This window comes from Antechinus flavipes, chromosome 2 (assembly GCF_016432865.1).
Source record: "Antechinus flavipes isolate AdamAnt ecotype Samford, QLD, Australia chromosome 2, AdamAnt_v2, whole genome shotgun sequence".
NCBI lineage: Eukaryota > Metazoa > Chordata > Mammalia > Dasyuromorphia > Dasyuridae > Antechinus > Antechinus flavipes.
This window is the reverse complement of record NC_067399.1, coordinates 247,134,758-247,278,936: the sequence shown is the minus strand read 5'-3', so window position 1 is coordinate 247,278,936 and position 144,179 is coordinate 247,134,758. Positions and strand designations below refer to the sequence as shown.

General features: G+C 35.5%; 6 protein-coding genes and 1 long non-coding RNA gene across 10 annotated transcripts in view; 4 read left to right on the top strand and 3 right to left on the bottom strand.

The window, feature by feature from the left end:
• LOC127552467 (uncharacterized) overlaps nucleotides 1–3,923 on the top strand; it is a 10,308-nt gene extending 6,385 nt beyond the window's left edge. The window contains exon 3 of the long non-coding RNA XR_007951399.1: nucleotides 3,763–3,923. This is a non-coding gene — a long non-coding RNA (uncharacterized LOC127552467). The remainder of the gene's footprint in view (nucleotides 1–3,762) is intronic.
• Nucleotides 3,924–47,431: 43,508 nt separating this feature from the next.
• Nucleotides 47,432–58,710, top strand: PRELID3B (PRELI domain containing 3B). Its single transcript, XM_051976667.1, has 6 exons — nucleotides 47,432–47,586; nucleotides 52,794–52,962; nucleotides 54,421–54,510; nucleotides 55,186–55,256; nucleotides 55,373–55,475; nucleotides 56,903–58,710. The coding sequence occupies exons 1-6, from the start codon at nucleotides 47,555–47,557 to the stop codon at nucleotides 57,020–57,022; spliced, it is 585 nt and encodes a 194-aa protein (XP_051832627.1). The 5' UTR covers nucleotides 47,432–47,554; the 3' UTR covers nucleotides 57,023–58,710.
• Nucleotides 58,711–61,179: 2,469 nt separating this feature from the next.
• On the top strand, nucleotides 61,180–67,347 carry ATP5F1E (ATP synthase F1 subunit epsilon). Its single transcript, XM_051976668.1, has 3 exons — nucleotides 61,180–61,296; nucleotides 64,660–64,786; nucleotides 67,198–67,347. Exons 1-2 carry the CDS (start codon nucleotides 61,265–61,267, stop codon nucleotides 64,781–64,783), a joined length of 156 nt encoding a protein of 51 aa, XP_051832628.1. The 5' UTR covers nucleotides 61,180–61,264; the 3' UTR covers nucleotides 64,784–64,786; nucleotides 67,198–67,347.
• A 5,983-nt stretch (nucleotides 67,348–73,330) lies between these two features.
• Nucleotides 73,331–113,429, bottom strand: TUBB1 (tubulin beta 1 class VI). Of its 3 annotated transcripts, none has more exons than XM_051976662.1 (6): nucleotides 113,352–113,429; nucleotides 79,630–79,796; nucleotides 77,169–77,312; nucleotides 75,718–75,826; nucleotides 74,784–74,894; nucleotides 73,331–74,662 (listed from the first exon to the last, which is right to left on the bottom strand). In XM_051976662.1, the coding sequence occupies exons 3-6, from the start codon at nucleotides 77,223–77,225 to the stop codon at nucleotides 73,473–73,475; spliced, it is 1,467 nt and encodes a 488-aa protein (XP_051832622.1). In that variant the 5' UTR covers nucleotides 77,226–77,312; nucleotides 79,630–79,796; nucleotides 113,352–113,429; the 3' UTR covers nucleotides 73,331–73,472. The 3 variants fall into 3 exon arrangements, with proteins under 3 accessions (XP_051832622.1, XP_051832624.1, XP_051832623.1); XM_051976664.1 differs by having other exon boundaries at nucleotides 77,169–77,239; XM_051976663.1 differs by lacking the exon at nucleotides 113,352–113,429 and adding an exon at nucleotides 111,615–111,714.
• LOC127548970 (nicotinamide riboside kinase 2-like) lies at nucleotides 82,986–83,797 on the bottom strand. The gene has a single exon (XM_051976666.1). It carries the CDS (start codon nucleotides 83,723–83,725, stop codon nucleotides 83,123–83,125), a length of 603 nt encoding a protein of 200 aa, XP_051832626.1. The 5' UTR covers nucleotides 83,726–83,797; the 3' UTR covers nucleotides 82,986–83,122.
• A 16,094-nt stretch (nucleotides 113,430–129,523) lies between the features above and the next one.
• Nucleotides 129,524–139,132, top strand: CTSZ (cathepsin Z). The gene is made up of 6 exons (XM_051976661.1): nucleotides 129,524–129,781; nucleotides 130,247–130,410; nucleotides 136,987–137,166; nucleotides 137,710–137,860; nucleotides 138,093–138,258; nucleotides 138,809–139,132. The coding sequence occupies exons 1-6, from the start codon at nucleotides 129,630–129,632 to the stop codon at nucleotides 138,917–138,919; spliced, it is 924 nt and encodes a 307-aa protein (XP_051832621.1). The 5' UTR covers nucleotides 129,524–129,629; the 3' UTR covers nucleotides 138,920–139,132.
• A 120-nt stretch (nucleotides 139,133–139,252) lies between these two features.
• Nucleotides 139,253–144,179, bottom strand: part of NELFCD (negative elongation factor complex member C/D) — an 18,021-nt gene continuing 13,094 nt past the window's right edge. The window contains exons 7-15 of one of the 2 annotated variants that reach the window (XM_051976657.1): nucleotides 143,231–143,361; nucleotides 141,846–142,011; nucleotides 141,468–141,602; nucleotides 140,809–140,948; nucleotides 140,559–140,673; nucleotides 140,204–140,299; nucleotides 139,976–140,116; nucleotides 139,661–139,790; nucleotides 139,253–139,577 (exon numbers count right to left, since the gene is read on the bottom strand). In XM_051976657.1, coding sequence (XP_051832617.1) covers nucleotides 139,543–139,577; nucleotides 139,661–139,790; nucleotides 139,976–140,116; nucleotides 140,204–140,299; nucleotides 140,559–140,673; nucleotides 140,809–140,948; nucleotides 141,468–141,602; nucleotides 141,846–142,011; nucleotides 143,231–143,361 — 1,089 coding nt within the window. In that variant the 3' untranslated portion in view covers nucleotides 139,253–139,542. The other variant, XM_051976656.1, reaches the window with a different exon arrangement.

Here is a 144,179-nt window from a genome sequence, read left to right as displayed (position 1 = left end):
TATATTTTTCTCATTCCTACATGTTTAAAATTTCTCATTTCACTGTATTAGATATATTTTCTCCTTTCTCTCCCCCTTTCTTACAAAGCTGTTGCAGTCAGCCAGAGGCAGAGGGAGAGAAAAAAGAAAAAGATTTTCTTTCCTTACACTATCCTAATTTTGAGAAGCCCAAAATTAGCTCCCAAATTATCTTAGCATGATCAAAGACCAATACATTCTGAGCCACTCTGAAAGAATTATACTCTTAATGCCAATCCCAACAATTCAGCCTGATATCTTTCTAAGCCTGCAACACAGAGGCTGAATTCTTATCTCTTACAAGCTTGCTAATTTTTAACACAGAACATAGAATGCAAAGCAGGCATACACACATAGACACACACAGAACTCTATTTTCACCTTTTACATATAGATTTGTCTAATATATCCAAATAGTCTTGGGAGCATACTCCCAGTTTTCTTCTCTTTTATATCTGGAAAGTTCATCCCAGTCTTTAAGTCAACTCCCAAGAGGGCTGTTGACTGGAATTCCCTGACTAACGTCCTGACCCAAATTTTTGGACTGCTTCTATCCCAATTTACAACCTGGTCCCAAACCAGGTGTCAGCAGAGGTCCCCCTTACCCTTATACCCACAGTCACCCAAGAGCTTCCTCAGGAAAGTCCTTTTATCACTCGGGTCAACAGCACCCACCAAAAATAAATTTAGGAGGGCTAATCCCTCGGGTCTCCTTTCATCCAGCCAATAGATTCCCCGACTCTTAAGAGCTTTACCTTGAGTTATAAGTGTATTTTCTTTCAGACTGCACTTCGCTGGCCATCAGGATTCTACTTCCTTCAGTCTTCAGTTCTGCTTTCCACTGAGTATCTCTGCTTTAGGTTGTTGTCTAAGACTAGAGGGAAGGCTGCACACTTAGAGCCAGAGACCACAGAGAAAACTACTCCGTGGGTATGCCTATCCCTCTTTGGGGTACACAGACATTTCCCCAAAAGACCTCCATCCCGGACAAGCCCCCAACTGTGTGGGATGGGAAGACCCTTACCCAAAATGACTACTCAGAGATCACTTAAAGTAGAAAGCAGAAAGATTGTTTATTATAGCATCTCATGAGAGGCAGGCAATCCAGCTATGAGATAAGGGAAATGAAAGTACTCACAGCAGAAGGGCCAAAGAATCAGTGAATATACCTAGCTTTTATCGATTTTGTTACAAGAAATTACATCACAAATAAGAAAACATTGGCGGGGGGGGGGGGGGGGTAGAGAGGAGCTTCTAATTGATTGTTGCTATCCAGAGAGATTGGAATGGAAGATTTCTGGCTTAGGTCTTCAGGCTTTAGATAATCGAGCTGACAGTGGTCAAGCTAATATATTAAATATTGATAAATGTCAAACACTGATAAATGTCACCAACACAGGTTAAGTAAATTTGCCTGTAACTAAGTAAAGTTTAAGTAAATATAGGCCTGCACATATTGTACTTTTATGCCGGTCATAGGTAAACACAGGAATAATGAAAATAAAGGAAAAGAATTCACACATTATTGTAAGTTTTTCATCTCTCTATTCCACATAATCCTCTTTGGAAATAGACCTAATAGTGGTGTTGCTGGGTCAAAGTGTATAATTCTTTAGGGCCTAATTCCATATTGCTCTCTAAAATGGAGATCAGTTCACAATTCCACCAACAGTGGATCAGTTTTTCCACACATGCCCTTTTGTCACTTTCTACTTGTTTTGACCAACCTGGCAAGTATAAAATAGTATCTCAAAGTTCTTTTAATTTGTATTTCTCTATAATTAATAATAATTTAGAACATTTTTTCAAATGACTATAAATTATTTTGATTCCTTCATTTGAAAATTGTCTGTTCATATCCTTTGATTATCATTTAGGGAATGACTTGTATTCTTACAAATTCGACAAATTTGACAAAATTGACAAATGATATCTTTATCTGATAAACTATAAAATCCCCCCCCAAAAAAATTTGTTTTTCTTCTTTCCTTCTGATCTTGGCTATATTAATTCTATTTGTATAAAACCTTTTTTTTTAAAATTTTAATAGCTTTTTTTACTTACAAGTTAAATGCATGGGTAATTTTACAGCATTGACAATTGCCAAACCTTTTGTTCTAGTTTTTCCCCTCCTTCCCCCCACTCCCTCCCCTAGATGTCAGGATAACCAATGCATGTTAAATATATTAAAGTATAAATTAAATACAAAATAAGTATATATGTCCAAACCGTTATTTTGCTGTACAAAAAGAATCAGACTCTGAAATATTGTACAATTGGCCTGTGAAGGAAATCAAAAATGCAGGTGGGCAAAAATATAGGGATTGGGAATTCAATGTAATGGTTCTTAGTCATCTTCCAGAGTTCTTTCGCTGGGTGTAGCTGGTTCAGTTCATTACTGTTCCATTAGAACTGATTTGGTTCATCTCATTGCTGAAGATGGCCAGGTCCATCAGAATTGATCATCATCTAGTATTGTTGTTGAAGTATATAATGATCTCCTGGTTCTGCTCATTTCACTCAGTATCAGTTTGTGTAAGTCTCTCCAGGCCTTTCTGAAATCATCCTGCTGATTATTGTTTACCGAACAATAACATTCCATAATATTCATTGTATAAAACTTTTTTAATTTAATGTAAGAATTTATCTATTTTACACCTTTATATCTCTTGTTTATATATAGACGGTTCTAAATAAGGTTTGGTTTTTTTTGTTTTTTGCTATTCTCTATATGTATTAATTGTGGAACTGGTATTAAGTGGGAAAGGAGACAAGCCTTGGATATAGAGCTTGAGGTCTTTCTTCTTCCCCAAAATGATAAAATAACTCCAATCTCCTGCTTCCTATTCTGGCAAAAATGAAAAGCCAATTTTGGAAAATAGGAGGAGAAGAGGCAAGAGATAACTCATTCCCCTTGAGCTATACACAATGGTAGGTTCTTTACCACAAGACACACACACACAAGTTTAGTGTACTTCATAATACATCAGGTGTCACTTATTCACCCCTCTCTTATTAATATACCACATTTGAGAAACTAGCAAGTAATGGCCAAAAAATCATGTAGAATATGCTATGTTCTACTGTATTTTAATTTTTAAGGAATTTTGGAGGATGAATTTAAAATTTTTAAGAAATATTTCTAAAGTTTTCCCAATTTTTTTCATCTTTTGTTATATAGTGCTCATTTAAAGATAGTTTTTCTTTACAAAGAAATTTCAAAATATAATTTCATACACATATATATCCCTTTTTCTGATTAGCACAAATACTTTTAAATGGGAACATAACTAGGTTAGCAAAAAATAATACTAGTTACTCAGTAACTCTAACATTCCTTTCTTCCCCAAACCTTTTTTTACTAACCCAAAGAACCACAGATGACAATATACAACAACCATTGAACTTTGTGTGTCATGGATCCCTTTGAAGAATAACTTTTTTCAATGCATATAACTTAATGCATAGGATTACAAAGGAAATCAATTATAATGAAACAAATTATCAAAATATTTTAAAACAAGCTCATGAACCCTATTTAAAGCCTAGAATTTATAAGAATTCTATATCTTATAATGGACGTAAAATATCACATTCTTAAGAGTTGGTTTTTTACTAAATATATTTTTTTCAGAGAAAAATATTTGTAAAGTGGTAGGTTTTTTAAGCAATAATAGCATATTATATTTGATCAGTGGTTTTAGATTTACATTTCTATACTTAATACTTAATTTTCATTTTCAGCATACAACTATATTGCCATTACTTCTCATAGAGTTGATCATATGTCCCCATAAGTATCCGAGTAGAAAGAAAGGAGTTCTGGGACTTAGCATCTTTGCATCTATATACATTATATGGTAAGAATTATTTTGTTTTCAAAAATAATCTGGATTGATACAATAACCTAATGTGAAAGTCAAATTCTGTGCAATGTCAATAGTTGTCTTCATATTATATTTAACTAGAATTGTAACTAGGCCAGACAGTCATTACATAAAAGAAAAGTGCTAAACAAATGCTTAATTTATTTCTTGGGAAGTTTATTAAGATTAAACACTGATTATCAGGATATTCCACTTCTCAAACCATTGTAGTTTTTTTGTTTGTTTTTTATTATTATAGCTTTTTATTTACAAAACATATACATGGGTAATTTTTCAACATTGACCCTTGCAAAATCTTCTGTTCCAAATTTTCCCTCCTTCCCCCCCATCCCTTCCACCTAGATGGCAGATACTCCAATACATGTTAAATATGTTAAAATATATGTAAAATCCAATATATGTGTACATATTTATAGTTATCTTGCAGCACAAGAAAAATCGGATCTAGAAAGAAAGAAAAAAAACCTGAGAAGGAAAACAAAAATGCAAGCAAACAATAACAGAAAATGTGAAAATTCTATGTTGTGGTCCACACTCATTTCCCATAGTCCTCTCTCTGGACTTCATTACTGAACAATTGAAACTGGTTAAACCATTGTTTAAAAGCAAAAATTTCACCACTTTATTTTTAAAAGCTTTAGAAGTAGAATCTATTGAAAGTGCTTTACATTAAAGAATAATATAAATTCACAGTTTTATAAACACTGAAACACAGATTTTCTTTATTTTGATATGTGAATGCCTTAAAAGACCCATGATTTTATGTCATGTATAGATCTGTCAAACATACAAATTGCAGCCCTGCAACCTCCTTATCTTAGCATACAATTTCATAAATTGCTGTGGTCAAAAAATGCATCACAAAAGAGAAATCAATCTGGATGTGTATATGTATGTATATATGTATGTATGTATGCCAAATGAAGGAATTTGCATTTTATCCAAGAGCAATAGGGAACAACTATAGTTTTTTTTTTTCTTTTAAGCAAAAAAGTGACATAGCTTTGTACTTTAGCAATACCTCCTTAATCACTGAGTTGTGGATATGTGATTGGAAAGGGGCAGGAAATAAATTATGAGGCTATTGCAACCATTCTGGAAAGATATGATTAGAACATGAACTAGGTTGGTTGTGATGTGTGTGAAATGTTGAGAAATGTTGTGAAAGCAAATCTGACAAGACATAACAATTAGAATAAAAATTTGAGGATGACTCCAGAGTTATAAACTAAGGGGGAGGAAAAATAGGTTGGATTAGGAAAAAGCTTAGAAGAATTCAAATTTGACTTCAGATACTTGACACTTAACTAGCTGTGTGAACTTGTGCAAGTCACTTAACTCTAACTGTCTCACTGTCACTCCCTCCAAAAAGGAGAATTTTAAAGGGAACAGTAATGAATTCCATTCATAATTTCTTCCCTTAGAATGTGTGATTGGTTTTATCTGAGATGATATATTCCCTAGCTAGACACCTTCTTGATAGCTAAATTAGTGTTATCCTTGAGAAAAAAAAACAAAAAAACAAATTAATCTGTTATCCAAATTGGTAGTCACTATTAAATAAATGTTCATCTAAACAAATGTCAAACTCTAAAATGATTATTACATATGTGATACCTATTTAGTTACACAAAGTCACAAAGTGAATTTTGTTTAAATTACAGGAGCTTAGTTCAAGTTAGCCTGCAATTTTTATATAAAATAATTGAAATAATTACTATTAAATTTGTTCTATAGATCTGTCAGAGTATGTTTAAGTAGGATGTCCTTTTCTGTTTTTATTCATATACCATACTTTTAAGTAGTAATTGTAAGTAATAATAGTAGGATGTGCTTTTATTTTTTATTTGCATACTATTCTTTTAATAGTAAATGTAATTGTACTGAATGCATTAATTAAAAACTATACTTTATATAGTGATTTAGGATTGGCAAATAACTTGGCATATGTTATTTCATTAATACTCCCAACAACCCAGTAAAGTAGATATTATTATTCTTCCCATTTTATAGAGGAGGAAGCTGAAGCATGGAGAGGTTAAATAACTTGCACAGGATCACACAACTGAGGGAGAATTAGACATCAGGTCTTGCTTACTCCAATTCCAATATTCTATCCACTATAGCACCTGTCAAGATCATAAAAGTTATCATTTACATCTTGTTTTAAAAGATTCACAAAGCACTTGGCAAATGTTATCTTCTTTTATCTTCACAACAACTCCGAGAGAAGGATGCTATCAAGACCCTCATTTTATAGATAAATTATTCAGAGATCATATGCTGTATAATTCTAATCAGACTAATATATCAAAGATGATACAATTGGGAAGACCAGCCATGCTTTACATAAATATCCCGCATAACAAAAAGTTTGTGCATGTAATTCATTGTAGGGCATGATTTTAGAGTCATAAAATTTTAAAATCAGTAAAGCATCTTAGGTATCATCTAGTTCAGTTCCTCTCTTCCTTTTATAGAGGAGAGAGCCAAATCCAGTGAGGTTAGATAGAATTTGCCCAAGATCACTAAGCAAATCAGTAACAATGCCAGAACTGATATAAACAGTAGAAATCTATTATCTTTCTAGGGCATGTATCTAAGACTTGACAGACCTTTTAAGACTTCCCAACCCTGATGACTTTTGATGATTCAACTGGGCACAAATAATGAATTTCTAGAGAGAACTTAGAAGGCTAAGGATTGTGAAGTCTTAAGCAAAAAAATGAAGATTGTAAGGACAAAGCTGGTGTTTTAATCACAGCTGCTAAGTGCAAACAAGGAATCCTGAAGAGAAAGACGGATTTTGGAAAGGAATTATTTATTGACCTGATAACTATATAACTATATAAGACATAAGTGAAAATCTCCCAAGATCTGACTGCTACCTATTTGTGGGTAGGTTTACATAGGGATCATTGGGATGATCAGAAGGAACATAGCACTGCCAAAACTTAAAAAGTCATGAGCAAAAATAATTGTTGAAAGTAAAATATACAAAAAAAAAAAAGAAAAGTTAATTGAGGGAGTTAACAACCAATTTAAAATATGTATCTGATAAAGGGCTTTGGATTTCTAGACAAGCTTAAAATTTAGGGATGACTATTCTTGGCTAGGGAGGAAGTACTTCCAGCAAAGACTGACAAAAATGGTTTTTTATCTGGTATCTTGCAAACCTTTAAAATGAAAAGTATAAAAGAGGGAGAAAACTGCCTAGGAAATTCACCAGGCCAGGTATAGAAGTTAGGTGATATAGTAGTAAATAGCATTTCTGGACTTGGAGTCAGGAAGATTTGAATGCAAATCCTGTCTCTTAATCTGACACTTAGTAGTTTTGTAATCTTGACCAAGTTACCCTCATTCAGCCTCAATTTCCTTGTCTGTAAATGGGGTAATAATACATTCACCTCCCAGAATTGTGAAGATCAAATAAATTAATGTATATAAAGTGCTCTGCACATGTTCACATGTTTCATAAATGATGTTTTGTTGTCTTATGTGATTAGAGTTAATATAGAGTGTATTAACTGGCTAATCAGACCAAATGAGCTTGGAAGGCCCTACCACAAGTCAGGCACAAATAGTCATATGAACATTTGAAATGGAGATGTTTCTAAATTTGTGAATCTCACACTTTTTTTTGTGCGACTGCAATTCTGCATTGCTCCTATAGCACAGTGTCTTTTTTGATGCTGGCATACCATGCTGGATGGTCCTATGTGTGTGTCTTCCATATCTTATAATTGATTCCAGAGTTCTTCAGGGACCTTTTAGAGTGTCCTTGTATCTCTTCTTCTGACTTCCATGTGAGCATTTGCCTTGTGTGAGTTCTCTGAAAAATAGTACTTTATGCAAATATATGTCTGACATTTGGGCAGTGTGGCCAGTCCATCAGAATTGCTCTCTCTAAAGTAGGGTTTGAATATTTGGCAGTTTACCTCCAGAAAGAACCTTAGTATCTGGTACTATATCTTGCTAGTTGCTCTTTAAGAATATTCTTGCTAGGTGATCTTTAGAATAAATATTCCTAAAACAATTCAAATTAAAGCAATTCAGTTTCCTGGCATAGTGCTCACATACTGTCCAAGTTTCACATGCATACAACAATGAGCTGAGCATAATAGTGCTCATACATCTTCAGTTTGGTAGGTAGCCTAATACTCTCTCCCACATTTTCCTTTGGAGCCTTCCAACACTGAGCTCACTCTGCCAATACATGTGTCAACCTCATCACCTATAGGTACATTCCTGGAAAATATACTGCCAAGGTAAGTGAATTTATCCACAACATTCAAAATTTCTCTATGTTTTGTAAATAATTCTACATATGGATGGTATAGGGATGGCTGGTAGAGAACCTCTGCTTTCTTAGTGTTAATAGGCCAAAATTAGCATAGCAGCAAAGAATCAATCCATATTTTGTTACATCTAAGCCTCAGAGGCTAAATTGAATGCATAATTAACAACAAACAAAAAATTGCATATCAGCTCTCCCTCTACCTTAATCTTAGCTTGTAACATTTTAAAGTTAGATATTTTACTATCAGGGTGGTAGCTGACCTTGATGCCATTTTCATCCTTATTGGTGGCATCTGACAAAATTGCTGAAAGCAACATACTAAATAATATGGAAGCAAGCACACTGCCTCACTTCACTCCGTTGGTGACTAGGAAAGTGCAAGAGCATTCTCCACAAATCCAAAGCAAGCATGCTATCATGGAACTAACTGATGATCTTCTCCAAACAGCCAGATTTTGCCATGAGCTTTCATAAGCCCTCACAACAGACATTATCAAAAAGGCAGACTAATGAACATGATGTACAGATCTGTGTTCTGCTTCTGGCATTACTCCTAGAGTTGTAGGACAGCAAACACCATATTGATCATTCCTGACCCTTTCTGAAGCCACATAGGCTTTTGAGTAAGATGATCATCTTTCAGGAAAAGAATTAATTAAGAAAGACTCTGGCAAGAATCTTGCCAGCAATGACTAAAATAAAGACACCCTCTTGTTGCGATATAGGAGCCACCTGCCAGTGGCTGCTAGAGGTCTAACTCAGACCTGTAGAACAGATCTCTTCATGTGAGAAGATGATGATGATACAAGAAGACTGAGAGGCAGTTGCATTCTCTGACCTCTCTCCTATTCCCTCTTGCTACAATTTATTTCATTCCCAATCCACAAGAAACATCTATGTTAGTAAAGGCTGCCCTGCAACTCCTTCAAGTATTAGGATTCACAGCTGTGGAGGCTCTTGGAGAATTGACCTTCCCCTTCACCTAGGCATGGTCCTTAATATTCTCTTCCCTTCATGATGTCACAGAATAACCTTTTTCCTTTTACTTTATAAAGATGAACATTGAAGGCATCCTTTGAACCCCTAGGTGGATAACTTTGTCTTGCCATATAACCCAGAAGTCTTCATTCAGCTTTTATATGAACAGTAGATCCCCTTTCTTGTAAATATCACCTGAAATATCAGATGCTTCGCCACAAGAGAGGAGACTTGGCATTCAAAACCTCTTTTTCAGTTGGAAGTTTGGCTAAAAAGGGATTATCTTCAATCTGATATATACAGTCAGTGGCTTTCAGCATTGGTTGATGGTGATCTGTTGAAAATATTATAGAAGTATCCAGCCCATCTCTCCAGGATCATGTCTTTATCACTAATATGGCTCTATAGCCTTTAGGGCATCATAAAAGTACTTTGGACTGTTACTATCAACATAAAACTGAATTTCATCTGCCACCTTATTGAACCAAGAATCCTGCTTTTCTGTAAACTTTTCTTGTACTTTATTTTTGATGGAATTAAACACTGCCTTTTTAGAGATGGACAAACAATCCTGCTGGTAGACTCTGTAGAGTTTTTGTTTTTCATTTAGTAGCTTCTGAATTTCCCCAACATTTTTCAACAATCCCAGTGTCTTTTGAGTGTTCTGGCCCAAATAATTAAATGCAGTGCTGTATGCCAAATTTCTGGAAGCTGCTCACTCCTTTTCTGATTTATTGTTGTAAACTATATATTGACTCTCCAAGTTAGCAACAAACTATTAAAACATGAAAAAGGGCTCTAATCTATTGACATTAAGTGTTCTGGTAATCATCTTGCCTAGGAGTCCCCACTTTTGTTAAATACAAATGTTTAGCTTGGAGAGGATATCTATGATCAGGCTAACACTCAGTGCCACATATTGTCTTCATCACTCTCACATTATGTCTGTTTCTTCTCCTTGCAAAGATCCTGTTTTTTTTAAATGCCAGTGTATGCTTCAAGGGTACATCCAAGAAATTTTATTGGATTTACATAAATAGAAAACAGTACTGGTGATAAGAAGGTCATGAGATGCACGAGTCTTCAGTATATTTCATCTTAAGGACTCCCTATCATATCTGATATTCTATGCCTGTTCTGGCATTAAAGTCACCTAGAAATACAAGTTGGTCATTTTGCACCAAATTGATGATAAAGGTCATCAAGTTGTCATAAAATTTTTCTTTGATCTCATCAGGATTCAACATAGTATGAACATGGCACTTTCCTGCACCATTTGCCTTGTCATGAGCCTGTCATTCATTAATTTAGGGAGGTAGACAAGCTTGTTAAATAGATTAATTTTGATTGTAAAACCTACTACAGTTTCACAGAACCTCTGAACACTGGAGTCTTGTATTCAGCTTTGATTTCAGTAAACTGGCCTTCATTTGCCATCCTTGTTTCACTCAGGTATTTGAATGTGACACCTGAGGAATTCTCTCACAATGAACTATCATTTGTCTTTAAAGTTTAATGGATTTTGTGTTGTCTACCAGTGTGCACTTATTCCATGTACCAATGGTGAGTGGAATCATTTTGGTAAAGTTTTTGTATACTTTTTGTGTTTTCATCTGCAAGGTAATATCTCTGCCTGCTATGGTGAGCAGCCAAGTTTAAGTTAAGTAAATCAGATCATTTTTAGGGCACCTTTTCTAGCCCCTTCCTCATTCCTTTAGGGGAAAAATAAGGCTGCTCAGACATCCAACAGGCTATCAAATCCCAAAGCTGCTTCAGTCCAGGGAGAAGATAACCCTATGACAACCCCATATGCAGGATTATGACTATTATGTTCAATATATTTGCATCTACTGGTTCATCACTTGTCCATCATCATGGGACTTTGAGGTAGGTAAAAATAGTAAAATGGCCCGGATGATGTCTTTTTTCTTATGCATAAAATGGATTTAAGGAAGGAAGAAGTCATCATTGTGTGAAATCATCAACCTCATTCTCTCTTCCAGAGTCATCATAGTCTAGTGGCAAGACAGAAATCAAGATGATTGGTAATAGATTGGACTACAGTGGATAACTTTGGCATCTTTGATATTTAATCACTCCATGGTGCTCTTTTCCACTGTCTTCATGTTCTGTTGAAATACATTGTTCATCTTTGCCTATTCCACTAGAAAAATCTTTATTTGCTGGTTGTAGTCACCCCCCCTAACTTGCTGAAAGGCTTGAGCCCCATCGGTTACCTTCAGCTTGGTTTAGTTCATCTGCCAAAATGGTTTTATAGGAGTATGTGGCTAATGTACATCCATAGCTTCTTGGAACCACAAGTGGAGATTTTGGTGACAGATGAATAACAAAATAGGAAAGGAGTTCTGAAAAGGGCTCAACAACTCTAATTCCAGAAGTAATAGTCTTCCTGTAACATATGTATACCCTCATATGAATGCTACCTACTATTAAATGCTATAGAGAGTGGTTTCAATAGGAAAAATAGCTATAAAATACCTAGAACCTGATAGCAGATTAAATCCATGAAAGGAGCCAGTAAAAAAAAAAGTTTTAAAAAGTTATGACCTTAAATATCATGCAAAAGCATATAAGATTTAGACAAAAATGAAGTGAATAGAGATTTTTAACATAAGAGGCAAATTTAAACTGAGAGATATTACTGAGACCTATGTTAGATAAGACCTCTGACTAAAATAATTGGATGAGTTACCATAATCAAAAAATAAGATAATCAAAAACATGGGGAGAGGAGAAAAACTGCATATTATAAGGTGTATTTCAATGAGGAAATACAGCAATAAAGAAAGTGGTGGAAATGGGAAAAGGAATAGTGAAAATAATTTAAATACAGATCAATAAAAGACAAAAAATAAAAATAACTTTGTCGTTATAATATACTATAGATCACTTGGGCAGAAAAAGGCAATACAGAAGGAGTTTGGGAAAATGTAGACTTAACAGAGAGACTAGGTATGCTAGTGATGAGGAACTTTATTGAAGGTAGAGCAACTAATTAATAATTTCATGACTTAATGATAATTTCATCCTTCAAAAGGTAGATGAACTAAGAAGGGGAATTCTACTCAGGATGTGATTCTCACTAACATAATGGAAGGAACTTGGTTGCAAGGGTGAAATTATAATAGTAATAATCTTGGGGGGAAATGACTCCTCTCTCCCAGAGTTAGTGTTAGAGGAAAGGAAAACAAACCATGTCTTAAACATTTCACACTAGAAGTGGGGAGAACATTTCATAATATTTAAGAGGAAGAATAAATAGAATCTTAATAAAATTCTGCAAAAGGAAATTGGCCTAAGAGGTGTTAGGAACGCATAAGAATGAAATTTTGAAACTGCAGAGCCAAACAATTCTGATAAGGAGAAATGTGAGTTCTCTGAGATGACCAGCATAGAGGCCCAGAAAATTCAAAAACAAATTTAGGTGTTTAAAACATAAATGTAGAAGATGGAAGCCAGAGTAGGTAACTAAGGACAAAGACTGAGCTGAGGTACAAAGGACAGGAACATGAAATGTTGAAGGATTGGGATGGCATAGAAGCCTTAGTTGACCACAGAAAGCACAGCACCTCAGTTCTTTCTGTTTTGCTTCTGTTGGCTCCACTAAGGCCAATGACTTTTAGACTGGAAAATATAGAATAAAAATAGCTAACAGATATACAAAATAAAAAGATAGAAAAGCACCTAACTGCCTATGGTGAATTCAAGCCCAGCTCTATTGAAAGAACTGAAAGATGTGATTACTGAGCTATTACTGACAATGAAAATTTTTTCTTTAATTTAACATTTTATTTTTCCCCAACTATCATATATATAAAAAATTTTAGCATTCATTTAAAAATTTTTTGAGTTCCAATTTTTTACTTTCCCCCTCATTGAAAGGCAAATAATTTCATGTAGTTATACATAAGCAGTCATACAAAAATATATTTCTATGTTAGTCACATTGTGTAAGAAAACAGATTTTTAAAAGAAAAATAAAGAGAAAAATATGGTTTTGTTTGCATTCAGTTTTTATCAGTACTTTCTCTGGAGATAGATTTTCATCACAAGTCCTACAAAATTATCTTGAATCATTGAATTGCTGAGATTAGCTAAATAATTCAGTTAATCATACAATATTGCTGTTACTATATACAGTATTATCCTGGTTCTTTTTCCATTTTATTTCTCTGAGAGTATCCCATTCACCAGTTTAATAGTATTTTATTTTTCCAAATACATGTAAAGATAATCTTTAACTTTTATTTTTGTAAAACTTTGTGTTCCAAATTTTTCTCTCTCCCTCCCTTCCTTACCTTCCCCCTCCCCAACAAAGCAAGTAATTTGGTATAGGTTAAATATATGAAATTCTTTAAAATGTTTCCATATTTGTCTTACTATGGAAGGAAAAATCAAAATGGAAAAAGTGAGGGAAAAAAAAGACAACAAGAAACATAAAAATACTATGATTCAATACACATTCAGACTCCATAATTCTCTCTCTTTAGATAAAGATGGCATTTTCCATTCGAAATCTATTGAAATTGCCTTGAATTATTGGGGAAAAAAAAGCCAAATACTTCAGAACTGATCATCACATAATCTTTTTGTTACTATGTACAATGTTCTCTTGGTTCTTCTCACTTTATTTAGCATCAGTTCATATAAGTGTTTCCAGGCTTTTTTTGAAATCAGCTTGCTCGGATGAATACAGAGAGGACTGGCGAGACTTACATGAACTGATGCTAAGTGAAATGAGCAGAACCAGGAGATCATTATGTACCTCAACAACGATACTGTTTGAGGATGGAAGTGGATCTCTTCAATAAAGAGAGCTAATTCAGTTTCAATTGATTAAGGATGGACAGAAGCAGCTACATCCAAAGAAAGAACACTGGGAAATGAATATAAACTGCTTGAATTTTTATTTTTTCTTCCCGGGTTATTTATACCTTCTGAATCCAATTCTCCCTGTGCAACAAGAAAACTGTTCAGTTCTGCACACATATATTGTATCTAGGATATACTGTAACCTATTCAACATGTAAAGGACTGCTTGCCATCTGGGGGAGGAGGTGGAGGGAGAGAAGGGAAAAATCGGAACAGAAGTGATAATGCTGTAAAAAATTACCCTGGCATGGGTTCTGTCAATAAAAAGTTATTTTAAAAAAAAAGAGAAGAGATGATCTGTTAATCATCACAAAAAAAAAAAAAAAAAGAAATCAGCTTGCTCGTTATTTCTTATAGAACAATAATATTCCATTACATTCATATACCATAACTTATTCGGCCATTCCCCAACTGATGGACATCCACTCAATTTCTAGTTCCTTCCCACTACAAAAAGAGCTTCTACAAACATTTTTGTGCATGTGGGTTCTTTTCCCTCTTTCATGATCTCTTTGGCATACAAACCCAGTAAAGATATGGTGCTGGACCACAAAGGATGCAAAATTTTATAGCCCTTGGGGCATAGTTACAAATTGCTCTTCAGAATGGGTTAATAAGTTCACAAGTCTACCAACAATGCATTTCATCATTATAGCACAATAGTATTCCATCACAAATCTATACAACAGTATATTGAGCCATTTCCCAATTAATGTCCATCACCTCAATTTCCAGTTCTTTGCTACCACATAATGAGCTGCTATAAATATTTTGGAATACAGACTTAGTTGTGGTATTTCTTGGCCAAAGGGTATATGTGGTTTTATGGCCCTTTAGGGAAAGTTCCAAATTGCTTTACAGAATGGTTGAATTGGTATATAACTTTACCAATGGTGCATTAACATCTCAGTTTTCCCACATCTTCTCCAAATTTTGTCATTTTCTTTTTCTGTCATATTAACCAATCTGATAGGTATAGGTGGTAGCTCAGAGGTTTTTTTTTTTTTATCATAGCTTTTTATTTACAAGATATATGCATAGGTAATTTTTCAGCATTGACAATTGCCAAACCTTTTGTTCCAATTTTTTCCCTCCTTTCCCCTATCCCCTCCCCCAGATAGCAGGTTGACCAATACATGTTAAATATGTTAAAGTATATGTTAAATATAATATATGTATATATGTCCATATTTTGCTGTACAAAAAGAATCGGTCTTTGAAATAGTGTACAATTAACCAGTGAAGAAAATAAAAAATGCAGGCGGACAAAAATAGAGGGATTGGGAATTCTATATAGTGGTTCAGAATTGTTTTAATTTATATTTCTCTAGTCAATAGTGATTTAAGAGCATTTTTTATATGACTATAGATATCTTTGATTATCTGAAAACTTGCACTTCATATCCTTTGACCATTTATCAATTGAAGAGAAGCTCTTATTTATTTGTTTGTTTGTTTATTTTATTTTATTTTTTTTTGCTGAGGCAACTGGGGTTAAGTGACTTGCCCAGGGTCACATAGCCAGGACGTATTAAGTGACTGAGGTCACATTTGAACTCAGGTCCTTCTGACTTTAGGGCTAGTACTGTATCCACTATAGCAACTAGCTGCCCCTGGCTCTTATTTTTATAAATTTGATTCCATTCTCTATATAGTTAAAAAATGAGGTCTTTATCAAAGAAACTTGCTATAACTTTTTTTCATACTTATGATTACTATGTATTTACCTACATCTTGTTTTCCCTGTTTCTTTCTCTCTTCCTCCGTCCTTCCTTCCCTTTCTTCTTCTTCTTCTTCTTCTTCTTCTTCTCCTCCTCCTCCTCTCTCTCTCTCTCTCTTCTCTCTCTCTCTCTCTCTCTCTCTCTCTCTCTCTCTCTCTCCTTCCCTCCCTCCCTCTCTCCCTCTCTCTCTCTCTCTCTCTCTTTCTCTCTTCCCTCCCCTTTTCACTCTATTCTCAAAAGCATTTTGCTTCTGCCTTTTACTTATCCATCTATCAACACGATTTTGCCTTATTCCCTTCCCCTTGTACTTTAATATAGTGTTAGAAAGATTTCTATACCCAACTGAGTGTATTTTATACCCTCCTTGAGCCAGTTTCAGTAAGAGGAAAGTTCACATGCACTTTCCTCTTCTTCCATTTCCCTGTAAATAATCATCCACACATCTTTTGTTCTAGTTAATTTACTTCATTCTACCTCTCCCTTTTCCCTCTCCCCAGTGTATTCTTCTTTCTCCTAAATTTTGTCTTTTTTTTTACATAATCATTTCATGATATTCAACTCAAACCCATTGCCTTTGTCAGTGTATATTCCTAGTTGCCCTAATGAGAAAGATTTTAGAAGTATCATTCTCCCATATAGGAATGTAAATAGTTTAACCTTATTGAATTCATTTGATGCTTTTTCTGTTCATCTTTTTATGCTTTTCTTGAGTCTTGTATTTGAAAACCAGATTTTCTAGTTCTGATTTTTATCAGGGATGCTTGAAAGTCTTCTCATTAAATATAATTTTTCTCACTGAACGATTATGCTCATTTTTGCTGTGTAGAAATTTTTGGCTATAATCCTAACTTCTTTGCCCTCCAGAGTAGAATACCAAGCCCTCTATTCCTTTAATGTAGAAATTGGTAAATTTTGTGTTATCCTGGCTTCATAAGATTTGAATTGCTTCCATTTCCTTTTTGAGTCTAGGGTAGGTGGGTGAGCGGGGCAATACATTAAACTTTTTTTAACAACAAAAAAGAATTACACAAAATTAACTGTATTTCCTCTTTTTTGACAGTTATTAAATTAGTAAATTGAGAAATCTAGCTATTATTTTCCTGAATTTTAGCAAAATATTTAATAAGCATTACATACTATTCTATAAAAAGATGGGTCAGCATATATCCCACAGAGAGGAAAAAAACTATACATTGAATATTTACAGCAACACTTTTTGTAATAATAAAGAACTGGAAGCAAAGTGTATATCCATCAGCTGGTTAGTAGGTGGACAAATTGAGTTTAATGAAATATAGTGTAGAAGAAATGACTGGGAGAATTCAGAGTTACTTGGGAAGACTTTCATAAATTGATACAGAGTTAAATGGAACTAAATGCAGAGAACAGGAACACAAAAGATACTAAAAGATGTATAATTATAGGGAGCAAGGTTGATTCCAAAGAAGAGATGAAAAAATGCACCTTCTTCCTTTTTTTCTTTTTTGGAGAGGCATTTGGGTTTAAGTGACTTGCCTAGGGTCACATAACTAGTAAATTTGAACTCCAGGTCCAATGCCACTTAGCTGCCCCTCTCTTCCTACTTCCAATGGAGAGATGGAATTTTGTGTGTGTGTGTGTGGGAAATTATTAAATAGACTATCAGACTTATCAATACTTGTGAATTGATTACTTTTACTGATTTATTTGTTTTTCCTTCTTTACAACAAGAGATGGACATCTGGATAGGAAAGGGGGAGGCCTATTTTTGGAAATGAAGGTTATGTAAAAACAGAGTAATAATTGTTTTAAAAGATGAAGAAATTTATAAAGAAGCAGCAGTCACAAAAAACTAGCATGGCTTCATTAAAAACAGGTCATGCCACACCACATTTCATTTTTTAAAAAGTTATTAAGTGGCTAAATTTAGGAAAATGTGTTTACTTAGATTTTGATAATAGTCATGATAGTCTTGTGAGAAAAAAAAAAAGGCCAAATATATTCAGAACAACTTGGGAAGACTTGTATTAATTAAATAGAACCAGAAAAAAATATAAAATAACCACAATACAAAGAAAAACATTGAAAGATACCAGAACTTCAAACATCATGACTTTAGAGGACTAACAGTGCAACATGCTTCCTACCATTTCAGTACAGAGATAGTTGACAATAGACAATGAAAAGTTTTGTTTTGTTTACATGAATTTCCTTTTTATGAGGGAGGTTTGGGGAAAAATGAATGGAAAGTAGCAGTAACTTTTTTAAGCATCAAAAGGGGAGGGAGAGAGAAAAGATATGAAGTGTTTTATATACAACCAGATGGATTTGGAACTGATTGAATGACTAGATCTAAAGGGCACAAATGATTTAATGTCATTGTGAAAGATATGTGCCCTAGGAATTGTATTTGGTCCTTTTGCTGTTTAACATTTTTAACAATGACTTGGATAAAGACATAAATTACATATATATTAGACGTGAAGATGATGCAGAACTAAGAGGGACAGCTAACAACTCAATGACAAAAAGAACTGGAGTTGACAGAAAAATATTTGACAGAATCTAATAAAGTAAAATTAAATAGATAAATATGAAGTCATACTTTCATTGAAAAAAGTTGACTTGAAAAGTACAACATGGGAAAGGGGTAGGATAGAGTGAAGGATATTTTAGGAATGGGGGAGATTTGGGGATTTTAAAGGCAAGAAGTACAGATTTAGTAGATAAGTTAGCAGTCATGATCTCAGATAAAACAAAAGCAAAAAAGATACCTAATAGAGACAAGCAGAGAAATAACATTTTGATAAGATGCCATAGTACCCAGCTCCTTAAACTAAGGTTCATGACCCCCTATGAGATCTTATAACTAAGAGGGGTCATAAAATTATGATATATTTATCAGCAAATGTTTGATTTATATACCTATATACTCGAGTTCACATAATTTCTCAGGGAAAAAGGGGTCATGAACGGAAAAGTAACGAATACCAAAAACTTTTACAGCAATAAGGCCTTTGCCTTATTGCCTTATTTCTCAAATAGCTAGAGGATGGAGTCAAATTTATTTAAAAAAAAAAAAAGCCATTCCCCTGTTGATAGTCAAAGGATATGAACAGTCAGTTTTCAGAAGCTATCAGTTATATGAAAAATCCTCTCAATCACTATTGATTAGAGAAATACATACTAAAACAAAATTCTGAGGTAATACCTTATGCCTATCAGAAATACAAATGCTGGAGGAGATATGAGAAAGCAGATACTTGGATGAATTGTTGGGAAAATTGCAAACTAGTCCAACTATTCTGAAGAAGAATTTGGAACTATAACCAAAGAATATAAAAATTTGCATACTATTTGACCCAGCAATATTATTGCGAGGTTCTGTACCCTAAAGAGAGGGGCAACTAGGAGGTACAGTGGATAGATTGATAGACCTAGAGTCAGGAAGACTTGTCTTTTAATTCAAATCTGACCTTAGACACTTTGTGTCACAATAGTGTGACCCTGGACAAATTATATAACCCTTTTTGCCTCATCTGTAAAATGAGCTGGAGAAGAAAATAACTCAAATATCTTTGCCAAGAAAACTCCAAATGGGATCGCAAAGAACTGGACACAACTAAAATGAATGAACAATAAAAATCTCAAGATCAGAGAAAAAAGAAAAAATCTATATATACAAAAATATTTACAGTAGTTCTTTTTGCATTAGCAAAAAATTGAAAATGGAGGAAATGATCAATTGAGGAATGACTGAAGAAATTGTACATGATTGTGATGGAACACTATTGTACTATAAGAATAAGGGTGATGGTTTCAGAAAAACTTAGGAAGACCTATTAAACTAATGTAAAGTGAAGTAAGCAGAAAGCTCATTGTACACAATAACAGCAATATTATAAAGATGAAACAAAAGGGATCCAAATTGATTTCAAGTGACAAATGATGAAAATTGTTATCTACTTCCAGAGAGAGAATTGATAAATATTTTTCTCTTTTTTTGCATCATGGCTAAAATGGAAATTTTTAAGATTTCGCATGTATAAAGGGTATCATTACTTTCCTTTTCTGGGTGGCAGAAGGGCTGGAGAGTGAAAGAGAATTTGGAACTTGAAATATTTTTAATTCAAAAATAATATATTTAAAAAGAAAAAAAAGGAAATATCTAATAAGACAGGAGGACATTGAAGCATAGAGAAAAAGAATACTTGAAGGATCATTCTGCCAGACAAGACAGGAGAAGAGATCTAAGGAACATAAGTGGGTTTGCCTTTTAAAAAGGTCACTATCATCAGCAAATGGGGGAAGGAAGAGAGAATAGAAAAATATAGCAAAGGATTTTGAAATAAAAAGAATGATTTCAATTTTCTCAATAAAAAGGTAAATCCCGCCACTGAAAATGGTAGGTGGAAGGATGTATAAGAATTTTTTTTAATTTAATTTTATTTAATAACAACTTTGTATTGACAGAATCCATGCCAGGATAATTTTTACACAGCATTATCCCTTGCAATCACTTATGTTTCGTTTTTTCCCCTCCCTCCCTCCTCCCCCCCCCAAGATGGCAAGCAGTCCTATATATGTTAAATATGTTGCAGTATATCCTAGATACAATACATATTTGCAGAACCAAACAGTTCTCCCGCTGCACAGGGAGAATTGGATTCAGAAGGTAAAAATAACTCGGGAAGAAAATCAAAAATCAAATAGTTCGCATTCATTTCCCAGTATTCCTTCTTTGGGTGTAGCTGTTTCTGTCCATCATTTATCCAATGAAACTCAGTTAAGACTCTTTGTCAGAGAAATCCACTTCCATCAGAATAGAATGTATAAGAATTTTAAGGAAAAAAGAGATGTAACATAGTGTCTGCAGATAGATTAAACCTATAAGGAATAAAAGGATTGATTTGTTTGGCAGTAAAGGCTCAGTTGAAATTGGATGATACATATTTGTAATGTATCTTAGATACTAAATCACACTTGCAAACATAAATGATGGAATCAATATTGAAGAAAGAAGGCAAAGAACTATTAAGCACCTATTATGTTCTAAGCATTGTGTTGTATTTATAAATATTTCATTTGGTCTTCATAACAATCCTGAGAAGTGTTATTTTAATCCCCATTTTACAGTTAAGGAAACTAAGGCGGATAGAAGTTAAATAACTTGCCAAGCATCAGTCAGCTAGTAAATGAATGAGGATGGATTAGAATTTGTCTTCCTGATTATAGATCCAGAACTTTACTACCATTTTGAGATTCTATGAAAAGATGGGCACACTAATATAGCATTGTTGGGGCTATGAATTGGTTTATTGTGAAAAAGAGTTTGAAATTTTAGGAGAAATGTAATTAGACTGTGGATAAACTTTTTCCTAAGTGATGCCACTGATTGGCATATACTACAAGGACAGAGACAATCAAAAATGTTTCTTATATACCAAAACATTTATGGTACTTTTGTTGTAGCTAAAAAATAGAAACAGAAGGGATACCCAGTGATCTGGTAGTAGTAACTGTACAAATTGGAACATATGAATGTGATGGAATGTTATTTCCTCATAAGAAATTATGAACATGAAGAATTCATAGAATATGGAAGTAATTGTAAGAACTGATTCTGAGGAAGAAAATATATACAATGATTGCAATAATATATTGCAATACTAAATAGCAACTGAAACTGTATAAATTGCAGTGTTCAATCCAGAAAGTAAACACTTTTCCTTCTTTTTGCCAAAGGTGGGAGACTTGATTAGGGCTGTTGTATATTCCGTCAGATATGGTCAAATTTTTAAACTTTTTGTCACAAGTACTGAGTGAATAGTATATCAGAAGTGAATGTAACGTAAAAATGCATTAACAATTTGAAAGGAAAACAGGGTAGATATAAAAACTAAAGGAACATGAAACAAAAACTACAAAGAATCAGTCATTTTGTTAAGTGGCTTACATAGATAATTTTTCTTTTTGGCTAAGAATCTTTTTAAAAATCATTTTTTGAAGAAATGATATAACTTCTTTAAAAGTCATATTTTGGTATCAGATGACTAAAGTCACCATACATTTTAATAGCTTACATGTTAATTGAGGGTTTTTTCCCCCCATTTTCAATATTGAGTACTTAACACTGAATTATCTATTAAGGTTGCTTTCTGGTTTGCAAAGCACTTTATATATACTATCTCACAACATCTCTATGAGGTAGGTGGTGTTATCATCTACATTTTCCAGATGAGGAAACTAGGACCTAAATAGGTTCAAATGCTAAAAGAAATCCAATGATTTGCCTAGGGCCACACTGCTCTTAAGTGTCTTGAAACATTTCAAAATCAGCTCTTTCCGATTTGGTCCACTATACCACTTGCCTCTATATTTCAAAGGATTTGAGGAAATAAAATTCATCTTCTATAATCTTAAATCGTAAACTTATATCTGAAAACAGGCTGAAAACAAATGCATTAAAGAAGAGCTGGTAAAAATACATTTGGTCAGTCTAACAAATCTAACTGACTTGTGTTAGAATTATTTATAAAAATTGGTGAGTCCTATTACTACTAAATGAAATTTCATGTAACTTGATAATAGATATACAAAATATACTATAGGAAGGAAAAGTATATAAATATTTGCTAAAAATATGCATATGGTTTTGTTCTTTCCAGGATATTATGGATAAATTACACATCAGGAATTTGGGCATACCCACTTCTAGAAAACCTTAACAAAAGTGGATTGGTGGTGTTTTTTACATCTTCTTACTTTGGAATAGTAGGCTTCTATTTTTTGGGAGCATGGCTGACAAAGTTGATATGGGGTAAGTAATAAAGCTCACTGTAAAAACCAAGTAAATATATCAGAAAGTAATGTTTTACCTAGAAAATTTAGGACCATCTGCAAAGCTAATCCATACAAATTCTGGAAAAGTAAAATAATAAGGCTCATTGAGGAGACAGGATATCTGGATTGATGATCTATATACAGGTGACAGTGTAAATGACTTATGATAATAGTAAAATGTCGAAGTATATTTTAAAAACCTTTTCCAGATAGTGCATCTGCTATGCAAAAAAAAAAAAAAAAAGAATTATTCTTTATATTTTCACTACATTAAAATGTATTAGTCTACAAAGGAGACTGTGTAAATTGTATAAAAGAGGTACAGAAAATGCTATAGGAAGTTAGAAGAAAAGAGATCATTTCTGGGAGAGAAGAATGAAGAAAAGGGAAAGGCATTATAGAAGAGGTAGCATTTAAATTGATCTTTTTGAAAGGGATTATATTTACTTTAGATCCTAAAACATAAAATGTAGATTACTTTCTCATTTCAACTATGGTTTCTAAGTATTTCTTAATTCACAAATAATTAATATTATGTTTTATATTCTCAAAAACTTCCATAAGTTGTATTAAAGTAAATATTACTCATAATTATTTTTTTTAAATTTGTTCTTCTATGAAAACATTTTATAACTTTGAATATATGCCTAGTTACCTAGGATGTGTAATAATTTAATCTGTAAGTAAAAAATATTTTTAGAAAGTTTAATTAAACTTATAAAACATATTTTTGAAGAGTTGATAAATACCTGAATTCAATCTAATAGTATGTAAGTAGTTATTTAGCAGTCTAGATTTTTCCATGAAGGCAGTTAGTGTTAAAAAAATTTTTAAACATGCTATTAATATTAACACTAATCGAATCTAGATTAGAAAAATATTCCATTTAATTCAATGAAAATTTTTCACCCATCTTCCATGTATATAACCTGCACTTTGCAAGCTACTCAGGTAAATGAAGGAAAAAGTAAGAATAGTTCCAACCTCAAGGAGCTTTATAATGAAGTAGGAGATCAACACAATGAGATAAATTGAATAAAAACTGGACTGTGATAGTTATATAAGAGATAGAATATCATAGTAAAGATTAAGAGGAAGAGAGGTCATTTTCAGAGGATCGGGGAAGTTTTATTGAGAAAGTAGTCTATGAATGCCTATTTCATAGGTGAACATCATATTCCAGTTTAGGGAGTATAAGCAAAGGAGAAAGAGTAGGTTTTCAGGAAACACTGACAATACTTTATAAATTATTGGGTGATTAATGAGGTGGAGGCTACAAATGAGAGAAGTAAAATTTCTGAGAGTGGATGACTGGATGGGAAAATGCTGTTGTCACTTACAAAAATAGCAGTTAAAAAGAAAAATTGGTTTGGGAGAAAAGACATTGAATTTGATTTTGTACCTCTTGAAATGTTCATGAGATATTCAGATTGAGATATCATTCTGGAACAATGCTAAATATGAGACTTGAGCTCAGGAGAAAAATTGGAGTTGGACTTGGGAATCAATTTTACTGGGATGATAATTGAAGCCAAAGAAGTAGTTGAGATTATTAAGGAAAAGAATATTGAGAGAGCAAGAGATTAAGGGTCAAGGACAGAGCCTTGGTTTTTAGAAAATATCTCTCTAATACATAAAAAATGAACTAAGACTATATACATTATGCTTAAAAAATAATTTAGCACTGTAAAATAATAGACTTAAGCCTCTTTAGAAACCATTAGAGAAAAATAATTGAATAATTCTTATTTATGTTTGCTGCATTCTTTTCTTCTCTCCTCTATCACTACTTCTTCCCACTAATGCCTCAAAACATAATCATTTTGGTGACATTAAGGCATATTACCAAGTGCCAAGTGTCATAGTGAGTTAATGAGCATTTTATTCTTGGAAAGTTAAGCTGAAGTTAAGAAAATTTCAGGAGTTTCATATAAATATGGAGTTGATGTGAATTTAGAAGAAATTATTACTGAAAAAGATTTTTTATTTAGAAGTGAGTTATGCTTTTAGTTTCTTTTAAAGGTAGCATTGACATTTCTTCCAAAAACAAGAAAGAAAAAACAAATATTATTTTCATGTTTTACAGATTCAGAAAATCAAAATAAGACAACTGAAAGAAGTAGGAAAGTAGAAGAATACAAAAAGTTAAAGTGCAATTATGAGTGTGTTGTACTTATTGATTGACATAAACTCATTTCACATGTTGTTTATGTTTAGATAGGCTGAAACAGTTATGCCTGTTTTCTCTTATTATGTACAATGGTTTAAATAATTTGTTAAATTTTAAATATTTAACTATCAAAAACAATTTTAATTTTAGAATACTTTGGACTCAGAACAAAAAAATAAACATTTAATTTTGACTTTGAAGATATACATTAATCAGTGAGATTGTGTGTATAATAGAGTTAGATACAAAGTTGAACATATAAATACAAGATGAGACTATAAAGTAATATGTGATTATATAAGCCACATTTGAAAATCAACTTAATTGTAATAATTAGAACTTAAAATCATAGCAGAATATATTTTATAATAGTATATTTAGCATGACTTAGCAATTTAAAATAATAATTGTAAAAATTCAAAGAATGGCTATGACCTTTAAATCTTCAAAATTTTCCAGGTTTCATAAATTATTTTAAAATATTGAGTAAAGTGACCTATTTTCTTCTGTAATTCTATTACAAATTGGAAACCATCTCCAGACAATTAGTTGAATCCTTTTGGAAATTTGACTTGAAAGATCTTTAGATATTTCTTGGACCTAGGTTGTTTTTTTAAAATCTCTTAAAAATTTCTTAGAATTTTTTCAGGACTTTTATTTTACTCAGTCTTGCTGTCTCTCAAGCTATTGACCTATTTCTCTCCTTTATACGTTGCCCAGTTTTTCCCAGGAGTCTTCCCCTACTCAATTTCCTTACCACTTATTCACTCTTCCATAAGATTTGCTGCCTCATTCTTCTATTGAAATTACATTCAGAGATTACCAGTGCATCGAATCCATTATTTTTTGTCAGTCCTAAATCTCTCTTCCTCTTCTATGTCACTGACTTCTTTGCAGCATTTGGTATTTATTATTGATTGCCAACCTTCTCTTTCCCACTTCTTGAAATTTTCTCCTTTGGATTTTGCAATACTACTTCTATGTTTCATCAATTACTCTAATCACTATATTCTTGGTTCCTTTCCCTTTTTTCACCCCCAAATATAATTTAGTTCTTTGGCCTTAGCCTCTTCCTTTTCTGCAATCCTTAGCTAAGAGATTTTAACTACTCATATTGCTTCAGGTATCTCTTTTATGTAAATAATCCTTAAAACTTTATCTTTAACCTGCATCTCTCATTTTTACTGTTGTTGGGTTGCATGTATGTATGTAATTCAGAATAAGGTGCTAATTTTATTTTGACAGATACATTATTTAGGGAAATGAATCCTTTTAAAAATATAAGATATCTAGATCCAAGACCATCTCCAGTTGTCTTGATCTATATCTTCTCAGTCAACCCAGATGGCTCTAACAGAGGAAAGCAAGGCAGGTGACTTTGCACAGCCCTTTCGCATTTAAATCCCATTCACTTCCCTGATATCATGGTAGTCTTTGAGAACAAAGGACAAACAGATATCTAGAACTATAATTGAAAAAGTTAAACACCTTTGTGTGGTAAATAAATCACATATGAAATAATTGTATTTTTCTTTAGTTGTAGACATGAGCATCTATGTGTACCTGAAAATTCATGAATTATATTCACTTAAATATTTTTTGATAATTATGAAAAAGGGCCATAAAATGAGGGCAGATAGTATGTTGCATCCCTAAGGCCATCTGTAGAGAGTATTATATATCCATGACTTCTTTTAAAGTGAATTTTTCTGCCCTATTTCATACAAAACTGGAAGGAACCATTAGATCTTTGGAACATTCTTTTGCCTGATCCAAAATACATAGGACAATATTTCAGGCAAATAAACTTATCAATAAGAGTTAATATATGACAAAATGTTTCAAAGCAGTTTTTAAAAACTCTCAAATAATTATCTATTTAGATAAATATAAGTACTGTTTCAGTCAATTCCAGCAAATTTCTGTTAAAAGTTACTCACATAGCTGTAAAATGGCATGTAATTATTTAGACTTCTTTGTAGAGAGCAAAAATTCAATACTTGCATCTTTGTTATAAATTGAGTTTTGATGAAATTATTATAAAATTGTGATTTGATGTTTTGCTTTTCATAGTTTTGTCAACATGAGAAAGGAATGGAGAAAAGTCTCCAAATGGCATGATTTGATTAGTTGTATTAGAAAAAAATTGAATAAAAACTTGTTAAACAACTGGACCAAACTGTGTTCGTTGTAATAATGAGCACCTAAAGGATGATTACTAGTGGAGATCCCTGCTGTAAGCCTTGTTGGAGCCTCACATTTCTGTAGCAGTTTACAAGTTGGTAAAGTTCTTTCTTGTTTTTATTAGGGACTTGGATAAACATGCTAATTTCATGCTTACTAAGTCTAAAGTCTATACAAAGTTGGAAGGATTATTAGGTAATGCATATGGATGACAGACAGGCTGAAAATATGGGCTGAATTTAACACCTTATTAAATTTAATACAAAGATAAAATCCCACATGAGTTCAAAAATTATACCAACATAAGATAGGAAGAAAGTTTGTGGCTTAAAAGTTGATGAGAAAAAGTTAGGGAATGAAGTTGACCACAAGGTCAACCTTTGTCAACACTATGATGTGACTACCAAAAAAACTCAAATGAATGCAATATTACCCTGCATTAATAGAAGCAAGAGCTAGAATAAAGAAGCAAATTATCCAACTATATTCCTCTCTAAGTGGATCACATTGTACTTGATTTACTTGATTCAAGGCACATTTTAAGAAAAACATTGGCAAACTAAATGACAAGGCCAGTGAGAGAGGTTCAAAACAGTGTCATGTGAAGAATAAAGGAACTAAAAGTACTAGAGAAAGAGCTTTAAGGAGAATGTGTTGTTTTTCAGTCATTTATAGTCAAGTTTGATTTTTTGTGACTATGTTTTCTTAGTAAAGATGCTGTAGTAATTTGCCATTTCCTTTTCCAGCTTATTTTACAGATGAGGAACTGAGACAAAATGTGGTTAAGTGATTTACCTAGGATCACACAAGTACTAAGGGTCTGAGGCCAAATCTGAACTCAGAAAGATGAATCTTTCCTGACTCTAGGCCTGACCCTCTGTCCACTGTGTCATCTAGCAACACAAGATGAAACATGGTAGCTATTTTTAAATACATGAAGGCTGTCATGTGGATGAGAGAATTAAATTTATTAAATGTAGCTTCAGAAAGTAGAAGTGGGGACAAATAGGTTAAAATTACAGGGAGGCAGATTTTTGTCTTGGTATAAAGAACAACTTTTTACAATTACAGCAGTTTGAAAGTAGAATCGAGTGCCTTCTGAGGTACTAAATTTACTCTCTCATTGGAAGTATTAAAACAGTAAAATAGAAGTATAAAGACCACTTGTCAAGGATGTCGTAGGTAGAAGTTTTGACTAAATGTACCATAAGGTTCAATAATTAAGTATATTGGAATGAAACATTAATTCATACAATGGAAAACAATAAAAATTTATTTTTCAATGAATTTATTTACAACATACATATGATTTGCTTACATGATACTGAATTACATAAAGGCTTATGTAAATATACATATGAATAGGTCATAAAATATTACATTATAATTAGATATTGGCAATTTAAAAGACTCTTATTGATGATTGGTAGTTACTTGTTATAACCATAATCAAAACTTTATGTTAGACATGTTGAGCAAAATTTTGTTTTTGTGGAAAATTGCTTTGAAATAGTATTGCCAATATTGGGGGTCATGCTCTTGTATACTTTATTTCAACAAATACCATAAGTCATCTTAAAAGTAAAGTTATCATTTATAGCTAGAAAAATCTTTTAAATACAATTCATACCTATCTACAACATTTCAGTTCTCTGAAGAAAAAATAACACATATATATTTGTATATACATATATAAAATATATGCATAACATATATGCATATATAATTTGTAGTTTGGCATCTTTTTTTAAAAAAATTTATTTAATATGCTGTAAATAAAGCCAATTCTATAGTTTTCAGGAGAGAACCAGAATTAAAGATTAAGATTTTGAATGTGTCATAAGCATTCATTATAGAAATTCTGCTCTGCATTTTTTTATTGTTATTCATTTTAAGGAGTTAGGACAAGTTTTCTCATTTAAAAAAGAAAAGGGTAAGGAATTTAAAAAAAAAAAAAAAAAAGACAAGATCTAACATGTCTTATCTCTGGCTGGGTGACCCTGGACAAACAAGTTCATTAACCTCTCAGTATCTAGACAACTCTTTAAGGCTGTAAGTTGAAGGGAAGATGCTAAATTGAACTGGTAGAAGGAATTTCCAGGAGTCCCCTTAATAGTAGAATTTAGGGCTAGTTACTTTCCCTCTCCAAACGTGATGAGACTAAATCATAGGAAAAATGCATTTTTGACATAAAGCTTAGGATTAATTATCTTTTTGTTGTGTGTTGAGGCAAAATTTATATTGAACTCTCTCTGAGACCAAAAAGTCTATCCTTTTCTGATGGTAAATGATATTGTCAAGAATGATTTCAATGATTTCTCACTTATTACTTATCTTTATACTAAGATACAATCCTTTGAATAAATAAAAGCATACCTTTACTTTGCTTTCAATATAGTTTTATATATAATAACTGAGTGATTTGAATGCATATTTTGAATTGAATTTGTTTATATGTAAGTTGTTTTTAATGCTATATTTTATTATTTTCCCATAAATTATAGAATCTTTCATGCTTCCTTTATTTTGGCATTTATAATATTTTAGGATTATCGGTTCCTTTTCTTGTTTATTCCCACATCTATTTCAACTATTTAGGAGATTTATTTTTCTGCTTCTTTATGTTTGCCAACTCAACTCCATCCCCAAGAAAAAACTGCTAGGAATGTTTAATACAATGCTTTATCATATATTCTGATGCATATTAGTTGATGGATATGCCAAATAAACCTATTTTCTTTTATATGCTAATGTAAATAAATCATTTTAAAGACTAAAATTTAAAGCCCTGAATGATCTGGTTATAAGAAAAATATAGATACTTACCAAAAACTTATTTAGAAGAGATTACTAAATAACATCAGAAAAATAAAGAAACAAAACATATACTTGAAATTTATGTAAAATTAGAATCCAATTTTTAAAAATAAATCTTTTATATTTTGGAATTGTAGTGATTAGTATTTGATCTTGTGAATTTTATTAGCATTCTCACCTGACGCCCAAAGGAACCAGAAATTTAGGGAAATACAGAGAAAAGTAGCTTATACATAGCAGTTGAATAATAAATATTTGATACTGAGTTATCAGTAATTAAGCAAATGTGCATATATATGTATACACATATATGTATATGTGGACACTTCTAATCTTTTTGGTTATCTTGGTCAATATTACTTAAACTTGAAATGTCCAAAACAGAACTTAGTCTTTTTCTTTCTTTCGTTCCTTTATCTTTTCAATTAAGCAAATACTTATTGTTCAACTCATATATTTTTATTTTGGGATTGTTGTGTGATTTGAGGCAATTGGGGTTAAGTGACTTGCCCAGGGTCACACAGCTAGGAAGTATTAAAGTCTGAGGCTGACTTTGAACTCAGGTCCTCCTGAATTCAGGGCTGGTGCTCTATCTACTGACAGATGCTAAACAAAATATATAGATCTCATTATCTTATACCAAGACAATCCTTAATTTCCAGCAGGAATTGTATTTCTTACTGCCTTCTAGAAGTCTTTCCATTCCTGTGGCTTGGTTTAATGTTAAGCCATCTCCATCTTGGGTGATTTTCTATCTACATTTTTTCTTACCTGAAGCCAAGTTAAAATTCTGTCATATCTATTAAGTTTTCCAGATTTAACTGATGCTTAATGATCTTGTTTTCCTCTTAATTTGTATTAATAGTATACAGTTTAAATTTTCATTAGGATATTCTTTAATGATTTCATTTGTGTAATTCTTGTCTCCTCAACTGAATGATAAACTTGAAGTCAAAGACCACCTCTGGGAGCACTTTGTATATCCTATAGTGTCAACTCCGGGGCTAGAATGTAGTTGGAACATGGGAAATATTGCTTGATTGATGACATAGGTATGTTATGTCAACATTGTTATTGTAGTACTAAAAGAATGTATAACTAAAATGTTTTTAATAGGATATTTTAAATGTACAAGCAGAATCTGCTTTTGAATAGAATTGTATAATTTTTTTTGATAAAGCAGATAATCATCCAAAATGATCCATCTATTTTGTAAATCCAAGTGTTCATATTAGGTTTTTTTAAAGCAACACCTGTATTGTAGTGTACTTAGGCAACTTATGTGGAACTATTTTTAAGCTAGAAATTATTGATAAATCAGATGTGGAAAATTCATAAATTTTTCTCAATTCATTTTCATAAAATATTGAATCGAGTACTTTTCATTAGATAAGTAATTTTTGCAAAAGAAGTATCTGTTTTAAAGTTCAATATTCATTAATCCTTTGTACTGGATTTCTGTATGTGAAGGTCTATTAATTCAAGAAGCTATGAAGAGAAAATAGGAGGATCAAGACTCTTGATTCATTTCTATTGTATGCCAGGGAAATAGTTTATAGAAAATCAGCATCCTAGACTTCCAGCAGCAATGACAACATTTACTTTGAAGGTGGAATCAATAGACACTTCTGAAAACTCAAAAAATTGAAAACCTGAAGAAAATAATGCAATTGCAAACCTAGTAAATAAACAAACTTTTAAAATTAAAGGAAAAGCCACGGATCTTTCCATATTAGACAGCAGAAAATGGTTTTGTGAATATGCATATTATTTTCTCTGTATAGCACTTTAGCAAAACGCATAACCTCTGAAATGGCCAGGTTACTTAAAAAAAAAAAATCAATTAAATTGTTATTCAAGTTTCTACGATTTGATTGAGTAACTAATGAAAACAGTAAATCAACCATTGCTTTATTTTTGAGATGATAAAGATGAGTGAAATACTATTTTTCCAATTTTTTGAGGTTTGAATCTGTCATTGGATTTTTAAATTTTTAACCCAAAGGTTTATCAAGTTAGACACCCCTTTCTTTACTTTCTCCTCTTTCCATCTCCTTTCTTTACAAATCTGCCCTAGGAGTTGATATTATAGTGGAAAGAGCATGAAATTTTTCATAGTCAGTAAACCTAAGTTTGGCTAGTGGGATATATATTATTTATAATATGTGTGAGCAGGCTTAGTGTTTCTAAAGTTTTTTTTTCTCATCTATAAAATTATTTCTAAGATCTTTTTTAATATTAAACTATATGATACCTATAATCCAGCATTTCAAGAATCTGCAATTTCTTTGATGTAGAGTACGTACTCCCACTATTGATTCTATGTGATAGGTGGCTGACATGAATTTCTGTGGCAAAAAATTTCACCTTGCAGCCTTCCTCTCCAAGCATCGGGCAATAAGAATCTGAATCACTTTCACATAACAATGCCATGCTGGTATTGGAAGGTGGTGGCTTAATGGAAGCTTAGTTGAATCCAAAAGCAGGAACAGATCAGAGGATTTGAGATGCAAAAAGTAGAAATACATTGATTAGAAATCATTTTTCCTTCCTTCCTTTTTTCCTCTCTTCAAGCTTAAAATTAGTAAATGGATTGAATCCAAAAGCTACATAGTAATATACACATAATAAGTAATTCAGTAAAGATGTATTAATTATTAGATGTGCTAATAATTGTCAGTTTTCATCCAAGATCTTAAGAGTTTTTATTTTAACAGTGGTACTTCAATAAAAGTTATATAAGCCAGAAATTTTTAAAAATTCATATTTTAGTGATTCCAATTAATTTTTATTATTGCTTTATTTATAGTGGATGTTAGTGATTAGTTAAAGAGGTCAAGAGGATTCCAAAATAATATTTTCAAGTAACTGAAAAAGACGGTATTATTTCATGTTGTTTTCTTTTGTTCAAAAAAAAACAAAAAAAACAAACTCAGCAACAACAATCCAGGGGTAGTCCTTCTGGAACAGTTTAACACTCAAATAAAAATATTTCTTAAAAGTATTTCTGATTCATGTTTTGTACTTTTGAAGTTAAGTAATACTTTTAATCTGTTGCTTTAGTGACATTTAATTTGTTGTATATTATATTCTAAGCCCAAACTGATTTCTTTGACAGACAAAAGCTTGTAGTTTTTCTTCTATTGTCTAGGCTTACAAAATTAATTTCTTAATGTGTTACTTGACAAGAAAGCAAAAATGATTTCTTTTCCTTTAAAAAAATTTTTTAAACATAATTCTTTGCCTTACCAAGACAATACAAATTTTTATGTTACTTTGGAGACCCCATTTCCTTTCATTACTCAATAGCCACTTGTTTATAATAACTTTGCTTCAGTATCCATTTAGAAGGAGATGAATACATTATACCATATTTGTATACTGTTTATTCCTTTATATTCAGATTTTTTCTTTTTCCTGAATTCCTATGCCTATTCCTATACTCCTAGCATTGCATAACATAAGTTTGATGGTTATTTTTAAACTCGTAACTCTCTTGGTGTGGTCATGTTCTTTGTTGTTCCTTGACATACCCCTAATTATTAAAAAAAAAAAAATTATCTAAAAGCTTATATTTCCACTCTATTTTCTTTTTGTAGGCCACTTCATTTGTATTCCATAGACATCAGTATTACTGTGTGCAAATGAAGCCTGATTCTTTTTTCTCTCAAGAGTAATTAACTTTAGCCTCAACTTTACATAAGTTAAATTAATGGGATTATATAAAGTAATAGACAATAGCTAAGGAAGTCCTCTTGTTGCTCATTTTTGGTTAAATAGCATAATAGCTTTAATTAGCTTTAGTTAGGTAAAGGATATAAGCTGAAGTCCTGCCTCTAATACTTTCTAAAAGCTCTATATCCCTAGACAAGTCCCTTCCCTGAAGGGACTTTTCTTAACTACAAAATAAGAATAGGACTAAATAACTTTTAAAATCCTTTCTAGCTATAAAATTATGATCTAAGATCCTGTGAAAATAAGCAATTTGCAGTACATGGAGGAAATAAAATATGAATAATTTTTTCTTTTAATTTTGAATTTTAATATCAGTGTTTCTTGAATTTTGTCACATCAGTAAAGTAGATATAAGCTAAAATGAATTGGGAAGTTTAGTTTTTCATATATTTACTATAGGGACCATTAGATTTGATTCTTGTATTTTAAGTTTTATAAAAATCACTAGAAAGAAGTTCTCGAGGATTTGAGAGTAATTATACATTTTATTATTTTTAGTATTTTATTAAAGATCATATATTTTTTCTTATTTGAAATAGTATGTCCAACCTCAGTTAAAAAGAATAAATTTGAAAAATTTTCTACCTAAGACTCACATTTTTAAAATACTGACTTTGTTGTTTCTATGTAGTTTAAAAAAAGGTTTTTTACTTTTTATTTTTCTTGATTGAATAGTCAAGGGTCTGTTTTTAGACAATCTAAATAATGGTGAATCCTTGAAACAAAATTATCTAACTCATCTATAGGGCTTGGAATTAAAAGATTTCTAAAGGATTTTCTGTCCTAACATTCTAGGATTCTAAAATGAATTTTATTGTTGAAAGTTGAAAAAAAAAAGGTTTAGAATTTAAAACTACAAATATGTCCTAGTTATTTAACATTTATTAACTGGAAACATTTGAAATACAAAATTCAATCTTTGTTATTATTCAAATACTACAGTATTTTACAGTATATAGTTATTAGTGCATAATTTTCTATGAATTCATATACACAAACATGAAAAACTTATCCAAATGGAAACCATGATACAGTGCCCTATGCTCTGGATTTATCTGAACTGGAGTCTTGGAAAATTTTCCACAAATCATTCTTTTCTTTTTTTGCTGAGGCAATTGGGATTAAGTGACTTGCCCAGGGTCACATAGCTAGGAAGTGTTAAGTGTCCACAAATCATTCTTTAGTTTATGCCCCCATGAATAAATTTCTTTGTACAAGAACAAGTACAACGACACAAGAATTCAAATCTAAGACAATTAAAACAATGTCAAAGTAACAAGGAACTTGATCATTAAAAGCTTCCAGAACTTATTCCTTCTCAACTGACTACCACTTCAATTGTTTTATAGAGTTTTATTTGTTAATTTGTCTCCACAGGATATCAGCTAATTCATGACATGGTGTAAAATTAGTACCTGTGGCTCTGGAGGATGATAGTTACTTAGCATGGCCCTAAAGGGTGGGCAGTGCTGAGGTCTTGAGAACACAAGAGGAAGCCTTTTGCTACATCTAGCCCTGCTGCTATGCTATGGCTATTATTTTAATTTTTTACTTTTTTTATTTGTTAGTTTATTATTTTTTAGTTGTTTCCACCCTTTTTAACCCACATATCATCAACCCCTTGAGATTCCTCAAGGTGATAGAAATCAACTTAAACTATGTGCTGTGGATTACCTCTATCAACCAAAGATATGAGTGGAATTACCTTATCATAATGTAGCCCAAAAAGACAAAGGAGGACACTGATTTGCTAAAGAAAAAGTATTAGGGTATATGACTAATATCTTTATCTGTAATAATTCTTTTAAAAGCAATTGTATTGAACTTTGATATTATTCAAACACTGTTGTAAGTATATAGTTTTAAAGAATAAAATTTCTTTGATTAGGTTCAAACTAGCTAAATTTGAATCTAGCATATATAATGTAAAAAATTACTGATGTTAGAACTCATCCTTGTGAATTACTCTAGTCCAGCCATATTATATAATTATAAACTACATTTATATTAAAAGAGTTAGGAAGTTAATTCTGACAGTTTTAGGAATGAATGCTTAAAAAAACTAATGAGTAGAGCATGACACTTAATAATACAGGAAAGTATTTTGTTTTCACTGAGAACTCATCAGAATACAAAATCTTTTGCCATACAGCAAATGTGAGGAATTTAGCCTGAATTAATTTGTTCAGTGGATAAAATACTTTTTTATGGTAATTGTATTATTATTGAATATAAAATGTTAAATACATTCAAACATTCAAATTTTTAAATGTTTCTGGGCATATCAGTAATTTTTATAGTATTTTGGTTTTTAACATTATGCCTTTGTCACATAAAGTGTGACTAATTTTTATTATATTACAGAACTTTGCATTATAGATTTTTTTTTTAATCTACATTATTTTGATGGAATTTCGAATTTCAACAGTCATTTTTTAGTTAGGCCCCATTTGGGATTTTCTTGCTAAAGATACAAGGGTGATTTGTCATTTCTTTCTCCAGCTCATTTTACAGATGAGAAAGCTGAGGCAAAAAGGGTTATATGACTTTCCTAGGGTCACACTGCTAAGTGTCAGAGACCAGATTTGAATTTAGGAAGAGTTTTCTTGATTCTAAGGACCCAGTCCCCCCCCCCAATTATGCCACTAGCCACCCAACATAGATAAGACTTAATTGTTGCAGCTGTCTTGATTGAGAGCTCAAAGTATATAAGCCCTAAACCCTTTGATCTCAGAAGTGAGATGGATGAGGGGGAGACTCATGAAGTATGAAAAGAGCTCCAGTTTATTATGCAGCAGAGCCTTGTTGATATACATTTTTGCAAGCATGATCAGCAAATAAACAATAGGCAATCCCCAGTCACCATTCAGAGAAGCAACTTATGGGCTTTGCGTATGCATGGTATCTATCAATGGGAGGACAGCCAATCCAGCCATTTAGCAACCCACTCACAGGTGAGAGGCCTCGTCAAGGCATCCCTGCTTAGGAGCAACTACACTGTGAGCCTCAGGCCAATCCCTTTCCCATGTCGTGCATCACTGCTGCTTGCTCAACAAGGGTGTTTCTGCAAAGTGGCAGACAACTTATTGTGCACCAAAAGTCAAGGTGGGCTCTGTACTCCCTCTTTGCAGGGTTCCCTACCCTAGCAACTAATGATTAATTCCCATCATTCCTGATCTCAATATAACATCTATATTTTTTATTTTATATTTAACACCTTTATAATATATGTACATATACATAACAGCTATATTTTCCCCCTAGATCTGTTCTGATTTGATCACCCTCATCAAACTGAAAACATTAAACACCCAAGCATATACAAAAGAACTTTTAACAGATTATCTCTATGAATACGGAATTTTTCATTTGTCTATATGAATAAAGTTGCCAAATACTTAAAACTACCAGCCTAGAAACATATGGATGAAATTATCTAAAAGTTTCCATGCTTGTAGTTTTTGTGTTATAGCACTGTTAAGTATATAATTAAATAACAGCACGGGGGAGGGGGGAATATTATTATCTTCAATTCTATGATTGGCTTTATCATTTAAATATATTAAACAGTTTTAAGTCCACGTTTCCATTATTCCTGCCTTGCACTATTTCTATGTCTATCCTCCAGGAAGAAAAAAACATAATATAGAAGTTTTGTTTATTATTATAGTTATAATTTATTATTTAGGGCATATAATGCCCAAGCATGGTTTCTTCCCATTTGGACCATTCTAGTTGAAAACATTAAAGATGTAACTAATTATTAATAATAGCACTTATAATAACAAGTGTTACTACTGTTGTAGCTGTTACTACTACTACTACAACTACTACTATTACTATCTGGTATTTACATGATGATTAAAGTTTGCAAAGTATTTTACATACATTGTTTCATTTGATCCTTACAAAAATTTTGTGAGCTAGCTAGATATTATAAGTGTTTTTCCTGATTTATAGATTTAAAAAAAAATCCAAGGGGCAGCTAACTGGCACAGTGGAGCACCAGCCCTGAAGCCAGGAGGACCTGAGTTCAAATCTGGTCAGACACTTAACACTTTCTACCTATGTGACCCTGGGCAAGTCACTTAACCCCAATTGCCTCAGCCAGAAAAAAAAAAAAAATAGTTCAGACTTAGAGAAGTGAAGTGATATAAATGACTTGGCCTCATAGTCACATAACCTGTGTCAAATGTAGAATTCAAACCCAGATCTTCCTAATTCCAAAGCAATCTTCTTTATACTACACCAAGGGCTCTTAATCTTTGGACTCTTCTGGCCTTCAGGTAAGTCCATGGACCATTCTCAAAATAATGTTTTAAACATATTAAATAAAATACAAAGAATTATAAAGAAAAGCAATTATAGTAAAAATAAAGATGTAACTTTTTTTTCCTCATCCAAGTTCAAGGACCTTAAGTTAAAAAAAACCCTATCCCATGCTACTTTTCCATATATCTATCTCCCCCCAAAAAATTCTCAGACTCTATATTAGCATAGTTTTCTTAACATTAAAGCAAAATTATCCAGAAAAGGTGATTTCTAGGCCTTATCAAATAGGTTAAGAAGCTAGATCTTGTTAAGACTATCTTCCTACATTTAAGCCTTTTATCATCTCTCTAATTATCACTACCTGCCTCTTAAGTAATATTGTCTTTTCATCTAGAATTTTCCTTATGATTTCCTTTGTCTATCATAAGACCCACCAAAATCATTCTTCTTTTAGTGGGTTAGTTTTTTTCCCATCTGGCATTTTAAATGAAATTTTGCTATGTTTTCTTGTAATTGGGGAAGGAAGGTGGGGGGGAGATTGATATACCCATAGTCTCATGGTGTCCAAGGTAGGATTCAAATCAAGGTTAATATAAAACTTTTTATAGCCAATTTTTAAATTCTTATCTATAAAATATTTTTCAACTGAATAATAACAAAAATTAGGGGTGCAAGACACAAAAATGCCAAATGGAGACTATGATTGTCTAACTTTAGTATCTGACCAATATTTGCAGCATTAGTGCCCCCCCTGCTGACCAAAATTCATATGAGGCTGTTTGAAAATCAATGCAATAAAATGAATTGATCTCATTTTTGTGTATTTCTGTAGGCTTTCCAAAAATCTTACATGGATTATGCTTATGCAAATATTCCTGACTTTCATGTTACAACTGACCCTTAATTAGACTATAAGTTTGAGGTGAAGTACTAATTTTTATTCCTTTTCTATGCATTAAAAGAAGCAACCGGGATAAAGAACTGGCCTCACAACCAGGAAAACCTGAGTCCAAATCCTTCCACTAACATGGTCACTTGAGTCACCTGGACAGGTCCCTTAACTTTTCAGTTCTCTAGGGAACTCTACAACTCCACAAATTGTAGTGAAAGTGACCTCCATTGTTAGAAGGGTCTTCATCTGTAAAAGTCATATATACTGAAGAAATTGCAGCTACTATACTTTCTATATACCACATTTCAGAGTGTTGTTTGTACTTAGTCCAAAAAATTTTTTTTGAAAATCATTTTTGAGATAATAGCTGTACTTCTTAGTTCAATGCTCCCTATAAGTTCTACCTTGAGAGCTCACTGGAGTTGTTTACTTTCCTGGGCTTGTCTCAGTAAGGATTATTGTTAGGACCCTAAAACTTCCATATTCCTTGTCCATTAGTATTTTGCAAAATTAACCTTTAATATTCTGAAAGTCAAATCCTATTGGCTAGATAAACTGGGAACCAAATTACTCTTTATTGAAGAAGTATTACAAAGTTCATAGCAGTACTACTAGTAAAAAAAAAACATTTTAGTTTTCTGTCTAGTAACAAAAAATTTTCAAATCACAGTCATGAGACATAACTATACCCATTAAAATATAGAATGATCTGTCTTTGCTACCCTTATTGAATTTTAAGTGACTATATAATGTAGTCCCTATAGTGTTTTAGTGGGTATTGAAATATACTCAATAGGTGTTGAAATATGTGCAAGATTCAAAACTGGTTATAAAATAGCCAACAATGAAACAGTATATTGGTTAGAAAGCTAGACCATAGGAAAAAAATCTTCAACTCTGACCTCTGACACAGAAGGCTGGGCACTTAAATTCCCAGTATCTCAGGCAATTCTCTATGACTATAAATTGGAGGTCAGGCATCAGTCTTTACTGGTAGAAGGAATTTCTTTGCCAAGATTATCAAATAACAATGAAATTTTATATATAGTCCAAAAGAAAAATTGGCTAAAGCTCTTTTCTGTAGTATGTAAAATGATCGCTGCAAGAACATTACTGTCATTTAGAACTCTTTTAAGTCCTAGGATCTTATATTGTTATGGGATGAAGATAGATCCAATCAATTTATTATAGCAAAATGATAACAAAATATATTACAATAGAGTGGAATGGATTTTAAAAATATTACACAGGAAGTTTACTGTGTCTGAAACTTTTATGAATTTAATTCACTAAGTGCTTCTATTATATGCCCAGAATGCTACATCTGTCCTGCCATTATTTGAAATCAACAACATTAACAAGTGAAGTTACTGTGTACAAAAATGCTATACTGATGTTGATATTCAAACGTTATTGTGCAAAGGAAACATTAAGCATATTTCTGTAGTTTTGCAATCTAGTGTAAAGAATGTAATAGAAATCAAGATACTGAAGTAACTGATGTCATCTTTGTGCCTCAAATTTCCGACTGTAAAATAAGAATGACTCCCACTGTCTTTCTCAAAGTTTCAGTTAAGAGAATATTGAGAAGGGTACTTTTTGGTATTGAATTGGTCAGATTCATTACTGAATGAGCAGGTTAAACTTCATCACTATCCAAACTCAGGGGCAGCTAGATGGTGCAGTAGAGAGAATACCGGCCCAGGAGTCAGGAGAACCTGAGTTCAAATCCCACTAGTGAGACACCCTATCATCAAATATAAAGTTCTCTAGTATTTAAAGCCCTTCACTTTAAAGCTTGTACTAGCTTTACCTTTCTTGCCTTCTTATAGTTTCCTCTCACTATGCCTCATACAGAGTGCTTTCCCTTCTCCTCCTTTCTTTGCACAAGCTGTCTTCCATGTCCAGAAAGACCTCCTTAGCACAAGAATCCTTTTATTCCTTCAAAACTCAATCACTACCTTTAAATGAAGCCTTTGATTCCCTCTTAGCATCTTCCCTGAAAATAATTTATGTATATTTACATATACATATGTTGTCTCCCTCAGTAGACTACAAACTCACTAAGGACAAAGTGACTTTCATCATAGAGTAAACAAATGCTTGGGCACTCTTCCCTCAACCTCCATATCCAATTAGTTTCCATGTTCTTATCCATTTTGCCTCCTATATATTTCTCATATCTTTGTGTTACTCTAGTCCAGGCTCATATCAGCTCTTATCTGGTTTGTTGAAGTAGCCTACTAATAATTCTCCCTGTACCCTATCTTCTTTACAATTCAACTTCCACATAATTGCCTAATTGTTACTCCTAAAAAGCAAGTCTATGTGACATGCTCCCCCATTTCAACTTTGTGGCTAACCAGAGCATTTACAAAACCATTTTTTTGCTATTTAAAATCCTTTACAATCCAATTTATCTTTCTAGGACAACTGAAAAATTCTGTATCACAATATTTAGCTAAACTGGCCCACTTGAAGATCTCTATGAATAACAATTTTTTGCTTTTCCACCTCTGCCTTTTGGAATCCTTACCTCTCTTCAAGGTTTAGTTGAAGTGCAAAATCCTTCTAGAGTTCGTTTCAGATTGCTCAGGAATTAGTGGCAACCACAAATCACTGTTTATTTTTTGACATATCTTATATTGTGTATGAATATATCATCCTAACAGAATATAAGTTTGAGGGCAAGGGATTTACAGTGCCTGGTACAAGTAGGTAATCAGTGTTTTTGGTTTTCATAATCTATACTATGAGATCATCCCAAGCACTATGTTGCTTTCATTATGACATTATTTTGAGGAACTTCAATCATCTTGCCCCATTAAGTTCTAATTGATAGTTTCAAGTCTCTCCCTAACCTCTCCCTTCTCCAGTTGCTCCTTCCAATTGATCCAAGCTTATTTCTCATATTTCTGTAATACATACCCGAAACTTCAACCAGAAAGATCTCTCCTCAATGTTTTCATTAAGAGCCAATGTTTGCATTCTTAAAATTTACAAGATTTCACTTAATCATAACTCCATGTGGTAGGCACTACATACAGCACATTTCACATATGAGGAAACTATGGTAAAAATGTCCATTGGCACACACCTAGGATAAAACAAAATTTTTAATGCTGTCCTGACTTCAGGGCTTAGAAACAGCTAGATAGCACAATGAATAAAACTCTGGAACCTGGAATCAGGATGACTTAAATTCAAATTCAGCTTCAGACAGTTTACTAGATGGGCAAGTCACTTAACATCTGTTTCCTCAACTATAAAGTGAGAACACCACCTACGTCATTGATTGTTGTAAAGGTTCAAATGAGTTGTTTATGTATGTTAATGTATGCTACTCCTGGCACACAGTACGAACTTAGTAAATACTTGTTCTCTTCTTTTACCACGCTATAACATGACAAATCCTTGACCTCAATACAAATCCTGTCCTTTAAATCTCAAATTCTACTTTATCCATGTAACTTTCCTAGATTTTAAGCCACACAGTGAGATTTTAATCTCACTTTTCTTATAAATCCTCTATTGCAATAATAATGCCAAAGAGATAGGCAATTAATTCTTTTGTAATTGTTCTCATGCTAGTTTTATCATCCAAGAGGATTTAATGAATGGCTTAGAAGAATTATTCAGTTAAGTATTTGTTGATTAGAAGGTGTTTGTTAGAAATGATTTGAACTATGCACTCAATCAAGTTAGTACAATGATCACCTAATAATTTGAGTCACTTTTGTGAGTAGAGTCAGAGATCCATTGTGGAAGTATTCAACATTTTTAATTTGTGCTGTCTCCCCAGTACTCTCTGTTTACCTTATTTTCTGGAAGGACAGGCAGGTAAACAGGTGTCAACTTCCCACTCCAGTCTTATATTCTCTAGTCTCCTGGCCTAGAGATAAAAGTCTTTTTTTACTTACTGTTTCAAGGCAACAGGGCTTAAGGTTTTTACTTTCTCAAAGTCATAACAGCTAATTCAGTGTCAAGTGTCTGAGACCAAATTTGAATTCAGATACTTCTGACTCCAGGGCCTGTCCTCTATTCACTGTGCTACCCACAGTGAATGCCCTACTATAATTAGACTTATTGTTCAACAAATATGAAGTGTCAGAAATAGTTTAGCCAAGACAGAGTCCTAGTTTTTACTGAACTTAAAAAGCCTAATATATATTTTCTCCTTGGAGCTGTTTTAATTCAATTATCTTTCCCTTCTATCTCATATAGGATGGCAAAACAGCAGCAGCTTCTCTCTAATCAAGGCTTTTTAAAAAAAAAAAATCTATAATAAGTGGCTCCAGTTTCTTTTCTTTCTCTCTTCTCACTCTCTCAACTCCTTACAATTGGCTTCCAACCTTATTATATACCAAACTGCTCTCTAGGTTTTTGGGATATCTACCCATCTAATTATTCTTCAATCTCCTTTGCGTTTTCTCATCCAGATGCTGCCCTCTAATACCATAGGTGTCCACCATAGGTAATATGTAATACCTGTTGGTGGGTCTGCCTGCCTCAAGTCTCTTCCTAATCCACTTCATCTTCTAAATCCCCAAAGATCACAAAGAGTAGTATAGAGGAAGAAAAGAAGGGGACCTGTCCTGTGTCCTCTATACTACACTTGGTGATCTTATCAGCTTCCATAAATTTAATAAAATCTCTATGCTGATGATTCTCAAAACTATTTATCCTGCCCCAACCGACTTGCAATCTTGAACTTCCAACTGCCTTTTAGATATCTCAAACTGGATTTCCAGTAAATGTCTTACTCTTAGTATATTTAAAATTCAACTTAGTTGTCTTTTCCCCAAAATTTCTCCTCCCAACCACATTTCTAACCACCCTCCCACTTCTTCAGACTCACAATCTAGTAGTTAATACTATTTTATACTACTACTCATTCTTCACATCTAATCTGTTGCCAAGATCTGTCAAGACATATTTCCAACACTGTTGCCTTCATCATCTCACATTTGGACTATTGCAATACCTGTTGGTGGGTCTGCCTGCCTCAAATCTTTCCCCTAATCCAATCCATCTTCTACCCCCAAAGTGATTTTCCTAAATTGCAGATCCAATCATGTCACACACCTAACTTCATCTCCCTCAGTAACTGAAACCTTACTTCCTAATAAAATCAAATTCAAAAATCAAATCAAAGACAAAATCCTACTTGGCATTCAAAGTCCTAATAACCTAGCTCTCTCCTACCTTTTCAGTCTTGTCATATCTTATTCTCCAAAACATAAGTCTTTGATACAGACATTGGCCCTTTGGCTGTTTTTTGAACAAGACACTTCATCTCTCAATTCTGGACTTTTTATCTAGTCTTCCATGCCTGGAATGCTTTCCTCTTCTCATCTCTGCCTGATCAGTTTCCTTAAAAATCAAAACTAAAATCTCATTCTCAAAAGGAAAGCTTCCCAACCCCTTTTAATTCTGGTACTTTCCTTCTGTTAATTATTTCCTGTTATCCTGCATATACTTACTTTATAGATACTTGGTTGCCTATTGTCTCATTAGATTGTAAGCTCTTTGAGAGCAGGAATTTTCTTTTGCCTTTTTATATCCCCAGTGCTTAGCACAGTGCCTGCTAAAAGATGTTTAAACTGACTGCCAAGATCATCCCTGGATGTCATCCCTTCATATCTTTTCTATCATCCCCTCTCTCTCCCAGTTTAATGATTCTTTCCCTACTGCTAGTAAGTATGCCGGTGTCTTCCCTGAAATACACACACACACACAATCAGTCTCTTCTCTCCTGAGATAGCCATCTACTCTTGTCTCCAATTTTCTTTTTACTCTCTTCTAAAGCTTCTGCAATTAGGCTTTGAACCCCAGCATTGAAATGAAACGTCTTTCCAGTGCTCTTGCCAAAATTAATGGCCTTTTCTCAGTCATCATCCTTTTTGCCCTCTCTGGTCCTCCTGCATACTCTTTTTTAAAATGTTCATGATACAACTCTCTCCTTGATTCTCCCAATCTTTTCTCTCTAAAATTCTTCCCTCTTCCCAACTTCCTTATTATTGTTAAGGTATCACCATCCTCCTAGTCATCCAGACTCTCAACTTTATTGAAGCTCTCAACTCCTTTCTTGCCCTAGATATCCTATACATTACAATTTTTTGTTTCTACCTTCATATCTCTCATATACAATTTTCCACTAAATATTAGCAGGTAATGGAGGAGTCAGTAAGAAAAACCTTTGCCAATCCCCTTCAATATTAACTTGAAGAAAAACAGAAAAGCTAAGTCGCATAGACTAGACTCCACTCTAGTACAGGCCCTCCTCACCTCTTGCCTGGACTATTGGAACAATCTCCTAACTGGTCAGTTTCATATCTCCAAATCACATTCCACTGTTGCCAAAATAATTTTTCAAAGTATAGATTTGATCATGTTACCTCTTTTCAGTGCTCTCCAGTGGCTCCCTTTTACCGCCAGGATCAAATTATAAAGTCTTCTGTATGGATGTTTAAAGCCCTTCATAAACTTTCTATCTACCTTTTTATTTTCCCTTGTATTGGTTGTCTCCTGCCTAGAATGTCCTCCCTTCTCACCTAAACCACTCAATTTTTCTGGCTTTCTCTAAAATTAAGTTGGATTAGCAGAAGGTTTTTATCTGGCTCCTCCATTAGCTGCAATGCCTTGCCCATTCAGGTTACATTCCATCTATTTTGTATATATTTTATAAGTACCTAGTTATTTACACATTGTCTACCTCATTAAAAAACTTTTTGAGGCAGGGATAGTTTTTGCTTTTCTTTGTCTCTCAGTGATTGCCACAGTAACTAGGACGTAGTAAGGACTTATTAAATGCTTGTTGAAAATAACTAACTAAACCTAGATAATGCTGCTTCCCCAATTTCTTATTTTTAAAAATTAAAATCTTTACCCGAGTGGTAAAATAACATTTTCTAAAATAAATAGACTAGGACTGCAAGATAGTGTTTGGAGGCATTTCAGCAATGTTCCAGAAATAGTAAGGACAGGATGTTTTGAGGTCATGGTTCTTGAACAAGTGTTTTCTGTCCTGGTTATGGTAACTTGAACTTTTAAAAAACATACTGAGGCTCTCCCATATTCCTCCAAGCATTGTCTTACTAGGAATTTATGATAAATAGTATAAACTAAAGGAAATACATCAGAAATACAATAAAAGAAAAAACTTTTAAGGTTTGTAAAGTACATTATAAATTTTAACTCATTTGATAAATTTCAAGTGTCATTTAATAAACCATTATGTCAACTGATAAGAGATCACAAACTGTGATGATCTATATACCAAACAATCATATTACTTTTTATAAATAGTAAAATTTTTTAAAACTTACTGATAGCTTTCTTGTTTTCATAGGAAATGTTTTGGCTACTTTACAATTTTATCTTCCCTTTTAATATTGCTTGTTTTAAAATGTATTTGATAAATTAAGCTATAAAAAGGAATACAACAAAGATTAAGTCCCTGTTTTTTGTTAAGTTGGGGGGCAGGGGAGAGAGGGAAGAGAAGACATTCCATACTCTCTAAGTTTATATCATATTCTAGGGAAATATAAATTTCTAAGTATACGGAATTTTAAAGACATAACAAGTAGTAAAATGTGTAAAGATGAGATTAAAATACATATAACGTACGTATAAATAATGTAAAAAATCTTGTTTTGTATATATTATTGCTAACACAAGTGATTTTTTAAATAGTATATTAAAAATAAAGTACATAAGAGAAATTACATGAATGGTTAAGTCATACAGTACTTTGTACACCTCTGACAGTGTGGGGTTTGGCTTTTTTAACCTTTGTTCTTGCATTGGCTACCATCAATGCCTTGCTATTTATTATTTTGTAGGAGCTCAATAAATGGATTTGGCTGCCTTTTCTACGACTGTCCTCACTATCATCTCTTACTCATTCAGCTCATGGCCTGCTAACTCCACACATTTTCAGTAATACTATCCCATTTGCCTCTCACTATGAAATCTTAGAGTATTATGTCATATTAATTTTATTAAATTGTTATTTAACTTAATATCTATGCTTTGTCTAATTGAACAAGGACGTAAATTTCATTCGCTGGTAAAAAAAAAAAAAAGCTTAAAATGGTTATGGTATATGGTTATAATCTTTTTCCAATATTTCCCATTCCATTTAATCGGCTAGTCCCGACTCCCATAAAATTGGCTTAAGAAAGATGTTTTAAGTAAAATGCTTTGCTAAGGAGTTAAAAAGATAAATAAAAGACGTTTCATCCCCACCTAGATGACAATGTTCCAATTTGTCAGAACAGGTTTTTCCTGTTCCGACATCAGAATCGCAGTGAAGTTGGTTTGAAACATCTCCCCGGAATAGAGATCCCACGCAGCGGATCCAGTTCGATCTTCCCGAAGGAAGCCCGCGGCCCCGGCAGATTTCAGGTGCTACGTGGGTGCTTAAAGGCAGGCCGCCGGCCACTCACTTCAGTCAGCTGGGCCCAAGGGAGAGGACGATACCTTCTTTATCCAGGGATAACTGGCTCTATAGAGAAATCCTTATCTGCCCGCCGTAGCATCTGGGTAAAAGCCAAATATTAACAGAGGTCACAGATTTCGTTTACGCAATGCCGGAAAATAGAGCCAACTGACGCCAGTTTGCGCTTGCGTAGTAAGCTTTCCCGAGCTGTTAAAAAGTGAGCGGTCTTTAAAGCGCCTGCGCGTTAGTATCTAACCCGGTTCGGAACGAAGGACCGAGGAACTACGTCAAGGGCGTCGCTCTACGTATACCCTTTCGGCGCCTGCGCGTTCTGTTGCCGGCAAGTGGAAGAGGGGTACTGTTGCCTCTTTTCCCCTAGTGTCCCTTAGCGCCGCCCGGACATCGTGCTGGTCGCTGGCACCATGAAGATTTGGACGTCAGAGCACGTTTTTGAGTGAGTTTGGGGCTCTAGTGTAGTTGTTGGAGAAGCGAGAGATGGGGACGCGGAAGAGGAATCGAGTGGGGGTGAGGGAGTGCCAAGAAGCGAACCGGCCTCCTCCGGAACCTTCCAGGCGTCGGGCTCTGGGGCGCGTGCCCCAGAGGGAACGGGAGCACGAACCTGAGCCCGAGCCCACGCTCACCGGAGAGGATGCGAGCTCAGAATCTCCCGCGACAGGAGTACGAAGGATGGGGAGGCAGGTGGCAAGGTCATTGCCGGCGATGGCCGCCTTCCCGCAAAAAAGCCTCCTGCTGTTCTCTTGCCCAGTGGTGAGAGCCATGCGGTCTATACTTAGGCGAGACCCCCTTCCCCAGGCGCCTAGATTTGGGTATCGTGGGAGTGTCGGCGGCTTTGGGGCTGGGAATGGTGACTGCCCAATTCCCTCGTCCAGGACATTGTGTTCCCAAAAGTTTAGGCTTCTTCCAGCGACGTACTGATTTCTGCTTCTGTTGATAGTGTATCTCTCCAGTCTTTTTTGAGACTTCGGGAGGAACGGTTGACCTTGGCTAGGAGCATGTGTTACCTTGTATCAAAAACTAAGCTTGTCCCTGCAACTCGAACGTTCGAAAAACTTGTTAGTGAGTTCCATAGGTATTTCCTCCACACCCTGGAAAGAGCCTTGTTGCTGAAAACATTTTGGTGTTAGTGTGACAAGGAGGAAAAAAATTTCGGCTTCCTGTTGACTTAACTCCACCTAATGAATTGTTGTTCTATCTGCAGAAGCAAGAGCTTCCATCATTACATATTTTGGACAAGGGAGTGTTGTCGTTTACTTCTCACTACCCCCAAAGCCATGGGGGTAACTTATTTCCTTTTTTTTTTTTTCACCACCTTCCTCAGAAGTCTAATATCCCATATTTTTTTTCCTGCACAAGTGGGAGAATAGGCATTTATCTGTTAAAACTTCATATGCTGTTTGCTTTTGCTGAAGGGCATTACTCCTCCTTTTTAATTTTTTTGTCCCTAGAGATCTTCTTTTGGTTTAGAAGAGAAAAGGGGTATTTTTGAAAATGAAGGTAATATAAAAATAAAAGAACCGTTAAAAAATGTAAATGTGAATGAAATATTTCATATATATCTTCACATATATATAGAATATGTTCTCTCTCTCTATCTATCTATCTATCTATATATATGTATGTATTTTTTAATGTAGTCCTGTCTTGGCCTGTTTCTATTTCTGAAGTTCATTGTTAGCAGAGGCCCTTTTTTTGGAGCAGCGTTTTTTAATGTTTTCCTGTTAGATAGGCAGAAATATCTTTAAGTTGGTTGATGCTACTTGGTTAAGGGTGTTAGCCTTTTGATGGAGATAACCTTCAGATACTTTTCCTTGTACTTGGCCTACTCTTTAATATTTATGCAGTAGCCACTACCAAAATTGTAAAATACATCCTATTCTTTGTTTTTCTTATAATTCATGAATGATAGTTTGTAAATGTTTCTCTGTTCTCTAAACATGACTCACAAGGTAAGTAAGAATCATTATGGTTGACTCTTGCTTGGATGAAAATAGAACTTGAGGTAATAAAATGAACTAATCTTGTTATCTTTGTGGAGAGTTTTAAGTATAAATCATGTAATTAATCTTCAGAGAATCCATGATTTCATTACTGTAGGCACTAGTTAGTGTAACTAAAATCACAAATTACTCCTCACTTCATCGTGTTATGTGGCAGAAAATTTAGGCCCCAAAAAGTATTATAAAGAGAAACGGGGGAAAATGTCTATATGTATAAAAATATTCATAGAAACATTTTTTTGTTGTAGCAAAGAACTGGTTGGTTGGTTATTGTCTTTCGCTCTCAAGAGAACCATCATGATATCATTATGTTAGACTCAAGTTACAGTGTGTCCAGTGGTTGATTAAATCAATATGAGCTCAAAATGCTCTCCCACAGGTCAGGCACCAATAGTCCATGTGAACATTTGGGATGAATTCTCCCAAGTTAGCACATCTCACATTTCTTCTGAGTTAATTCAGTTCTGCTTTGCTCATAGAGCACAGCACATTTATTGATAAAGGCAAGCCATGCTGGATGGTCCTGTGCCACCGTCTCCTATATCATGCAGTCAATTCCAAAGTTTCAGAGAGGCCCTTGAGAGTAGGTCTCATACCACTTCTGTTGACTACCATATAAGCACCTGCCCTGAGCTCTTTGTGAAATATGTTTGACATTCGAACAGTGAGACCATTCCTTTGGAGCTTTGCTCTCTTGTTTGAATGCTCGATGGTTTAGTTAGACAAAGGACCTCAGTGCCCAGTACTTTTTTTTTTTTTTTTTACCAGTGATATTTAGAATCTTCCTAAGATAATTCAAATACAAGGTCCCAGGTCTATAACATGAAAGAAAATTGATTCCATCTGGCAGAAGAAGCATAGCACACATGAAAATGTGATCTTGACTGCAAGCCTGATGGTGAAGACAAGTTTTTTCTTTGAAAGTTAAACATACGTGGAGATCCAAACCAGTCTAATTTTGTTAGAGCCTTTTTATGTGCCGAGCACTGTGTGAAGTGATAGAGGTAGATAATTAATAGAACCTGCTCTCAAGAAACTTTCAATTTAAATGGGGAGAAAACACACAAAAGGAAGAAGGAAAATGGGGGGAGAAACTAGAAAGAGAATTTAGGTCCAACCTCTGACCAGACCACCATCAAAAGAAAGAGTCAGAAAGTGAATGATGGGGGAATGAGGAAAAAAGATTGAAATTACTAAAGCTCTCAAGAGGAAAAAAAAACCTCTTTGATCTTGAGCATTAGAAAATAAGCCAATAGGGAAGATAAAAGTAACCAAAGGGAATATATCTTTTAGATTATCTAAACAAGTCTAACATTTTTAATAACTATTTCAATACAAAGAAAAATTATTCAGATCTGATATGAAGCAGAAGATCCTGTGGATTCCCAAGAGAAAAACTGAAGTAAAGTCAGTCAACTAACAATCATTAAGTATCTACTCTGAGTCAGACACTAAGTGCTAAGGTAGAAGGAAAGGCCAAAAACAAAAACAAAAAAAAAAAATCCTGCTTTCAAGAAGCTCAAAGTCTAATGAAAGAAACAACATGCAAATGTGTGTGTGTATATACATAAATTAGGACCAGTCTTAACAAGAATGCACTAAAATTAAAAAGGACTTTGGGGGGGGGGGGGGATCGCTAGGTGGTGCAGTGGATAGAGCACCAGCCCTGAAGTCAAATCTGGCCTCAGACACTTTTCAATACTAACTTTAATGAAATCATGATGATTGAACTTCACTACAAATCTTACATAGTCTAAACCAGATCTTCCCTGCAGTTTGGCAAGCCTTTTCCATTTTCTTCACATTTACTATCACTGCCCCTTTTCTAAACATTTTCATCCCTCCTATAACTTTCCTCATCTCTTTTTGGCTGTCCCTCCCTTAGTCTCTGGCCTGATAACCTTGTCTCTCATTTCATAGGAAAAATTGAGATTATTTGCAAAGAACTTCCCCTTTTCTCTTCATGTCACTTTACTAGGATGGCTTCTGCAATGATTGTCCCTTTATTTCACATGCTAGGGTAAAACTTTCTATTTGTCAGTAGACTTCAATGACTTCTGAGGACTTTCAGGATTAAATGCAATTCTTTTTTGGCTTAATTCCTCATAATTTATCCCTTTTCTTCTTTTTTGTCTTTTTATACCAACTCTCCTCCACACCATCTCCTAAAAGATTCTTTAATCCTCCAACTCCAGAGGGTTTTTGCTGGTTGTTCCCTCTCTGTTGATCTCTCTCTTTGTATCCTACTTTCCCTGGCTTTCTCTAAAAGCTCAGGTAAAGTCTTTCTGTAAGAAGCCTGTCCCAGTCACACACACACACATAAATATATAGGGTCACATAGCTAAAAAGTATTAAGTGTCTGAGGTCAAATTTGAACTCAAGTACTTCTGAATCCAGGGCTAGTACCTATCCATTGTACCATCTAGCTGCCCCTTTTAAACATTTGTCCATTGTTGTAGCAAAGTTCCAGAAATAAAAATACTTTCTTGAAATCCTATAGAGCCTGGGAATTGAATATTTTCTATTCTAGAAATTTAATTAGGCTATATGGCCTATACTTTTAGAGGTTATAAAAGCAATGTGATATGATTATTGTACTCAATCTAAGAGATTTTTAGAAAAGTCAATTATTTTTTGAACAGCTTTGTAATTACATTGATTCATAAAATTATTTGAATACTTGTATGTATATGTGTGAGAGGTTCTTTTGGCAAGGGATGGGGGATGAATATGTGTGGGATTGAACAAATTCATTGCTATCATCAAAGTTGAAGCTAAAAAACATCTTAGATTCCAACTCGTTCAAGTTCCTCATTTCTACAGAGAAGTAAATAAATATCAGAGAGGTTTTGACTTACCCGTAGTAGGAGCTGGAAAGCATTGCCTCCCTTCCTCTTCTTTCTTTCCCTCAGTATCTTTAGGTTCAGGAGCTAGACTTCATTCTTAAGCATTATGCCTTAAACCCAAATTGTTTTGGCCCTGATTGCTTTAGAATGAATGTTTCTGTTTTGGGTAGAAACTCAAGAGACCGCCTCCCAGATTTTTATTTTTTTGGACTAGATAAAAAAGGCCATTCTTCATTTCTTTCTTACCTAGTATTAATCACTGAAAGGATGTTGCCTCAAATTGAAACTTGTTAAAGACCTTAGCTTAAAAAGGTTAAGGGTCTCTCACTGTATCCAGTACCATCTCTAGTCACCCTGACTTATATCTGGCCATTGGACACAGATGGTTCTGGAGGAGAAAGTGAGGCTGGTGACCTTGCATAGTGGAATTCAGATTGATTTCCTGGCATGGCAGCATCTTCCTATATCGAGGTCACTTTGAGAAGGAAGGAGAAACAAAAGATATTAACCTAGCAGAGCTAAAATTCAGATCCCAGTTCTTCGACTTCAAATTCAATTCCAACTGTACTATATTGCTTCTATAATAAAATTATGTCATAGGCAAATTAGGCAAATGTGATCACTACTACTATACTTTAAAGAAAAAAAAATGAGGTTGGTATTGGAATATCAGGATCAGAAAATATCCTACTTCCTCCAATAAATTCTTGCACCTTGAATTCTAAAGAATAATGTTATTAAATTTTAGCTATTCCAGAATGTTTAAAAATGTTTTGATTTTTCTTTTATTTTGGTAGTCACCCATGGGAAACAGTTACAACAGCTGCTATGCAGAAATATCCAAATCCTATGAATCCAAGTGTGGTTGGAGTTGATGTGTTAGACAGACATATAGATCCCACTGGGAAATTGCATAGCCATAGACTTCTCAGCACAGAGTGGGGAATGCCTTCTATTGTAAAATCGGTAAGTACATCTCTGTCTCATATTTCACTGGCTACTAATTTTGTCTCATCCCAAATTCTTTTCCCTCATCACTGAGAAAATCAATTGGCAGATCTAAAGGTACAAAATCAGAAAAAACTAATTTATTTTTTGTATAGATTTAGTATTCTTATATCTGTGATGACTTCTCTTTTTTCCATATCTGGATAAATTAGAATTAGCACTTCTTTATGTCTAAGTGAAAATACTGATGCCACTAACATTTTGGGACAATTAATTCTTTTGTCTTCTGTAGTTTTCATTTAGGATTTATTGAAATACAGTTCTGGAAAAACAGGTTTTGATTTTATTTAGATTCAAATGGAGCTTCCTGACCAAGCCAGATCGCTCTAGATTTTCTTTGACAAGTAATAAGTCTCTCTTGCTCATTGTTGGGTTTTGATGGCACTGAATGTAAATAGCAATTGTTTTCTGTTCTGACAAGAAACTTAGTCTGACCCTCCAGATTTTTTTGTTGTTGTTGTTGTTATGGCAAACTAGGCCATCTTTTTGTCTCAATTCTTAGCTAGTCCTTAAATCACTAAATGAGCTTTGCTTCAGACAGACATACCTGGGAAAAACCTTAGCTGAAAAGGCTATTATGTTATCCCACTGCATCCTGGACTATCACAAGTTATCTTGATCATTTTACATGTGTGTATGTATGTTTGCATATAGATGTAAAGAGATATATGAATACGTATGTATGCACATATATAATAACTATAGCCTGCTTGGGTGGAGATGAAAGGAGAAAAAGAAAATAAAGTACAGCAGAGAACAAAAAGAATAACTTAGAAGGAAGCAAAGAAAATATGGACAGTCATAAACATAATCTCTTCTGTTATATATGCTTTCTTGAAATGGAAATTTATTATTACATATTTCAAATCCTCCCATATATTCTGCTAAGCATATGACAATGTTTTGGGGTGGTTTTTTCCTTTTTCTATCTTGTTTTTAAATAAGTGTTTTTTTAAAAAGAAATCTTCCCTAGTTTTAATTTATCATTTACCTGATTTTTAATTACTTCTAGGAGAATCTCTCAAATCTAGGAATATCATCCATAGTGCCAATTCCTTTTAATCTTGCAGAAGCATTTCCCTTCCAATCTTTTGTCTTTTGATCTTATTTTTAATATCAGAGGGAAATTGATGTTTTTCTTTTGAAATGATCCTGTGGATCTTCATTTTCAAAATAATACAGAAAAAAATGTTCTCAGAGGAGGGTGGTATAGCATCAGATTGTGGTTTCCAATCCCCACTCTGCCACTTCTCTTGAGCCTTAGAGATAGAGGTAATTATTGTACCACCAATCTCCGAAAACTGTTATGAGAACAGCATTTTATAAATTAAGTGCTTTTTGAATGTGAACTTTTATTATTCTTATGTAACTTATTGGTGAAAAACACAGTCACTAATTCTTAATATTTCTTCTTAGCTTATCGGTGCAGCAAGAACCAAAACATACGTGCAGGAACATTCTGTAGTTGATCCCATAGAGAAAACAATGGAGCTTAAATCCACTAATGTAAGTGATTTTTTTTTTTATTCTTTATTTTCAATATTGAAATAGGATATAATATATTATCATATGTTATAATAATATTATATTATAATAAATATAACTTCTTATTGTTATAGAAATAATTTTTATGGGACAGCTAAGTGTCAAAGTGAATGGAACTCCAAGCCTAGAGTTGGGAAGACAGTTCAAACACAGCCTCAGATACTTTGTAGCCATGTAGCCTTGAGCAAGTCACTTAACCTCTTTCCACCACAGTTTGTTCAGATGTAAAATGTAGATGTTAATAGCACTTCCCTCCTAGAGTTATTGTAAGGAAATATATATATAATTATAAAGCACTTTTTAGCATAGTGTCTGGCATATAATATATTCTAATAAACGTTAGTTATTATGGTGGTCTAAAACATGAGTGCTCCTCTGGTACTGTTTCTGCATGTTTTAACACTCTGTCCTTTACTAGTACTGATTTAAAAGTTTTGAGAATTTCTAAGTAGCAGAGGACATAAGAAAAATATGCTTACTTTGCATTTTCTAACTTATTGGCTTCAATAATAGAGAGCAAGAAATTTTGGACTTAGAGAAAATAAGCTCTAACACTGGTACTTGAAAAGTGACTTTTGAATTTATTTCAGTTTTAACAACTTATGACTTTAATCAATAGATAATTTTGTTTTATAGATTTCATTTACAAATATGGTTTCAGTAGATGAGAGACTTGTATATAAACCACATCCTCAAGAACCAGGAAAGTAAGTAAAACTTTTCTAGGAAATGATGGTTTGCTGGATTTTTAAATTATTATAGAATTATTTCTAATAGTGAGAGAAATAGTTGTACTTAAACTGTTTAACTGTATTTGTTTCAGGACCATTTTGACTCAAGAAGCCATAATCACCGTAAAAGGAGTAAGCCTTAGTAGTTATTTAGAAGGACTGATGGAAAGTACAATATCATCTAATGCTAATAAAGTAAGTTTTACTGTATTTATTGACTTTTATATTCTTTGGGTTTTTGTTGCATTTTCTGAAATAACTCTGTGTACTTATTTATTTTTTTAAAAAACTTATTACCTACAATAATATAGTAGGCAAAAGGTTTGGCAAAGGAGAAAATAATGTATTTTGTAACTCTTATAGCTTATTATAGATGAAGTAAATCCACTTTTTTATTAATGTGTGTTAGATGTTAAAAGTTGATGTATTTACTAAGTGCAAACCCAGTGTGCCAAGTTGATGTTGGGGATCACAAAGGTTAAAAAAATATGTTCCCTTCTTCCATCACAGAGAAATCTACACAATTTTTTTTATGTAAATAAAACAAATTTTTAAAAATAGATTGATAGGAACAAAAAAAGGAAATCATTTTTAACTCTTCTCTTTTACCCATTACCATCCCATCTTGAGTATTAATAATAAAAGTTGTCACTGTGATTTCATGATGGATTTTTTAAAAACATTTTAGGCATACAAAATGGAAATTGGTTGCTACTGAAGTTGTAACCTAAGCTAATTGTTTATTATTAGAAGTAATAATAAGTAATGGTTATAGTACTTTACACATGTTATTATTATAATATCTTTTTATTCTCATAATAAACCTGTAAGATACATACTTTATGATTATCTTCATTTTACAAATAAATTTTACCTAGAGTTGGTAGGTTAAGTGATTTGTCACAGGGTCATACAACTAATCTGAAATTAGTTGCTGACACCAAATCCAATATGTTCCCCACTTCTCAAAACATATATCTATTAAATCATTTCTAAAAGAAAATTAATCGGTCAACAAGCTTTTATTAATCCCTTACTATATGCTAGTAAATGGGCTAAGCATTAGAGATTCAACGAAGGGAAATTAAACTGAGAGGATAGGTAGGCACTGACACCTTAGAGGTCTTCTGCAGATGGTCGGGTCTGAGTTCATTCTTAAAGAAAGCCAGGGAAATCAAGAGGTGGAGAGAAAGGGTCAGAGCCTTCCAGTCATGAGGTACAACCCTGGACAAAGGGAAATCATGTTTGAAGAACTGCATTAGGCCTATGTAGCCCTGTGTAGGTAGATCATAAAATATAAGGAGTGGAGTAGAGTGTACAGACTTAGAAGAGTAAGAATAAGTCAGGTAATGAAGGGCTTTAAATACCTAACAGAAGACTTTTGATCCTGGATATCATAAGGAGCTACTGGAGCTCATTAAGCAACTCATGATACGGGTCAGAACTACATTTTAGAAAAATCATTTTTGGTAACTACCAAGTGAAAAATCAGTTTGAGTGGAGAGAGATTTTAGATAGAGACCAGTTAGAAAGTTTGTTGCAATAGTCCTGGGAAGAGGTAATGATGATTGCCTTTGCTGTTACTCAGTGGTGATTATAATGTATTATGAATTTTTTTGAAGGGCCGTGAAGCAATGGAATGGGTAATTAACAAATTAAATGCTGAGATTGAAGAATTGACTGCGTCAGCAAGAGGAAGCATGAGGACACCTATGGCCGCAGCAGCGTTTGTAGAGAAATGATAATGGCTATTTATCTGAAACATAGGTCCACCAGGGTCTCTCTGGGCTCTTAATATATTTATTCATATTTGGTATTTAAGAAGCAAATCTGTATATTAGATAGGTATTCAATTAGCTTGGAGAAAGGCTTCAACTTTTGATGGAAAAGGGGGAAGGTACAGGGCTTCCCAACATATGGGATCAACTGGAATTAACATTACATGAAAATACCATGCAATATCAAGTTTGCAATATTTGAAGATGTAAGGATATTTCAAATGGATACTTTGACCAGAAACAGGCATGTTGAATCTTCATAAGGTTGAATTTTATAGCATTCATGAGACTCTACCTGGTTTTGGACCAACTCCAAAATGAAGCAGAGCTGCCTTTTCTAGCATGATTGCTCAACCAGTTTTCATGTTGTAATAACTTTCTTTGGAAAGAAGGAAAGCATATTACTTGAAATCCCAATGTAAGCCTTTTATTTGTACAGAAGTAACTGGCTTTGAAAAAGTATGGCATTCTGAATTGGTACTTAAGTGATATTTTTGTAATGAACACTATCTTTAAAGTGATATAACTCCCAATGTTAACTTGATTGCATTATATTAGAAAGTACTGTTTTGACTTGCCAAATTTTTAAATATAATACAGACATGATCTATCTTGATTTTGCATTTGTAGAAGTGTATATGATTTAAGATGCTGAATTGTGGGCATGTGATGTTCACTTTAAAATTTGAAGAGAAGCCAAAATAAAAAATAAAGTTATTATCTGAATTTAAGAGCATCATAAAATTTAAAGTAACAACTATTTGCATCTTTTAAGCATTTCACATAATGCTTAACTACACAAAAATTGCCACGTGACTGAATCACGCATCAATAATTGCTATAGCATGATATGTCAAATTATTTAATTGTAAAATAATTAATTGCATCTTTTTATTGTACTTACCAGTCTTTTTTTTTTTTTTTTACAATGCATATCCGTGGATCATTTGATTTAATTTCCAGTCTGATTTTCGATATAAATCCTAGTTCTTTAGCTCTCTCTATAATCCTATGGTGTCGCTGCCAAAAGAAGGAATTTAACCACAACTAACCACTAAGGAAAATTGCACTGAAGCTTTTATTTATGAGAAGTCCTTACTTTTGGTACCAGAGAGCCAACTGGAATATTAAAGAGCTATTCCAGAAAATATTATATTTTGTTTAATATTTCAAAGCAGATAATTGTTAACTGCTAAACAGTATTTTCTGATTCTTGTAATTATTTCTATAATACTGAAGTTACATATGGAGTATTTTAAAAGGCAGTTAGATCTTGCCTTTACCTATGCTTAATATAAGTGAGAACTTCTGTAAAGGTTTGCTACATTGTAAAGGTTTCCTATAGAAAAAAACTAGTGTGTCTATGTACATAAGCCACAGAAATGAGTTTACCAAACTATTTAAAAAATGAGTATTTTTTCTATTTAAAATATTGTTTAGCTTGAGACTTTGTTAGTACATTTGTAAAAACAACTCTCAGATCCATTAAGGTTTGTGATTATTTTTTGTAAAGGAGAATGTTTTTACAACTGAAATGGTATTTCAGCTAAACAAAATATAGTAAATGTTAATACTTAATAAAAGTTGGCTGTGTAAGTTGTACTTGTTCAGAAAAAGGTGTAATGCCCTGAGGATAAAATATTTCTAAACAAGGTCTTCTGTGGGTTTTTTTTTCTAATCAATTATTAAATTATCTTTTATCTGTTATAGTTCAGTAATTGCCAAAAATGTGTTCTTCTGGGGAACAAACAGAATCAATTTAGTTTAGAATCTCAGATTTAATATTTAAGAATAGGATTTGCTGTTATTCAAAAAAAAAAAAAGCTTTTCATTATGATTTCCAATTTTCTATTGACTATCAGATTAATGTTTCTATTAAAATATCCCTAAAGCAATGTCTTTGAATTATGCAAATAAAATTCAAAACCCAAAATTCATAAAAACCACCACCTGGTGACTATCCTCTTATAATTGTTACTAAATATTGAAAAGTGGGGTTATAGGGAGAGTGTCACTTTTAGATAGAAACATTTATACCAGCTGTACTTGGGAAATAGGGGAAGTTTTCCAAATTAGAAAATTAATTTTAACCATAAAATGTTATTCGTTTAGCTGCTTGGGATACATTTCATATTTAGTTTGCTGCAAGGAATGGGGAATACAACCAGTTTACTGAGAAATGAGGGATATTAATCATGGACTAACCATGGCAATGTAACAACAAGTCAAATGCATGAATTAGTTTCATAATAACTAATTCTATGAAGTTTATATTTTTCTCAACTAAAAATTTTTTTTGAGACTTGAGATCCCTATCTTGCTCAGTCTTGAAGTGCAGCTGGCATCGAACAGACCTGCTTCCACAACAGACCACATGAGAACTGACCCACTTAATTTCTGACTTAGGCACCTGATTGGGACCCCAGGATTATAGCATATATTGCCATGTTTAATCTAGGCATTGGATTTAGGACTTAGCCTACAGCATCTTAGAACTCCAAAGCTCAAGCAGTAAATCAGCCTCAGCCCAGTAGCAGGGATAACAGATAAATGCCACTATTCTTGGCTGAGTACCACATATAAAAGTAATAAATATGGAACACTTAAGTAATATAGTGGATAGAGTTCAAATTTGACCTCAGATATCTAACACTTCCTGGCTGTGTGACCCTAGGCAAGTTACATAACCCATTTGCCTCAACAACAAAAAAAAGTAATACATGTCAGCTTTACTGCTGACAGATTACTCGTTAGAAATACTACTAATTTACAAATGAGATTTGACTAGTTAAATTTTTTCTGCGCCTTAAAGAATCTGGTTTTCTCCACTGTGGATACTAGACCTTCAATATAAACCACAAATCTGTTGATATTTAAAACATCAATCTCCTTCAGAACTTACCATATTTCTGACAAGCCCACCACCAATTTTCCAGGCTTCTTTCTGAGCTTGCAACTTTTGTGTTGTCCTTCACATGCTCTTAGCCTATGTAATCAGTTACCAAGTCTTGTTACTTATAATTTCTCAATATCTTTCTCATTTGTTCATTGCTAATGTACTCAGTTTTGCCACTAATCTGGTTTCAGCCTTTCATCCCCTTTCTAGAATATACTAAAATCATTTCTTTCAGTTTCTCTCCAATTTATCTGCCATACCATATTCAAAAAGATTTTTAAGTGAAGATCTGTGCCCCTCCCCCCCTTATTCCAATGACTCTATTGCTTGTAGAATCAAATACAAATTACTTCAACTTTATATAGGGTCTGAACCCAAGATTTATTATGTTACTCATCCACATGAACAATAAATACACTCTATTGAAATTGACCTTGTCCCTCCTGATGGTTTATCTTTGCTTCGCTTTGCAGAAGCAGCATCCCATATCATATTTGTACTATAGCTCACCTCAATCTCTTAGAACTCCCATTTTCTTGATTCTCCTTGCATATATAAAATCCAACATCCTCAACCTTCTACTTTGTATATATTTATAAATATAAGTTACGTGTATAAAAGAAACTCTCAGTAGCAATTAGGCTGACACCTTCTCTAATTTATAGCCTTACATATACACACACCCTTAGGTGGAGAAGGAAATGAAAAGCCAATCCAGAATCTCTGCCAAGAAAACTCCAAAATGGGGTCTCGAAGAGTCGGAAACGACGGAAAACCACACACTTAAGGCTGGTTGTAGAAAGTGAATTTTTTTGAGATGCTAAATACGGAGACGAGCATTCATTTATTCTAGGGACGAGGAGCAGCCAGCGCGGACATTATAATGCCATTACCTGACAAGAAACATCTTGTGGGGGTAGTAGGTAAATTCTGCCTAAATGAAGGGATGAGTTTTGGTTTTAATCTACCTATCTGGCACCATATCAAGTAAAAAGCAGAGTAAAGACAGCTTTGTGTAAGAAGGAGCCGCGGTGAGGATAAAAATCCCGGGCCAACCATAAATGAGCGGACATCCTTGCGCAGGGCCTGAAAAAAAAAAAATGGCCAAGAATTCTGATTGGGTACCTCCTAATTCACTTATCAAACACCCTCTGCTATTGGTCACAAGGAAAGCTAATGTACTTAATAATGAGCGCGCGAGCTGGATTGGTAGACTGGCAGCGTCTCCGCCTCTTCCCCTTCCGGCTCATGACCTTCTTGAGGCGGTTGACTTCTCCTTCCTTTCATCAGTCTCTGGCCTTCGCGTAGCCATGGTGGCCTATTGGAGACAGGCTGGACTCAGGTAGGCCCAGGGGTGGTTTGGGCGACTCCCTGTGAGGCGCTGTAGGTTGGCTCGTAAGCCGGGTTTCTTCAGATTTTCTCAATTGACATGGGCGTCCGGGGCCTACCTAAGAGACTGAGCCGCCATCGGCTTCTGGGCCAGGGTCCAGTCTGCAGCTGCAGCTGCTTTGGGGCCTCTGGCGTCTTAACTCAAGCTGCCTTCCTCGCCAGCTTCTCATCCCTTGCCATCCTCTATCCAATCTTGTCCTTCTGAGCCCTACAAGAAATTACTTACACGAGACAGCGTCCGTCCACTACGTTTCATAATTCAGTTTAATTCAATAAATATCTATTAAATCCTTATTGAACTGAATTTGTGATTTCAACTGGGCTCACTGTGTTAGTGCTGCAACAATGTTCCATAGGGTCGGCTTAAAAAAGTTATCAAATTAACTCACACCTGTCCAACTTTTTAGTAATATTAGCACTTTAGTTTTGTAAAGCATTTTGCAAATATCTCGCCTTATCCTTACCATAACCCTGAGAGGTAGATGCTATGATCTCCATTTTACAGATGAAAAAACAGGTTGCGAGATTAGATGACCTGTCCAAGGTCACACAGCTAGTATCTGAGGTCCAAATTGACCTTGGGTCTGCTTGAATACAGATCTCTTGTGATGTTTACTTACTACTTGGCCTTACCAGTAGTTTTTAAAATGACCCTTTTTCAGTCCTTGGCTTTCTACTCCATCTACTATTAAGCTATCAAAAGCTTAATCGGGTCCGAAGTATTCCATTCATTAAACCTTATCACCTCCAAGAACAAATACAAAATCCCTTCTTTAACATCCAAAGGCCTTCATGGCCTATTCCTATCTTTCCAATCATTTTTAGACTTTTCTTTCCCCTACCCATATACTCTGCGTTCCAATCACACTGGCCTTGTTGTTGCTTTCACAAGACACTCCCATCTCCAAATATTTGATATTTTTACTGACTGTCCCTATCTTGTGTGTTGGTTTTGGGGGGAGTTTTTTGGTATGTTAGACTGAGCCGTCTGAGAGTATAGATTGTCCCTTGCCTTTCTTTGAATCCCCAAGGCTCAGAATTGTTTCTAATAGATAGTGTTGCTGATTTGACTTTGCTGATCCTGGCTCCTGACTTTGCTGTGCTTCGTACTTGACTTTTCAAGACTGTCCTTTATGCCTAAAGTCAAATAAGCTTTTGTTAACATCCATTTGTCAACCAAACATTGTGTTAGACTTGGGCCATTCCCGAGCTAAAAGGAAAAAAGTCCTTGCCATCAAGGGGTTTATAGTGCTGGCCTTCCTTTTAGTCTGGTTTCCTTTAAAAGTTAATTCAGCACTGCCTTCTGCTTGATTTCTTTCCTGATTCTTTCCAAATAAGTAGTTTCCCATTCCACTCTCAGTTATTTTGTATATGTTTATTCTCAGATATATTGTGGAGATAGTAGATATAACCTGGGAATTTTGGAGAGGTGATCACTAAGATAAGGGAAAAAACCCAGTTCTTTGATGGTATTCCATTTGAGAACCTTACAGGACACATGGGAGGAAATGCCCAGCATGCAGTTGACTTTATATCTCCCAGGACCTACCTAGGTAGCCCAATGTATCTGGGACCTTAATAAAATTATTGATTTTTCCCCCAACCACCTTTTTCTAAAATCTTCAATTCTCAACACTATTCTATCCCTCTCTTTTCAGCTAGATGACCCCATCTTTCCAGAGAAAACTGAGGCTGTCAACCTAGGAATTCCCTCCTTTCCCGATCTCCCTATGAAAGAGAATTAACACTTATTCCCTCTCACCTGGTCTACTGGCTCTTTTGTGCTATCTCTGAATATGCCCAGTTCTTCCCTAACTTTAAAAAACCTTCATTTGACTGGGTCATGCCTCTAATCTGTGTTTTTTTCCCCTGCTGCCTGTAAATATGCTCAGGTAAGCCAATTAAAAATAAAAAAACTTAAACTTAGCTGTATAATATCCCTAGTCTATGTTCTCTTTCCTCTTACTAGGAACTTCTAGAAAAAAATGATCTGTTTTCCTCCTTAATTTCTCTTGCCACCCCGTTCTCAGTATTGTAAGAAACAGAATATCTTACCAAGAATTCCACTGTCTTGCTGTTAATGCAGGAAAGATTTATTTTACATTCTTGCAAGACTGGGTGCTTAAATTAGTAGACACATATCTGGAAGTGCAAAGGCAGTGTTTTATTTTCTATCCTGAAGAGCAAGTCCCTCCCTCCAATTCTTCATTAATTGGGTTACAGAAATTACAGAATGTGAATCTCTACCTCATTATATAACCAGTCCCTTTTTCTTCCCATTCCCCCACCTCTCCCCTGGGAGCTTACATTTTATCTTCTTTCTACTCTCATCTACTCTTATGGATTCCATTATCTCTTTATCTGTCTTCCATATTTAAATATTTAGCCCTAATCTCTCTTGAACTCCAGTTTAATATCAACTACTTTCTAAGCTTTTCCTCCTGCATATCCTTTAGGGATATCAAGTTCAATACATTCAAACAGAAAGTGATTTTTCTGTATCTAAATTAACTATCTTCCAATCTTTCCTAGTCTCTAAATTATCATTTTTTGCTAACCACAGCAAAATTTACTAGTAGCTCATGATAAATGCTAATCCATCTCTCTCTCTTCATCCAGTTACTGGACCACCACTTTTGTTATTTCTTGCCTGAACAACTGCAAGGATCGTCTTGCTTCTTGTCTGTCTTTGCTCCAATGTCAGTTGCCAGAATAATCTTTGCATGGTATAAGCTGATGGTGCCATTCCCCTTTTCAAAAACTTTTATACCTTTCCCTTGTTTCTAGCATAAAATATACTTATCTACAATTTAGCTCTTAACCAGCTTTTTCCATCTTGTTTCATATCATTCCTCTTCAAATGATCTTTGTTCTGGGTAAAGTAGACTACTATTAATTTTTCCATGCATTCTCTTGCCTTTTAGAAACCTGTTCATCAAGGCAAAGCTCAGATGGTTCCTTAGAAGTCTAATCTGAGCCCTTGACCTTTCTTATCCTGATTTATATTTATTCGTGTATATACTGGTACCCAACCCTCAAACCTCCAGAATGTTAATAACTTGAGATCAGTGACTTTTAGGTTTTGCTCACTAAATAACACAATTTTAGAATGACATTTTGGGGGGAAAAGGGAACCTGTGTTTCTAATGAATTGGGATAGCTTGTTAGAAACATTTCTAGTTGGAAGTATTTTTAAAAAAACACTCACATTCTATATTCAAAAGGCAATTTGAAATAAATGTGTTTCTTTATCTTGCCAACTTGACCCAGTTGTGATTCATAACTTGCCATTATTCCCACTTTCCTTTTTTTCTAGCTATATTCGATATTCCCAGATCTGTGCAAAAGCAGTAAGAGATGCGCTGAAGACTGAATTCAGAGCAAATGCTGAAAAAGCTTCTGGCAGCAGTGTCAAAATAGTGAAAGTTAAAAAGGAGTAATGTGTAAGTAATTGATTTTTAAGGAATCATTAAAAATTTCATGGCATGCTTTGAAAATCAAAGTTTCTAATTTTTTCACATTTTCATATTTCTTGTCTGGTTGGAATACATTTAGAAACTTAATGCCATAATATCTTACGGTACATGAAATAAAGCGTTGTGAAATTGAACTTAACCAAAACTGAGAGATAATGGGATCCCTGTTCAAGCTGAGCCTTAGGAAAAGATGAGGGCAGAACTTTCCTCAGTTCTGCCTTCACCCTATATACCCAGACAATTGCTCACCAGTCCTGCCAATTCTTCTTTCACCACTCTTGCCACATTTATCTGTTTTCTTCAGTTCATCCACATTGCTACCATCTTAATTCAAATTCTCATCTTCTCTTTCCAGGAAAATTGCAATAACTTCCTCTTCTCCTCCCGTTTAATCCAAATGCTATTCTCCTGATGTGTAATCTTCAGTGTGCTCCCTATTACTCATATTATCAACTATATTTTTTTACTTGACATTTAAAGTCCTTTATCGCCTAGTTCCAATCTACCCTTCCAGGCATAGTATACTTTACTTTCTTCATATGCTCTCAGCTTCAAACAAATTGATTTTCTTATTGTTCCCTGTAGATGACTACATCTCCTTTTCATTCCTAGAATGCTCTCTCCTGACCTTCACATAATTTGTTTCGAAGTTTTAACTTAAATACCACCTTCTATATGAGTTTCTTCTGCTTCTCTCAGCAGCTTCTACTTCCCTCCAAATAATCTTGAATTTGTGGATAAAGCACCAAAGCACCAGGCTTAAAGTCAAGAATATCTACATTTAAATCCAACCTTAAAGATCAGCCTCACTAGCAGTATGACCCTGGGCAAGTCACAAACAACCTGTATTTGCCTCAGTTTCCTCATCTATAAAATAAGAATAATAGTAATAGCATCTCCCTCCCTAGGGTTGTTGTGAGGAATAAATGAAATAATAATTGGAAACCACTTAACACAGTACATAATATCTATTAATTGCTATAAAAGTATTAGCTGCTATTATTTGGTGAGGTGGGAGGATAGAAGAGAAATGGCATCTGCTCCTATCAAATCTAAGTTCTCTGAGTCAGGAGGAGTTTTATTTTTGTTTATATCCTTGCTGGCCTGCATGGTCCCTGACATACAGTAGTATCAATCATAAATGATTGTTAAATAATATCAGGAACTAACTTCAGATATAAAATGTGGGAAATCTAACAAAATGATCTTACACTTTAAACTTCAGGAATTTTAAAAATAATGACAGGCCTTCATAAACACTTTTAAAACTGCAGAATCTTGTTTTTAAGGTGTTTTACATACACTTGTTTTCCACAATAATTGTGAGACAAGATGCCACCACAATTTCTCATTTTATAGATGAGAAAACAGTCCATGGTTATGACTCATGCAGTTCAGGAAAGTCTTATTAATTAAAAAGTATTGGAATATTGATTTAGCCATCTATTTGGCACTAAATGATTATGAAACTTTGTTTATAGAGCTTTCGTGTATTGTTTTACTTATATGCAAAGTTAAGTAATTCAGAGGCTAAAGTCTTTATTTTTTCATTTTCAACCTTTAGATTGCAACAGAATATCAGTCATTGATACTATTTCTTCATATCTTTAATTTTGTACAAAGGAATTAGAAGCTCTTCGTTCATCACTGCTGAAATAGACAAATTTTATGCTAATTTATCAATTAAAAATCTTTTGAAGAATACTTGATTTTCTTCTAAGTCAGTAGCATTTGGAAGCAAAGAGATAGTTAATAGAGCAGACTTGGAACACAACTCCATGCTGTTTAGTGTCCTTTCCATTAGATAATGGTGGTATTCTTTTCATTATTTTTCATCTTGAAGCGATAGTCCATATACATGAGAGGTAGTGGCCTTGGAGTCAGGATGACTTTGGTTCAAATCCCATCTCTTGATTTTTAGGCTGATATTAATACATAGAAGACACTTAACCTCTTACTTCCAGGCAGCTCTCATATTGTTAAGCTGCAGAGCTGAGCTAAATGGTTCCGAATCAAGAGTCCCCTATTCTGATAAAATCACAGGTTTCGTTAAAAAAACAGCAGCAGCCTCAAAACCCTCATCTCTGTTCTGAATTGTGAGTTGAGATACCAGCTTATGATTTTTAAACTTTTAAGAACAAGAATAATTGACTAAGACAATTTTTTTATATCTTCAGGGAAAGTAACATTTAGCTACTTTCTGTAGCTAACAGTGCCACCCTGTGGCCAAAAGAGATGAGTGAAGCTAGTATAGTAAAAAATAGAGAATGATACATAGATTTTCATATTGTGGGAATTGAAACAAAAAGTAAGATTTTTCTGGTTCGGTATAAGAAACAAATAATTTATAACTCTTGCTTTCTCTTTTTCTCCTCTAGAACCTGACTAATGCTACATTTTCGAAGTGAAGCTTTTCAATTATATATGATGGCAGATTGGAAACTGTCTCACTTCATATTTTGTTATTAAGAGGAAAAAACTTGTCTATAGATTGACATGCTAATAAACTAAGTCCTGATTCAATATAACTGGTTGTTTTTGGTTTATTGCCAACTTCCCAAATTTTGATATTTCTCTGGGATTATGACTAAGGGCATAAGGGTTATCTGTAGAGTAGAAGTAATATCTGGAAAAACTAGTAAAGCAGACTGTAAAACAAAAGTGGGAAATGTCTATTGTCACTATAATTGTCCCTTATCTTTCTATTGCAGAAGGTATATCATAACTAGAAATTATGCCATATTATTCTCTTACCTTTCATGCAGGAAAGCAGCATCACTAAGTAGTCTTTTTCAAATGAGTGACTAAATCAATTGTTCACAAAGAATGCACCAATCCTTTTTCATAGTGAACTTACATTCTGTTGGGGAGATAAGTATCTATAAAAGTGTGTGCATAAGCTTAAAAATAAAATGTATGCAATCACAAATAGTAATGAAGGCTAGCTTGAGAGATCTTGCTCTTGCAGTTGCAGAAAAGACAAAAAGATAGTGCCTTCAAGGAAGAGAGGGATTTCTGATAAGGAGTTAAAAAGAGCTTGTAATCTAAGTATGGTGTGGTAACAGATGTTCAAAGGCAGGAGATGGGAATGTGTGAGTGAAACAAAGATCAATTTGGCTGGACTGCAGAATATTAGAGAAAGAAATGTTCATTGAAAGTAGAAAGTTAAGTTGGGCAGATTGTGTAGGAATTATGTTTTATTCAAGAGGAAGCCACTAGTTTTAATAGAGGTATCACATGGTCAGATGTGTATTAAAGTAAAATTAGTTGGTATGCCCAAAGGACTATGAAATTCTGCATTCTCTGATTCAGCATTGTTTCTGAAGAGATCTTCAAAAAGGGAAAAGTACCCAAAATGGGCAAAAATGTTTGTTTGCAGCCCTTTTTGTAATGGCAAGGAACTGGAAATTAAGTTAGGGAATGGCTGAATAAGTTATGACATAATGAATGTTATGGAATAAAATTGTCCTATAAGACACAATCAGCAGGATAATTTAAGAAAGACCTGAAGAGATTTACGTTAACTGGTGCTAAGTGAAGTGAGTAGAACCAAGAGAACATTGAACACAACAAAATTATGGGATGATTTTTAAATAAAAAAAGTATTTTTTTTTAAAGTTGGGCAATACTTGGAATAGACTGGACAGGTTCAGACACTTCTATTAGGGGATTGTTTCTGTGATCTAGATGAAGTGATGAGGGCCTGAGTAGAGAGAGTGTCCTACTATCTTGAGATAAATATAATTTTCTTGGTCAATAACAAGCATTTATTGTATATTAGGCATTTGCTTTAAGCAAATAAGCACTAGAAAATAAGCAACAATCCCTGTCCTCAAGGACCTTACAATGCAATGGGAAAAAAACATGCTAACAACTATGTACAAAAAAAAAAAAAAAATAGAATTGTGCATACGTGATAAATTGGATGATCTTAAGAAAAGGTATTAAGGATACTAGGAAAGACTTTTGGGGCTTTAAAAGGCCAATAAGATTCTTTTATCTGATCCTGGAACTTAGAGGGAGCCTTGTAGTCTCTTAATAGGAGGGTGACAGTCACATCTGCATTTTAGCAAGATAACTGAGTTGGAGGATTGACTGCAGAGGCCAGTGGGGTGGGTAAGGAGAGGAAGTGAGAGGTTTTTGAGCCTAGAAGAAAATACCTATATTCCATATCTTAAGAGAAAAGGAAATTGGAACTAAGAAATGTACTTGTTCTGCCTTGAGTTGCCTTATCTATAAAATGGAATTGACATTTGCACTACTGACCCTGCTTATTTTGAAGACGAAATAATACAATGATCACACAAGACTTTAGTTGCTGACTTTGGAGGCAGAAAGAATGCCAGTTTATATGGAGGGATTTTCTTATATCATTGCTCATATCCTCTATTCGGGAAATAGGAAAATCTAGGCATAGAAATCTCATACACGTTGAGATTTCTTTACCCACTTGATAATTTGATATAAATTTGATAATTGATAATGTGAGTGGACAACTTCTCCCACCAAATAGTCTGGAATGCTGCTCTCAGTTCCTCTCCCACGTGGCTTCCCTTTTTCTCCTAGCAGATGTGGCTCTTCATAGAGAAAGCCCATGCTGTAACTTTGAAGGATCTTAAACCGTAAGCTATACTTTACAAGTGTGTGAGAGAGGAGGAGAATGGCAAGTGAGAACTGGAAGGATGCCTGCAACTTCCTATTATTTAAAGCAAAAGGTGATTCTGTCATATTGTTGTCAGTTTGGCGAGAGAAAGCCAAAATATTCCTTTTTGATTATGTGCAGAAAATGTGCTTCTAAAATTTGTTGCTTGTTTATTCTCTGATCCATCTTTTCATTCTAATATCCTTTTTTAATAGATGAGGCACATTGAAGTTTGATTGACTTTTCCAAAGTTATATTTGCCATTTAGTGACAGAACAAGTCCTAGAAAAACTAGGTCTCTTGACTAATTTACTGTGCATCTTTTCTGAAGAGGATGACAGCATATTTTTTCTGCAGTACTTTTTTAGAAAAAAATATAATCCATGTCAGCCCCATCCCATTAAACATATTTCCTCTCCAAGAAATTGCATGTATTTTGAATTTATGTATATATATTCATGTTTTCCCACAAAGAAAACCAGACACTCTGCTAAGTGTTTTACAAATATCCCATTTGATCCTCACCACAACTCTGGGAGGTAAATACTATTATTATTCCCATTTTACAGATGAGGAAAATGAGACAAGTAGAGATCCAAAGACTTGCCCAGAATCACACAGTTATGAGTTGTCTAGGAAACTGTATTTAAACTCAGGTCTTCCTGACTCCAAGCCCAGGGATCTATCTATAGTTAGACGAGCTGCTATATGCTTCTTGAAGAAGGAACTATTTCACTTTGTCTTTTATATTTTCATTGCCCAGCACCTGTTAAGTGTTTAATAAACAGTGTTTTGTTTTTTGTAAATAATCTTTAAGGGTGTTCGCTTTCAAAAGAATCTTTTGCTTAAGATCCCAAATATGTTGTTGAATCAGTTGATAAGTATTTATTAAAAGTCAATGTGGTGTTGAGCAGGATCTAGAGTTTCAGAAACAAAACAATTCCTGCCTTCAAGGAACTTAAATTCCATGTTTTTCGTTAATTGTATGTATAAAATTCACAGAAAAAAATGAACATGAATTATTAAACTTTTTTATTTCTCTTGATTTTTATTGTTTACAGACATAAACATAAGAATTTTAAGTTAACAAATATTTTTAATATTCATATAGATACTTGTTAATAATAGCTATCATTTAAATAGCATTTTAAGATTTCAAAAAATTATACATACTTTTTCAGTTAATATAACAACTTATAGAAACCATATCTTTCTTTTCCGAGGTGAGATCACTTAACTATTAAAGTCTTGGAGGGCATTTGAATCCAAGTCTCCAGGTTTGAAATTCAACATTCTACTACACAACACATACACAGTTGCTTCATATTTTGAATTAACAATTCTCAAGCACGTGTATAATTTTTTAATAAATGTAAGCTTTATCTTTTGGGTCTCAGGAATTAGCCCACTGTAAAAGGTGTTAACAGGTTTTCACTAAATTCTATTGTTTTTTCTTGACTTCCCTGTTTCTATTAATAACACTACTATTTCTCAGACACCCTTGCTTAGTCATCTTTGACTCTTTTCCTATCTTTTCCACTGGAAGTACTATTAACTCTACAAAATTCATGTTTTATATCCAATCCAATCATCCACATGTACCATCTTCTTGCATCATGATACTTTAGAGTACCCTCTGACCTTTCCAGGGAGACTTGATCAACTCTGAAATGCCTACTTTTAGAGGGAAGCTGTCCTGATAGATGAAGGAGAACAAAAACTCACATAGTCTACTACATTTAACTAGCCCCATACCAATCTTACTATTCTCACATCTTACCCAGATTCATTCCAGTCATCTTACTATTCACATCATATTCTGAGAACCATAATCAAATAATATTGCATGTGGAAAGGGAATGTCAGTGGACTCCCCTTTGAATTCATTCAACATCTCTGAATTCTCAGGCCAAAGCACCTTTCCCTAAACAAAGTTTTGTCTCCCTTTATTGTAAAAAAAAAAAAAAAAAAAAAAAATTGAAGGCAGGGAATGCCTCTCACTTGACCTGTATTTGTATACCCATCATATTGAACAATATTTGGAACATGGTGTTAAATAATTGCTTTTCATTCCAATATGTCTATTTTTATTCTTTCATTTAGATTAACAGCCTTATTTGTTCCCTCCTTCTTATCTAGACTATAATAAAGCTAACCAAGCTTACTGCTTCTAAGTTCTTTGTACCATTGCTTCCATATTATCCCTTATTGTACATCCTCTGATCCCATCACTCCTTTGAGGCTAAAGAGTTTAAACAACTTCCATTATGTACCACTGCCAGTGATGTCTTTAGTCTACTATTCAGACTCGCCTAAAATGTAGCTTCAGCTTCTTTTCATCCTTATTTTCATACTTCATCTACTTGAAACTTATTCTGAGGATTTGGGCATTTTTTTATGTCTCTGCTTATACTGTTCTCTATGCCTATGTCTGATATTTCCTTCGTTCCCCCAGCCTTTTCTTCCCTCTCATCCTAATATCCACCTGTTTAAAATCTTCAGTTTCTCAGTCTAATTCTGAGTTCTCCATTTTTCCTGGCCTTGACAAAATATGTCACCTTTTTCTCCTCTGAACTCCTTGAAAACATTGTATCTCACTTAGACATTTTTAATAGTCTATTCTGTGCCAGTTACTTTTATGCATTTGATATTCACTATTAGTGAGATTTTGGAGAATAGGGGACTTTGTCTAATTTATCCCTTTATCTCCATTAGTGCCTAACAAATATTCTGTCCAGTGAATCCTTTAATTTGTTGAATTGAATTCAACATATCCTCTATATTGTTTACGGTCATTTCCTCTCCAAGTAGAAAATAGTTTCGAGTCATTAGATTTGACTTCTGTAAATATTGAAACTATCAGTAATGCTGATGGTCAGTCTTATTTGCTTTCCTTGGTGTTACCATGGTACCTTATTTTTAAAAAGCAACATTCTTGTCAGATTGCAGCACTCTTTCATCCTTCCACTTCTTCTTGTTCCTATATTTATTCTAGTCAATTACAAAAGCAAATAAGGAATGAAAATTCAATTGCTTAAAAGTACACACTGAAAAACTTATATTCTTTATAATGTAGAAAATGGAGTGGAATTCAGTAGTTGCTACATTTGTGTGTATCTTTAGATTTATTTCCTTTTTCTAAAGCCAAATATTGATTAAAAAACATTTTGTGAATATAAATATAAGTGGAACAAGAATTTTTAAAAGCCCCACAATATTCTAATAAATCTAATCTACCAAATGACCAAAATAAAATACTTAAAAATAAAAGCTACTCAATGATCTAAAACTATTTAAATGTCTTGTGTGGAGTTACCTGTGCTTTAGAGAATTTTTCTAAGCAGCACACAATGATTTTTAGAAATTAGGTTCACTAATGCCATTTAAATATACTTTGGATATATATTTACTTAACTGTAGTGAAACCTAACAATTAGCTAGCAGAAAGATAAAATATAAAGCTGGATTAGAAGAGGTTCAAAGTAGACTATCTCAGAGATGCTCATCAAGAATTCCAAAATATCTCCTAGAGATTAGACTTGTGACCCTAAAGAATTTTGGAGTTGATTCAAGCTGCAATAACTTTCTGCCAGACCAGAGAGGTAGGGCACCCTCTTCATCCCCCATCCACCCACTGCCCTTGCTACCTAACTTAGCACTTTGTATGTAGTAGGTATTGGTAGTTATTAAAAGAATGGTTATAATGTTTATCAATAAATTTACCATGTTAGATTGACATGAAATTTTCAGTTAAACTATAAGTTCCTAAATGTGGCAACTACTAATTCTGGGAATTCAGTGCTTTAACTTGTTTCCCATCTTCACTTCCCACCCCACCTTAAACCTCCATCAAAGAAAAAAAAAAGATGTCTGTTCTTCACTGTATTTGGAACATAAAGCCAAAAGGGTTAAACAAAACCACACACACAAACTAAAAACTATGCTAAGCAAAATTCTTGATTATATCTTTGATATAGAGGTTACCTCACATTTAAGCTTTTTTTTTTTCTTTCATTCCTCTGTTGACTCTTCGTTTTCTGTTTCTTCTGTTTCTTCTGTTCCTTCTGTTCCTTCTGTTCCTTCTGTTCCTTCTGTTCCTTCTGTTCCTTCTGTTTCTTCTGTTTCTTCTGATTCTGTCTCAGCTACTTTTTTGGCCTTTTGCTTCTGCTTCTTCTTCTTCTTCTGGATTGTTTTGCCATCTTGACATTGTTGATATTCTGTTATCAAATCTTGGATGTTACTTTCTGCTTCTAGAAATTCATTTAAGTCCATCCCTTCACCCGTGTACCAGTGGATAAAAGCCTTCCTTTTGTACATAGCTGAAAATTGCTCAGTAACCCTGATAAATAACTCCTGAATTGCAGTGTTATTCCCCATAAAGATTGCAGCCATACTTAGTCCCCGTGGTGGTATGTCACACACAGCTACTTTGACATTGTTGGGAATCCACTTCACAAAATAACTGCTATTTTTGGTTTGCATCTTGAGCATCTGTTCATCCACTTCCTTGGTGGATAGCTTGCCTCGAAAAATACAGGCTACCGTTAAGTAACGTCCATTGCGGGGGTTACAGGCAGCCATCATGTTACGGGCATCAAATATCTGGTGGGTGAGTTCAGCAACGGTGAGAGGTCTGTACTGCTGAGTGCCCCGCGCTGTCAGTGGGGCAAAGCCAGGCATAAAGAAGTGGAGCCGGGGGTAAGGAACCATGTTCACTGCCAGTTTTCTCAGATCAGCATTAAGTTGACCAGGAAAGCGAAGAGAGGTAGTAATCCCACTCATTGTCAAGGACACCAAGTGATTGAGGTCACCGTAAGTGGGAGTTGTCAACTTTAAAGTTCTGAAGCATATATCATATAGGGCTTCATTATCAATACAGAAGCATGCATCAGGGTTCTCAATGAGCTGATGGATGGAAAGTACGGCATTATATGGCTCTACAACTGTATCAGAGACTTTAGGAGAAGGCATTATGCTAAAGGTATTCATAATCCGGTCTGGATATTCTTCTCTGATCTTATTCATAAGGAGAGTACCCATACCAGATCCAGTTCCTCCCCCCAGTGAGTGGACTATCTGAAAACCCTGAAGGCAGTCACAGTTCTCACTCTCATACCTGACCACATCCAGCACTTCTTCAATCAGTTCAGCGCCTTGCGTATAGTAACCCTTTGCCCAATTGTTGCCAGCTCCCGAATTACCTGCAGCAAGACAAGTCTTCAGGGTTACTACACCCAGAAAGAAGATATCATCAAGGAAAGAAAATGGCAGCATTTGTGGGACATTTGCATTTATTCTAGCCAATGCCTAGGTAATACCTACCGTGGATAAAATTATCAGGTTGAAAGAGGGTTCCTAAGTTGCTAGACCGAATGCTGTCCATGATACCAGGCTCCAGATCCACTAAGATAGCTCGAGGCACGTATGTTTTATCTAGTTTGAAAATAGAAAAATTTTTCTAAAGGCTATTAGTTTTGTTAGCATAGATCCATTGAGTATTCATGCAGATAACCAATCAACAAGTATTTATTACGTCCCTAAATTCGCACTGAGAACTCCAAAGAGGTGGAAAATAAAATCAAGGCCTATTCTCAAGGAAGGATTGGGGAATCAAGGAAGTCTACTAGGAATGTCTACTGGGCTCTTAGGATTCCATAAAAAAGAGAATAGAAAGAGACTTCAGAGTATTATCTTTTAGTCTTTTCTATAGTATAAAATTGCTTGAAAACTCTAAAAATTACATATCATTTTATCAGTGTGGGAACTCCCTCATCAGGGCAGATCTCAATCAGACATAACTTTGTAGATAAGTCTTGTCTTGGTAACTTAAAAATCGGAGAAGACTGGTCCATGGCCAACTAGCATCAGAAGTGCCATTTTAATTCAGCTAAAGATTTTTGGATTCCAAATCCAGCAGCCTGTTTTACATACTTCATTGCCTTTCTTCCCCCAAAAAAAATATCTTCTAATGATTTCTTCCACTCTCTAGCATTTCCAATTCAGGGAATATGATTACTTTATTAAATGCCTATCATGCAAGGTAGTTCCAGATATTCCTTTCTTTTTCCTTCCTCTGGCCTTAGGGTTTGGTTTGTTGCTTATTTTGGAAATCTGCCTGCTTAGTCATTCTTGGTACTTGAGTGTTAATCAGTTGACTGACTTATTCTCTGTGTTTACATCTACTGGGCTTTTTCCTTTGACTGCCTTTGCCTGACTCCCGAAAGGAGTTTAGTGAAAATGCATTCTAGTAGTATACCATAGGCTTCTTTGTAGTAAACATTTATTCTTTGAAGCTGCTCGGGTGAATCTCCTTGGTAGCTCCCATTGACATCAATCCCGTGCTCCTCCCCAATCACTTCCCAGAACTGAAACAAGAAGAAGAATAATAGATGGGACTCATGATTCCAAAATGTTTTACATTATATCTCCCATCCCAAACCCCATGCATTCTAGGTTCATCCAGTTTGTTTCCTTGCAGTTCCCAGCCTCATTCCATTCTAGCTTTTTTTTCCCTTTGCATAGGCTTTCCCCCTATTCCCGATCTTTACGTTCTTACAGAATAAGTTTCAGGGCCCAATGCCCCCCTTTTTATTAACAGATGAAGAAACTAAGGCCCTAAGTCATTTTCTCAAGATCACACAGGTACTAAGTGGTAGAACATAGATTGAAATTTAAATGTTCAGAATCCAAATTTAATATTCTTTTGAAAATAGCAATAATCCTAATTATAAAGCTATACTTGTAAGATATAACAATCTATAGTATTGTTCCTTGAGGAGAATTAAAAAGGAGAATGAATTATATAAGTAACACAAAATAAACATGCATTTACCTTTTTTATAAACTCAAAATCATACCCATTCTTTAATGCACTGATCATTAGATTACACTATAGCTCTAGAAAAAGTAACCAGACCATATCTAGAGCTTCCTTTCATTTCTGGTCCTCTGTCTTCTTATCTCTGAACCTCAGAACTGTGAGGTTAAAGCAGCCCCATCCTTCTGTGTCTTTATTTTAGTTTTAGATGCCCTATAATTCTGCCTTATAATTCTGATTTTTGTTAACAGGAACATTCTTTGTTCCATTTTTAAAGTGTACTTGTATACAAGTGTAATTGAAAGGTCACAGAAATAAGAGGCATTTAAAATTATGCCGTATTTGAATTATTTAAGCAAAAACAAAAATGAATTATCTAGCTGGCACATTAAAATCAACCATCTTAAAATTAACATTTCATACCTTGAGACAGTTTTTTGTTGCTGAATATTGGTAATTTAACAGAAAACCAATAAGAAAAAATGTTGGTGAAACTTGTTTAAATAAAAATGAATTTAAATTGTCCAACAAAATCTACTATGATAAACAATTATTCAGGCATGGTTCAGCAAAACCTATATTTCAGATTGGTATATTTTCGCTACCAAGTTTCGGAAACTGATTTTGAGATAATTTTTTTTTCAATTGTAATGAAAAATGTGTTTCATTGTTGAGACATAAATATAATAGAAGGTTTTATATAATTTTGTATTGTGTCATATATGTGCATAGTATACAAATTTAACCACAAATTTATATTGTGGTATATACATATATACATATATATATATATATATATATATATATGTTGTACCAGTGCTGGGCTCATAATCATTGGATACTCTTCATTAATCATAGAAAGATACCATTCATAATAAAAGTCAGCTTACCTTGGCTCCGATCTGGTTCCCACACTGGCCAATCTGAATATGTACGATTTCACGCATTTTCTTCTTTTTGCCTTGAACCAAAGTTGGGGGAGTCTAATGAAATCCACAAATTCCAGGAGAACCCACTCTTCCCAAACTCATCAGCTAGAAGTGAGAGTCATTTCCAATGAGTGTTTTAGAGTGACCAAACTGCCCTTCAAAAATAAGCACCAAGGGTGTGACCAATTATAAAATCCTCCTCTGTCCCCCTCCTTTTCTGCCTATCTTACTTTAAGAAAAGGTTGTTTTTTCTGCTACTTACTGTTACACTCAATATTGTCCAGTCATTTCCCAGTCTAAAGCAAAATGCTTGAATGTATATATTATTACTTGGATCAGTACTGGTGATTGGGTGGAGGCCATGGTTGTCTTAAAGCATTAGTTTTAGGTTTTATCTCCCAGACTGTAATTTGAAGGATGGTTAATGATCTGGTATAAGATTATTGTAATTTTCCCCAGTGTCTTTAGATGAACAGCTTTATCTTCAGATTTAATTTATTTTACTGTTGAATTTGGGTAGAGACCAGTTAAGTCCCTTTGCCCAACCTCTAACTTTTGTCACTGCATCTGCTTTCTCCACTAAATAAATTAACAAAAGGTTAGAGCAATTACAAACCCAAGTTTCCATTTTTAGCCTGAGGCGTGTTTTTTTGTATTTTGTTTTATTTCCATTTAGTGAAAAAAGAGCTCAACAGTCAGACAAAATAACTTGTTATATAAGGAAACAGTGTAAAGGAGGCAAAAAAGATTTGGGTTAGGATAAGGAAATGTTTTTGTATGTGGAAAAACTGGTAATTCTAGGGAGAATTGTAATTCACATGTTCTCTCACCCTGAAGGATAAAAGGTAAGTGAATGAGGAAGTATTACTAAATGTTTAGAAGCAATGGGAAAAGCAGAGTTTGAAGTCAGAGAACCTGGGGCAAAGCCTAGCTTGGTCCTTAGGATCTTTTGAATTGTTTCTTCATGTGTGATATGGTGGGTTAATTTTGTGATAATAAAATCACTACCAGCTTTTCCATATTTCAATGTTCCCAACCACCCTCAGGGTTGGGATTGAGTTGGCAGAAATAGACATTTTAAAAGGATTATCATTATCTTGCCCCATATCTCTCAGTAGCATAACTTCCTATCTAACAACTGGTGAATATCTTACCTTAATTTTGTTAAATTTCAAGTGCAAATTTAAATAATTTTTCAGTATGGTCAACCTTGATTGTTGCACACTTTCTTAGAGATCCAGATTTGCCACACAATCTCCAATCTTTCTAATTCTATTAATGATCCCCTTGTACTTTGGGATCCTGACTCATAGAGTGATTATTTTATAAGCATCATTTTATAGGAAATAATAGATAGTGTTTGGTACATAATAATTCCTACATGCTTGTTAATATACTAGTAGTAATTAATTCATCTAATAAAGGGATCTATATTTTAAAACAGACCATGGATAGAAAGTTGGACCTGGAGTTAAGAAGATCTGAGTTCAAATAATGCCCCAAACATTTGCTAGCTATGATACAGGGCAAGTCTTTTTACCTTTCTCTGTCTCAGTTTCCTCATCTACAAAATGGAAATAAGAACACTACCTACTTTACAGGATTGGATTATTGTGAGGACCAAGTGAGTTAAAGTTTGTAAAGCACTTTGCAAATCCTAAAAGTGCTATATGTCATTATTATTGTTATTATAATTATTATTATCATCTGGACTTTGTAACAAAAGAAACTGAAAATAAAGGAAGCAACGAGAAACTTTATCCCATAGTAATGGATGAGAGGAAGTTGTGTTTTTTCTTTAATTGTAAACAAGTTGAATATATTAGAGAACAAATTTTACAGCTTTTGTAACAAAGTACACAATGTCTTCTATTCCCTCATCCTAGAATGGCCCTTTCCCCCCAATTCTCTATCTCAAAACCTTATTGTCCTTTCAAGATCTATCCCAACACAACGTCCTTCATGAAGCTTTTCCTGATCCCCACCATTTAGATATGATGATTCCTTCTGATAAACTCATACTTCACTTTGTTCATACTTTCTCCTGATACTAATTATATCATGTCACTTATATTATGGCTATTAATGCACACACTTTATTTCTACTACCACATTGTAGCTTCTTAAAAAGAAGGGGTCATTGATATCTTGTTATATTTATTTTTAACATTTTACATATTACTTTATATTAATATTTACTTCTGTATCCTAGAGGCAAGTAGATGGCACAATACATAGAGCACTGAATCTAGAGTCAGGAAGGCCTGAGTTCAAATTCAGCCTCAGACACTTCATAGCCATGTGACCTTGAGTAAGTCACAATCTTACTCAACTGCAAAATACAGATGATAATAATAGCACCTGCTTCTCCAGATTATCATGAGGATCAAATAAGATAATATTTGTAAAGCCAGTAAAGTACCTGTCTTGGTGGGGTTTTTTTCCTTCTTAGTTACTTCTGGCTCTATCACCTTCTGGAGCTAGGTGGTGTGTTGGGGGACAGGTCAATTCTCCAAGAGCCTCCACAGCTGTGAATCATAGCATCTGAAGATGTTGCAGGGCAGCCTTGGCTGACACAGGTGTTGCGGACTGGGAATGAGATAAATTGGAGGCAAGAAGGAAGAGGAGAGAGGTCAGACAACACAACGGCCTCTCAATTGGAGAGGTCAGAGAACAGCAACTACTTCTCAGTTTCTTTGTATCATCCTCTCACATGAGGAGATCCATTCTAGGTTGGAACTCCAGTAGCCACTGTCAAGTGGCTCCCATGTATTTCAGCAGCTCTCCTGTGTATTCCAACAGTGGTGCTGTAGATAGACTGCTAGGCCTGGAGTTCAAATGTGACCTCAAATATTTACTAGTTGTGTGACTCCAGGCAAGTCTTTTAACCCTGTTTGCCTCAATTTCCTCATCTGTAAAATAAGCTTATGAAAGAAATGGCAAACCACTCCAAGATATTTGCTAAGAAACCCCAAATGGAGTCATGAAGCAGTCATACATGACTGAAATTACTGAACAACAGAGGCTGTTTGTCTTTTGTTATCTAACAAGGCCATGACATCAAGGAGGAAATGCCATGACATACAAGTAAGTTGGATTTGAGTGAGACAAGGCTATCTGGGTCCCGTGGTCAGACAATAGGACAATTGGAGATGGCCCTGGGTTTAGTAAGAGACTTTGGTCTTTTTAAGCTTAGGTCTTTAACTGGTCTCTCTTTGACTGAGACCCATTCAGTGATCCAGGATAGGTAGCAATTGAGGCAAAGAATGGCTTTTTCACAATCAAAAAATAAGAATCACTCAATCAATCTGGGAGGGGAACACTCTCAGAGTTTCTGGCCAGAACAGAAATAACTGCTATTTACATTCACTTTGAGTCAAACAGGACCAAGTAATGACCAAGTGGGCTTGGTCTGGGACCTATTGTTGGCCAGTCAAAGAGAGTCAGAGTGGTTTATAAAGGCTTAAAGAAGGAGATCTAGTCAGTAAACCCCAAGGTATCTTGGAACAGTCCAGTGATCAAAAAAAAAATTTTTTTTAAGGGAATCTTAATCTTAAGGTAAAGGTATAACACGCCACTTCCTTCCTTCCTTCATGATGACCTCTATTGTAATAAAGAACACTTTAGCAAATCTCAACAGAGACAATAGTCCTGCCTAGCAGAATATGTAACCTTTTGCACCTATAATATCCTACCCTGGGCAAGCAGGAAAGGGCACTGATGGGAATCAGCTCAGCCTTACAGTCCCTCCCCTGAGAAAGTCTTGGATAACCCTACTTACTGTATACAATAAGAAAGTCAAGTTATGTCATATGCCTAAACTTAAATTTCCCTTACAAATGTGTCTATGGCTTACAGCATTCTTTGCTAAAGGCCTTTTGGGTAAGCCCAACATGGTATTCTGTCTCATGGTGTCTTTCCTCCCATCATGATGTTTTTCTCCATCCCTCATCCTTCCCCTATACCTCATGGTGTCTATTTTATTCCCCTCTTCCCCCAATCTACTTCATGTTTGCCTCTCCTGGTGTCTATTTTACCTCTTCATTTTGTCTATAACCTCTTCTAAATAAATGCCCCTTTTGGCAAAGAAAATGGCCATTATGAATTGTTATGAGTTCAAATGTTGGAGTTCTTGTTCTTCTCGCAACACAGCCGGTTTAGCTTAGGGCCCTCCGAATATCTCCAAATCCTTCTCTTGGAGCTCAGCTAGCTTTCTGGTGAGTCTTTCAGACCAGCCCAAGACCAATCTCAGTGGGGGGAGTGCAGGAGCCCAGCCACCTACCACAGTGGTGTGAGATGAAGATGAATCTGGTTGTCCACTGAACTCTCACTCGTAGCTTTATCCTCTGAAAACTCTTTGTCTGCCACCAGAGTCGCTCCTCTCCAGTCCAGCTGAACTCTCTTCTGCGACCAGCCAGCCAAGAGGAAAAAATGTATTCTGTCTTAGATCCCTCATCGCTGGCCTTTTATCTGACTCTTCTGAGAGAATGGGATTATGGGTTTTCTCCCATAGTGCTCTCTGGCCCAAAGAGCTTTAAGGGAGGTGTGAACTCCCTTGAAGTTAGAAAGTTTACTTTGTGAAGCTGGCATACTTGTGAACTCCAATGAGTAAAGGTGTGAACACAAGCCTTGTATTCATTAGTTCTACTTAGTACCTTGTTTCAGGTTCTGGCCAAAATCTTCTTGTAAGATTAGATCAACTCTAATTAGTTAGCAGTTAGTAAGGATTCCAACATCTCCCCCTTTCTTTTGTTTTTGGAACATAGGATGGTCATGACCTCCCTGATTTCTCAAGGAGGTGCGAACCCCCAAAAAAGGTGATCACGCCTTTCCTGACACCTCAGGAAGGGAGATGAAAACACCAAAGGAAATAGGAAATCTAATCAGATTAGTGGGTTTCTGAAGGGGTACACATAAATCCATCAATATGGGCCAGAACTTTGTAACAGATATACATGGTATACATAAATCCATCAATATGGGAGGCATTATACATAATTTACAAAAGCACATAGCAATATAACACAGGCCAGTAGTAATGTAACAACATGAATCAACCTGAAAATTTACACATGTCCATAAGTCCTAGAAATAGTCCATAAGGAATCCATTGTCCATTAGTTCATGTGCCAGGATTCCAATGGTTCCTGTAAGCCCTGAAGTACTGCAAAAGTCTCATCAACAATTTTTCATCTTAAGGAATCCAATGATTCTCGCTGGTTTTTCAAGAACTAAAACAGTTTCATCTTGTGTTAGGAAATCCAATGATTCCTGAAGATTTTAAAAGTCTTTTTAACAGTCTCCTTGTCAGCTATGCTCTTTCAATGGTGAGCACAATCAGCAACAGAACCACCCGATATTTCTTGGGTCTTCTCCTTTGTTTCAAGGGTCTGTTCCATCTCTCTGCGATGGACAAGGCGAATGCAGCTCGTAGGCACCCATCTGATTCCTTCTCCACATGTAGAGATGCAAGCAAATCCTCTCCCCCAAGCAGTTAGCCTATCTGGTCCCTTCCATTCACCACTTTCTGGGTCTCTCCACATCACCTGGCGATTATCTAAAGATAGTGGAGCTGCTCGCACTGGACACTGCTCTTCTGGTGGGTTATAAAACCTGTCTGCCGGAGCCAGTGCATCTTTATCAAAGATTAAAAAATTAATGGTATAGAGAACTAAATTTAGAAGTTCTTAGGGTTACCCGTGGCTCCCCCTTTCTTTTGTTTTTGGAGGAGTGTCTTAATGTCCCTGTTTCTTCTTTCTACTATTGCTTGACCTCCCCAGGAGCTGAGGGCGCCTGTCTCTGGGCCCCGTAGAGTCTATGGACTTGGTTCAGTGTATTGTTCCTTTGGCATGATGGAGATCTGCTAAATCCGTGAGGGGCAGATCCCACTCCCTTTCTCACTCTCTTCCCAGAAGCTAGGAGCGATTTAAGAGTGTATTCTGGATGTCTTCCAGGACTTGACGGTAAAGCTCATCTCTGGATTTCAGTCCATCGATATGCACTACATCCACACCATTGTTGTCCATCTCCTGCCTGTATTTCTGGTACATGGGCCAAATATGGCCATCAAAGAGACCCGGAGGGTCAGGAACTTTATAGTTGCGGGTACTTCTTCTTCTCTTGCATTCCTCATATGGAACAGCCAAAAAGTAACGGCGACTGTACAAATCCAGCAAGGGCTTGTAACTATAGAGCAAGAAGCCTTCCAGGATGAGGATATGGGTATCATCGGAGTTGGATTCCTGGGAGTTCTGTTGGATGTTGATCCCATGGGTGCGGGCAAACTTCATGGGGTTGTTTAGCCATGCCAGGACTGTGTTCAACATGGCCTCCATGTCCAAAGATTCCAGCACGTCCCATTGCTTAAAGCCGTCTTCCCCGACTTCTATTTGATCTTGTGGCTTGTAAAAGTCATCCTGGTGGATCACACAGCAGTTTGGTAAGGTTTTGATGAGTCTATTGGTCAGTGTAGTTTTTCCTCCATTGGTCATGCCTCCAATGCCAATGATGTACTTCATCTTCTGTTCCCTCTGTGGGTGGGGAGTGGTGGTGGAGACGGGCTGGGACGGCGCCAGGGGAGGGGGAGTGGGAGGCGACCCTAATTGCTGGGTTGAAGGGTCTTTTCCACTGGAATCAGGATCGTAGCTTTTCCACTGAAATCCACTGAGGGGTCTGTTAGCCCCGCGTTGGGCGCCAAATGTTATGAGTTCAAATGTTGGAGTTCTTGTTCTTCTCACAACACAGCCGGTTTAGCTTAGGGCCCTCCGAATATCTCCAAATCCTTCTCTTGGAGCTCAGCTAGCTTTCTGGTGAGTCTTTCAGACCAGCCCAAGACCAATCTCAGTGGGGGGAGTGCAGGAGCCCAGCCACCTACCACAGTGGTGTGAGATGAAGATGAATCTGGTTGTCCACTGAACTCTCACTCGTAGCTTTATCCTTTGAAAACTCTTCGTCTGCCACCAGAGTCGCTCCTCTCCAGTCCAGCTGAACTCTCTTCTGCGACCAGCCAGCCAAGAGGAAAAAATGTATTCTGTCTTAGATCCCTCATCGCTGGCCTTTTATCTGACTCTTCTGAGAGAATGGGATTATGGGTTTTCTCCCATAGTGCTCTCTGGCCCAAAGAGCTTTAAGGGAGGTGTGAACTCCCTTGAAGTTAGAAAGTTTACTTTGTGAAGCTGGCATACTTGTGAACTCCAATGAGTAAAGGTGTGAACACAAGCCTTGTATTCATTAGTTCTACTTAGTACCTTGTTTCAGGTTCTGGCCAAAATCTTCTTGTAAGATTAGATCAACTCTAATTAGTTAGCAATTAGTAAGGATTCCAACAATGAATTCTTCACATGACCAAATGACACTGCATTTAATACCAGTTGCTCTCCTGAATCTCATCTTTTGGTGCTGAATCTCAATCACATCATACATACAATTTTATATAGAAAGTTTTATACACACACGTCTGTAATGTTTATTGTTCAGCTTGCTTCATCTTATATGCATATATACTCATCTCTCTCTGAATTAATCTTATTTGTCATTTTTTATTCATGTGCTGAAATCATTTAAAACTGTTTCCAGAAAGCTGAGTGTTAACTTTTCAGTGTGAGAATTCATACCTTGGAAATCAGCAAACACTGAAAATCAAGGCATGATTTATTATTTTGAATGTCTAGACTTAAAAGTGATGGAGAAAATGTTAATATAGATTGTACTTGCAAATGTGGCATGCACATTTTTATCCCCTCTCCCTTCCAAAAAAAAAGATCCAGTTGTTAAACATTTGCTGGCTCATTCTTACTATTTACCACGATTTTTTCAAATGTTCTAAATGCCAGGCCTCTCCCTGGAGTGTTATGGGCCAGAACTCAGAACTGGAAACAAGGATCCTTACAAGGTATTAAGTGGAATTGAGGAGACCATGGTTATCTGGTTTAGCATGGTTCAGTACAATTGACTTAATCTTACATCAAATAATGGTTTTCTAGAGATATAATGATTGGCTTATACTCAGTGTGGAGCCTATAAGTAGGGATTGAGAGCCACAGAGGACAAGCTCATTAGAAGCTCTCCAAGTCAAGAAGACAGAAATTCATTTCACCTTCAGTCAGGCTCCTGGTGGCTGGCCTGGACTCTTGAACTTACCCCACTGAGACCAAGGCCAGACTGAAAGGCTCTCCGGAAAGCGGCCCAGCCCCAGGAAGGAGATAATAAAGCATCTGGACTCTAAGAAAACTAACCAGGCCCAGAAAAGGAGACAAGACTTTGAAAGAGATAATAAAGGATTTGGACTTTAACCCCTGGCTACTTGTGTGGTGATTACTGTACTGAAACAAAGGCTGCTCCAGAGACCCCAAGAAAACCGAACCAGAGAATATTACACTGGAGGTTTAATGTAATCACATTAGATTTCTTGATTCCCAGATTCCCCAGAGTTCATATGGAGTCCACTAAAATCCTAGACTTTTTTCACATCCACTATCTTGAATTTCTTTGTTCATTTATTCCTATTTTGATTAAATATTTCCATTAAATTTAATATTATATTTGGCCCAATGTATATGTTGATTTCTTTTTTTTTGGATCCTGACTCTCTAACCATTTCTCATAGCTTCTTATCATCTGCAAATGAGAGAAATATTCCAGCTGCTTTAATTCAAGTCACTAATAAGATCATTAAATAGTACTGGACCAAGCTCAGATCTCTGAGACTTTCCACTAGAAATCTTTCTCTACAGAGTAAGCTTTTAATGACTTCTCTTTAGGGACTGTTGTTCAGGCTTAATCCATATTTCTGCACCTTGTTCACAAAGATAGCATGAAAGATTTTATCAAACTGATTTTTGCCATCATGCTAAAATATATCCATGGCATTTCTTATAGCTGTTGTCTACAGACCTCTAAGTCACTTCCCTTCGTTCCTCAGTGAGTTTGATTTTTTCTTTCCCAATTCATACAAGAATTCAATATACATATTGTTGTCACCTTCCTCATCCTCCTCCTCTTTCTTCTCCTTTCTTCTTCCTCTTCCTTTTCTTCCTCTTATTCTGTTTTACTGGTAGCCATCAATTTTGTTCTATCAATTCCATTTCAAAAATCATTCTCTTTAGAGAACTATATTTTGCTGTATCTATGAACTCACTGATGTGGATACTCATTCTATCAATGCTGATTACAAACCATCCATGAGTATGAGTTCAAAACTTTATATTCGTCCATACATTCTCCACAAAGGACCCACCAAATACTAGGTATACTTCTAGATCTATTTACATTTTATAGGAATCAGTGAATGCACTCAGATTATTCTTCTCTTCTTCTTAACATATAACTGACCTACTTCCTTCCTGATCTCCCTTGTGCCACTTTTCATCCTTGGAACTATGATGTAGAGAAAACAAGCAAAATAAGAATGAAATTGTCCTGTCTTTTCTCCATTTTTCATGATCATTGTCCCATTCATCCTGAGTACCACTCCTATGCCTGCTTTGAGCTTCCTCTTTTTCCCAATGTAGCTAAGAAAATCCCAGTTTTTTTTTAAATTTCCTTTCATTCCTTGCCAGCTTCATTTTACTCTGAGTTTTAGCACTCCTATCATTTTTCTTACAGGACCATGCGATGCCTTTTTATTCATCCTCTGTTTTCATCCTCTGCACATACCTTTTAAATGTCAACATTAGTTGATGGTTTCACCATGCATCAGCCTCTTTAGGAAACTCTCTTCCCTGTTTCTCTTCCTGCCTTCAGAATTTCATTCTTTTTTTTTTTTTAATATTTTATTTTATTTTATTTAATAATTACTTTATATTGACAGAATCCATGCCAGGGTAATTTTTTTTACAACATTATCCCTTGTACTCGTTTCTGTTCCGATTTTTCCCCTCCCTCCCTCCACCCCCTCCCCTAGATGGCAAGCAGTCCTATATATGTTGGATATGTTGCAGTATATCCTAGATACAATATATGTTTGTAGAACCGAACAGTTCTCTTGTTGCACAGGGAGAATTGGATTCAGAAGGTAAAAATAACCCGGGAAGAAAAACAAAAATGCAGATAGTTCACATTCGTTTCCCAGTGTTCTTTCTTTGGGTGTATCTGCTTCTGTCCATCATTTATCAATTGAAACTCAGTTAGGTCTCTTTGTCAAAGAAATCCACTTCCATCAAAATATGTCCTCATACAATATCGTTGTCGAAGTGTAAAGTGATCTCCTGGTTCTGCTCATTTCACTTAGCATCAGTTCATGTTAAGTCTCACCAAGCCTCTCTGTATTCATCCTGCTGGTCATTTCTTACAGAACAATAATCAGAATTTCATTCTTGAAAAGTTCCCATCCCTCCTAGAATGATTCCTTTCATAGAATTTTTGGCCATGGGATCCTACTTATTTCTCTGAACCCTTTGAAATTTACTCTTCCAAAATATAGTGTACATTAAAGGTTGTGGCCATTTTCTTCTCCTTTGTCAATCTTAGAGCCATTTGTAATTCTTCCTTCCCCCTTTTACCCATAGCCAATCAATGGCTAAGCCTTGTTAATTCTATTCCCCCAATATCTCCTATACATCTCCTTTTCTCTAAATGAAAGCTGCCACCCAATTCCAGGCTCGTATCCCTTTTCACCTAAACTTTTTAGCAACAGCCTCCCTAGTTAGGGAGTTGCTCCCCCCTTTCACCATCATCTTCATAACTGCCAAAATGATCTTCTGAAAGCAAAAGTCTAACCATGTCACTGACCTTTTTTTTAGGATAAGATACTACCCTCCTCAAGTTGACATTTAAAACATTTCACAGTCTAGTTCAACTTCCCTTTTTAGCTCTATTTCATGTTACTTCTTGCATTCTGTATTCTAGCTCAAATAGCCCACTTGCTTGTCCCTTTTTATGACTTTCCATTTTAATTCCATGCTTCTTTGTACACAGAATGCTCCCTGCAGCTTATAGTGCCCTTTCTCCTTACTTCTACTATTTAGTTTGCTTCAAGGCCTAGCTCATGCTTCATCTCCTATGGGACATCTTCCCTGATCTCCTTAGTAGTTATTGTTCTGTGTCTTACCCTTAAATCATCATGTGTCTGCTCATCTGTTTACATGCTGTAACCTCCCAATAGAGAGTGAGCTCCCTGAGGACAGGGCTTGTTTTTCATTTTGTCTTGTTGTCTTGAGTACCTACCTAGGATAGTACCTTATACATGTAGATTCTTAGGAAGTGCTCAGTGGTTTGATTTCTAAAATGAAGTAGTCACATCTCCTCTCTTCCCCCCTCCCCCCCAATTTCCTGTTATTTCTACTTTAGTAATCAGTTCCTTCTTGTTGGTCAAAGTCAAGTCTAAAATAGAAATTCCTCTCATCACTTTATCCACTCCTTTTAAAATATGAAGTTATTATTAATGCAAGTCAAGAATTTATTAGTAATTTAGCTCTTGTCAGGAAAAAAATTCCAGAAAATGTTTGCATTATTAAAATCTTCCTTCACAAGGAAGGAATTAGTGACCAAAGAAGAGCTGGAGTATATTATTGAAATCAAAATGGATAATTTTAATTATGTTAAGTTAAAAAGTTTTTGTACAAACAAAACCAATGCAGACATGATTAGAAGAGAAGCAATAAACTGGGAAAACATTTTTATACCCAAGGGTTCTGATAAAAACCTCATTTCTAAAATATATAATTGACTCAAATTTATAAAAATTCAAGCCATTCTCCAGTTAATAAATGGTCAAAGGATATGAACAGACAATTTTTAGATGGAGAAATTGAAACCATTTTCAGTCATATGAAAAGGTGCTCTAAATTATTATTGATCAGAGAAATGCAAATTAAGACAACTCTGAGGTACCACTATACATCTTTCAAAATGGCTAAGATGATAAGAAAAGATAATGATGAATGTTGGAGGAGATGTGGAAAAACTGGGACACTAATACATTGTTGGTGGAGTTGTGAACTGATCTAACCATTCTGGAGAACAATCTGGAACTATGCCCAAAAGGCTATGAAAATGTGCATACACTTTGATCCAGCAGTATTTCTACTGGGATTATAGCTCAAAGAGATCATAAAGAAGGGAAAACAATCCGCATGTGCAAAAGTGTTTGTGGCAGCCTTTTTTCTAGTGGCAAGAAACTGGAAACTGGGTAGATGCCTGGGTAGTTGGAGAATGGCTGGGTAAATTATATTTTATGAATGTTATGGGAAATTATTGTTCTATAAGAAATGATCAGCAGGATGATTTCAGAGAAGCCTGGAAAGACTTACATGAACTGATGCTGAGTGAAATGAGCAGAACCAGGAGATCATTATAAACAGCAACAAGATTATACAATGATCAATTCTGATGGACATGGCTCTCTTCAACAATGACATGATTCAGGCCAGTTCCAATGATCTTGTGATGAAGAGAGACATCTATTCTTAGAGAGAGGACTGTGGAAACTGAGTGTGGGCCACAACATAGTATTTTCACTCTTTTTGTTGTTTGCTTGCATCTTGTTTTCTTTCTCTTTTTTCTCCTTTTTGATCTGATGTTTCTTGTGCAGCATGATAAATGTGTTAATATGTAGAGAAGAACTGCACATGTTTAACATATATTGGATTACTTACCATCTAGAGAAAGGGATGGGGGGAAGGAAGGAAAAAAATTTAGAACACAACATTTTGTAAGGGTGAATGCTGAAAATTATTCATAAATATTTTGAAAATAAAAGGCTTTAATTTTTTAAAAAGAAAGATAGCAATTAGCTAATTTGCAAACATGTTGAAGCTGTTATACTTTGAGAAAAAAGAAAGCATATAAAAGGGGAAGGAGATGCTAATTTCTGTTGTTGACCAAAAAGTGCAAAAAATGAGTATGAGTTTTAAAAATCCTTATTGAAATCAAGTTCTTCCTCTTCCTGGCCTTATCACCTCAACATAATTGAGGCAACTAGATGGTAAAGTATATCAAGAGTTAGGCCTCTCATCAGAAAGATCTAACTTAAAATTTAGACTCAGATATTTAATAGTTGTATGACTCTAAGAAAGTCACTTTACTTTTATTTACCTCAATTTTCTTATCAATAAAAAAAAAAAAAGCACCTTTCTCCCAGGGTTATTATGAAGATCAATGAGATCTTTGTAAAGTGCTTAGCACAAAGACTAATACAAAATGTTTATTCCCCTTATTGGCTTGAAATAAATCCTTTCTTTTCTTTCCTTAATCATAAATAATTATTCAGGTAACGTTAACATAAGATGATAAGCAAAAGATTTAGATCCTTCCCATTTTTATCCAATTAATAATCATTCTCTCTGGTAATAGCATTTTAAAAACTAGAAAATTTTATGAAAAATGCATGTTGTAGGAATAAAGACAGATACCAAAATTCCTGTATTAAACGTTTATAAAGTGTGAAATTTTGACCAGAACTATGAAAATATTTACATTGCCTGAAATTGAATCTTTTATGAAGTGAGACAATTGACATTGCATTTAATTACTTGTCATGTCGAGATAACCAGACAAATCTATATTCTGAGGTCCCTGTTCTAAATTAGAGTGTATCTCTTCATGTTTTCCTGAAACTGTGCATTTCCTGATTTATCCAAACAAACTTAGATAAACTGATTTTTTTTTTCAGAAAACTTTAGATCTATTCTAAATGATATGACTTCATTTCTGTATTTGCTTGCAGTATAGTCAATAAATATCAATAATCCTGGAGAAAAATCCTGGGCCAGACTTACCAACTATTTTCTAAGCTCTTCTTTTTTCCTCTTGGTTTATTAGTATTAACAATTAATAATAATAAAGTAAAGTCATATAATGCTTTACAAATATGATCTTTTTGTCTTTCACAACAACTGGGGAAGTAGTTATTATTATCCTCATTTTACAGATGAGAAAACAGAGGCAGGCAAGGTTAAGTGATTTGTTCATAGTCCCTTAACTAAATAAATGTCTGAGGCTAAATTTGCATTCAGGTCTTCCTCACTTCAGGTCCAGGATTTTATTCACATGCTATCTAGCTTTATTTAAGACCCAGCTCATATGCTCCTTCTTTCTTGAAACTTTCCTTCTCTCAGCTGAAGGGGAAGCCACCCTCCTCAAATAACTTCTGAAAATCCTTTACCTCACTTCTCCTTTCCCCCATACTTGTTTTTGTAAGCATCATATCTTCCATAGTAGCTAGTAAGTGGACTTCAGGGCCAATGCTATATCCACTGCAACATCTAGCTACCCTCCACTTAATAAGTTTCTTTGGAAGTTGAGTCCCTTTTCTACACTCACTTAAACTCTCTGAGATGTCTCTGAGCCTGCATTCCCATCTGTAAATGAGGATAATGCTTCTTCCTTTATTCTTCCCTCTAACTCAGGATTTTCAGTTAGAATAAAAAGAGATAAAGTAGCTGAGAGCATTTTATGAAGTCTAAATTAGAATGTTGGGAGAAGGGCAGCCTTAAGTTTTGGCATTAAAAGCCAAGTCTTTTCCCATAAATTATTTCTTGTTGCCTCAGAATGGATTGTCTTACAACAGTGGGTATTTCTAACAATTCCATCTTCTGTCTTTGACACTCTAGAGGGTGCTGCTGCATCAGAGCTCTATGAAAGCACAACCCTTAAGGTCATTTCTCAATTCCCTTAGAAATATAACTATGGCCTCAATGCCTTTCCTCCCATCTCCTCAGCTCTTTTTGCCCAAGAGCCTTAAAGGTTTTATTTATACTGATGATAATCCATATTTTTTGCATCATTTTATTTTTCCTTCCAATACCAATAGGCAGTTGATAGAGCAAATACTATTATGCCCATTTTACAGATAGGAAAACTGAGGCTTGGAGAAGGGAGTCATGCATGTAGCAATTACCAGAAATGAAGCTGAAAGCTTTTCTGACTCCGATTTCACTATGCTCTGCATTGTTTCACTTCCCCAATTTTGCTCAAACTGAACAGCTAGGCAAGTGAAACCAAAGTCAGCTGTACAAGGATGTAGGGGAATGTGGTGTGAATGCACTCAGTCTCTTGCTCTCTGCAGCACTTCTTTAGCTTCTCCATACAGAGCCCCGGATGTTATGTTTTCCACATCCCAAAAAAGAAAAAAAAAAAATATATGAATGCTATTCTCTGCATTTTAGTCTCATTTGCTGAAACAATTTTCTCAACATTATTCCAAATTTAAGCATTTCTAGAGGAATAAGAGACAAACTCATATAGTCCTTCCCTATGCTTGAATATTTCTCTAACAAAAGACTTTTTTTAAAATGCTTTTTATTTTCAAAATATATGCATAGATAACCTTGTGTTCCAAATTCTTTTTTCCTTCCCTTCTTCCCATCACCTTCCCTAGAATAATCCAATATATGTTAAACATGTACCATTCTTCTCTACATATTAACACATTTATCATGCTGCACAAGAAAAATCAGGTCCAAAAGGAATAAAATGATAAAGAAAACAAAATGCAAACAAATAACCACAAAAAAAGTGAAAATATTATGTTGTGATCCACACTTGCTCCCTCTCTCTCTGGGTGCAGATGGCTCTCTATCACCAATCCATTGGAACTGGCCTGAATCACCTCAGACATTTAAATCGTCATAGCTGTGTGACCCTGGGCAAGTCACTTGACCCCAATCGTCTCAGAAAAAGAAAAAGAAAAAGAAGTTCTACCAACAACATATTAGTGTCCCAATTTTTCCACATCTCCTTCAACATTTATTTCCCCTTCTATCATTTTGTTTTTTTCTTTCTCTCACTTTTTTCTCAGTTGTATTTTATTTTTCCAGATACATATATAGTTTTCAACATTCATTTTATAAAACTTTGTGTTCCAAATTTTTCTTCCTTTCTCCTTTACCTTCCCTTCCCTAAGATAGCAAGCAATCTGATGCATGTCATGTTGTACAAGAAAAATCAGATGAAAAGGGGAAAAAATTACAAGAAATAAAAAGTAAAACCACTATGTTTCAACTCACATTCAGTCTCCAAAGCTCTCTCTTTTCTGGCATTTTCCATCCCAAGTCTATTGGAACTGAAACATAACATTATTGACAAGAGCAATCCATCACAGTTAATCGTCACATGATTTTGTTGTTACTGTGTACATTGTTCTCCTGCTTCTGTGTTCATTTCACTCAGCATTAGTTCATGTAGGTTTTTACAAGTTTTTCTGAAATCAGCCTGCTCATTAGTTCTTATAGAACAATAATATTCCATTACCTTCACATACCATAACTTGTTCAGCCATTCCTGAAATGATAAGTATCCACTCAATTTCCAGGTCCTTGCCACTAGAAAAAGAGCTGCCACAAACATTTTTGCACATATGGATCTTTTCCCCATTTTTGTTATCTCTTTGAAATGCCATGACACTTGCTGGATCAAGGAGAATGCACAGTTTGATAGCCCTTGGGCATAGTTCCAAATTACTCTCCAGAATGGTTGGATCTTTTCTTAGCCAATCTGAAAGATGTGAAGTGGTACTTCAGATCAATAATGATTTAGAGTATTTTTATATTTATATAGAAATGACTTTTAAAATTGTTCATATCTTTGACCATTTATCAATTGAAGAATACAATTCTTATAAATTTGAGGCATTTTTAAATTTTAGAAATGAGGCCTTTATCAGAAACAGTGGCTGTAGATTTTTCCCCCCATTTTTTTTTTTTTTGTTTCCCTTCTAAACTTGCCTGCATTGGCTTCATGCAAAACGCTTTTAATTTAATGTAATCAAAATTATCCATTTTGCATTTCATAATGTTTTCTAGTTCTTTTTTAGCCATAAATTTCTCCCTTCTCCATAGATCTGACAGGTAAGCTGTCCCTTGCTCTTCTAATTTGCCTGTAATTCCACCTTTAATGTCTAAATCATGAACACATTTCAATGTTATCTTAATGTAGGATGTAAGATGTTGGACAATGCTTAGTTGGCATTGTATAGTCCTTGGTATAGAGAATAGTGGTACTAATTAGTAAATTATGTAAATTACATAAATTAAGTAATTAAGTAAATGTAAAACAATTTCCATCTTCAACTAGGAGGGAAAAGGAGGAAAGGGCATAAGTATTTATGAAATATGCTAGCCTCTATGCTAAGTGCTTTACAAATATTATCTTATTTATCTAGAATAATAGATATACAGTTAGAAAAGAATGCAGAGACCATTTAGACCAACCTTTGGGATTTGAATTCAGATCTTAGAACACCAAATTCAATGCTATTTCTACTCTACATGAGGCCTACTTGAATCCAAAAAAGAGTTGAATTCTTACTCTCCCTTCCCCCTCTTCTCATATACATATATGTGCTTTGACATGTTTAACAAATAAATTTAATAAGAATTTATTGAACAAACAAAATATAGATGTTTAATATTTATTGAGCAAAGAAATACACAATTTTTTTTTCTTAGACCAACAGAAAAGCTTATTCATAAGAAAATCTTTTCAGATGGAGAAGTCAGCAATTGCCCTAATCTGGGTAAAAGTGATTCCATAGTATTGAACTATAGCAAATGGTTTAAAAAGGACCTCATGGAATGAATGATCTCACCAAGATACAAGCTGAAAAAAGTTCAGTTTAAGTATTGAACAGATACAGATGCAGAGCTTCACCAAACATGGTGCTGAAATGGACAAAGGACTGGCCTCTCCTCCCCTCCCTCAGTCTTAACTTAAAGGGCCCAGAGAAGGGTCTGCTCAGCTAGATTAGGGGACTTCTTTTGCACTTCAAAGTGCCAGATCAACAATGCTCCCAAGGATATCTGTTCCATGAGGGTGGTCGCCTAACTCTGATCCCTATCTATGTTCAAACATCTGCCATTGTATCTTTTGTCCTGTAAAGTCAAGTCACTGTTTAATGTCACAGGTGCCAGCAAGGGTGGACAAGAATGCTTATAAGGCTGTCCCTACTTCAGTTGGGCACGGAACCATGCCAGAATCCTTCTGGAGGTCTGTCCTGGCCATGCACACCATCTAGGCCCGTTACAAATAAATTATTTCTAAAGTATGAATTACTGTGGCCATCTTGAATTTTATTGCCTGGGCTATTTCAGTGCAAGAGGATTTCAAAGAGGGTTTCCTCTTCAACTCCTCCATTCAAGAAGGTTATTTATTCGTTATGTACCTCCTCTTAATTCACAAGCAAACCCCATATCCACAAGCAGAATAATGCAAGCCTGCAGTCTAATGCAATATTCCATTTCCTCCTGGCTGACATTTTTGGGAAAGGGGGATTAGAAAAGGGAAAAACAGAACAATCTACAGAAAACACCAACCAACCAATTCATTATAGACTCTCCTTTGGAATCCTTCCATAGTCATTACACCCAGTTCTTTGTCTAACTGATAAATAGATTTGAAGGAAACAGTGCTTGGGAAGTTCATTGATTTTATTTGCTTCTAGTCTACTTTTGAAAGCATTGAAGTTGCTGAATAACCCTGGGAAGATTCTTGCTTAAGAGGCAAAGTCCCTAAATATCTCAGCAAAGACACTAGTGAAGGGACTCTTGCTTGAGCCTGAGTCAGCTGAGCAGAGTCAGCTGAGCCAAGCCCCATTATTAGATGAATTACTTTCTATTGTAATACCACCTTTAATGTCTAAATCATGAATGCATTTCAACGTTATCTTGGTGTAGTAATTAGTAAATTTTGTAAATTAAGTAAATGTAAAACAAAATTTCCATCTTCAACAAGGGAAAGCGAGGAAAGGCATAAGTTTTGGTTATTGGTTAGTCTATGTAATCATAAAATCTTGGGAAGTTGGAAGTTTCAAGCTTTCATTTTACAGGTTGAACAAGATGAGGTGAGATCTTTCAAGACAGTTGTGAAAATTGAGTAAGGCTTCATCTATTTCAAAGTTTGAGTAAGCCTGAAGGACTTTAAAGCATTAAGTCAAGGGCATACTTAAGCCCCCTCCCTGCTATCCTCCTAAGGGCATACTTAAGTCCCCTTCTTGTTATCCTCCCTATTTCAGCCAAATATGGGCACCTGTGTACTTATTGGTCAAGTTCAATTTCTTGGGTAGTTCCAGAGTTTAGAATGTAGGATCCTCAGCCAATAAGGATGAGGGTCAGTGGTGGGAGGGAGTATTTGCGTTAGGGATTAAAAGTATTGACCTTGCCCCCTATGGTGCTTCCTCCCTTTGATTGTCTGCTCTATGTGTGGGACCGCCTGATTCTCCCGAGAATGTATATTAAACTTTGCTTTGCTTCTAGAGATCTCTCTATAGTTTTTTTTATTAAATGGTATCTGAACCACCTCCCTGTCCCTCTTAACTCTAGTGCCTTCTCTCTATTGTTTCCTTCCCAATCCCTTCCTCCTCATTTTTCCTGTATATAACTTGTACGTATTTAATTTGCTTATTGTCTCCCTTTTTAGATTGTGATTTTGTTCCTGGCAAAAGCTGTCTTTTGCCATTCTTTATATCCTCAGGACTTAGCACAATGCCTGACATATAGTTGTTTTCTAGTTTATTTTGAAATAGCCCAGGCAATAAAATTCAAGACAGCCGCAATGAGGAAAATTTGGAATTTATTTAGTACCGAGCTTGGGACAGAGTTCTAATCGAATTCCGTGCTTTATAGAACTAAAGACAGCCTTATAAGCATTTCGGCTTGTTACATTTTAATCTGTGATTCGCATTTTACAACAGGAAGATGGGGGTTTTGCACCGGGGCAGATTTTTAACATATCTGGTTTTGAGTACCGCCTACCCAGAACAGATACCCTTAAGGGTATTGTTGAGCCGGCCTTTTGGAATGCAGAAGAAATCCCCCAATCTAGCTGAGCAAACTTTCTTCTGCTGGCCCGAGGTGGTAAGGAGGGATTTGTCCATTTCAATTTCTAGTCAAAAACAAAATTGTCTTCTGTCCAATTCTTTATGATCCATTTGGGGTTTTCTTGGCAAAGATATTGTGGTGGTTTGTTATTTCCTTCTCTAACTCATTTTACAGATGAAGAAACTGAGGCAAAGAGGATATGCCCAGGATCATATTGTGTCTGAAGTTGAATTTGAACTCAAGCTCTCTTGACTCGAGGACTGCCACATAATCCACTAGTCATCTACCTGTCCCTGGCACATAATAAGCACTTAATATGTGCTTGTGGACTGACTAAAGTGATTAAGTAGTCACTTTAATAAGTAATCAAAAGCCTGCTTTTGAGTTATCAAGAATTAGATTTCTGAGAGCCCTGTCACTAAAGCCTGACACCTTAACCCTTTCCTGCACACAAAAAGGAAATGGTTTGTATGAATTGGAAAATAACCAAATGGCAATTCATTTTATTTGGAACATTTAATTAGAATTTAGGGAATCTCATGAATTAAAGTTAAGTCAATTTTAAAATCTGTTCTATTTCAAATTTAAATTGTCTTGTTTTCTCCATAAAAAGGTATGTGGTGGGGGGAGACTTATTTAAGGGAATACAAATCCTCCCTGAGAACTTCCAAAGCTTCAACAGCTTGGGGACAGAATGTACTGATAAACTAAAAGAAGGTGAAAAGTTTATTTAGCCTTGCTAATCCTGTTTTATAATGCTTTGTAAATATAATCTAGGGAATTCGGTATTTTCACCTTTGTTAGAAAATTAAGAGAAATTACATCTAAAACTATTTGGCTGTTAGTAAAATTTCAAAATGGCTAACTTATTGTCATCATGTTCATGTTAAACCTAAAATTGGTAATTACTATTTATGGAACAAGAGGGATAAGCTGAAAGCCTTATCAGTTGGATGTGGGAAAGATTCCTATCTTTGATTCCCAACCCCCCCCCCCCCATTAATGTAATTACCCTTTGACTCACAAATCCTGGAGCCTTTGAATTCCAATAGAAGATCTGGACCTGTCCCAGCCCCACCTGGATCTGAGCCAACTTTGGGGCTACACCCAAAAGCCCCTTGAGCTAAATCTCCCATTATAAAAGGGACATGCTGGGACCCCCCTCTTGGCAGAGATTCCAAACATGCTAGCCATGTGAGGACCCTCTGTCCACTGGACCCTCTGTCCCTTGCCCTCCTTATCTCCACCTTCACCTATCTCCTTACTTCCAAACCCAGTAATAAACCTCTTTTATCAATCTAGCTTTCGGGCCAATAAATGCTTTTATTGGGGACTCACCCCTGCTACTAGATTTCATTTACTGCCCAATCCAGGGGGATTGCAGAGGAGCTCCCTTTCGCTCTCTGTACCCCGAACCTGCCACTAGACCTCAACTAAACCCTAATTTCATTTAGGTACCCCAAATCTAGACCTCAACAAGTTCACCTCCAAGTATGAGATTGTATAGCACCTTTTTCTCCCTTCGAAGAGGGGGGAGCGTAGGAGGGGGCGGTATCAAACAGCACAGCCTATGTAAACATTAAGAATAGTGGGGGTGGGCAACAGTAAGCTCAGTGGATTCCTTGACATTTCTGTCAACTCCCCTTGATTTATAAGCTTGTCGGCTTTCTTGAAACTATTAAGGTAAGCAAGGTCATCAGCCTTGAGAAATGAGCCTATTTAGGATTCTTAAGCAAGGAATATGTTTACTAAAAATCTATAAGCTGTTTAATGATTTTTCCTTTGCCACAGGATGAGTTTAAACTCAAGAAAAGGAAAAGAGAGATATGTTAAACAAAATTTCCTATGTGTGTTAGTCCTGGTAAACTTTTAAAATATTATATCTAGCCATAAACTGTGATTAGTAGAATTTACTATTAGAGATAAAATCTCTTGGGACTATAACTGATATTCTTTTGAGTTTTGAATTTGGGTATGATTGCCTGATAAAACATTAAGTCAATAACCTACCATTTGAGAGAAATATGATAAATTACATAGAGACATGCCTTCTTGAACTGTGGATGTTTTATCTGGGCAAGAGATGAAAAGACTCCCTCCTTAGCCTCTGCTAAAGGTGGGATCCTTATGACTCAGTGTCCCAGTTCTGTTACTTTATTTCCCTGAGTCTGGTTATGAACTAGAATTGTTATGCATGATTGGTTGTCAAACAGAGTTAAGGATGCTTTACCCTGTCATTTATGTGTTCTCAGGCTGAGGCCCTGAAGGATTAATTTTAACAATATTATAATCATATTGCTGCTTTTTTCCTCTTACAGCAAATTTCTATAATCAGGGCAAGTGGTCAGTAGAAGCCATGAGCACAATACCAGTGTGTAATGTTATCTTGATCTGCAACCCAGCCCTGGAGGCTTCTCTGGCTGATGCCATAAAAACTCTTGACTTTCTGGCCTCTTAGAGTTATTTTTTTTGAAGGCCCACTTGGCTATTAGTTTTTTAAGTATTTGGGCCATAAGTTAATTCCCATCTCCCTTTGGCTAACTGCAGAGAGGAAGCAATCTTAGCAATCATTGAACCTTCCTCTAAGAAACAGCTGCTCAGTTACTAAAACCATCTGGTATTGGCTAAGAAATAGACTAGTTGATCAATGGAATAGGTTAGGTTCAAAGGACAAAACAGCCAATAACTTTAATAATCTAGTGTTTGACAAACCCAAAGATCCCAGTTTTGGGGATAAGAACGCATTATTTGACAAAAATTGCTGGGAAAATTGGAAATTAGTATGGCAGAAACTAGGCATTGACCCACACTTAACACCATACACCAAAATAAGGTCAAAATGGGTTCATGACCTAGGCATAAAGAATGAGATTATAAATAAATTGGAAGAACATAGGATAGTTTACCTCTCAGACCTGTGGAAGAGGGAGGAATTTATGACCAAAGAAGAACTAGAGATCACTATTGACCACAAAATAGAAAATTTTGATTATATCAAATTGAAAAGTTTTTATACAAACAAAACAAATGCAGACAAGATTAGAAGGGAAACAATAAACTGGGAAAACATTTTTACAGTCAAAGGTTCTGATAAAGGCCTCATTCCCAAAATATATAGAGAATGACTCTAATTTATAAGAAATCAAGCCATTCTCCAATTGATAAATGGTCAAGGGATATGAACAGACAATTCTCAGACGAAAAAGTTATCAAACTGTGCATACCCTTTGATCCAGCAGTGTTTCTACTGGGCTTATACCCTAAAGAGATACTAAAGAAGGGAAAGGGACCTGTGTGTGCCAAAATGTTTGTGGCAGCCCTGTTTGTAGTGACTAGAAGCTGGAAAATGAATGGATGCCCATCAATTGGAGAATGGCTGGGTAAATTGTGGTATATGAACATTATGGAATATTATTGTTCTGTAAGAAATGACCAACAGGATGATTACAGAGAGGACTGGTGAGACTTACATGAACTGATGCTAAGTGAAATGAGCAGAGCCAGGAGATCATTATATACTTCAACAAAGATACTGTATGAGGATGTATTCTGATGGAAGTGGATTTCTTCAACAAAGACCTAACTCAGTTTCAATTGATCAAAGATGTACAGAAGCAGCTACACCCAAAGAAAGAACACTGGGAAATGAATGTAAACTGTTTGCATTTTTGTTTTTCTTCCCGGGTTATTTATACCTTCTGAATCCATTTCTCCCTGTGCAACAAGAGAACTGTTTGGTTCTGCACACATATATCGTATCTAGGATATACTGTAACCTATTTAACATGTAAAGGACTGCTTGCCATCTGGGGGAGGGGGTGGAGGGAGGGAGGGGAAAAATCAGAATAGAAGTGAATGCAAGGGATAATGTTGTAAAAAAAAATTATCCTGGTATGGGTTCTGTCAATAAAAAGTTATTTAAAAAAAAAACAAACAGCTGCTTATTTTCCTGGGCATGGCTAGATTTTGTAGAATGTGAATACCTTACTTTAGTTATTTCCAAGCCTCTTTATGATTCTATTGAAGGCCCTAATCAGGCCAAGGCTTTTTAAGATCTTGAAAGCTAAACTGATCTCTTCCCTATCCTTAGCCCTACCTAAAACCTTTTATTACTTTTTAAATAAACTTGATGTCTTTGGGGTGACCCTCCCGCTTTAGAGCAATAGCTGCCTTAGTCTTTCTAATTGAGGAAGCCTCTAAGCTCAACATAGGCCAATTATTGGAGATTCTAATTCCCTACAAGGTTCAGAGCATTTTTGCCCTCACAAGAGCTTTAGAATTGAGGAAAGGATTGAGAGTGAATATCTATACTGACTCCAAATGTGCCTTTCATATTTTGCATGCTCATGGGGGCTATGTGGAAAGAAAGGGGATTTATTTATTTTGACAGCCAAACATTACCCCCTTAAGTATTCAGAGTAACAATTACTGCAAGTTGTCCCTGAACTTAAAGAGGTTTCTGTTATGTTTTGTAAAGGACACCAGAAGGAGGATTCACTTCAGGTCAGGGGAAGCAGGCTTGCAGATTCAGCTACCATGTTGTTCCTCTTTGCCCCTGATCATGGTACCTTTAATTCCCCAGTACCTAACTCCTACACTCCATCATAGTTCCCAGGAACAAGCCCTTACTAAATAAAAGGGATACACTCTTTCTCTTTCTGGGTGGTTTTAAACACCTCAGGCCAACTTCTAATCCCAGAGGCTGGTCAGTGAAAACTTCTCTTTGGCCTATACCAAGCTACTCATTTGGGGAAAAAATGCTCTCCAATTACTTGTGAAACTTATTTTCACTGGTTACAAGCTAGGAGAAACAATTTAATCAGTTTGTCAGGCCTGCCCAGTTTGTGCCCAAGGGGATACACACCCAAGGGAAGACTGGCAGATTTTACACATAAGACCCCTTGCAAGGGCTTCAGACTGCTGTTGATTTTTTTGTTGACACCTAATTGGATAAATGCCTTCCTTTGCAATATTGAAAAGAGTTTTTGCTAAGGGAGATCATGCCTTGTTTTTGCATGCTCAGCTCTTTACAGAGTGAATCTCCATGGCTGAGGACTTTAAGATTAAGGATCATCTCCAGCAGTTTTTTAATTGGGTTTATATCCCAAACAGATCATAAAGGAGAGAATGTAACCCACATATGCAAAAATGTTTGTGGTAGCCTTTTTTGTAGTGGCAGAAATTGGAAACTAAATGGATGCCCATCAGTTGGAGAATAGCTGAATAAGTTATATGAATGTTATGGAATATTATTATTCTATAAGAAATGACCAGCAGGATGATTTCAGAGAGGCCTGGAGAGACTTATAGGAACTGAGGCTAAGTGAAGTGAGCAGAACCTCTGATCATTGTACATGTCAATAGCAAGATTATACGATGATCAATTCTGATGGATGTGAGTCTTTCCAACAAGATGATTGAGGACAGTTCCAATGATCCTGTGATGAAGAGAGCCATCTATACCCAGAGAGGACTGTGGGAACTGAGTGTGGACTACAACATAGTATTTTCATTTTTTTGTTGTTTGCTTGCATTTTGTATTTTTTCCTTTTTTTTCTTTTTGACCTTTCTTGTGTAGCATGATAATTGTGGAAATGTGTATAGAAGAATTGCACATATTTAACATATTGAATTACTTGCCATCTAGAGGAGGGGATAGGGGAAGGGAAAAATTTGGAATACAAGGTTTTGCAAGAGTGAATGTTGAAAATTATCCATACATATGTTTTGAAAATAAAAAGCTTTAATTAAAAAAAAAAAAAAAGATTAAGGATCATTTCCACTCTGCCTGTTATCCTCTCTATGCAATGCTTAATGTCTTTTGAACATGGTACTTGCACCCTAGATCATCTAAATACTGCTTTTACTGTGTATAATGCCACTCTTCCATCCATTCCCCTACTCCTTTGAGGAAACAAAAGCAGGGATTTGGGGAAATTTTTCTTTATTATTTATCCTAGGAAAAGCTGAATTGTTGTGAGACATTCATGATAGCTTAGTCTCCCCACCAAGTCTTTTTCTAGGTGGGTTTCTGCTTATTGTCCCTAGTAAACTTCATACTAACTTCATTTTTAATTATTTATTTTTTGCTCATATCTGGCCCCTGCATTTTTAATCTACTTGTGAGATTTGTTTCTTTCAAATTCCAAGCTATGAACTTCCAAATACTTGTTCAACCTGAATACCATTGGCTAACTGATTCTGACACTCAGCATCATCCTGGATGCTGCTGCCCCCATCTTCAAGTCACATGCCTCCCGTACTCAGTCTGGAGCCTACTAGACAGGAACACCTCTACATCCCTTATTAGCATGAAGTAGCTCCAGAACATAAGCTCTCCATTTCTTTGTCTCAAATGAATTTGGGGTTCAAAGTGCTTTAGAGGGGAAAATGATGAGGTACAGCTTCTAGGGGGAAACATAGCAGTGAGGAGGATCCACTGACCTTAGATGCTTCTGTTCTAACAATTTGTCAATGTTTCTAAAGTCTTCTGGCTTTAGAATCAGTGATCTTAAGGTTCTCCTACCTTAGAGTGCTATTGTTCTAACAATCTATCAGTCAATGATTCCAAAGTCTTCTAGCCATAGAATAGTTCTACACATGGCTCTTTTAAACAATGAGATGATTCAGGCCAGTTCCAATGATCTTATGATGAAGCGAGCCATCTGTACTTAGAGAGGAGACTGTGGGAACTGAGTGTGGATCACAATATAGTATTTTCACTCTTTTTGTTGTTGTTTGCTTGCATTTCATTTTCTTTCTCATTTTTTTCCTTTTTGATCTGATTTTTCTTATGCAGCATCATAGTTGTGGAAATATATATAGAGGAATTGCATATATTTAACACATATTGGATTACTTTCCATCTAGAGGATGGGGTGGAGGGAAGGGAGGGAAAAAAATTCAGAATACAAGATTTTGTAAGAGTGAATGCTGAAAATTATCCATGTATATATTTTGAAAATAAAAAGCTTTAATTAAAAAAAAGAATAGTTCTACAAATATTACTGTCAGATAGATATGTTGCTCAGTGATAACCAAATTCCTGAGACAATAGTGAATAGACCACCTCTCAAACCCTACATGTAAACCACAAAATTTATAAATAAGTAACATAAAGTTCTCGTCTGACTTTGTCCTATAAATTTATCTTCTTTCACTTGGTTCCTTGCTAATCTAATCTCTTTTGGAATTTATCCACTTCAATTGTCATTACAATTACAATAAACTTTGCCTCTTGACTTGGAGATGGGTTTAATCCTGCAAATTCTTTTGAGATACCTTGAGACACCACTTTGCGATCCCAACCTTTTGGGGTCTCTTTTTGGAAATCCAATATTAAGACATACAGTTCAAGATGTTTGAAAGGCAGGTGGAGATGCCAGATTGGAGTTTAGCAAAGAGTTGGAGAATTCAGGAGAAGTTAATTTGAGGATCAGCAGCTTAGAGGTGATAATTAAATCATGGGAGCTGATGAGATCCCAAGGGAATAGGTAATATGTCTTTCTGTTTCATTAAATAAAATTAAAAGTGTCCCTGACTGTTGTAAATTTCTAATTTTCAAAATAATGTACTCTCCCTTAAATTATCAACCAATCAGTTAACTTGAAATTATATGAAAACTCTAACCTTGCTAATGATTTTCTTCCCTCCCTGTAGGTGTTAATATTACCTAGGTGTGGGTTGGTCCCTCATCCTTAGGGTGTTATATACTGAGAGTTGATGACTTGATGATAGGCTGGCACCCACAGCCATATGACTTCCTTTAAATTTTTGGCCATGGATTTACAAACTAGAGAGTTTCCAAAGAAAGAAACCAGAATAATAAAGAACTTTGAGTTTATGCCACAGGAGTTCAGGGGTATTTCCTAAAGGAACCAGGGATATTAACCCTGGAGAAGACATTAATGAAGATAACATGATAGTTGCCTTTAAATATTAGGAGGATTGTAGAGAACTCCCAAGAAGCTAGATACTTTAGTAACTGGGATGTTCCCCTCCTCCTAAGATTAATAAAGGGTGTATTTAAGCTTGAAATAATGAGAAAACATAAGGTTCTGGCACATTTACTGGACATTGTAAACTTTACACAAGATTGAGTCTCCAAACTATGCTCAAAAGGTTATCAAACTGTGCATATCCTTTGGACTACATGTGCAAAAATGTTTGTGGCAGCCCTTTTTGTAGTGGTAAGAAACCGAAAACTGAGTGCATGCCCATCAATTAGAGAATGGCTGAATAAGTTATAATATATGAATGTTATGAAAGATTGTTTTATAAGAAATGATCGGCAGGATGATTTTAGAGAGGCTTGGAGAGAATTACATGAACTGATGCTAAGTGAAATGAGCAGAACCAGGATTTCACTGTACATGGCAAAGACAAGATTATATGATGGATGTGGTTCTTCTCAAAAATAAGACAATTCAGGCCAGTTCCAATGATCTTGTGATGATGAAAGCCATCTATATCCAGAAAGAAGACTGTAGGAACTGAGTGTGGATCACACATAGCATTTTCATTTCTTTTGTTGATGTTTGCTTACATTTTATTTTCTTTCTCTTTTTTTTCTTTTTGATCTGATTCTTCTTGTGAAGCAAGATAATTATATAAATATGTATGCCTATATTGAATTTACATATATTTTTACCATGTTTAACATATATTGAATTACTTGCCATCTAGGAGAGGGGCCGGGGGGAAGGGAGGGGATTGGAACATAGGTTTTGCAAGGGTCAATGGTGAAAAGTATCCTTGCATATATTTTGAAAATAAAAAGCTTCAATCTAATTCAGTTCCAATTGATCAATGATGTACAGAATCAGCTACACCCAGAGAAAGAACGCTGGGAAATGAGTGTAAACTGTTTGCATTTTTGTTTTTCTTCCTAGGTTATTTTTACCTTCTGAATCCAATTCTTCCTGTGCAACAGGAGAACTGTTTGATTCTGCACACATATATTGTATCTAGGATATACTATAACATATTTAACATGTATAAGACTTCCTGCCATCTAGGGGAGGGGGTGGAGAGAGGAAGGGGGAAAATCGGAACAGAAGTGAGTGCAAGGGATAATGTAAAAAATTACCCATGTATATGTTCTGTCAATAAAAAATTATAATTATTTTTAAAAATTAAAAGTTTCAATTAAAAAAAATGAGTTTCCAGAAAATAACAATATGCTTCAGAAAATTAGATCACAGAAAACAGAAATCAGAATTGGTCACAGAACAGTGCTTTTCATAATAATATTATTTTAAGATATATAAACAGCATGATTTCTCTTAATGGCTATGTTGAATTATCAGCAACCCCATCTCCTCGTTTTCAACTGCCATTAGCCATTCTAAAGGGTTTGCTATACAGAATAAAATTAATAAGGAGTTTTATGAAACTATAAATCAATTAAGGGAGGATGTCATTGAAATAGGACAAGAAATAGAAATATTGAGGATTAGATCAAGATTGGTGAGTGATTACAGATTCATTAGTTTCTGTATGATTAACAAGGAATACAATGAGTCAGAGTAGGAATGGAATAAAATTAGAAATCACCTTAATGGATTATGGGGAAATTCAAATGTTACATTGGATATTGAAGATCTTCAGAAGATTGCTGCTATGTTAAAGAATCACATGAAAATACAGGACCTGACCAAAGTACCCAAACAATTGCTGGTTGGATTAAGAGAGCACAAGGACCATTCAGTGCCATTGAGCATGAAATTATACTCATAGCACTTGCTGTAATTTTACTTATATGTGTCTGGTAGGCTGTTTTCTGGATCATAGTTAAAAGAATTGCAGAGGTGGTGAAGAAAGCCATCTACACCTAGGGAGAGGACTGTGGGAACTGAATGTGGACCACAACATAGCATTTTCACTCTTTCTGTTGTTTGCTTGCATTTTTTTTTTCTTTTTCTGTAATGGGCTGAGGCTCGAGTTGATGCACTGAGGTCCCAAGCACGTGAGACTAAATAGTAATTGGACCATACTCTATTTATATATATATGCTTGGAGAAAGAATGGCCCCTGTTCACTCTTTGTGCAAGTCCTGATGTGTTGTATAGGAAATGACGATTTTGGTGGGTGGAAGCAGGGGAGTGGAAAGGGAAGTGGAAAGAGAGACTGCTGGCTGATGTCTTGACACAGCTGCTCACATTGCTATCGTGACCCCCCTTCACCTGCAATCCCCCTTCACCTCTGCTGGCTGGCTTCCTGTCACAGCTGCCCATATTGCTATCACAATCCCTTTTCACTTCAAAAAGAATAAAGATTGAAGATTTTTCCCTTAACCTGAATTCCTGACTCCGGCTGATTTTAAATACGCGGTCATCACACTTTTCAGGTTTTTTTTTTTCTTTTCTTTCTAGATCAGATTGTTCTTGTGCAGCAAGATAACTGTATGAATATGTATACCTATACTGGATTTAACATATATTTTAACATATACTGGAATACCTGCCATCTAGGGGAGGGAATGGGGGGGAAAGGGGAAAATTTGGAACAGAAGGTTTTGCAAGGGTCAGTGTTGAAAAATTACCCATGTATATGTTTTATAAATAAAAAGCTATTAAAAAAAAAAAAGAATTGCAGAGAATGTCTGCAGGCAGGATCTCAGACTTCAAGACTTGAGATCACCTCAATAAATAAAAAAAGGGGAGATGTAGAGAACTCCCAGGAAGCTAGAGACTTCAGTAACTGGGATGTTTCCCTCCTTCTCAGATTAAGGAAAGGGGCTTTTAAGTTTGAAATCATGAGAAAACTTAAGATACTGGCACATTTACTGAGGCATTGTGAAGTTTACATAAGATTGAATCTCCAGAAAATTCCATTATGTGGAGGAGATATTAGGGTTGTTCTGCTTGAAATCAGAGTTTAGAATTAGCCAATGAGTGGAAATTTTAGAAAATCACATTTAGATTTATTGCATGAAAATCCTTCCTGAAAATTAAACTTATCTCAAATGGGTGTTGAATATGATGTCAAGGGAATTCCTTTTCAGATGTGACTTGAACTAGAAGACTTGAAGTCTCTTCTGATGCTGATATTCTGTGATTCTTAGAGCAGATGAAGAGCATTTTCTCTTTGTTGTTCAGTAGTTTTTTAGTCATGTTGATCTCTTTGAGAATGCATTTGGAATTATCTTGGCAGAGATACTGGACAGGATACTGAAGCCACTTCTCCAGCTCATTTTGCAGATGATGAAACAGGCAAATGGGGTTACATGACTTGCCTAGAGTCACAGCGCTAGGAAGTGTCTCAGGCCAGATTTAAACTCAGGAAGATGAATCTTCCTAATTCCTTATGCACATAGGGGGCTCTTCATAAATCTTGGCAGAAGGAAGAACATTACAATATTTCTACTTGAGCCCAATAGCATTCAATTTAGCTTAAACTCAACCTCAAGGAGGAAATTGGTTATAACCCAATAGTTTAGAAATATGGATACCATTCCCTATCTAGTCAGCAGAGATCAACTTTCTTTCTTTCTTTTTTTTTTTTGTTTCACTTTAATAACTTTTTATTGATAGAACCCATGCCAGGGTAATTTTTTACAGCATTATCCCTTGCATTCACTTCTGTTCTGATTTTTCCCCTCCCTCCCTCCACCCCCTCCCCCAGATGGCAAGCAGTCCTTTACATGTTGAATGGGTTACAGTATATCCTAGATACAATATATGTGTGCAGAACTGAACAGTTTTCTTCTTGCACAGGGAGAATTGGATTCAGAAGGTATAAATAACCCGGGAAGAAAAATAAAAATGCAAGCAGTTTATATTTATTTCCCAGTGTTCTTTCTTTGGGTGTAGTTGCTTCTGTCCCTCTTTGATCAATTGAAACTGAATTAGCTCTTTTTATCGAAGAGATCCACTTCCATCAGAATACATCCTCATACAGTATCATTATTGAGGTATATAATGATCTCCTGGTTCTTCTCATTTCACTTAGCATCAGTTCATGTAAGTCTCACCAGTCCAGAGATCAACTTTCTTAAAAATGTAAAGTCTTCTCTATCAACCAAGTATGTTTTCTAGAAGAACTAAACTGCTCCAAAGCTAAAATAGGAATGTTGCTTCTTAAGAGTCCATAATGCTTGGAACGTGGGACTAGACTGAGTGCATTATGTCATCTTGTGAAGAGTCTAATTACAAAAAAAAAAATTACTAATGGAGAGAATGATCCAAAAGCTTTTTACTTTTGGCTTGGAAATTGCATTGTATTGCTTTTGGCAAGGGATTTACCATCCTAATCATATTTTGTGCAGGCTGCTTTTGAAATGGATTTGCCTTCTGGGAATACACACTGCCTTGATTGGGTGAAGAGGACTTTCTCCTAACTTACCCTCCTCTCTAATTTCTATCATAAATACAGATCAAATACTATCCTTTTGGATCATGGAAACATATAAGGAAATCTGTAAAGAAAGAATCCAGATAAGATAAAGCTTTTGTTTCCACTTTTCAACAACTGTGTTCCATCTTTCTTCCCACTATTCTTAAAAAAAAAAAATAGTATTTTATTTTTTCAAATACATGTAAAGATAGATTTCAACATTCATTTTTGCAAGACTTTGTGTTTCAAGTTTTTCTCCCTCTTTCATCTCTTTCCTTTGTCCCCCGAAAGACCCATGTAATCTGATATAGATTAAAAATGTTCATATCTTTTAAACATATTTCCAAATTTGTCATATTGTGCAAGAAAAATCAGACAAAAAGGAAAAAAAAAACTATCAGAATTTTTTTTTGTAAAAAAAAAAGGTGAAAATACTTATTTTGATTTACATTCAGTATCCATAGTTCTCTCTCCAGATGTGACTAACATTTTCCATTCCAAGTCTATTGAAATTGCCTTGGATCACCACATTATTGAGAAGAGCCAAGCCCATCAGAGTTGATCATCACATAATTTTGTTGTTACTGTGTACAACATTCACGTAGGGCTTTCCAGGCTTTTCTGAAATCATTTCTCATAGAACAATAATATTCCATTACTTTCATATACGATAACTTATTCAGCCATTCCTCAATTGATGGTTTCAATTTTCAGTTTCTTGACGCTACAAAAAGGGTTGCTATGAACATTTTTGCACATGTAGATCCTTTTTCCTTTTTTATAGTCTCTTTGGACTACAAAGATTATAGACTCGTTGGACTATATAGTATCACTGCTGTATCAAAGGGTATTGCAAAGTTTTATAGCCCTTTGGGAAGAGTTCCAAACTGTTCTCCAGAATGGCTGGATCAGTTCACAATTCCACCAACAATGCATTAGTATGCCAGTTTTCCCAAATGCTCTCCAATATTTATCATTATCTTTTCTTGTCATCTTGGCCAATCCGAGAGGTGTGAACCCACCCTTCTCTTTCAGGCCACATTGCCACCCTGAGAAACCTCCAACCTGAAGCCCTCCTTATTTCTTTGGAGTCTTTCTTCCTGGGAAAAAATTTTTTGAGTACTCCAGTTATGCTTCATCTCCCTTTCTGAGGACTCTCTCCAGAGTCTATCTCCTTTTCTTTGCCACCTTCCCCTTTCTAGAACCCCTTTAGATGGTGTCATCCTCTAATAGAATGTAAGTCCCTTGAGGGCAAGTACTGTCTTGTTGGCAAGCTTTTGTATCCCTAGCACTTAGCACAGGACCTATCACATAGTACTGATGAGGTATTGGGTCATTAGGTGGAGTTGGCAGAGAAAGCCTGAAGTATTGACAAGACTATTCTCTGAGGCAAGCAGAGAAAGGAACTTATGGGGATCAGCTCAGCCTTACAGTCCTACCTCCTGTAGAGGTCTTGGGTAATCTCACCTTAATGTGTTTAGTCAAAAACCAAGTCAGAAGCCAAATCTCTGATTTTAATTTCCCTTATAAATCTCTCCATGGCCTACACCATCTTCGCGGACTCCCTTTTGGGTTAACTGTCATGGTATTCTGCCTTGTGGTGGTGTCTTTCTCCTCGCCCTCCCCCATGCTTCATGGTATCTTTCCTCTCATCCTTCCATCATGCCTCATAATACCTTTCTCCTTCTTAGAGCTAATAACTCTTTTAGGGTACTAAATCCCTCTATGGAGTTAGCCTGCCAGTCAATGACATTCCTACCTCATGGCATATTCTCTTTTTTTTCTAGTTAATTTTGAATTCCACTGGGGAACTTACCCCAGTGTTAATTGTTAATTGTTAAATTGTTAAATTGTTAATTGTTAATTGTTAAACCACTTGCCTAGCTAACTATATGCTCTCCCAAATCCATTTCATATGTACCTGCCTAGTTTACCTTTTCATTTTGTCTATAACCTTTTCTCATAAATAAAAATACCTTTTAGCAAAGAGAAAGACCATTGTGAATTTGTCACATATCTGAACACCTCAGCCTCATCATTGGTTGGTCATCAATTTCATCACTATGTATGCACTCAATAAATATTTTATCTTTTTATCTAACTATCTTTCTATTCCAAGGAGTGAACATAGGATAACAAATGACCCTTGGATACTATTAGAAAGTTGCATTTTCTTACACAGTAGCCACTCCTTTTCAGACACTGTCAAATATGCATGCTTAGATTTATATAATTAGATCTAGTAGTGACCTTAGAAGTCATTAAGTGTAACCTTCTCATTTTCTAAATGGAATTAACTCAACCATTTGAAGTGATATACCCAAGGCCATGCTTGTAATGAGTGGTAGAACTGGCTCTTGAACCTCAAGGTCTTCTTTCTCACTTGGACTATTATAGTAGCCTTCTGGTTGGTCTCTTCCCAACCACTGCAGTCCATCCTTCACTCAGCTTCAAACTGATATTCCTAGTCTTACATGAACTGATGCTGAGTGAAGTGTGCAGAGCCAGGAGAACATTATACACAGCAACAGCAAGATTATGTGATGATCAAACAATGCAGTGATCCAAGAAAATTCCAGTAGACTTGGGATGGAAAATTCCATTTGCATCCAGAGGAGAACTATGGAGAGTGAATATGGATTGAAGCATATTATTTCCATCTTTTTTTGTTGTTGTTTGTTTGCTTTTTCTTTCTCATTTTTTCTCCCTTTTTGTTCTGATTTTTCTTTCACAACATGAGTAACATGGAGATATATTTAAATGATTACACAAATATAACCTATCTCAAATTGTTTGCTGTCCTGAGGAGTAGAAAGTAAGGGAAGGAAAGAGAAAAAAGCTTGGAACTCAAAATTTTGCAAAAATTAACATTGAAAATTATCTTTACATGTAATTGTGAAATATAAAATACTCAGATCTCATCATTTTAAACTTCATTCCATCCCCCAAATCAGTAAACATCAGTGACTCCTTATTACATTCAAGATGAAATACAAAATCCTGTTTGATTTTTGAAGCCTTTCATAATGAGGCCTCTTTCTGTCTTTCCAAAATTCTTATATCTTGCTCACCTACACATTTTTTGTGATAAAGTGATGCTGATTTCCTTGTTATTCTGTCCCATATACTTACTAGCTACTTGATCTTGTAACAGTCACTTATTCTCTCCCAATTTCAGTTTCCTCATTTATAAAATGAAGATAAGATTAACTTTTCTACTGTCTTAGCACATATTTTGAAAAAGAACAACTATTTTATATATAGACACACACACACATAAATATATATATGTAAAAAGAATAACTCCTCATTAGGTTGTTATAAGGATTTGATGAGATAGCCTCTTACAAACCTCAAGCTATATAAATATTAACCAGTAGCATTTGAGATGGCCCATCTTCCCAACCCCTTATATACACAGAAGTATATAAAACCAATTTAGTATCACATTGATTCTAGATTAACAAGCTTATACAAACTTTATAACCTTTTGCTTTTCTGAAGAAACAGCTCTAGATTCAGATTACACTTCCCTTTGAAAATTGAAGCCAAACCCTAAATAAAGCATTTTGCTTTGTTACACTTGATGGGTCACAAGCACACTACCATGAGTCATTCTGGGCTTTCTTCCTCCTTCTCAAGTCCTGAGTCCTTGTGTTTTTGTAAGTGTTCCTCAGACCTTGAAGTCTGGGTAATTTGATGCTTCCTTTAATGTAAATAGATCTGATTCTAATCATTCTGTAGCCTTGGCTCTGTCTGGGAGGCCTTAGGCCTTCTTCAAAATTAGCCATTGGTGTCCTTTCTTTGGTTAAATTTATAGAATCAGGGACTTCAAGGCCTCGAATTTTCCAGATAAGGCAACTTTCCACCCAGAGAGTGGTTAAGATTTTCCTAAACTGTTCTTTTTTTACATAATCAGTAGCTAATTTCTAAGATCTTTTCCACTTTCAACCTTTCATAACTCTAGGGCAAATTTAGGAGCCAGTTCTTTGAATGCCATCAGTTAAGTTAGCTCTCAAAATCAAATTAAGAGAATTTTCCCTTAAATCTTACTTACCTCTTCCGGTTAAGAAGGTCACTCTGGGTTCTGCTAGGAGGCTGTGCTGCCAGAATACACCACAGTACAGACCTTGGCATGTCATAAACTGTGTCTTTTGTCTCACAATTAGCCTCAGGCTACAAGATGATGAATTTTTTTTAACCTGAGCTACTCTTAGCTGGATGAGTACCCACCATAACAAAATTAAAGATCTTTGAAATATTGAAATAAAGGAAATAAGTAAGGTTTGTGAATATTTATTGTTCCTATGGCTCTTCTCTAAGTATAAGCTTTGCTTTTAAAATATGTTAACCACATTAATCTTGGTGAGGGACAGGGTAGAAGGAAGATTGGTAAACAGGTATTTAATTACCTTCCAATCTATACCTAATCAATTAAACTATATACTATTCTATCCTTATGGTTTCTCTGTTTTATCACTGCTCATATTCATCATACATATCATATTATTCATCATGAGATTTGTAAATCTCAATCCTGGGTGTGCTGGTTTCTGTCAGGAGATGTGGGTTCAAATTCTGTCTCTGCCTGTTGGACAAGTTGGATAAGTCTCTTAACAGAAGCTGTCTGTTTTGTTTTCTTATCTGTAAAATGAAGCAGTTGGATTAGACTACCCATAAAATCTCTTCCAATTCTAGTTTCTATGGTTCTTTGTCCCCACCCTTTACTACTTTGTTTGGGAATGCCAGAAATCTACAACTGCTTTATCTAGCAAAGAGATTCTTAACTTTTCTGAGGTCATGGGACCCTTGGGCAGTCTGGTGAAGCATACTTATAGACTCCTTGGAATAATGCATTTTACATACATAAAAGAAAAAATATAAGATTGCAAAGAAATTCAATAATATTGAAACATAGTTATCAAAATGCTTATTAAGATTTACACTAACTGATGCTGAGTGAAACAAGCAGAACCAGGCATACGTTATAAACAAGAACAGCAAAAATGTGTGATATCAGCTATGAAAAACTTGATTCTTCTCAGTGGTTCAGTGATCCAAAGCAATCCCGATATACTTTGGACAGAAAATGTCATCTACATCCAGAAAAAGAACTATGAAAATGTAATGTAAATCAACACATGCTATGTTCACTTTTTTCTGTTTTTGTTTTTTTTCTTTCCCATGATTTCTCCCTTTTGTTCTAATTTTTCTCTCACAGCATGATTCATAAAGCAATGTGTATTGAAAATAAATAAAATATATATTTATTAAAATGCTTGTTAAAGTATGACATGGTAATAAATCTAGCATGCATATAAAAACATTAATTTCAAAGTAATTTAAGAAAGCTGCAACAACTCTGATATGAAAATATTTGTAATTTCTGTTAGTGACAAAATCACTAGTATTGCTAATACTACTGCACTTTGTTGTCTATATAATATTTAATTAAAGGTAACTGAGAAGAGATGTGAATTTTTTTCCATCTAAATTCATGGATGATGAATCCATGATCCATGGACTACGGGTTAAGATATCCTGAGCTTTGTTATATAATTACAAGTAGATCCTTCCTGTTACAACCAATCTTTTTTATTTATTTTTTAGATTTTTTTTGGGGGGGGGAGCTGAGGCAATTGGGTTAAGTGACTTGCCCAGGGTCACACAGCTAGGAGGTCAGATTTGAACTCAAGTCCTCCTGACTTCAGGGTTGGTGCTCTACTCATTGTGCCCCTTTATTTTTTCCTAATTGATTCTTTATCACAATTTCCTTTATTCCTTCCCCACTCCTTTTCAACTAAAGACTTCCCTCCTCACTGAAACCACAAAGGCAATCAGCCTGAATTCCCTCTTCTCCCTTTTATATCTCATCATGTTTTATTTTGTTTTGTTTTCTCCTCTTTCTTCATTGCATTCTCTGAAGAAAATAGAGCTCTTCTTCTGGTCAAAGCCAGCTTTGATCCAGCCTCTTTTTTCTCAGGAAGCTTGCCTTTGATTCATCTTCTTCCCATCTTATTTTCCTCCCCAATACTTCTTTATCCATTGATTCCCTTCACTCTTTCCTTGTTACCTCCAAATTTGCCCAGATCTCTCCCACCCTTAAAAAAACTTTTACTTTACCCTGTGTTTTACCCAAGATACCATCCCATACTTCTCTTTTACAAACTTAAAAAAAAAAGTCACCTACACTTTTGACCACCAATTCCTCTTTACTTCATAACCTATTAACCGTCTGACTTGACCCCATCTCTCTATTGGAATTGATCTTTCCAAGGCTACCAGTGATCTCTTATCTGCTAATTCCTGTGGCCTTCTCTCAATTCTCATCCCCCTTGTCCTATTTGCAACTTTTGATATCTCTCTTTTTGGTTCTCCCTTCTTTCTAGTCTTCAGTGATGCTCCTCTTCTGGTTCTTCTACCTGTCTGATCTCTCTAATTTCCTTTGATGGCTCTATCTGGAGCCTCTTCTCTCATTCTCTTGATGACTTCATATGTTCCCATGGGTTCCAGTATCACTTCTAAATAGGAAATGTTCAAATCTGAACATTCAGTCCTAATCTCTCTTCTTAATTCTAAGCTATTATCACCACTCTGTTTCCAGGTGAATGTCCCATTAGCTTACCAAACTTAACTAGCTGTAGAAAAAATTCATTATTTTCCTCACTACCTCTTGAGGGGAACAAAAGATTTTCCTTCTAAATTTACCTATTTCTATGAAGGGCACAATTTTCCTTCCTATCATCCAAGTTTGAAGCTTCCAATCCATCCTTGATCCCCAACGCTACTCCAAATCCATTTATTGGCCAATTTTTGTCCATTCTGCTTCCACACAACAGCTTTCCACTTTTTCCTCTACTTTTCAAATTCTTCAAGCCCTTCACTTTTCTGAATTTTTTTTTCTCTGAAAGGTATATGGATCAGCAAAGGTCTGATGACAGGCTGAAATATAGGACACTACATTGGAAGTAAACAGAGTTATTGCCATGCTAAGAAATCTTCAATTCCTAGGATACACAGTTGATTTTCATACTCTTTCGCACCTTCTGAGAATATACCACAAATCAGCACTATGTTGTGGCAATTTAGGATGAAAAAAAAAATTTCATAGGAGAGGGAGGAAGAGAGAAAAAGACTAATCAGCTAAGAGAGAAATAGGGAATATTTGAATACAAATGGCAGGATTTATAATCAGAATAAGAAAACATTCTCTGTTCAAGAACAGGAGACAAGGGGCAGAGGCCAAAACGTTTAAAAGACAAAGCTTTGGGTCTTTTATTCAAGGACAAGTAGTTGTTGCAATAATGGATGAAACCATCTGTTTTTCTAGGTATCTGCAAAGGACTTAGGAACTTTTTAATGTTAGGCTATCACGTGGGTAGGGGCTTTCTATTTTATGAGTCACATCAAGTTATCATAAAATAATTTTGGTTTCTATTTTCCCCCTATGCTTACAATTTTTAAAAAATTCAGTTTTATTTTATATTCAGGTTTTCATTTACTCTTTCCCATTTCTTTCATCTCACCAACCCTTATCCCCCCACATTGAGAAAGCAAGAAAAATAAAATTTGACAAACATTATAGTCAAACAAAACAAATTTTTGAATTGGTCATTTTTCCCTCCCTCCCCTCGACTTGCTCTCTTTGTTTCCTCTTTCTTCCTGTCTCTGTCTCTCCTTCTTTTTCTCCTTTTGTTTTTCTTTCTCTTTTCTTCTTTTTTGCTTCTTTTCTCTCCCTCTGATTCTTTCTGCTTCTCTCTCTCCTCCCTCATATACTTGCTTATTCCTTCTCCTTTCCCCCACAGCCTCTCTAGCACTTACCATTTTCTTGTTTTGGGTCAACTTTGCCAATCTGATGGGTGGAAATAGTGCCTCAGAATTGTTCTGATTTTCATTTCTCTATTAATGATTTAGAGCATTTTCTTCACAAGACTACTAATAGTTTGGATTTCTTCCTCTAAAAACTGTCTATTCATATCCTTTGACCATTTTTGTCAATTGGGGCATGGGTGACAGAACCTCCAAATGAATCTTCCCTGCATTCCTTTCTACCGTCCAATCTGGATAAACTGAGTGAAGACCTCAGTGCCTTAATTGTGACTTGCTACTTTGCATTAGCAAGTTGAGCTATAGCTAAAAAGCTGCAGATCTTCTATTATCTTAGATAAATAAACATTTCCCTCCCCCCTTTTCATGAACATTTAAGTACCTAATATGGTGAAGTATGTTCTGGGGTCCATATTTAGTCTCTGGGTAAATTAGAACTCTCCAGCTAAAGGAAAAAAAGGTCAGAGAGCTGGTAGGGGCTTCTGGTTAGGGTCTATATAATCCTGTGTTTGCAATTTGCACTCCTGTACTGATGATACCTTGTCTATTGGGAAGTGCCTTTTCTCTGGAGGTTGTAATAAATCCCTTTTGCTTTTCTTACTTTGAGTCTCTGATTTTAATTTGGGTTCACTGTCCCATACAGTTCAGAGCACAATCATGCTGCTCTTCTGTTCAAATTTCTCTGTGGTCCCAGAATGCTTCATACTGCCATTGAAGCTTTTCTCTAATCTGACTCCCTTTTACCTTTATAATTCCATACATACAGTTTAGGGCCCACTTTCCATAAGAATCCTTTCCCAGCCTTTTTTTTTTTTAAACTTACTGTCTTCCTTCTGAGTTTACCCCCAATTTATCTTGTATGTCTTGTTTGTACATACCTGTTTATATGTTGTCATTAAACTGATAGAGAACAGGAACGGGTTCTTGCCTTTCTTTGTACCTTTAAAGCCTAGCACAGTGCTTGGAAGATATAGCTTAGGCACTTAATAAATGTTTATTAGCTGATTGACCTATCCCTTCACAAATTCTAGTTATAGCTAAGTTGCTATTATTTGTTGTTCAATAATTTTTCAGGCGTGTCTGACTCTTCGTGATTCTATTTGGGGTTTTCTTGGCAAAGATACTGGAGTGATTTGCCATTTCCTTCTCCAGCTCATTTTACAGATGAGGAAACTGTGGCAAATAGAGTCAAGTGACTTGCCCAGGGTCACACAGCCAGTGTCTGAAGTCAGATTTGAATTCACAAAGATGTATCTTCTTGAGCCCTGGCTGAGCACTCTACCCACATTAGCATCTAGCTGCCCAATCTATTGCTGCCTCTATATATTTCTGCAAACTGTCTTCTATATCTGGAATGCTCTTTCCCATCCTGAACTCACCAAATCCTTGACTTCCTTCAAGGCTCACTTGAAGTGCTATCTTTTCCTGAAATTATTTTTATTTGTGAAAGAGGAGATTCTTTGCCTTAGTTGCTACCCAGCCTTAATCACTGAATGGGTGCGGCCTCATTCAAACTGAGACCTATTGAAGCCCTTATCTTAAAAAGACCAAGATCTTCCATTTCATCCAGTCATTTCCAAATGTCATGATCTATATCTTTTCACTGGACCTAGATGACTCTGGAGGGGAAAGTGAGGCAGGTGACCTTATACAGCCTGTTCTCCCTGAATCCAATTCACTTGCATGTGATACAGCCTGTTCTCCCTAAATCCAATTCACTTGCATGTGATAGCATCATCTCTGATATCATGGTTCTCTTTGAGAACAAAGGACAAACAACAACAACAAAACAACGATTTGGATATTTATCATAACCCTTCTAGCAGAATATAAGCGCCTTGAAGTTCCTGGGGACTATATATATTTTTGGTCTAGTAGTACCTTGTTGGTAATAATTGCTTAATGGGCATTTATTAAATTGAATTAATACTTCTTATTCATAATAACCTCTACCATTTTCTGCCAGATAGAGAAGAGCAGGTTAAATGGCTCACACAGAACTGCCACTGATTTAGCTCAGCCTTTGGCACTATGTGCTTAAAAGGTTCTTCCTTCCTCTCTTTCTCTCTCTGCCTATCTTTCTCTGTTTCTGTCTTTCTGTCTCTCTGTCTATCTGTATTTCTATGTCTCTCTCTGTGTCTCTCTTTCTCTCTGTCTTTACTGATCACCTATTTAAATTTATGTTATCATAAGACTGGACAGGGTTGGTCTTCGAGAACACCTAGTCCAAATTCCTCATTTAACAAGACAGAAGAAAGTTAGCGTTAGAATGAAGTCACCTAAGTTGAGTGACCTTTCAGCTCTTTGGCAAAATAGATTGCACTAGCAGTGGTCCACTTGATATTCTTTGTAGACCCCAGGAAAAACCTCCTTTATGAAAAACGTTTCCCCCCCCCCTCACCTCTCCCTCCTCTCTTCCCCTGTCTTCTCCCCTCCTCTCTCCCCCAGAGTTGGAATTCTGGAGAAGTATACTTGAAACAAGGGTACTTAGAATGAGGTGCTAACTCAGTGGAATTGATGAAATTATGGTTCTCTAGTATACATATACTTAGCATGGTCATGTAATGTTATGTAATGGTTCTCTAGTTCACACATACTCAGTATATTGTAATGATGTAATTGTAGCAGAGTATATAAACTGGGGACAAACTCAGTGAAGACTTGACCAGCTTCATGGTGGCTGTTCTGTCTTCATCACTTCTTTACTAAGACCAAAGGACTCAGACTGGTCCCGAGATCCCCCAGAGAGCTAGTCTGGACACTATGTTTTTTTGTTTGTTTGTTTGTTTTGTTTTGTTTTGTTTTGTTTTTTATTTTTCCATTTATTTTATTTTATTATTTTTTTAAAATAACTTTTTATTGACAGAACCCATGCTAGGGTAATTTTTTATAACATTATCCCTTGCACTCACTTCTGTTCTGATTTTTCCCCTCCCTCCTTTTACCCCCTCCCCCAGATGGCAAGCAGTCCTATACATGTTAAATAGGTTACAGTATATCCTAGATACAATATATGTGTATGAACCGAACAGTTTTTTTTAATAACTTTTTATTGACAGAAACCATGCCAGAGTAATTTTGTACAATATTATCCCTTGCACTCACTTCTGTTCTGATTTTTCCCCTCCCTCCCTCCACCCCCTCCTCCAGATGGTAAGCAGTCCTTTACATGTTAAATATGTTACAGTATATCCTAGATACAATATATGTGTGCAGAACCGAACAGTTCTCTTGTTGCACAGAAAGAAATGGATTCAGAAGGTATAAATAACCTGGGAAGAAAAACAAAAATGCAAGAAGTTTATATTCATTTCCCAGTGTTCTTTCTTTGGGTGTTGCTGCTTCTGTCAACCCTTGATCAATTGAAACTGAATTAGCTCTCTTTATTGAAGAGATCCACTTCCATCAGAATACATCCTCAAACAGTATCGCTGTTGAGGTATATAATGATCTCCTGAGAACCGAACAGTTCTCTTGTTGCCCAGGGAGAATTGGATTCAGAAGGTATAAATAACCTGGGAAAAAAACCAAAAATGCAAGCAGTTTATATTCATTTCCCAGTGTCCTTTCTTTGGGTGTAGCTGCTTCTGTCCATCTTGATCAACTGAAACTAACTTAGATCTCTTTGTTGAAGAAATCTACTTCCATCAGAATACATCCTCATGTTCTATGTTATGTAGATGATTCTCTTCATTACTGGACAATTGGAACTGGTTTGAATCAATTCATTGTTGAAGAAAACCATGTCCACCAGAATTGATCATCTTATAGTCTTGTTATTGCCATGTATAATGATCTCCTGAGTCTGCTCACAAAAATTAAGATTAAAAAATAAAGGTAGCACTGCTCAGGTCTTCAGGGAATCAAAGACAGGATGATATGGACATACATTAGGAGCTCATGAAACATATGAACCTGGACCTGCTGAATCCAGTGATGATGACATAACAGTATCGCTGTTGAGGTATATAATGTTCTCCTGGTTCTGCTCATTTCACTTAGCATCAGTTCATGTAAATCTCGCCAGTCCTCTCTGTATTCATCCTGCTGGTCATTTCTTACAGAACAATAATATTCCATAACATTCATATACCACAATTTACTCAACCATTCTCCATTTGATGGGCATCCATTCAGTTTCCAGTTTCTAGCCACTACAAACAGGGCTGCCACAAACATTTTGGCACATACAGTGGACACTATGTTTTAATTCATCCCGGTGTGGGGGCTCTAGAAAGCAGAGCATTACCTTGAGATGTACAGACTGCTGACTGACTGATTGGCTGAGAATGCTGATGCAAATTGGGAGATTGAAGGAGACAATAAAGACTTTGGACTTTACCCCTGACTATTCTCATGATGATTATTCTGCTGAAACCAAGGCTGGTCCTGAGACCTCCAGAAAGTTAACCAGAACCATTATACCACCCCACCAGCCCCAGTCAAAAAGTTAATGCAATATTTAAACCCAAATCCACTTTAGTCACAGGGAGCTTAACTCTCTTATCATCATCACTGGACTCAGCAGGTCCAGGTTCATATGTTTCATGAGTTCCTAATGTATGTCCATATCATCCTGTCTTTGACTCCCTGAAGACCTGAGCAATGCTACCTTTATTTTTTAATCTTAATTTCTGTGAGCAGACTCAGGAGATCATTATACATGGCAATAATAAGACTATAAGATGATCAATTCTGGTGGACATGGTTTTCTTCAACAATGAATTGATTCAAACCAGTTCCAATTGTCCAGTAATGAAGAGAATCATCTACACCCAGAAAGAGGACTAGGGGAACTGAGTGTGGACCATAACATAGTATTTTCACTCTTTCTGTTATTGTTTGCTTGCATTTTTGTTTTTCTTCTTAAGTATTTTTTTCTTTCTAGATCTGATTTTTCTTGTGTAGCAAGATAACTGTATAAGTTATATATTGGATTTAACATATAATTTAACATATTTAATATATTGGACTACCTACCATCTAGAGGAGGGGGTGGGGGGAAGGTGAGGAAAATTTGGAACAGAAGGTTTTGCATGGGTCAATGTTGAAAAAATTATCCATCCATATATTTTGTAAATAAAGATTTAACAAATTTTTTAAAAAGAAAAAGAAAAGAGAAGGAAATAAATAAATTTTAATTTTTGTTGATACATTATGTTTTTACATTATTTTTACTTCTGAATATATTTCTTTTCTTTTTAATTATTTTCAATAGTATTTTATTTTTCCAAATACATGTAAAGATAATTTTCGAGATTCATTTTTGTAAGACTTTATGTTCCAAACTTTTCTCCCTCCTTCCCTTACCATCCCCCTATACAAGATAGCAAGTAATCTGATAAAGGTTAAATACTGGCATTCTGAATGTATTTTTCCTACTATCCTCTCTTCTTGTTCCCTTCCTATCCCAGTGAAGCATCTTTTTTGTTTGTTTGTTTTGTTTTTGTTGTTGTTGTTTTTAAAAGGAGGGGAGAGGAAAATCGGCTTAGTGAAACCAACCCAAATCCTTAAGATGTCTACACACTTACTTTAAGTTCCCCTTCTTCTCCATTGGCTCTCCCTATGTATGCATCAGTGAAGCTTGTTACTCCTCCACATTGATATCAAAGCTTATTATTAGGTTCTTATTTTTCAGAAGCAAGAGCTGGGACATAGTGGAGGAGGGGGTGGACAAACACTATGGAGGGAATCTGAGAAGGATTCTTTTTTGACTTTTTTTTTAACCTAAATTTTTTTACCTAATTTACCTAAATTATTGAATTATTGAAGTCATTAAGTCAGAAAAGCAGGGTCTAGTAGCTCTGTTTGAAGGAGAAAGAAAGAAGAGACAGACAGACAAGACAGAAATAGAGACAGAAACAGAGAGGTTGTATCTAGTTATAGATAAATCTTATCTCTAAGGAACTGATTGTGCAAAGATAGTACCAAAGCTTAATTATGACAAACTCCAATATTACCCCAGACTAGCCTTTCTTCCCCAAGTTCCTCATTTACTACACTCAAATGTTATCTCATTTCCTAATGATTAACTCACTTTGACACTGAAACTGACTTCTAGGGACGATTAAACAAAAGGCACACTTAAATTTATAAAGTATTACCAGCACTTTTTTCCCCCTGAATATAATAAGTTTCTTGAATGGTAGGGCAACTTCTGAGCTAAGGAAATACTATACCTTTGTCCAGTTTGGGCAGCCTTGAAAGGGCTTCTATAGGATTTCTCAAATAAATGTTTGGTCATTGCATTCATCAGAATTTCTAAGTCTTTTAAAGTTGTTTTACTTTACAACGTAATGATTATGTTCTTTGTACTGGAAGTACTGTATGTTAGACATAAGTGGTGGGGGTGGGATTAGGGTCATTGGACAAATCAATCAAATCAACCCATCCTATCTGAAGTAACTCATAAGAAAACATCTCAATTGTGTGCTGGTTGTGAACAACACCTGGAGCTTCCTAATGGCAAGTCTATTTTGATTGAGAGACTTGGTCTTTAAGCTAGTTAGAATCAGAGATCCAAGTGCTTAGCAGTGTAAATAATAATAATAGATAGCCTCTTTCTTCATATGTCCTTTCTAGTTAATTTGGATATTTATAAGTCAAAATACCTTTTTCACTCAGCGTGGTTCTTAAAACACTATTGCTGTTATATGCAGTTTTCTCTTCATTCTGCTCATTTCAGTCTTAGTTATTTTTTCATTGTTTTTCTAAAATCATTTTTTGTAGTACAGTAGTATTCCATCAAAATCATATACAACAATTTGTTCAACTGTTCCCAATTAACTTACAAGACCTAAAACTGAATTCATTCCCTTCACTTAAAATGGAAAAGGACAAAATCAGAAATCAAAGAGCTAGAACTTTCATAAAAAGCTCAGAGAGAAGAAAGCCTCAAGGCTTCTCTTCTCATTCCTCTTGCTGTGAGGAATGAACAAGCAGATTCCCAGAATTGTCAAAGCAAAGAGAGTAGGCTAAAGCTGACTCAAGCCTTTTGGAAGATACCCCCAGACTTGGCTATACAAATAATAAAAAACATCTCTCAACCAAATGTTCAGCACACTGGAACTAGTTACAGTACTTATATAGTCTCTCCAGGAAGCAGGCTCTTCAGCTTCTCTGTTCAGGAAAGTTGTATCAAACAAATATATGGCTACATTTCGGCATAGATCTGATTCCCATTACACAAGAATGGGAAATGACTATCATGGGAATAGGTAGTAAGATCTCTGTCACAAGAGGGCTTCAAGTAAAGACTGGATAATCACTTGGTAATCATGTTGAAGATGAGATTCATTTTTCAAGCTTTTGCTTGAAATTTGCTAAGATTGCTAAGAGCCAATTCTAATCGAAAACATGAAATTATTGTTCTTTCCAATATTTGTCAACATACTCCCTCAATTATTAATAACCAAATTAACAAAAACCATATGATCATGTCAATAGATGCAGAAATAGCATTCGATAAAATCCAACATCCATTTCTATTTCTGTAAAGTAATCAGTAGCATCTATTTAAAACAATCAGTAAGAGGCATATGTAATGGGGATAAACTGGAACCATCCCCAATAAGATCAAGAATGAAACAAGGTTGCCCACTATCACCATTACTATTCAATATTGTATTAGAAATGCTAGCTTTAACAATAAGAGTTGAGAAAGAGATTAAAAGAATCAGAGGAGGTAATGAGGAAACCAAATTATCACTCTTTGCTGATGATATGATGGTATACTTAAAGAATCCCAGAGATTCTACTAAAAAGCTATTAGAAATAATCCACACCTTTAGCAAAGTTGCAGAATACAAAATAAACCCACATAAGTCATCAGCATTCTTATATATCACTAATAAAATCCAACAGTTATAGTTACAAAGAGAAATTCCATTTAAAGTAACTACCAAGAGTATAAAATATTTTGGAATCTATCTGCCAAGGGAAAATCAGGAACTATATGAACAAAACTACAAAACACTTTCCCCACAAATTAAGTCAGATCTAACCAATTGGAAAAATATTAAATGGTCTTGGATAGGGCAAGCAAATATAATAAAGATGACAATTCTACCTAAACTAATCTATTTATTTGACTCCCCAAAAACTATTTTAATGATCTAGAAAAAATAACAACAAAGTTCATATGGAAAAACAAAAGGCAAAAAATTTTAAGGGAACTAATGAAAAAAAAAAATCAAATGAAGGTGGCCTAGCTAGATCTAAAATTATATTATAAAGCAGCGGTTACCAAAACCATTTGGTATTCACTAAGAAATAGACTAGTCGATCAGTGGAATAGGTTAGATTCAAAGGACAAAACAGTCAATAAATTTTATAATCTAGTGTTTGACAAACCCAAAGACCCCAGCTATTGGGATAAGAACTTACTGCTTGACAAAAACTGCTGGGAAAATTGGAAATTAGTATGGCAGAAACTAGGCATTGACCCACACTTAACACCATACACCAAGGTAAGGTCAAAATGGGTTCATGACCTAGGCATAAAGAATAAGATTATAAACAAGTTAGAAGATAGGATAGATTACCTTTCAGATCTGTGGAAGAGGAAGGAATTTATGACCAAAGAAGAACTAGAGATCATTATTGATCACAAAATAGAAAATTTTGATTATATCAAATTGAAAAGTTTTTGTACAAACAAAACTAATGCAGACAAGATTAGAAGGGAAGCAATAAACTGGGAAAACATTTTTACAGTCAAAGGTTCTGCTAAAGGCCTCATTTCCAAAATATATAGAGAAATGACTCTAATTTATAAGAAATCAAGCCATTCTCCAATTGATAAATGGTCAAAGGATATGAACAGACAATTCTCAGATGAAGAAATTGAAACTATTTCCAGCCATATGAAAAGATGCTCCAAGTCATTACTAATCAGAGAAATGCAAATTAAGACAACTCTGAGATACCATCACACACCTGTCAGATTGGCTAGAATGACAGGGAAAGAGAATGAGGAGGGCATGTGGGAAAACTGGGACACTGATACATTGTTGGTGGAATTGTGAATAGATCCAACCATTCTGGAGAGCAATTTGGAAAATATGCTCAAAAAGTTATCAAACTGTGCATACTCTTTGATCCAGCAGTATTACTACTGGGCTTATACCCCAAAGCGATACTAAAGAAGGGAAAGGGGCCTGTATGTGTAAGAATGTTTGTGGCAGCCCTCTTTGTAGTGGCCAGAAACTGGAAACAGAGTAGATGCCCATCAATTGGAGAATGGCTGAATAAATTGTGTTGTATGAATATTATGGAATAATGTTCTGTAAGAAATGACCAGCAGGATGATTTCAGAAAGGCTTGAAGAGACTTACATGAACTGATACTGAGTGAAATGAGCAGAACCAGGAGATCTTCAACAATAACATGATGATTGATTCTGATGGATGTGGCCCTCTTCAACAATGAGATAAATCAAATCAGTTTCAATAGAGTAGTAATGAACTGAACCAGCTACACCCAGCAAAAGAACTCTGGGAGATGACTATGAACCACTACATAGAATTCCCAATCCCTCTATTTTTATCCGCCTGCATTTTTGGTTTCCTTCACAGGTTAATTGCACACTATTTCAAAGTCCAATTCTTTTTGTACAGCAAAATAACTGTATGGACATGTAGACATATATTGTATTTAACTTATGCTTTAACATGTTTAACATGTATTGGGCAATCTGCCATCTGGGGGAAGGGATGGGGAGAAGGAAGGGAAAAGTTGGAACAGAGGGTTTTGCAATTGTCAATGCTGAAAAATTACCCATGCATATATCTTGTAAATAAAAAGCTATAATAAAAAAATCATACTCCATCAATGAAGATTATTAACATTAAGTGACTTGCTTAGAGTCCCAAAGCTAGTAAATAGCAGTAGTCCAAATTTTCACTCTGGAAGTCTTCTTATCCTTCTCCTCCCCACCCCACTCCCTTTTATTCCCTTTCTTCTTGTCTCCTTTTATATATGTTCCCATCCTTTAGATTGCAAGCTCTTTGAAGTTAGGGACTGTTTTCCTTTTTATTAATTGTGCCACTTGTACATAGTACAGTGTTCTGTGATACAGTTTTGTACTACATGATAAGCACTTCTAACATGTTTATTGGATTGGATTGGATTGGCTCTGTTGCCCCTTTGTCTTGTCTATAAAAGAGCTATCTTAAAAATGTAATCTGAAAATGAATATAGTAAAATTCCATAATAAATTATCTCTCAATGGTCCATTAAAAGATTCATATCAGTGGCATGTGTCTACTAGAAACTTTACAAAATATTTGTTGAGTTGAATATGGATTAGTACATATTAGTACAAATCTTGGGTCAAATCCTCTCTCTCCAAATACAACAGGAAAAACTTAATGTAACAGAGTCTTATCCTCTGATGCCTTTGTTACAAAAGTTTATTCTGGGTGCTTTAAAGTATTGTCTATAGTTAAAATACATGATATTATTGAAAATAGCTAAAATTTTTGAGCCTGGACTTTTTTTCTCCCAGATGAGAATGGGTAGGGAAAATATATGTCTTGAATCTGTCCAGCTAAAAATATTATTGATATTCATCATAAGTGAGCTTGAAAATAGGCAGGGTGGAGATTATTGCTCAAGAGAGGAGTAATGAAATCAACTACTCTCATTTTAACTTCAGTTTTCAGTTCTCCATTTCAGTTTAAGGAGAATTGCCTTTTCCCCCCTTTTTTCTTTCTTTTTGAAAAATTCACAGTAAGACAAATTATTTTTCTTTAGGGCATTATTTCAGAACACTTGGGTTTAAATCTGGTTTTGCCTCTTATTTACAGGTCCTTGGACAGGTAGCTTTCCCTCTTTGGGTCTCAGTTTCCTTATATGTAAAATGAGAAGGTTGGACTTGTTGACCTCTGAATAAGGTCTTCATCTGTGATCCAATGAACTCCTTCATTTTCTTATCCTTGGAGAGAAACTGAACTTCTAGGATAGTGTTTCTTAGACTGTTCCTTAAGCACCATTTTACAAAGGAGTCAAAGAGGGTCCTGGGAACAAAGTAAATCTTAATAGTATGTAGACAAGTAGACTCAGCAAACCTATCTGCTCTGTTGTCTTTGTTGTCCCTTGGTCACTTATGATATGGTTTCCATCCAAGGAGGGAAATCATGGGAGATTGCCTGAAACCTAACATGAATTTTGATCATCACTTATAAAAATTACGAAAGTGTATAGGGTGGTTTAGAGACATAGCTTCAGCATATTAGAGTCAATATCCAATATAGCCCAGAATGCGGTGTTTTAATTCAGGAAAGAATAAATGAAATGTCAATGGTTAAGGAAACATAAGTAAAAATATTCAAGTCCTAAATTGGTGAAATTTTGTTATTTGAGGTAAAAATTTTGGGGACAATTTATTGTTTTAAGTTTTGATTAAAGGGATGGTTGTTTGAATTGTTATGAACCCAATAGTAGAAAATGGCATCTGCTGCAGTCTGGAAACTGCTAAAGATAAGGATGTCTGTGTCTGGCCTACAATAGGCTCCTCTTGACTCTACTTCCCCATTGTCCTATTTCTTTTCTGAACAGAAAATTTTCCCACCTGGTTAATCCTCTTCAATTTCAAGTGGTAAGCTTGGAAGACAGTTTGAGTTGTAACTTTAGAAGTGAGAAGAGAGATTGATATTGGAAAGAAAAGAATGGGGATCTTGCTTAGAAGTGATATGGAAGTCGAGTGTATTGTTGAGATTTCTAAGAAAGAGAAAGGACAAAGACAGACCCTTAAAGGAATCCGGAAGAGAAACTCCCTTACGACAAAAATACAAATTTATTGTATTCTCTGAGAGTCGTGAGGTGTACTTCTTTTAGAAAATTCCTCTTAGAGGTAATCAGGACCTCAGGGATTGGAGGCGGGATCTGGGCATCTTTCTCGTTCTTGAACTTTATTTAGTCAAAAGCATTTTCCGATTAGAGCGGGCTGCTTTTAGCGGAAAGGACTTTGTGAAAAGTCATTGCTAAGTAAATTTACTTCCAAGACAAGTTCAAAATCAAGATCAAGTTTAAGATGTGGATAAAGTTCAAAGGAAATGGGGATACATTCTAGCAGTTTGGGTCTACTTCCCGGAGCTCACTTGGAGTGTTGGGACAGCACAGACTGCGAGTAGAGGGAAGGGGAAGGGAATGCAGCCTGCGCGGTCTCGTTGAGGGTACAGCAGGTTCCAGGACCCCTGGCCCAGCCTGTGGCTGGTGTGAGGGGGACTGGCGGGGCCTCCTTGGGGCCCTCCTCAGCTTCAAAGTGGTGTGGGCGGAGCGGGGATAGGAGATCCAGGGCACCCGCGGGTCTGGGGCGGGGAGGAGGGGGTAAAAGAAGAGGCCCGCCCCAGGGGTGGGTCCGAGCAGACGCAGCTATAAGGAGGCCCCGAGGGCGCTGCCGAACTCATTTACTCCGAGCTGGAAAAGGAAAAGGAAAAGGAAAGAGCAGTGGGGGACAGCGAGAGTGGGGTCAGAGGAAGCGAGGGAGGACCAGAGGAAGCGCGGGATGGCTTCGACCCGGGTGCTGCTGCTGCCGCAGTTGCCGCTGCTTCTGCTGGTACTTTGGAACATCTGGAGTCTGGGCTCCGCGGGCATCTACTATCGGGAGGGCCAGAGTTGCTACCGGCCGCTGCGAGGGGACCGGCCCCAGGGGCGCAGGTGGGTAAAGGAGCTTTGCTCCCACCCTACCCCCCACTCCGGAGCGCGACTCTCGGGGCGCACGCTCTCATTGCTCCAGCCCTGTGCGAGATGGAGAGTAGAGGGCAGGGTCCGGGCCCCAACTTAGAATTGGGGCCCCGAGTTTCCCTGGAATTTCTGGGTGACCCCTCCCTCCCTCCCCCCCTCCCCCCCCCCCCTTACAAAGGAAGGAATGGCTGGGGCCCGGCGAGAGTGGGGAAATGAACCCTGCCTTCCCGCATCAGGCTCTCCTCTGGGTACAGAGTGTGGGACTTGGGACAAAGCTGCCCCTGAGTGGGGGTGGGGAAAGGGTCGTGTGTCTGTGCGCGCGCGTGCTTGCATGTGTGAGTTTGTGTACTGGACAGAAAGAAGTGAGCGAGTTAAGGAAACCAGAGCACCTCCCTCCTGCTCGGGTTCCCGAGGTGACTCCTGCTCCCTTCACGTTAGGACCTACCCCAGGCCCCACGAATACTTGTCTCCTTCTGAGCTGCCCAAAGCCTGGGACTGGCGCAACGTGAATGGGGTCAACTTTGCCAGCATCACCCGGAACCAGCACATCCCCCAGTACTGCGGCTCCTGCTGGGCCCACGGCAGCACCAGCGCCCTGGCAGGTGGGTTAGCGGGCAGGGCAAGGGCACAGCACGGGTCTGGTTTGGGCCAAATTGGGAGGAAAGACACCCCTTCTATCCGTGTCGAAGTTGTGGGGAGTTTGGGGTTCTCCGCAGTTGATCCTAGAACTTTCCCAAGTCAGAAACAAAAGCGGCTAATGCAGTAGAATAGCAAAAAATAAATTTCCTCTTGATGACTGGGGCCATGTGTGTCTGAGATTCTGCTAATTCCCCAAATTGCTAAACTACCCTCTTAGGTGACTCAGACTCATCCGCCCTCCTGTGTTCCTTGCTGTTTTCCCGTTCTGATTCTGATAGGGAAAAAAAAAAAAAAACAAAACAAAACTAATTTTACAGTAACAACAAGAATGCTAAACCACAACCACCCAAAAAAAACCCTCATGACTCTTTTTAGTTTAGGAAGTCATTGTTCTTGAGAAGTAAATTATTCCCCGTTAATGTTTGAAACTCCTTGCCATTGGATTAATGCCAATTCTGGGCTTAAGAGTTTTTGACTCTTACTAAGACCTGTGGTCATTTGGGGATGGGGGGAAGAGGCTGGGTCCAGAAGGAGTGTCATTGGAATGATAGAGAATACTATGGTTGGGGCAGCTAGTTGGTGTAATGGACCTGTCCTGAAGTCAGGAGGACCTGAGCGCAGCGACCGCACACACTTAACACTGGCTGTGCGACCCTGGGCAAGTCACTTAACCCCAACTGCCTCAAAATTAAAAAAATAAAAAACCCTCAGAACCTCAGCTTTGTATACAAAGTTGCCAGTGTGCTCCATTGCTGGAGGTGTTTTGAGTAATTGTATTTATATCAAATATATAATTTCCTCAACATGTTTCCCTCTGCTTTTATCCCTCTGCACTTTCTAGGTATTGCATAACTTGATATAGCAATAGAATACCTAAGGTAAGTAGATAGGAAGTGAAAAGGTTGAAAGGGCACTTTAGGGCTGGGACTTTGTACGTTTAGCATTGCTCAAATCTCTCCTGATGAAATTTATATTTTGGTTTCACTTGAGAAGAATTAAAGTTCATAATAGTATGATTTGTTTCTCCTTCCTGTTTCTCTAGTTATACAGAACAACAGAATAGAATTCTTTGGGTGTGTTTGCCTCTAGAGAAAAATGGGGGAAGGTTCCAGAGTTTGTGATTTGGAGGGAAAAAAGGCAGTAGGAGTCTCATTTGTCAGGCTAATGCCCCTAGGAAACAGAGTTAATCATAATCAACAGGACTGCCCAACACACAGAGACAGTGTAATATAAATATTAGAAAACTGACTTCTAAGCTAGGAAGACCAGGGGTTAAGTCCTGTCTCTTGACATATGCTGTGTATACTCTAAGCAATTCTTAACACTATATATTGCTACAATAAAGTGCCAGTCTGCGTTGGAAAGTCACAGGTTCAATCATTATTCCTAGTAATTTCCAAATAAATTTCTTTCTCTCACTATCCAGGCAATCATTTCTTCCCATTAAGATTAAAAAAATATGAAAGAAATATTTTATTAAACAAAAAGATTTTTCTGACAGTATATGCAATATTCATTTCATTCTTATAAACTCCCCCTACCTCCAAAAAAGTTACATCTTCCCTCTTCCCCCTCCCCCCCCAACTTTTTTCTGGGGCTAAACTTAGTCATTTTAATTTCACAAGGTTCCAATTCATTCTCTACCTTGTAGTTTTACATATCAGATTTAATCCTAATTCATTGAGAGTCACTTTTCCCCCCACCATTAATGGTTAAGTCAAGAGTGACATTTGCATTTTGAAGCCATATAGAAATGATCCTTAATTTTTTTAAAATAATGGGTAAAAGGACATAGATGACTGAATTTTGACTTTAAAAATCAGTCAGCAATCCATTTCTCTATTTAATAATTAAATGATTGTCAGTGACAAGCAATGTGGTCTTTAAGGTTTCTACTAGCTCTAGCACTAGTAGCATTTTGCCTTTTATTAGAAGTAGGAAAGAGGGACAAAGTACTAATTCATGGGAATATAATATGTTGGAATCTTGCTGTAATGGGTTCTCATTCCAGATGATCAAAAAGATGAAAACACTTCCCTTAAGGAGGTTCATTTATGTCTTAATTAAATCCCTGGATGTAGACCCAAAGGAGTTATTCTAATACTAGAAATTTACCCTCTCGTGAAGATGGGCCAGTGTTTGTAACTATTATTTCTAGTTTGGGCTTCCCTTTATATTGTTCATTTTATTTTTTCTATCTGGGGGAAAGAATTGAAAAAATATTAAAAGCTACGGTTGAATGTCAATATTGCCTGGTAATTTAAAAAAAAAGCTTTTTGGAAACACTGTGGCATGATGAATAATGACTGACTGACTTAGGTTTGTATCCTGAACTTAGTGGTTGTGTAATTCTTGGCAAGTAAGCCTCTAAAAGTCTCAATTTCTTCATCTATCATACAGGAATATTAGTAGTATCCTATACAAGATTGTCTTCTAACTAGCTCTAAACTGCTTGAGTGAACTGTTAAATTTTCAAGGTAGGTATTTATACCTCAGAAATTGGCACTTAGCTACAAGTCAGAACTTGATTCATCATAATAGTTAACACTTATATAGCACTTTGTTTTCAAAATTTTTTTATTTTTAAATTTCTAATTTCCCTAGGTACGTGTAAAAACATTTTTTGGTTATACATTTTTTAAAAAAATATATTTCCTTATGAATTTATATTGGGAGAGAAAAATCAGAAAAAAAGAGAAAAACCATAGAAGTGAAACAGTTCTTTTATTTTCATCTAAGTTGTTTATTGGTAATCCTTCATAACAATAGTGAATATCTTTGACAATAATGACAGTTTTAGGCTGTTTGAAATTAATAACCAGAAATTTTTTGAATATTTTGTTTTTGCATCTATAAAAGAATATTGTTTACTTTTTAAAACAGTAATCAAATGGCTTTCTCAAAGTCACATAAGTAAATAGTAAGTAGCAGATCTAGAGTTTAAACCAAGCTTTTGACTCTTAAATCCAGCTTTCTTTTCATTGTACTTATTGCTTCTAATTTAATAGCTTATCCTCTCTATTTAAAAAAAATATTATATTTCTGGTTATCTATGTACATTAAATTTTTAAATACACATTTATGAATCATATTGGGAGAGAAAAATCAGAACAAAAAAGAACATACATGAGAGGGGAGAAAAAACAGAAGAAAAAGAAAAAAAAGTGAATATAGCATATATTGATTTACATTATATCTTCATAGTGTTCTCTCTGGATGCAGATCCCAAAGTTTATTGGGATTGCCTTGGATCATTGAATTTCTGAAAAGAACCAAATCTTTCATAATTGAACATAGCACCATCTTTTTATTACTCTGTACAATGTATTTCTGGTTCTGCTTGTTTTGGTCAGCAGTTTGTGTATATCTTTCCAGGCCTTTCTAAAATCAGCTTGTTCAGTTATTACCTCATTTGATCCTCACAACAACCTTGGGAAGTAGGGCCCGATTATCCCCATTTTATAGATAAGGAAGCTGAAGCAACAAGGGGACTGATGACTTGTCCTGGGTCACTCAGCTAACACATATCTGAGGCTGGATTTGAATTGGGGTTTTCCCAATTCTAGGCCTTGCATTCTGCACACTGTATCACATAGCTTGCTATTGTTGCATATATAGACTTAAAGTGAAAATTAAATTTATGTGTAAAAATATCTCCCCTATCCCATTTGTTAAGAATTTATTAGCATATGTGTATTGTCTCCTAAACATTGCTTGAGCTCCAGAGATATGCTATGGGAGACTGAAATCATCACCAGGCTTCTGCCTGATGATTATAAGCTAATGAACAACAATAATAAATCTTTGGCATTCATATGGTGCTTTAAGGTTTGCAAAATGAACTATATTCTCTGAGATACCTTCATTATCTTATTTGAGCTTTAAAATCTGCCTGAGTTCACCTCATAGGATTGTTGAACATCAAATGAGATAGTATATTTTTAACTTGCTTTGTAAAAGTTAGCTATGACCTAAATCAATTTTTTTGTTTTGATCAATATAAATTTTGGTTTAAAAAAAAAAAAACTTAGAATGAGATTATAAATAAATTAGAAGAACATAGGATAGTTTACCTTTCAGATCTGTGGAAGAGGAAGGAATTTATGACCAAAGAAGAACTAGAGATCATTATTGATCACAAAATAGAAAATTTTGATTATATCAAATTGAAAAATTTTTGTACAAACTAATGCAGACAAGATTAGAAGGGAAGCAATAAACTGGGAAAACATTTTTATAGTCAAAGGTTCTGATAAAGGCCACATTTCCAAAATATATAATTGACTCTTAATTTTTTTTAAAAAATAACTTTTTATTGATAGAAGCCATGCCAGGATAATTTTTTACAACATTATCCCTTGCACTCACTTCTGTTCCGATTTTTCCCCTCCCTCCCTTCACCCCCTCCCCCAGATGGCAAGCAGTTCTATACATGTTAAATAGATCGCAGTATATCCTAGATACAAACAATATATGTGTGCAGAATTGAACAGTTCTCTTGTTGCACAGGGAGAATTGGATTCAGAAGGTAGAAATAACCCGGGAAGAAAAACAAAAATGCAAACAGTGTACATTCATTTCCCAGTGTTCTTTCTTTGGGTGTAGCTCCATCATTGATCAATTGAAACTGAGTTAGATCTCTTTATCGAAAAAATCCACTTCCATCAGAATATATCCTCATATAGTATCATTGTTGAAGTATATCTCCTGGTTCTGCTCATTTCACTTAGCATCATTTCATGTAAGTCTCTCCAAGCCTCTCTGTATTCATCCTGCTGGTCATTTTTTACAGAGCAATAATATTCCATAACATTCATATACCACAATTTACCCAACCATTCTCCAATTGATGGGCATCCATTCATTTTCCAGTTTCTAGCCACTACAAACAGGACTGCCACAAACATTTTGGCACATACAGATCCCTTTCCCTTCTTTAGTATTTCTTTGGGATATAAGCCCAGTAGTAGCACTGCTGGATCAAAGGGTATGCACAGTTTGATAACTTTTGGGCATAATTCCAGATTGCTCTCCAGAATGGTTGGATTTGTTCACAACTCCACCAACAATGCATCAGTGGAATTGACTCTTAATTTATAAATCAAGCTATTCTTCAATTGATAGTCAAAGGATATGAACAGACAATTCTCAAAGAAATTGAAACTTTCTAGCCATATGAAAAGATGCTCCAAGTCATTATTAATCAGAGAAATGCAAATTAAAACAACTCTGTGATACCACTACATACCTGTTAGATTGGCTAGAATGGCAGGCAAAGATAATACAGAATGTTGGAGGGGATGTGGGAAACTGGGACACTGATACATAGTTCCACCACCTATGGTGGAATTGTGAATACATGGCCCTCTTAAACGAGATGAACCAAGTCAGTTCCAATAGAGCAGTAATGAACTGAACCAGCTACATCCAGGGAAAGAACTGGGAGATGACTGAACCACTGCAATGAATTCCCAATCCCTCTATTTTTGTTCGCCTGCATTTTGGATTGCCTTCACAAGCTAATTGTACACTATTTCAAAGTCCGATTCTTTTTGTACAGTAAAATAGCTGTTTGGACATGTATATGTATATTGTATTTAACTTATACGCGTCAACCTGCCATCTGGGGGAAGGGGTGGGGAGAAGGAAGCCAAAAATTGGAACAAAGGGTTTTGCAATTGTCAGTGCTGAAAAATACTCATGCATATATCTTGTAAATAAAAAGCTATAATATAAAAAAAAATTAAGAGAAGTATGAACATTTAGCTTGATTCCCTGATAATGTGGTTGGATTTTTTTTTAATAACTTTTTATTGATAGAACTCATGCAGGGTAATTTTTTACATTATCCCTTGCATTCACTTCTGTTCCGATTTTTCCCCTCTCTACCTCCACCCCCTCCCCCAGATGGCAAGCAATCCTTTACATGTTGAATAGGTTATAGTATATCCTGGATACAATATATGTGTGCAGAACCGAACAGTTTTCTTGTTGCACAGGGAGAATTGAATTCAGAAGGTATAAATAATCCAGGAAGAAAAACAAAAATGCAAGCAGTTTATATTCATCTCCCAGTGTTCTTTCTTTGGGTGTAGCTGCTTCTGCCCATCTTTGATCAATTGAAACTGAATTAGCTCTTTATTGAAGAGATCCACTTCCATCAGAATACATCCTCAAACAGTATCATTGTTGAGGTATATAATGATCTCCTGGTTCTGCTCATTTCACTCAGCATCAGTTCATGTAAGTCTCGCCAGTCCTCTCTGTATTCATCCTGCTGGTCATTTCTTACAGAACAATAATCCTTTATACTGGTCAAAAAAACCACAAGGGAACTTTAAAAAAGTACATCTACATTCCCCGCTTCTCTATGTGATTAAACAGTTTTGTCTCAGCAAATCCAAGTGACCCAGGTTGAGTTCTACCTATCAGCTAACTTCATTACTACTAACTTTGATTGGAAAATAACCTTTTTTTCCCCTTGTATAGTACTGAGGACTTAATTTCTAAAAGGCAAAATGCTGGGACTTTCATTACAGATCGAATCAACATTAAGAGGAAGGGAGCCTGGCCATCTGCACTCCTGTCTGTGCAACATGTGATAGATTGTGGCAATGCTGGGTCCTGTGAAGGGGGAGATGATTTCTCTGTGTGGGAATATGCTAATAGGCATGGAATTCCTGATGAGACCTGCAACAACTATCAGGCCAAAGACCAAGGTAGGCAAGCAGCTTTGAAAGCCATCACAAATGTATAATTAGTCTAATCAGGCTGCCTTGTAAGCATCCACATCAAAAAGCTAACGATTATTTATTGGCATTTTAACTTATTAAACATGAGGCAGAACTTCTGTGTGAGGGACACAGGAAGCACTCTTCACTTTGTCTTACTTATATTATCTCATTCCTTTTTGCTTAGCCCTTTCCATATTTTTATTCCCTGTCTATGCCCTACTTGGGGCAAGGTACTATTCAGTTTAGGAAAATAGGTTTTTATGTTATTTTCCTAACATATGGAAAGTGGCTACTTTTCATTGATTACCAAGAACAAGAAAAAGCTTTTAGTTTTAAGATTATGTCATAGCATTCTAAGGAGCTTGCCATTTGTGATCCCATTAAAAAAGCAGATGTTCTGGCTAGTTTGTCACCCTTTAAATGAATATCTATTTTCTTCTGAGTGAGAAAGCCCTTAAATTTTTGCTCTATCCAAAACTTCTTAAAAAGTTGATTCTCATCTCGAGGTTTATCTAACTTTGCCCGCAGAATGTGACAAATTTAACCAATGTGGTACATGCAATGAATTCCAACATTGCTATTTTATCAAGAACTACACCCTCTGGAAAGTTGGGGACTATGGCTCCCTCTCTGGAAGAGAAAAGATGATGGCAGAGATATATGCAAATGGTCCTATCAGGTAAAAAAAAAATTTTTTTTCCCTCTTTTTTTTTTTTTGTTTCTGGGGCTGGTAATAGAAGTTAGAAAAGCTTATCAGAGTTTGGTTCAACATCAAAAACATTATGGTTTAGCAGGGGAGACCTTTGAACTGAATGGCTCAGATGATGTTTGTTTCTTTTAATTTAGCTGATGCTTTGAAAAAAAAATTAGCCTTAAGTATTAGCATTTCATTTTTATTCCTTCCTTTGTAGTTGTGGCATAATGGCAACAGAAGCCCTGGATAACTACACTGGAGGGATCTATTATGAATACAATCCTCAGCCCACGATAAACCATATCATCTCTGTGGCTGGTTGGGGTGTCAGTGAAGATGGAACAGAATACTGGATTGTCCGGAATTCATGGGGTGAACCCTGGGTAAATTTATTTTCCTTGCCAAGGATTAAGCAAATATAAGACACCAGAAAGGATATTTTAATTGCTAGCTAAAGCTAGAAATGATGCTGCATCGTTGCACCACTGTATATCCCCTTTAATTCTACTTTTAAAGAAAACATTTGGCAAATTTACATTGCAGGTTAATATTGAAGTTTCCTTTTCTAAGTTGTATCCATTTCTATCTTATTTTAAGAAATTAATCAATACTTTAATGAGATGTAACTATAGGAAATATATGATTTTTTTGGACAAAACATAGAAAAGGATCATAGAAGGATAAGTTTGGATAATTTGGTAAATAAAACTAAAACCTCCCAAATATTGGGCTGGCTGGGAGTTAAGACCTTTGAGAGGTGAGGGAATTCCACTTAATTGAGCTACTTATCCTGAGGAATTTGCTGGGAATCCAGGTTTCTCATCTACAATCCTAATTTAAATACAATTCCTCCTTCTGGGGGTAGATACTTGTAGCATTATGGAATTGGCAAGAAATAGTGGATAACCTTATACCATTTTTTCCCCCTCACAGGGTGAAAAAGGCTGGCTGAGGATTGTAACCAGCACATTTAAAGATGGAAAAGGCAGTAACTACAATCTTGCTATTGAAGAGTCCTGTTCATTTGGGGATCCAATAGTTTAAAAATTTTATTAAATATAACTAGTTGCTTCTAATACTTACCTCACATTGCAACACACATCTTTAAATATTTTAGCAAAATACACTTCCAAAAGTAGAAGTATACAAATCACTGTTTTTGCCTCATCCTCAGAAAACTGATCTACAATGGAATGGTTTATACCAAAATCTATACAGGATTATTTGATAAAATAAAATACTTTAGGAAAGTAGAAAGCTAATTCTTTACAAAAGTTACCAAATGGCATCAAATGGTAAGGAGGTTAATAAGGCATCTTGATTATGAAAGAAATGTCTTATGATGGGACTACTAGGAGAATAATTCAAGTGAGACAATTATCAGTCATTAAGTATTTATTGATGAGTGAGGTGAGGTGCTGCCACACCTTGTGTGGATTGGGTATCTGTCCCAATGAATATCACAATGTCCATCCAAATTTTAATTGAAAACTTTTTAGATGAATATTCCCACACAGTTAAAATGACCCATAGGGTCAGTAAAAAGTGTTTGCACACCACTAGTGTCCATGGTCATGGTCCTCCTGAGACCATTCTCACAACTTCTTGAAGAGATCTGTCTGGAAATGTCTTCTTGAGATTTTGGCAGCAGACTAAATTCGTCTGATTCAGTTTACCATAATGAAATTAGACTTGCAGTGGGCTTCAATAAAGAAAAAAGAATGAGTTAAAAATGTAACCAGATGTTTAAAAAAATACAAATCAGAACAGTCCTTTTACCCTTACCTATGAATTCTGTCACAGGATCATGTTCTCCTTCTGTTTTAATAGTACCAGCAATGCTGTCATTCTCTAGAATGGGAAGAAAGAGCTGTACAAAGTCGGAAGTATAAGGAGGAGCAATCACATCTAAGACCTGTAAAGAGAGTGAGAGAAGCCTGAGCATGATCCTGGCCCCTTAGCCATCTCTTTCTCCTCCATATCAGGCTTTTCTCTGAAGACAATCCCCAATACCACATTCAGAATTCAGCTAGAAAGTGAACTAATCTAAAGTAAGCAGGGTCTTAGTGTCAGTGTTACCAAAAAGGAAGCATTTCTGACCTCAGTAACAAAATAGCGAATGAGGGAGATATCAGTGTCCAATTTTTCCAAACACTTTCGGATGTAACTGACAACAGGCAGTACATAACCTCTACTCAGCAGATGAACCATCCTGTCCAGCAGTGTTTTCTTCAGTTCAAGCTGGGGGGAGAGAAGTTAAAACAAGTTATTTTACAAGACTACATTCAAAATTCTTAAACATTTTCAATTTTTTGAAAGGCTACTTACTTGTTCCATTACATCCAATTGGGAATGCTCTGTTTCGAATAGTTTAACCAACAATTGCAAGACTTGGGGATGGAGGAGCTGGTGGCAGGTGCTGATCTATGGTCAAAAGAACTCATTTTACAACCATGCTTATTTTAACAAATCTACTCTTTGTGAGAAAGTAACTATCACTGTTAATAGGAATCAGACCAAGAATACTTGTTTTTTAATTCCCCCAAACACTGGGACAAAAACAGTTGGATTTTTTCACACTGAGAAGACGTAACTAACGTTATTTTATAAATGATGTCTAATGAAACCACAAGATGTGTGTATATATAAGGACAACCCAACATGTAAAAACAATGCATTATACCTCGTCTAGTAAGGCCAAATGAACTGGTGTATGATCAGTCTGGAGCTGAAAGTAGCGTGGTTCTGACACTGTCCAATCTACCCACTTTAGTACACCCATTGCCACCACTGGAAACCTGCAAAATAAACCACATTCAAAGCCCTATCCAAACAACAAGGCTTATAACAATAGCTTATAAAGCTAGTTTTATTTAGAAACATACGCAATATGTAATGATACTTCTTTTTTTAGAAGTAAAACTTTTATTTACCTGATGCACTGATAAAGTGTACTCAACTCAGCCACTAACTCAGAGGCACCTTTGTTCTCATTGCAACATAAATTGTGAACAGTTTCAACAGCTTTGGATGTTGACTTCAACTCATCTTTATTGATGCTTACTCTCTTGTTCTGAAAAATGTAATAAGTTTAAATGACTGGTTTTTGAATATGGTACAAAAGTTTTCAGAAATAAACATATATATACCAGGCACTGAGTGCCGAGTACATAAACACTCCCCTCCCTCAAGAAGTTCCCATTTTAGTGGGGAGGACAAGATGCGTACTGAATAAATAATCTCAGAGGAAAGGGAGCAGAGGGAATGAGAGGAAGAAAGTGTTTGGGAAAAACATCTCATCTAAAATAGGATTTGAGCTGAGGCTTGAGGGAAGCCAAGAGGCAGAGGACTAGGAACAGTTCAAACATGGGAGACACCCAATAAAAATGGCATGTCAAGTGGGAAGAACAGCATGCAGATCATTTAGGGTAGTAAAGTATAAGAAGTAGAGAAAGCCCAGATTTTAAGTAAGATTTAACAAGACATTTTTTGGTACCAGAGAGACACTTCATTAAGCCTGGGCTCACCAGTTTCAAGCTATTACCAACCAGTAAGTAACAATTGTGTTACAGTCTCAAAATCCAAAGATTACCTTTTTCCAGGTCTCTACCACACTAGCTGCATAGGCCAATATGTGAATATACTTGTGTTTATGGTCTTGATTGATTTTGGCACCTGGTTTAAATAATGACTGCATAAACAGGTCCAAGAAAGCTGGCACTCTTATCTAAAAGGGCAAACGTTAAACAATGACATTAACATCCAAGGCTTATTAGCACTTTGCTCTGCCTCTATATTTGATAGTGAAAACAAATCACATTTATGTTCACTTTTACAACAATGAGTTACTAGTGAACACTTTGCCACAAAGCTAAAGCAATTCTTTTTACTTAATTCACTCCCCATATAAGCAAATGGGAAAAGTTTATGGGGTTATTTTTCATAATGCAAAAATGAAATAGAAACTTACCAGTTCAACAGGAGGTGGGTCCATGCTAGTAAACATTTTAAACAGGACTGTGATGTCAGCTGGATTCAGAGCTCCTTTTGACAACATGGCACCAAGGGCCTGACAAGCCCTGGGGTATGAAGCAGCTGTGCCCAATGCAAGTGTGATCTGACTGGCATCATGGCCTCTTAAGTTAGAAAAAGAAAATTCTCCAAGTCTACTGTTAAGAATGATCACTTTTCTACTTCATGTATTTACAAGTAAATGGCACTAATGTTTGCATTTTTGATGTTGGATAGTTAATTTGCTAACAATATCTGATTTGGAGGCAGAAGAGCATAGAAGGCCTTTCCTGCACTGCATTAAGGCAATCCTTTCAACACTTTCTAGTTTATTCCCTCTCTCACACCCCTCAAAAGATACTTCAAACTTCTCTCCTCAAGTCCCCTACATCTCCCTTTCCCAGATTCTCTCAACTTAAGTACATCATTTTTTTAGGAGAACTATTTTAGGAGAACATTAAAGCCATTAGCCATGAGCCTGCCTTTCCTTTTCTTGACACACTCCCATTCACTTCTCTTTTACTCTGGCATCTGATGAGATGGTCCTTCTCAAGACCAATCCTCCTGCCATCTTCTTTAGCAGACTTGCCTTTTCAATCATCCTTCTCCCTCCCAATTTCTAATATCTCCCTATCTACTAGTTCTTCCTACTGCCTTCAAACACAATAAGTCTTCTACATCCTTAAAAAAAACAAACAAAAACAAACCTTTATTAAACCCAACCATTCCCTCATTACCATCCTATATAATTTTTGCCCTTTCCAATCCAAATTCCTAGAAAAGCCAACAATTTCTTCAATTTCCTCTTAATTGATCTTTAACAGCCATTTATAATATGGCTTCCAAACTCAAATGAAAATGGTCTCTGCAAAGCTACCAAATCTGATAGTTTCTGTTCAGTCTACACCCTGACCTCATTGCAGCATTTGACATTATTCTTTTGGTTTTCACATCTACCTGGCCACTTCTCAAGCTCTTCTGTTAATTAATCATCCATATCCTGATCCCCAACAATGGATAAGTATATCCCAAGTCCTGTCTTCTCCCTTTATACTCTCTCAATAACCTATTATCTTTATGCAGGTAACTCTCCCCTAAAACATCTTAAAACCCACGTGTCCAAAACTGAATTCATTTCCCTCTCCCATCTTCTTCCATCCTTCAAACTTCCTCATTTTTTGTTGTAGACACAACTGTTCTACCAGTTCTGGATATGTAATCTTAGCATGATCTTTAAGGAGTTAGGATTTTGTTCACTAGTTCAAAATAATGAAAAGATCTTATAAGGGAGAATTTTGGTAATGGGATAGGATCAGTAAACATGAAAGAAACATTTGATCTTACTTTTCATGAGCAAATCGTTGAACTTCTTGAGCAATTCTACGCACAGCAGACCCTCCTTGTTCTTCTTGGGCCAATATAGACATCATCGACTGGGCAAAGAGATAGGTATGCTCTCCATGGCATAACATTTTCTGAAACATTCCACATGGAAAAGATAAAACACTGAGTTCCCGTTCTAAAAGGATGACTTATTAATAGATGCAACTAGAAATTAAGCTAGGTTAAAACTGACCATATTCTGTAATCTATATATTCCACTGCTAGACAGAAAGGTCACATATATATCAAAATATTCATAGCAACACTTTATATGATAGCAAAGCATTAGAAACAAAACTGGTGTCCACTGACTGGAAAACAGCTAAACAATCTGTGGTACATGAATGTAAAGGAAAATTATAAAGTTGTTGAAAAATAAAGCTATAAAGAGAAACATGGGGAGACTTATATGAACTGATGCTGAATGAAGTAAGAGTAGTAGGAAAAAATATACCTAATACAAAACAATGTAAACAGGAAGGAGGGGAAGGGGAAAGGAAACTAAATGCTGTGTAATTACAATGACAAAGCTAAGCCCTAAAGATATGTTAAGAAAATGCATCTCTCTCCTCTCAATAGAAAGGACAGGGTCTACCAATACTGTACCCACTAACAGATCTGCTCTGCTCAGTGTGTTGGCTGATTTGACTGAACTTAAAACAAAATACCTGCTTACCAAGGAAAATAGGGGAAGAATATACTCAGAAAGAAAAATGATGTAAGAATAACACACAAGAATGAAACATCTTAGTCATAGGTCAATCAGTTAATAAACATCCATTAAGAATCGGGTATTGTGCTAAGCACTGGGATTACAAAAAATGGAAAGACATTTTCCCTGACCTCAAGGAGGTCAGTCTAATAGTATGTAAATTTGTTTTGCTTAATTATAATTATTCGTTACAAGGGA

Excerpts from the sequence above, each read along its gene's own strand:
- PRELID3B (XM_051976667.1), top strand. The coding sequence starts at position 47,555 with ATGAAGATTTGGACGTCAGAGCACGTTTTTGA. Across the intron at positions 55,257-55,372 it reads CATCCTCAAGAACCAGGAAA|GACCATTTTGACTCAAGAAG; the intron begins GTAAGTAAAACT and ends TATTTGTTTCAG. Across the intron at positions 55,476-56,902 it reads TATCATCTAATGCTAATAAA|GGCCGTGAAGCAATGGAATG; the intron begins GTAAGTTTTACT and ends ATTTTTTTGAAG.
- CTSZ (XM_051976661.1), top strand. The coding sequence starts at position 129,630 with ATGGCTTCGACCCGGGTGCTGCTGCTGCCGCAGTTGCCGCTGCTTCTG. Across the intron at positions 137,167-137,709 it reads CTATCAGGCCAAAGACCAAG|AATGTGACAAATTTAACCAA; the intron begins GTAGGCAAGCAG and ends CTTTGCCCGCAG. Across the intron at positions 137,861-138,092 it reads TATGCAAATGGTCCTATCAG|TTGTGGCATAATGGCAACAG; the intron begins GTAAAAAAAAAA and ends CTTCCTTTGTAG.
- ATP5F1E (XM_051976668.1), top strand. The coding sequence starts at position 61,265 with ATGGTGGCCTATTGGAGACAGGCTGGACTCAG. Across the intron at positions 61,297-64,659 it reads TGGAGACAGGCTGGACTCAG|CTATATTCGATATTCCCAGA; the intron begins GTAGGCCCAGGG and ends CTTTTTTTCTAG.
- LOC127548970 (XM_051976666.1), bottom strand. The coding sequence starts at position 83,725 with ATGAAGTACATCATTGGCATTGGAGGCATGACCAATGGAGGAAAAACT.
- TUBB1 (XM_051976662.1), bottom strand. The coding sequence starts at position 77,225 with ATGCGTGAAATCGTACATATTCAGATTGGCCAGTGTGGGAACCAGATC. Across the intron at positions 75,827-77,168 it reads GGAACCAGATCGGAGCCAAG|TTCTGGGAAGTGATTGGGGA; the intron begins GTAAGCTGACTT and ends TTCTTGTTTCAG. Across the intron at positions 74,663-74,783 it reads ACCTGATAATTTTATCCACG|GTAATTCGGGAGCTGGCAAC; the intron begins GTAGGTATTACC and ends GTCTTGCTGCAG.